This window comes from Tinamus guttatus, unplaced genomic scaffold (assembly GCF_059628265.1).
Source record: "Tinamus guttatus ecotype Peru unplaced genomic scaffold, ASM5962826v1 Tinamus_guttatus_pri_ptg000032l, whole genome shotgun sequence".
In the NCBI taxonomy this organism is placed as follows: domain Eukaryota; kingdom Metazoa; phylum Chordata; class Aves; order Tinamiformes; family Tinamidae; genus Tinamus; species Tinamus guttatus.
The window spans coordinates 1,997,872-2,132,871 of record NW_028288566.1 but is presented as its reverse complement, the minus strand read 5'-3'; the positions used below and the strand labels follow the sequence as shown (position 1 = coordinate 2,132,871).

General features: G+C 53.4%; 14 protein-coding genes across 17 annotated transcripts; 11 read left to right on the top strand and 3 right to left on the bottom strand.

The window, feature by feature from the left end:
• The first annotated feature begins 2,599 nt into the window (after positions 1–2,599).
• LOC148596067 (feather keratin-like) lies at positions 2,600–2,932 on the top strand. Its single transcript, XM_088531171.1, has one exon. It carries the CDS (start codon positions 2,600–2,602, stop codon positions 2,930–2,932), a length of 333 nt encoding a protein of 110 aa, XP_088387297.1.
• Positions 2,933–5,869: 2,937 nt separating this feature from the next.
• LOC148596066 (feather keratin-like) lies at positions 5,870–6,202 on the top strand. Its single transcript, XM_088531160.1, has one exon. It carries the CDS (start codon positions 5,870–5,872, stop codon positions 6,200–6,202), a length of 333 nt encoding a protein of 110 aa, XP_088387286.1.
• A 2,938-nt stretch (positions 6,203–9,140) lies between these two features.
• Positions 9,141–9,473, top strand: LOC148596065 (feather keratin-like). Its single transcript, XM_088531151.1, has one exon. The coding sequence runs from the start codon at positions 9,141–9,143 to the stop codon at positions 9,471–9,473; it is 333 nt and encodes a 110-aa protein (XP_088387277.1).
• Positions 9,474–12,407: 2,934 nt separating this feature from the next.
• LOC148596064 (feather keratin-like) lies at positions 12,408–12,740 on the top strand. Its single transcript, XM_088531139.1, has one exon. The coding sequence runs from the start codon at positions 12,408–12,410 to the stop codon at positions 12,738–12,740; it is 333 nt and encodes a 110-aa protein (XP_088387265.1).
• A 2,937-nt stretch (positions 12,741–15,677) lies between these two features.
• LOC148596063 (feather keratin-like) lies at positions 15,678–16,010 on the top strand. The gene has a single exon (XM_088531129.1). It carries the CDS (start codon positions 15,678–15,680, stop codon positions 16,008–16,010), a length of 333 nt encoding a protein of 110 aa, XP_088387255.1.
• A 2,939-nt stretch (positions 16,011–18,949) lies between these two features.
• LOC148596062 (feather keratin 1-like) lies at positions 18,950–19,282 on the top strand. Its single transcript, XM_088531120.1, has one exon. It carries the CDS (start codon positions 18,950–18,952, stop codon positions 19,280–19,282), a length of 333 nt encoding a protein of 110 aa, XP_088387246.1.
• An 11,531-nt stretch (positions 19,283–30,813) lies between these two features.
• GFUS (GDP-L-fucose synthase) lies at positions 30,814–33,304 on the top strand. The gene is made up of 10 exons (XM_010227878.2): positions 30,814–30,973; positions 31,054–31,168; positions 31,280–31,408; positions 31,504–31,577; positions 31,740–31,873; positions 32,227–32,291; positions 32,487–32,553; positions 32,641–32,720; positions 32,932–33,031; positions 33,247–33,304. The coding sequence occupies exons 1-10, from the start codon at positions 30,825–30,827 to the stop codon at positions 33,300–33,302; spliced, it is 969 nt and encodes a 322-aa protein (XP_010226180.2). The 5' UTR covers positions 30,814–30,824; the 3' UTR covers positions 33,303–33,304.
• Positions 33,305–36,459: 3,155 nt separating this feature from the next.
• On the top strand, positions 36,460–39,300 carry PYCR3 (pyrroline-5-carboxylate reductase 3). The gene is made up of 6 exons (XM_088531100.1): positions 36,460–36,553; positions 37,230–37,294; positions 37,652–37,831; positions 38,198–38,410; positions 38,521–38,613; positions 39,110–39,300. The coding sequence occupies exons 1-6, from the start codon at positions 36,472–36,474 to the stop codon at positions 39,290–39,292; spliced, it is 816 nt and encodes a 271-aa protein (XP_088387226.1). The 5' UTR covers positions 36,460–36,471; the 3' UTR covers positions 39,293–39,300.
• Positions 39,301–41,626: 2,326 nt separating this feature from the next.
• Positions 41,627–43,225, bottom strand: TIGD5 (tigger transposable element derived 5). The gene has a single exon (XM_088531384.1). It carries the CDS (start codon positions 43,208–43,210, stop codon positions 41,627–41,629), a length of 1,584 nt encoding a protein of 527 aa, XP_088387510.1. The 5' UTR covers positions 43,211–43,225.
• A 5,539-nt stretch (positions 43,226–48,764) lies between these two features.
• Positions 48,765–62,287, top strand: EEF1D (eukaryotic translation elongation factor 1 delta). 4 transcript variants are annotated; one of them, XM_088531323.1, is made up of 9 exons: positions 48,765–50,008; positions 51,911–52,034; positions 53,700–53,771; positions 58,615–58,680; positions 59,777–59,873; positions 60,131–60,234; positions 60,464–60,712; positions 61,527–61,721; positions 62,196–62,287. In XM_088531323.1, the coding sequence occupies exons 1-9, from the start codon at positions 48,780–48,782 to the stop codon at positions 62,232–62,234; spliced, it is 2,175 nt and encodes a 724-aa protein (XP_088387449.1). In that variant the 5' UTR covers positions 48,765–48,779; the 3' UTR covers positions 62,235–62,287. The 4 variants fall into 4 exon arrangements, with proteins under 4 accessions (XP_088387449.1, XP_088387445.1, XP_010226169.2 ...); XM_088531319.1 differs by having other exon boundaries at positions 58,612–58,680; XM_010227867.2 differs by lacking the exon at positions 58,615–58,680.
• Positions 62,288–63,143: 856 nt separating this feature from the next.
• On the top strand, positions 63,144–67,158 carry NAPRT (nicotinate phosphoribosyltransferase). Its single transcript, XM_088531089.1, has 13 exons — positions 63,144–63,333; positions 64,040–64,167; positions 64,283–64,365; positions 64,553–64,683; positions 64,757–64,872; positions 64,981–65,174; positions 65,399–65,539; positions 65,614–65,698; positions 66,006–66,086; positions 66,164–66,266; positions 66,460–66,617; positions 66,913–67,020; positions 67,102–67,158. The coding sequence occupies exons 1-13, from the start codon at positions 63,147–63,149 to the stop codon at positions 67,156–67,158; spliced, it is 1,572 nt and encodes a 523-aa protein (XP_088387215.1). The 5' UTR covers positions 63,144–63,146.
• A 2,435-nt stretch (positions 67,159–69,593) lies between these two features.
• Positions 69,594–82,918, bottom strand: LOC104580374 (ubiquitin carboxyl-terminal hydrolase CYLD). Its single transcript, XM_088531316.1, has 15 exons — positions 82,899–82,918; positions 80,443–80,912; positions 79,836–80,117; positions 79,572–79,647; positions 78,569–78,789; positions 77,787–77,940; positions 76,455–76,593; positions 75,730–75,840; positions 75,085–75,176; positions 73,209–73,275; positions 72,016–72,148; positions 71,656–71,764; positions 71,364–71,482; positions 70,783–71,002; positions 69,594–69,950 (listed from the first exon to the last, which is right to left on the bottom strand). The coding sequence occupies exons 2-15, from the start codon at positions 80,899–80,901 to the stop codon at positions 69,766–69,768; spliced, it is 2,367 nt and encodes a 788-aa protein (XP_088387442.1). The 5' UTR covers positions 80,902–80,912; positions 82,899–82,918; the 3' UTR covers positions 69,594–69,765.
• A 3,209-nt stretch (positions 82,919–86,127) lies between these two features.
• LOC104580375 (1-phosphatidylinositol 4,5-bisphosphate phosphodiesterase gamma-1) lies at positions 86,128–103,304 on the bottom strand. The gene is made up of 32 exons (XM_088531308.1): positions 102,987–103,304; positions 99,425–99,574; positions 99,093–99,186; positions 98,918–98,965; positions 97,994–98,078; positions 97,713–97,793; positions 97,578–97,612; positions 96,857–96,929; positions 95,942–96,043; positions 95,743–95,861; positions 95,466–95,551; positions 95,064–95,184; positions 94,669–94,837; positions 94,188–94,307; positions 93,844–93,951; positions 93,500–93,687; positions 92,833–93,033; positions 92,529–92,648; positions 92,127–92,310; positions 91,637–91,714; positions 91,101–91,204; positions 90,490–90,586; positions 90,127–90,193; positions 89,280–89,443; positions 88,825–88,921; positions 88,491–88,715; positions 88,028–88,176; positions 87,325–87,439; positions 86,944–87,105; positions 86,691–86,779; positions 86,312–86,496; positions 86,128–86,190 (listed from the first exon to the last, which is right to left on the bottom strand). The coding sequence occupies exons 1-32, from the start codon at positions 103,207–103,209 to the stop codon at positions 86,139–86,141; spliced, it is 3,891 nt and encodes a 1,296-aa protein (XP_088387434.1). The 5' UTR covers positions 103,210–103,304; the 3' UTR covers positions 86,128–86,138.
• A 9,426-nt stretch (positions 103,305–112,730) lies between these two features.
• LOC148596060 (zinc finger CCCH domain-containing protein 3-like) lies at positions 112,731–121,223 on the top strand. Its single transcript, XM_088531373.1, has 4 exons — positions 112,731–112,776; positions 113,736–115,125; positions 116,257–116,453; positions 121,189–121,223. The coding sequence occupies exons 1-4, from the start codon at positions 112,731–112,733 to the stop codon at positions 121,221–121,223; spliced, it is 1,668 nt and encodes a 555-aa protein (XP_088387499.1).
• The last annotated feature ends 13,777 nt before the right edge of the window (positions 121,224–135,000 follow it).

Below are 135,000 nucleotides of genomic sequence, written 5' to 3'. Positions count from 1 at the left end.
CCACTTTCCCATCCTTCCTCTTGCTCTTTTCCATCAATAAACAGTTGATGAACAGCAAACGCACATGCCTCCTCTTCCTTTCTTCTTACAAGACTCCTTCACCCTCTCCAGGCACCAAGACAGGACTCCCAAGGCCAGCCGGGACGCTAGGCCGATGGGAGAAAAGGGGCCTGCGTCCCTTGTCCCTTTCTCCAACAAGAAAGTCACTGTAAATCCCTCACAGCAAAAATACACCCAAGCGTGCACATACCCGCAACAGTCCCCAAAGGATGCCTGGTGCCACATGAGTGCTCTCCCAAGCAAATCCGGAACAAGAACCATACTGGCATCCACATGCCCTTCCAGCACACCACACAACACCCTCCCTTCACCCAGCAGGCCCTTGCACACACACACCACTGGCCCTATCACCAGGGCTCTCATCAAAACACCCATTGCTTCCACACGCTGCACAACCTCTCATCAGCACCACCGCTTCCCAGCCCTCACATTTCGCTCGCAGCAAACAAGGAAAGGCAGGCCCCTGGGGAACACAAAAGAAAAAGGAAGAAGCAAACATACCTTCTTTCCCCATCTATAGCCACCACCGCTGGCCTTAGGGCCTCCACTCAAGAGCACAAGGGAAAGGACACACACGACTCATACCCTTGCCCCACAGACACCTGCTCCACCAACGGCATCTTCCCCATATAACACAGACAAACAACGGCCTGCACAAAGCAGCTCACAACACAAAGCAGCTCCACAACAAGTCTTCTCCAACAGCCTTGTAGCCTCCTGTCCACAAGCAGGCACACCTCAGCTCTTAAGAAGCAAGGAGAAAACACTACGCAAGATTGAGAACCATCAACAGCCTTTGCAGGGGCATCAAAAGCACAAAGGCACTGCAGCAGCTCCCATCTCACAAAGGGCAACAGACTCGCAAAGCACTCACGCGGACTCAGTTCGTGGAGCTCCCGCCCTCCACGCTCCCTTCCGCAAGTCCACAGGCCAAGGGGCTCTCACGTCTAGAGCCCAAGACTCCAGGCACTCCTGCTCTTCCTTTCTGCAACAACCAGTTGCAACCCTGAACCATCCAACACCGCTCACAGCACTGCCCTTCTGCCCTGGCACTCAGCCACATGGCAGAGCCCATATGCCCTTGCCCTGCCTCACACTCCCACTCCACCTCTGCCTCTCACCTCCTCTCCCAAACCTCCACAGCACTCCCAATAGACATTCATTAAGGACTCTATGCAGATAAACACCACCTTGGCAACGTGCGGATGAGAGGAAAGGAGAGACCTAGGCAGTGACCTCTTTGCAGATGAGTATAACCCAGCTCTTTCAAACCCAAGAGCAGGCCTAGCTACAACAGCAGACTTCTCCAGCTGCCTCCGCTCTTTCCATTGGGGCCACCACGCATGACCACACTACGGCACAACACGACACACACAGGCTCCTTTGCGTTACTGACACGGCACGGCCATCACAACCGGCAACCCACCAGGGGAGACAACCTCACCGCTATGGCGACGCCTAAACAAAACCCCGCACAGCTCACAGCAACGCAGGCAACGTCATCCAAGGGGCACGGCCACAAGGCCCACGCTCCTGCCAATGCCACATCAGTCTTCCTGCTTGCACACTAAATGGGGGACGCTCCTCACAATGCCGCCCCTAACCACACCAGGAAACTACCGCACTATGACCTCACTGCTGACACTCGGCCTTGCCTACACTTTGACAATGGGGTCCCCCGACCTCATGTGCACCTAACACCCATAGCCACCCAACTTCAGAGGCGCCCTTGAAAGGGACCGCTGCTTCATAATGGGCACCTCCAAAAGAGCAGGAAATGAAAGGAGAGCATTGCGGGAAGGAAATCCAACCCAATATCATGACTTGCCAGGGTTGGACCTTCAAGACGAGCCGCAACCCAAAGGCTGTCATGCACAAAGGGTGTCTCATCGCCTCAGGCGCTCTGGGACCAGCATAAAAGCCGGCACAAGGCTGCGCTCCCTCACACACTTCTCACACCTTCGCCTCCTCCGGCAACAAGGTGAGTCTCAACCCGCGGCCCCTTCTTCTCCCCAGTCTCTTCACCCCTCAGACATGCTCACAGGACACACTCCCTCCTCCACTCTACTCCCCCTCGCTCCCTCCCTTCGCACAGCATGCCCAAACTGCGGGAAGCTCTCACAGGGAGAAAGGCCTTTTCCTCACGCTGCTAGTGGGCTGCGCGCTCACCTCCAAGCTGCCCCTGCCTTCAACGCGCCAACTCCCTCAGTGCCTCCGACGCACCAAATCACTCGCTGCCTCCTTCCTCTCCATCACTCCCACACTCTCCCTACACTTCTGCCCGCACACAACGCCAGCAAAGCAGCCCTTGCCTTCCTGCTCACAGTCCCTCCGCCACCAGCCCCATGGAAAAAGAAGCAAACTCTGCAGCCTCTTTTAGGGCTCTCTCCAGAAAAAAGAAAAAAGAAACGTTATCTCTGCTGCCTCCTCTGCTTCCCAAAAGAGGAGCACAGCCCCAAAACACCCTCTGCCTCCTCACACCTGCCTTCTCACACTTTCTCAATCCCTGCTCTTCCAGGACCCTCTCCTCAACACACCCATGGCCTGCAACGACCTCTGCCGCCCCTGCGGACCCACCCCGCTGGCTAATAGCTGCAACGAGCCCTGTGTCAGGCAGTGCGAGGACTCCCGCGTGGTCATCCAGCCTTCCACCGTGGTGGTCACCCTGCCCGGACCCATCCTCACCTCCTTCCCACAGAACACCGCCGTCGGATCCTCCGCCTCTGCCGCCGTGGGTGACAACCTTAGCGCTCAGGGAGTCCCCATCAACAATGGTGGCTTCGGCTTTGGCTATGGCTATGGCGCCGGCTATGGCGCTGGCTGGGGAGGTCTTGGATGCTTCGCCCGTGGAAGAGGCTGCTACCCCTGCTAAGGACCCTCCCCACGCACCCTGACAGCAAACAACAACATCCTGCAAGACACTCCACCCTCTGAGAACGCACCTCCACAACATTGTCTCCATTCAGCCTCCACGTCCACACCTCTGCCTCTCCAGCAAGGGAGGAAGCAAGTGCATGGCCAAGGCGCACAGCCTCACCTCTTCACAACGGGGCCAAAGGAGCGCCTGCTCTTCTCTCTCTTCGTCCTTGGGGTCACCCCTTCTCCTGCTTCACTGCTGCCTTGCAAACCATGCCCCTGGGATCATCCACTGCAAGCAGGCAGGCCACACCGGGGATGCTCTCACGCCCACCTCACAACACCTCCTCTCCACTTTCCCATCCTTCCTCTTGCTCTTTTCCATCAATAAACAGTTGATGAACAGCAAACGCACATGCCTCCTCTTCCTTTCTTCTTACAAGACTCCTTCACCCTCTCCAGGCACCAAGACAGGACTCCCAAGGCCAGCCGGGACGCTAGGCCGATGGGAGAAAAGGGGCCTGCGTCCCTTGTCCCTTTCTCCAACAAGAAAGTCACTGTAAATCCCTCACAGCAAAAATACACCCAAGCGTGCACATACCCGCAACAGTCCCCAAAGGATGCCTGGTGCCACATGAGTGCTCTCCCAAGCAAATCCGGAACAAGAACCATACTGGCATCCACATGCCCTTCCAGCACACCACACAACACCCTCCCTTCACCCAGCAGGCCCTTGCACACACACACCACTGGCCCTATCACCAGGGCTCTCATCAAAACACCCATTGCTTCCACACGCTGCACAACCTCTCATCAGCACCACCGCTTCCCAGCCCTCACATTTCGCTCGCAGCAAACAAGGAAAGGCAGGCCCCTGGGGAACACAAAAGAAAAAGGAAGAAGCAAACATACCTTCTTTCCCCATCTATAGCCACCACCGCTGGCCTTAGGGCCTCCACTCAAGAGCACAAGGGAAAGGACACACACGACTCATACCCTTGCCCCACAGACACCTGCTCCACCAACGGCATCTTCCCCATATAACACAGACAAACAACGGCCTGCACAAAGCAGCTCACAACACAAAGCATCTCCACAACAAGTCTTCTCCAACAGCCTTGTAGCCTCCTGTCCACAAGCAGGCACACCTCAGCTCTTAAGAAGCAAGGAGAAAACACTACGCAAGATTGAGTACCATCAACAGCCTTTGCAGGGGCATCAAAAGCACAAAGGCACTGCAGCAGCTCCCATCTCACAAAGGGCAACAGACTCACAAAGCACTCACGCGGACTCAGTTCGTGGAGCTCCCGCCCTCCACGCTCCCTTCCGCAAGTCCACAGGCCAAGGGGCTCTCACGTCTAGAGCCCAAGACTCCAGGCACTCCTGCTCTTCCTTTCTGCAACAACCAGTTGCAACCCTGAACCATCCAACACCGCTCACAGCACTGCCCTTCTGCCCTGGCACTCAGCCACATGGCAGAGCCCATATGCCCTTGCCCTGCCTCACACTCCCACTCCACCTCTGCCTCTCACCTCCTCTCCCAAACCTCCACAGCACTCCCAATAGACATTCATTAAGGACTCTATGCAGATAAACACCACCTTGGCAACGTGCGGATGAGAGGAAAGGAGAGACCTAGGCAGTGACCTCTTTGCAGATGAGTATAACCCAGCTCTTTCAAACCCAAGAGCAGGCCTAGCTACAACAGCAGACTTCTCCAGCTGCCTCCGCTCTTTCCATTGGGGCCACCACGCATGACCACACTACGGCACAACACGACACACACAGGCTCCTTTGCGTTACTGACACGGCACGGCCATCACAACCGGCAACCCACCAGGGGAGACAACCTCACCGCTATGGCGACGCCTAAACAAAACCCCGCACAGCTCACAGCAACGCAGGCAACGTCATCCAAGGGGCACGGCCACAAGGCCCACGCTCCTGCCAATGCCACATCAGTCTTCCTGCTTGCACACTAAATGGGGGACGCTCCTCACAATGCCGCCCCTAACCACACCAGGAAACTACCGCACTATGACCTCACTGCTGACACTCGGCCTTGCCTACACTTTGACAATGGGGTCCCCCGACCTCATGTGCACCTAACACCCATAGCCACCCAACTTCAGAGGCGCCCTTGAAAGGGACCGCTGCATCATAATGGGCACCTCCAAAAGAGCAGGAAATGAAAGGAGAGCATTGCGGGAAGGAAATCCAACCCAATATCATGACTTGCCAGGGTTGGACCTTCAAGACGAGCCGCAACCCAAAGGCTGTCATGCACAAAGGGTGTCTCATCGCCTCAGGCGCTCTGGGACCAGCATAAAAGCCGGCACAAGGCTGCGCTCCCTCACACACTTCTCCTCACACCTTCGCCTCCTCCGGCAACAAGGTGAGTCTCAACCCGCGGCCCCTTCTTCTCCCCAGTCTCTTCACCCCTCAGACATGCTCACAGGACACACTCCCTCCTCCACTCTACTCCCCCTCGCTCCCTCCCTTCGCACAGCATGCCCAAACTGCGGGAAGCTCTCACAGGGAGAAAGGCCTTTTCCTCACGCTGCTAGTGGGCTGCGCGCTCACCTCCAAGCTGCCCCTGCCTTCAACGCGCCAACTCCCTCAGTGCCTCCGACGCACCAAATCACTCGCTGCCTCCTTCCTCTCCATCACTCCCACACTCTCCCTACACTTCTGCCCGCACACAACGCCAGCAAAGCAGCCCTTGCCTTCCTGCTCACAGTCCCTCCGCCACCAGCCCCATGCAAAAAGAAGCAAACTCTGCAGCCTCTTTTAGGGCTCTCTCCAGAAAAAAGAAAAAAGAAACGTTATCTCTGCTGCCTCCTCTGCTTCCCAAAAGAGGAGCACAGCCCCAAAACACCCTCTGCCTCCTCACACCTGCCTTCTCACACTTTCTCAATCCCTGCTCTTCCAGGACCCTCTCCTCAACACACCCATGGCCTGCAACGACCTCTGCCGCCCCTGCGGACCCACCCCGCTGGCTAATAGCTGCAACGAGCCCTGTGTCAGGCAGTGCGAGGACTCCCGCGTGGTCATCCAGCCTTCCACCGTGGTGGTCACCCTGCCCGGACCCATCCTCACCTCCTTCCCACAGAACACCGCCGTCGGATCCTCCGCCTCTGCCGCCGTGGGTGACAACTTTAGCGCTCAGGGAGTCCCCATCAACAATGGTGGCTTCGGCTTTGGCTATGGCTATGGCGCCGGCTATGGCGCTGGCTGGGGAGGTCTTGGATGCTTCGCCCGTGGAAGAGGCTGCTACCCCTGCTAAGGACCCTCCCCACGCACCCTGACAGCAAACAACAACATCCTGCAAGACACTCCACCCTCTGAGAACGCACCTCCACAACATTGTCTCCATTCAGCCTCCACGTCCACACCTCTGCCTCTCCAGCAAGGGAGGAAGCAAGTGCATGGCCAAGGCGCACAGCCTCACCTCTTCACAACGGGGCCAAAGGAGCGCCTGCTCTTCTCTCTCTTCGTCCTTGGGGTCACCCCTTCTCCTGCTTCACTGCTGCCTTGCAAACCATGCCCCTGGGATCATCCACTGCAAGCAGGCAGGCCACACCGGGGATGCTCTCACGCCCACCTCACAACACCTCCTCTCCACTTTCCCATCCTTCCTCTTGCTCTTTTCCATCAATAAACAGTTGATGAACAGCAAACGCACATGCCTCCTCTTCCTTTCTTCTTACAAGACTCCTTCACCCTCTCCAGGCACCAAGGCAGGACTCCCAAGGCCAGCCGGGACGCTAGGCCGATGGGAGAAAAGGGGCCTGCGTCCCTTGTCCCTTTCTCCAACAAGAAAGTCACTGTAAATCCCTCACAGCAAAAATACACCCAAGCGTGCACATACCCGCAACAGTCCCCAAAGGATGCCTGGTGCCACATGAGTGCTCTCCCAAGCAAATCCGGAACAAGAACCATACTGGAATCCACATGCCCTTCCAGCACACCACACAACACCCTCCCTTCACCCAGCAGGCCCTTGCACACACACACCACTGGCCCTATCACCAGGGCTCTCATCAAAACACCCATTGCTTCCACACGCTGCACAACCTCTCATCAGCACCACCGCTTCCCAGCCCTCACATTTCGCTCGCAGCAAACAAGGAAAGGCAGGCCCCTGGGGAACACAAAAGAAAAAGGAAGAAGCAAACATACCTTCTTTCCCCATCTATAGCCACCACCGCTGGCCTTAGGGCCTCCACTCAAGAGCACAAGGGAAAGGACACACACGACTCATACCCTTGCCCCACAGACACCGGCTCCACCAACGGCATCTTCCCCATATAACACAGACAAACAACGGCCTGCACAAAGCAGCTCACAACACAAAGCATCTCCACAACAAGTCTTCTCCAACAGCCTTGTAGCCTCCTGTCCACAAGCAGGCACACCTCAGCTCTTAAGAAGCAAGGAGAAAACACTACGCAAGATTGAGAACCATCAACAGCCTTTGCAGGGGCATCAAAAGCACAAAGGCACTGCAGCAGCTCCCATCTCACAAAGGGCAACAGACTCGCAAAGCACTCACGCGGACTCAGTTCGTGGAGCTCCCGCCCTCCACGCTCCCTTCCGCAAGTCCACAGGCCAAGGGGCTCTCACGTCTAGAGCCCAAGACTCCAGGCACTCCTGCTCTTCCTTTCTGCAACAACCAGTTGCAACCCTGAACCATCCAACACCGCTCACAGCACTGCCCTTCTGCCCTGGCACTCAGCCACATGGCAGAGCCCATATGCCCTTGCCCTGCCTCACACTCCCACTCCACCTCTGCCTCTCACCTCCTCTCCCAAACCTCCACAGCACTCCCAATAGACATTCATTAAGGACTCTATGCAGATAAACACCACCTTGGCAACGTGCGGATGAGAGGAAAGGAGAGACCTAGGCAGTGACCTCTTTGCAGATGAGTATAACCCAGCTCTTTCAAACCCAAGAGCAGGCCTAGCTACAACAGCAGACTTCTCCAGCTGCCTCCGCTCTTTCCATTGGGGCCACCACGCATGACCACACTACGGCACAACACGACACACACAGGCTCCTTTGCGTTACTGACACGGCACGGCCATCACAACCGGCAACCCACCAGGGGAGACAACCTCACCGCTATGGCGACGCCTAAACAAAACCCCGCACAGCTCACAGCAACGCAGGCAACGTCATCCAAGGGGCACGGCCACAAGGCCCACGCTCCTGCCAATGCCACATCAGTCTTCCTGCTTGCACACTAAATGGGGGACGCTCCTCACAATGCCGCCCCTAACCACACCAGGAAACTACCGCACTATGACCTCACTGCTGACACTCGGCCTTGCCTACACTTTGACAATGGGGTCCCCCGACCTCATGTGCACCTAACACCCATAGCCACCCAACTTCAGAGGCGCCCTTGAAAGGGACCGCTGCATCATAATGGGCACCTCCAAAAGAGCAGGAAATGAAAGGAGAGCATTGCGGGAAGGAAATCCAACCCAAACTTCATGACTTGCCAGGGTTGGGCCTTCAAGACGAGCCGCAACCCAAAGGCTGTCATGCACAAAGGGTGTCTCATCGCCTCAGGCGCTCTGGGACCAGCATAAAAGCCGGCACAAGGCTGCGCTCCCTCACACACTTCTCCTCACACCTTCGCCTCCTCCGGCAACAAGGTGAGTCTCAACCCGCGGCCCCTTCTTCTCCCCAGTCTCTTCACCCCTCAGACATGCTCACAGGACACACTCCCTCCTCCACTCTACTCCCCCTCGCTCCCTCCCTTCGCACAGCATGCCCAAACTGCGGGAAGCTCTCACAGGGAGAAAGGCCTTTTCCTCACGCTGCTAGTGGGCTGCGCGCTCACCTCCAAGCTGCCCCTGCCTTCAACGCGCCAACTCCCTCAGTGCCTCCGACGCACCAAATCACTCGCTGCCTCCTTCCTCTCCATCACTCCCACACTCTCCCTACACTTCTGCCCGCACACAACGCCAGCAAAGCAGCCCTTGCCTTCCTGCTCACAGTCCCTCCGCCACCAGCCCCATGCAAAAAGAAGCAAACTCTGCAGCCTCTTTTAGGGCTCTCTCCAGAAAAAAGAAAAAAGAAACGTTATCTCTGCTGCCTCCTCTGCTTCCCAAAAGAGGAGCACAGCCCCAAAACACCCTCTGCCTCCTCACACCTGCCTTCTCACACTTTCTCAATCCCTGCTCTTCCAGGACCCTCTCCTCAACACACCCATGGCCTGCAACGACCTCTGCCGCCCCTGCGGACCCACCCCGCTGGCTAATAGCTGCAACGAGCCCTGTGTCAGGCAGTGCGAGGACTCCCGCGTGGTCATCCAGCCTTCCACCGTGGTGGTCACCCTGCCCGGACCCATCCTCACCTCCTTCCCACAGAACACCGCCGTCGGATCCTCCGCCTCTGCCGCCGTGGGTGACAACCTTAGCGCTCAGGGAGTCCCCATCAACAATGGTGGCTTCGGCTTTGGCTATGGCTATGGCGCCGGCTATGGCGCTGGCTGGGGAGGTCTTGGATGCTTCGCCCGTGGAAGAGGCTGCTACCCCTGCTAAGGACCCTCCCCACGCACCCTGACAGCAAACAACAACATCCTGCAAGACACTCCACCCTCTGAGAACGCACCTCCACAACATTGTCTCCATTCAGCCTCCACGTCCACACCTCTGCCTCTCCAGCAAGGGAGGAAGCAAGTGCATGGCCAAGGCGCACAGCCTCACCTCTTCACAACGGGGCCAAAGGAGCGCCTGCTCTTCTCTCTCTTCGTCCTTGGGGTCACCCCTTCTCCTGCTTCACTGCTGCCTTGCAAACCATGCCCCTGGGATCATCCACTGCAAGCAGGCAGGCCACACCGGGGATGCTCTCACGCCCACCTCACAACACCTCCTCTCCACTTTCCCATCCTTCCTCTTGCTCTTTTCCATCAATAAACAGTTGATGAACAGCAAACGCACATGCCTCCTCTTCCTTTCTTCTTACAAGACTCCTTCACCCTCTCCAGGCACCAAGGCAGGACTCCCAAGGCCAGCCGGGACGCTAGGCCGATGGGAGAAAAGGGGCCTGCGTCCCTTGTCCCTTTCTCCAACAAGAAAGTCACTGTAAATCCCTCACAGCAAAAATACACCCAAGCGTGCACATACCCGCAACAGTCCCCAAAGGATGCCTGGTGCCACATGAGTGCTCTCCCAAGCAAATCCGGAACAAGAACCATACTGGCATCCACATGCCCTTCCAGCACACCACACAACACCCTCCCTTCACCCAGCAGGCCCTTGCACACACACACCACTGGCCCTATCACCAGGGCTCTCATCAAAACACCCATTGCTTCCACACGCTGCACAACCTCTCATCAGCACCACCGCTTCCCAGCCCTCACATTTCGCTCGCAGCAAACAAGGAAAGGCAGCCCCTGGGGAACACAAAAGAAAAAGGAAGAAGCAAACATACCTTCTTTCCCCATCTATGGCCACCACCGCTGGCCTTAGGGCCTCCACTCAAGAGCACAAGGGAAAGGACACACACGACTCATACCCTTGCCCCACAGACACCGGCTCCACCAACGGCATCTTCCCCATATAACACAGACAAACAACGGCCTGCACAAAGCAGCTCACAACACAAAGCATCTCCACAACAAGTCTTCTCCAACAGCCTTGTAGCCTCCTGTCCACAAGCAGGCACACCTCAGCTCTTAAGAAGCAAGGAGAAAACACTACGCAAGATTGAGAACCATCAACAGCCTTTGCAGGGGCATCAAAAGCACAAAGGCACTGCAGCAGCTCCCATCTCACAAAGGGCAACAGACTCGCAAAGCACTCACGCGGACTCAGTTCGTGGAGCTCCCGCCCTCCACGCTCCCTTCCGCAAGTCCACAGGCCAAGGGGCTCTCACGTCTAGAGCCCAAGACTCCAGGCACTCCTGCTCTTCCTTTCTGCAACAACCAGTTGCAACCCTGAACCATCCAACACCGCTCACAGCACTGCCCTTCTGCCCTGGCACTCAGCCACATGGCAGAGCCCATATGCCCTTGCCCTGCCTCACACTCCCACTCCACCTCTGCCTCTCACCTCCTCTCCCAAACCTCCACAGCACTCCCAATAGACATTCATTAAGGACTCTATGCAGATAAACACCACCTTGGCAACGTGCGGATGAGAGGAAAGGAGAGACCTAGGCAGTGACCTCTTTGCAGATGAGTATAACCCAGCTCTTTCAAACCCAAGAGCAGGCCTAGCTACAACAGCAGACTTCTCCAGCTGCCTCCGCTCTTTCCATTGGGGCCACCACGCATGACCACACTACGGCACAACACGACACACACAGGCTCCTTTGCGTTACTGACACGGCACGGCCATCACAACCGGCAACCCACCAGGGGAGACAACCTCACCGCTATGGCGACGCCTAAACAAAACCCCGCACAGCTCACAGCAACGCAGGCAACGTCATCCAAGGGGCACGGCCACAAGGCCCACGCTCCTGCCAATGCCACATCAGTCTTCCTGCTTGCACACTAAATGGGGGACGCTCCTCACAATGCCGCCCCTAACCACACCAGGAAACTACCGCACTATGACCTCACTGCTGACACTCGGCCTTGCCTACACTTTGACAATGGGGTCCCCCGACCTCATGTGCACCTAACACCCATAGCCACCCAACTTCAGAGGCGCCCTTGAAAGGGACCGCTGCATCATAATGGGCACCTCCAAAAGAGCAGGAAATGAAAGGAGAGCATTGCGGGAAGGAAATCCAACCCAAACTTCATGACTTGCCAGGGTTGGGCCTTCAAGACGAGCCGCAACCCAAAGGCTGTCATGCACAAAGGGTGTCTCATCGCCTCAGGCGCTCTGGGACCAGCATAAAAGCCGGCACAAGGCTGCGCTCCCTCACACACTTCTCCTCACACCTTCGCCTCCTCCGGCAACAAGGTGAGTCTCAACCCGCGGCCCCTTCTCCCCAGTCTCTTCACCCCTCAGACATGCTCACAGGACACACTCCCTCCTCCACTCTACTCCCCCTCGCTCCCTCCCTTCGCACAGCATGCCCAAACTGCGGGAAGCTCTCACAGGGAGAAAGGCCTTTTCCTCACGCTGCTAGTGGGCTGCGCGCTCACCTCCAAGCTGCCCCTGCCTTCAACGCGCCAACTCCCTCAGTGCCTCCGACGCACCAAATCACTCGCTGCCTCCTTCCTCTCCATCACTCCCACACTCTCCCTACACTTCTGCCCGCACACAACGCCAGCAAAGCAGCCCTTGCCTTCCTGCTCACAGTCCCTCCGCCACCAGCCCCATGCAAAAAGAAGCAAACTCTGCAGCCTCTTTTAGGGCTCTCTCCAGAAAAAAGAAAAAAGAAACGTTATCTCTGCTGCCTCCTCTGCTTCCCAAAAGAGGAGCACAGCCCCAAAACACCCTCTGCCTCCTCACACCTGCCTTCTCACACTTTCTCAATCCCTGCTCTTCCAGGACCCTCTCCTCAACACACCCATGGCCTGCAACGACCTCTGCCGCCCCTGCGGACCCACCCCGCTGGCTAATAGCTGCAACGAGCCCTGTGTCAGGCAGTGCGAGGACTCCCGCGTGGTCATCCAGCCTTCCACCGTGGTGGTCACCCTGCCCGGACCCATCCTCACCTCCTTCCCACAGAACACCGCCGTCGGATCCTCCGCCTCTGCCGCCGTGGGTGACAACCTTAGCGCTCAGGGAGTCCCCATCAACAATGGTGGCTTCGGCTTTGGCTATGGCTATGGCGCCGGCTATGGCGCTGGCTGGGGAGGTCTTGGATGCTTCGCCCGTGGAAGAGGCTGCTACCCCTGCTAAGGACCCTCCCCACGCACCCTGACAGCAAACAACAACATCCTGCAAGACACTCCACCCTCTGAGAACGCACCTCCACAACATTGTCTCCATTCAGCCTCCACGTCCACACCTCTGCCTCTCCAGCAAGGGAGGAAGCAAGTGCATGGCCAAGGCGCACAGCCTCACCTCTTCACAACGGGGCCAAAGGAGCGCCTGCTCTTCTCTCTCTTCGTCCTTGGGGTCACCCCTTCTCCTGCTTCACTGCTGCCTTGCAAACCATGCCCCTGGGATCATCCACTGCAAGCAGGCAGGCCACACCGGGGATGCTCTCACGCCCACCTCACAACACCTCCTCTCCACTTTCCCATCCTTCCTCTTGCTCTTTTCCATCAATAAACAGTTGATGAACAGCAAACGCACATGCCTCCTCTTCCTTTCTTCTTACAAGACTCCTTCACCCTCTCCAGGCACCAAGACAGGACTCCCAAGGCCAGCCGGGACGCTAGGCCGATGGGAGAAAAGGGGCCTGCGTCCCTTGTCCCTTTCTCCAACAAGAAAGTCACTGTAAATCCCTCACAGCAAAAATACACCCAAGCGTGCACATACCCGCAACAGTCCCCAAAGGATGCCTGGTGCCACATGAGTGCTCTCCCAAGCAAATCCGGAACAAGAACCATACTGGCATCCACATGCCCTTCCAGCACACCACACAACACCCTCCCTTCACCCAGCAGGCCCTTGCACACACACACCACTGGCCCTATCACCAGGGCTCTCATCAAAACACCCATTGCTTCCACACGCTGCACAACCTCTCATCAGCACCACCGCTTCCCAGCCCTCACATTTCGCTCGCAGCAAACAAGGAAAGGCAGGCCCCTGGGGAACACAAAAGAAAAAGGAAGAAGCAAACATACCTTCTTTCCCCATCTATAGCCACCACCGCTGGCCTTAGGGCCTCCACTCAAGAGCACAAGGGAAAGGACACACACGACTCATACCCTTGCCCCACAGACACCTGCTCCACCAACGGCATCTTCCCCATATAACACAGACAAACAACGGCCTGCACAAAGCAGCTCACAACACAAAGCATCTCCACAACAAGTCTTCTCCAACAGCCTTGTAGCCTCCTGTCCACAAGCAGGCACACCTCAGCTCTTAAGAAGCAAGGAGAAAACACTACGCAAGATTGAGAACCATCAACAGCCTTTGCAGGGGCATCAAAAGCACAAAGGCACTGCAGCAGCTCCCATCTCACAAAGGGCAACAGACTCACAAAGCACTCACGCGGACTCAGTTCGTGGAGCTCCCGCCCTCCACGCTCCCTTCCGCAAGTCCACAGGCCAAGGGGCTCTCACGTCTAGAGCCCAAGACTCCAGGCACTCCTGCTCTTCCTTTCTGCAACAACCAGTTGCAACCCTGAACCATCCAACACCGCTCACAGCACTGCCCTTCTGCCCTGGCACTCAGCCACATGCCAGAGCCCATATGCCCTTGCCCTGCCTCACACTCCCACTCCACCTCTGCCTCTCACCTCCTCTCCCAAACCTTCACAGCACTCCCAATAGACATTCATTAAGGACTCTATGCAGATAAACACCACCTTGGCAACGTGCGGATGAGAGGAAAGGAGAGACCTAGGCAGTGACCTCTTTGCAGATGAGTATAACCCAGCTCTTTCAAACCCAAGAGCAGGCCTAGCTACAACAGCAGACTTCTCCAGCTGCCTCCGCTCTTTCCATTGGGGCCACCACGCATGACCACACTACGGCACAACACGACACACACAGGCTCCTTTGCGTTACTGACACGGCACGGCCATCACAACCGGCAACCCACCAGGGGAGACAACCTCACCGCTATGGCGACGCCTAAACAAAACCCCGCACAGCTCACAGCAACGCAGGCAACGTCATCCAAGGGGCACGGCCACAAGGCCCACGCTCCTGCCAATGCCACATCAGTCTTCCTGCTCGCACACTAAATGGGGGACGCTCCTCACAATGCCGCCCCTAACCACACCAGGAAACTACCGCACTATGACCTCACTGCTGACACTCGGCCTTGCCTACACTTTGACAATGGGGTCCCCCGACCTCATGTGCACCTAACACCCATAGCCACCCAACTTCAGAGGCGCCCTTGAAAGGGACCGCTGCATCATAATGGGCACCTCCAAAAGAGCAGGAAATGAAAGGAGAGCATTGCGGGAAGGAAATCCAACCCAATATCATGACTTGCCAGGGTTGGACCTTCAAGACGAGCCGCAACCCAAAGGCTGTCATGCACAAAGGGTGTCTCATCGCCTCAGGCGCTCTGGGACCAGCATAAAAGCCGGCACAAGGCTGCGCTCCCTCACACACTTCTCCTCACACCTTCGCCTCCTCCGGCAACAAGGTGAGTCTCAACCCGCGGCCCCTTCTTCTCCCCAGTCTCTTCACCCCTCAGACATGCTCACAGGACACACTCCCTCCTCCACTCTACTCCCCCTCGCTCCCTCCCTTCGCACAGCATGCCCAAACTGCGGGAAGCTCTCACAGGGAGAAAGGCCTTTTCCTCACGCTGCTAGTGGGCTGCGCGCTCACCTCCAAGCTGCCCCTGCCTTCAACGCGCCAACTCCCTCAGTGCCTCCGACGCACCAAATCACTCGCTGCCTCCTTCCTCTCCATCACTCCCACACTCTCCCTACACTTCTGCCCGCACACAACGCCAGCAAAGCAGCCCTTGCCTTCCTGCTCACAGTCCCTCCGCCACCAGCCCCATGCAAAAAGAAGCAAACTCTGCAGCCTCTTTTAGGGCTCTCTCCAGAAAAAAGAAAAAAGAAACGTTATCTCTGCTGCCTCCTCTGCTTCCCAAAAGAGGAGCACAGCCCCAAAACACCCTCTGCCTCCTCACACCTGCCTTCTCACACTTTCTCAATCCCTGCTCTTCCAGGACCCTCTCCTCAACACACCCATGGCCTGCAACGACCTCTGCCGCCCCTGCGGACCCACCCCGCTGGCTAATAGCTGCAACGAGCCCTGTGTCAGGCAGTGCGAGGACTCCCGCGTGGTCATCCAGCCTTCCACCGTGGTGGTCACCCTGCCCGGACCCATCCTCACCTCCTTCCCACAGAACACCGCCGTCGGATCCTCCGCCTCTGCCGCCGTGGGTGACAACCTTAGCGCTCAGGGAGTCCCCATCAACAATGGTGGCTTCGGCTTTGGCTATGGCTATGGCGCCGGCTATGGCGCTGGCTGGGGAGGTCTTGGATGCTTCGCCCGTGGAAGAGGCTGCTACCCCTGCTAAGGACCCTCCCCACGCACCCTGACAGCAAACAACAACATCCTGCAAGACACTCCACCCTCTGAGAACGCACCTCCACAACATTGTCTCCATTCAGCCTCCACGTCCACACCTCTGCCTCTCCAGCAAGGGAGGAAGCAAGTGCATGGCCAAGGCGCACAGCCTCACCTCTTCACAACGGGGCCAAAGGAGCGCCTGCTCTTCTCTCTCTTCGTCCTTGGGGTCACCCCTTCTCCTGCTTCACTGCTGCCTTGCAAACCATGCCCCTGGGATCATCCACTGCAAGCAGGCAGGCCACACCGGGGATGCTCTCACGCCCACCTCACAACACCTCCTCTCCACTTTCCCATCCTTCCTCTTGCTCTTTTCCATCAATAAACAGTTGATGAACAGCAAACGCACATGCCTCCTCTTCCTTTCTTCTTACAAGACTCCTTCACCCTCTCCAGGCACCAAGACAGGACTCCCAAGGCCAGCCGGGACGCTAGGCCGATGGGAGAAAAGGGGCCTGCGTCCCTTGTCCCTTTCTCCAACAAGAAAGTCACTGTAAATCCCTCACAGCAAAAATACACCCAAGCGTGCACATACCCGCAACAGTCCCCAAAGGATGCCTGGTGCCACATGAGTGCTCTCCCAAGCAAATCCGGAACAAGAACCATACTGGAATCCACATGCCCTTCCAGCACACCACACAACACCCTCCCTTCACCCAGCAGGCCCTTGCACACACACACCACCGGCCCTATCACCAGGGCTCTCATCAAAACACCCATTGCTTCCACACGCTGCACAACCTCTCATCAGCACCACCGCTTCCCAGCCCTCACATTTCGCTCGCAGCAAACAAGGAAAGGCAGGCCCCTGGGGAACACAAAAGAAAAAGGAAGAAGCAAACATACCTTCTTTCCCCATCTATGGCCACCACCGCTGGCCTTAGGGCCTCCACTCAAGAGCACAAGGGAAAGGACACACACGACTCATACCCTTGCCCCACAGACACCTGCTCCACCAATGGCATCTTCCTCATATAACACAGACAAACAACGGCCTGCACAAAGCAGCTCACAACACAAAGCAGCTCCACAACAAGTCTTCTCCAACAGCCTTGTAGCCTCCTGTCCACAAGGAGGCACACCTCAGCTCTTAAGAAGCAAGGAGAAAACACTACGCAAGATTGAGGACCATCAACAGCCTTTGCAGGGGCATCAAAAGCACAAAGGCACTGCAGCAGCTCCCATCTCACAAAGGGCAACAGACTCACAAAGCACTCACGCGGACTCAGTTTGTGGAGTCCCCGCCCTCCACGCTCCCTTCCGCAAGTCCACAGGCCAAGGGGCTCTCACGTCTAGAGCCCAAGACTCCAAGCACTCCTGCTCTTCCTTTCTGCAACAACCAGTTGCAACCCTGAACCATCCAACACCGCTCACAGCCCTGCCCTTCTGCCCGGGCACTCAGCCACATGCCAGAGCCCATATGCCCTTGCCCTGCCTCACACTCCCACTCCACCTCTGCCTCTCACCTCCTCTCCCAAACCTCCACAGCACTCCCAATAGACATTCATTAAGGACTCTATGCAGATAAACACCACCTTGGCAACGTGCGGATGAGAGGAAAGGAGAGACCTAGGCAGTGACCTCTTTGCAGATGAGTATAACCCAGCTCTTTCAAACCCAAGAGCAGGCCTAGCTACAACAGCAGACTTCTCCAGCTGCCTCCGCTCTTTCCATTGGGTCCACCACGCATGACCACACTACGGCACAACACGACACACACAGGCTCCTTTGCGTTACTGACACCGCACGGCCATCACAACCGGCAACCCACCAGGGGAGACAACCTCACCGCTATGGCGACGCCTAAACAAAACCCCGCACAGCTCACAGCAACGCAGGCAACGTCATCCAAGGGGCACGGCCACAAGGCCCACGCTCCTGCCAATGCCACATCAGTCTTCCTGCTCGCACACTAAATGGGGGACGCTCCTCACAATGCCGCCCCTAACCACACCAGGAAACTACCGCACTATGACCTCACTGCTGACACTCGGCCTTGCCTACACTTTGACAATGGGGTCCCCCGACCTCATGTGCACCTAACACCCATAGCCACCCAACTTCAGAGGCGCCCTTGAAAGGGACCGCTGCATCATAATGGGCACCTCCAAAAGAGCAGGAAATGAAAGGAGAGCATTGCGGGAAGGAAATCCAACCCAAACTTCATGACTTGCCAGGGTTGGGCCTTCAAGACGAGCCGCAACCCAAAGGCTGTCATGCACAAAGGGTGTCTCATCGCCTCAGGCGCTCTGGGACCAGCATAAAAGCCGGCACAAGGCTGCGCTCCCTCACACACTTCTCCTCACACCTTCGCCTCCTCCGGCAACAAGGTGAGTCTCAACCCGCGGCCCCTTCTTCTCCCCAGTCTCTTCACCCCTCAGACATGCTCACAGGACACACTCCCTCCTCCACTCTACTCCCCTTCGCTCCCTCCCTTCGCACAGCATGCCCAAACTGCGGGAAGCTCTCACAGGGAGAAAGGCCTTTTCCTCACGCTGCTAGTGGGCTGCGCGCTCACCTCCAAGCTGCCCCTGCCTTCAACGCGCCAACTCCCTCAGTGCCTCCGACGCACCAAATCACTCACTGCCTCCTTCCTCTCCATCACTCCCACACTCTCCCTACACTTCTGCCCGCACACAACGCCAGCAAAGCAGCCCTCGCCTTCCTGCGCACAGTCCCTCCGCCACCAGCCCCATGCAAAAAGAAGCAAACTCTGCAGCCTCTTTTTAGGGCTCTCTCCAGAAAAAAGAAAAAAGAAACGTTATCTCTGCTGCCTCCTCTGCTTCCCAAAAGAGGAGCACAGCCCCAAAACACCCTCTGCCTCCTCACACCTGCCTTCTCACACTTTCTCAATCCCTGCTCTTCCAGGACCCTCTCCTCAACACACCCATGGCCTGCAACGACCTCTGCCGCCCCTGCGGACCCACCCCGCTGGCTAACAGCTGCAACGAGCCCTGTGTCAGGCAGTGCGAGGACTCCCGCGTGGTCATCCAGCCTTCCACCGTGGTGGTCACCCTGCCCGGACCCATCCTCACCTCCTTCCCACAGAACACCGCCGTCGGATCCTCCGTCTCTGCCGCCGTGGGTGACAACCTTAGCGCTCAGGGAGTCCCCATCAACAATGGTGGCTTCGGCTTTGGCTATGGCTATGGCGCCGGCTATGGCGCTGGCTGGGGAGGTCTTGGATGCTTCGCCCGTGGAAGAGGCTGCTACCCCTGCTAAGGACCCTCCCCACGCACCCTGACAGCAAACAACAACATCCTGCAAGACACCCCACCCTCTGAGAACGCACCTCCACAGCATTGCCTCCATTCAGCCTCCACGTCCACGCCTCTGCCTCTCCAGCAAGGGAGGAAGCAAGTGCATGGCCAAGGGGCACAGCCTCACCTCTTCACAACGGGGCCAAAGGAGCGCCTGCTCTTCTCTCTCTTCGTCCTTGGGGTCACCCCTTCTCCTGCTTCACTGCTGCCTTGCAAACCATGCCCCTGGGATCATCCACTGCAAGCAGGCAGGCCACACCGGGGATGCTCTCACGTCCACCTCACAACACCTCCTCTCCACTTTCCCATCCTTCCTCTTGCTCTTTTCCATCAATAAACAGTTGATGAACAGCAAACGCACATGCCTCCTCTTCCTTTCTTCTTACAAGACTCCTTCAGCCTCTCCAGGCACCAAGGTGGGACTCCGAGGCCAGTGGGGATGCTGAGCCAATGGGAGAAAAGCGGCCTGTGCCCCTTGTCTCTGCCTCCAACAAGACAGTCACCGCAAGACCCTAACAGCACAAACGCACTCAAGGGTACACATACCCTCAGAGCAGGACAGCAATGCCTTACACAGCAGTACCATCGCTCCTCCAGATGAAACACATGCCAACATTTATGCGTTGATCCACATGCCCTTCCAGCACAGCACACAACACCATCCCTTTTCCTTAACAAGCCTTTAGACACACTATGGCCACTATTAACAGCGCTCGAACCCAAGCGCTCACTGCCTCCACAGCCTTCACATGCAAGTCCATACGTTTTACCATCAGCAGTACTTCCTAGGCCTCAGGAAATACTCTCAGTGAGGACCAAACAGTGGCAGGGCATGGGCAACACAAATAAAGAAGAAAGCAGCACATAAATCATTTCTCTTTTATGGTCACCACCATTGGCCCCAGGGCCTCCACTGCTGAAAAAGAGAACTGACACACACCACACAGCTGCCGGCACCATAGAGACCTGCTCTATCGTGGCATCTTCCACGGCATCTTCCATGGCATCTTCCGTACCGGCATCTTCCTCAGAGAAAAGATAGGCAAACAACAGCTCGGAAAAAGCAGCTCACATCAGAAAGCAACTTCACTCTTCCTCCACAACAATTCTTCTCCAAAAGCCTTGTAGGCTCCTGTCCACAATGCAGCCACACCTCACATGGTAAGAAGCAAGGAGAAAAGACTACAGAATATTGAGCCCCAACCACAACATTCATAGGGACACTAAAAGAAAGGCACTACAGCAGTTCCCGTCTGAACAAGGGCAACAAACCTGCAAAGCACTCACTTGTGCTCAGTTCGTGGGACCTCTGCCCTCCACCTTGCCTTCTGCATGTGGACATGGCAAGAGGCTCTCATGTCTAGAGCCCAAGACTCCAGGTACTCCTGCTCTTCCCCTCTACAATAACCACTTGCAGCCCTGACCCTTCCAACACTGCTCACAGCACTGCCCTTGCCCTCTGCTACTCACCCTCAATCCACACCCCATATGACCTTGCCTGGCCTGACACTCCTGCTCCACCTCTGCCTCTGACAATGCTCAGCACCTTTCCAAAACCTACACTGCTCTCCCAATTGGCTTTCAGCAAAGACTCTGTGCACCTAAACCCCACCCTGGCAATGTGCTGATGTGAGGAAAGGAGAGCTGTAGGCCGTGACCACAAGCACCCTTCTGACACAAGAATAAACTAGGTCTTCCGAACTCAAGAAAACGCCTAGGTAGCACAACAGACTTCCAACACCCTGTTTCTGCTACTTCTCTTGTGACCACTGTGCATAGCCACACCACAGCACAACACAACTCACACAGACTCCTTTCTAATTCTTGGCATTGCACAGGCAACTCAATCGGCAAGCCACCAGAGGAGTTAACCTAACCATTATGGCAAGGCCTAAACAAAACCCCTATGCAGCTCACAGCGAGGCAGGCAACATCATCCAAGTGGCATGGCCCCAAGGTCAGCAGTCCTGCCAATGCCACACCAGCCTCCCTGCTCACACACAAAATGGGGGACACTCCTCCTAACACAACTGCTAACTACACCACACAACGAACTCACTGCTGACACCTGGCCTTACCTATGCTTTGAAAACGGTGTCCTCCTGGTCGGACATGCACATTCCACTAAAATCCACGCAACTTCAGAGGCATCCTTGAAAGGGACCGTGGCACCATAATGGGCGCCTCTGTAAGGGGAGGAAATGAAGAGAGAGCTTTGCGGGAAGGACCCCTGCAGAAGTGCATAGCTCATACTTCACCAGCTCTTCCAAACTGCCTTCCACTACAAAATAATACTTTTTCTCCCCTCCACTAAGTGACCCAGCCAAGACACTCCTGACTACTTGTACACCATGAAATTGCTACTGCTTGCCTGATGGTGACTCCCCTACTCATGCACACAGTATTATGAGCACTCTTTCTACCTCAAGTCATTTTTTTCATTGCTGAGCTCTATATTCTTTAATTTGCTGTCTACAGACCCAGTGATACAGTCCAGGATGCTATTCCCCTTCCTTGCTACCAATGCTTACTGCTCACTCTTGTTTGTAATGTCCCTCAGCATGCCTAGGTCTTTTTTACACTGCAGCACTCCTTTGCATCTGGTGTCTTGTTTGTATCCTCGTGGCAGGTTAGTCTATCCCAGCTACACAGTGCTGCTTTCAGCCCTTTTCTCCAGCTTGCTTATACCCCTCTCAGTCTCTCAGTGGCTCCCTTGTCCTTAAGCAAGAGGAGTTTCTGCAGGCTTGGTTAAGTCTTTTTCTGTCTCTTCTTCAGGTGGTAAGGGCAAAACAGTGTTTTCCAGGATTAACCCTTTAAGAAATTGCCTTTCTGCTTCTCAAGAAATCCCTAAGTCCTCCTCCACTACTTGAGTTCCTCCCTCTAACCCTATCTTCAGCCACAAGCATCTGAGAGATATTGTCAGTGAAGACAAAGACAAGGCACTGAATATCTCTCTTACCTGTCACTGTCACAAATCACCTCATTCAGTAACAGGCCCACTTTTTCCTTGTTTATTCTTTTTGCTCCTTGTGTAGGATTGGAAACTTTTAATGTTGTTCTTCATGTCCCTCTCTAGTTTCAACTCCATTTAAAACCTCTCCTAGCCAGCCTGTCATCCATCCCGCAGAATATCTCCATACGACTGCTGCATACATACTTTCTCCTTCACACAAAGGCAGTCACACAGAATCACAAAAAGGTTGAATTTGGAAGGAACCATTAGAGATAATCTAATCCAACCTTCCTGCTCCAGCAGGGACACCAGAGCACGTGGCACAGGGTTGCATCTAGACAGGTTTTGAAGATCTCCAGAGAAGGAGACTCCACGGCCTCTCTGGGCAGCCTCTTCCAGGGCTCTGTAACCCTCACAGGAAAGAAGTTCTTCCTCACATGGAGATGGAACTTCCTGTGCTTTAATTTGTACCCATTATCCTTTGTCCTGTCACTGGCCACTGCAGAGAAGAGTTCGGCCCCATCCTCCCTACATTCTCCCCTCAGGTGTTTATACATATTGATCAGATCACCTCTCAGTCTTCTCTCCTCCAGGCTAAACAGGCCCGGCTCACTTAGTCTTTCCTCATATGATAGATGCTCCAGTCCCTTCATCATCTTCGTGGTTCTACTCTGGACCTTCTCTAGAAGTTCCATGTCCCTCTTGCCCTGGGGATCCCAGAACTGCACACAATACTCCAGGTGCGGCCTCATCAGAGCTGAGTAGAGGGGGAAGATCCCCTCCCTTGACCTTCTAGCAACACTCCTCCTCATGCAGGCCAGGATCCCATTGGCCGCCTTGGCCACGAGGGCACATTGCTGACTCACGGTTAACCTGTTGTCAACCAAATCCCAAATCCCTGTCTGCGGAGCTGCTGTCCTTGTTGAACCTCATGAGGTTCCTCTCTGCCTTACTCTCCAACCTGTCCAGGTCCCTCTGAATGGCAGCACAGTCCTCCAAAGTGTCGGCCACTCCTCCCAGTTTGGTATTGTCTGCAAACTTACTGAGGGTACACTCTGTTCTCTTATCCAAGTCATTGATGAATAAGCTGAACAGCACCGGGCCTAGTACTGGCCCGTGGGGGACACCACTGGCCACAGGCCTCCAACTAGACTTGGCCTCATTTATCACGACCCTCTGAGTTCTGCCATCCAACCAGTTCTGAATCCACTCATTGTCCACTCATCTAACCCACACTTCCTGAGCTTCTGCGTGAGGATGCTAAATCCTCTGCTTGTCTTTTTTCTAGAGCTTGCATCCATCTGCCAGAGCTCTCCAGACAGGTGAGCTATCCCAGCATATCTCAGCTAACCCAATGATGTCATAGTTCTGTTACCTCACACTCCTCCTACTGGTTTCCCAGGCTGGGTGTATTTGCTTATAGGTGCTTGAGGCAGATCCTCTTTTGATTTACTTTTGTCCTTCCTTGCTTCCCCAACTTACTACTTCACTTACCACCCCAGCCTCTATCTCCTCACTTGACTACTAGCTTGTAAGGTCTTATCTTCACCCTCAGCAAACTTAGCTCAGGTTTGTGAGGCTGTTGACAAAGATGCTTCTACTCCACCATGCCAAATACATCCCAATATGTCAAATGGATCCTTTCAAAATCTACCACAATACAATCCTGTGCAACACGCTCACGGTGACCTTGCTTGTGCAGCGGGGTTGGACTAGATGGTCTCCAAAGGTCCCTTCCAACATCAATGGTTTGGTACTTTCCAGGCCTGTGACCTCAAGCTCTCTAAACTGGGCTTGCCCCAACTTCCCCTTGGCAGTGTCAGTGGTTTACAAGCAATAGCCTAGGTGGCAGGAATCGGAAGGGGGAAAAGTCCAAGAACCAAATGAGTCGAGACAAGTACCTTCTAACATCCTGGATGACTGTGACTGCAGCATATGTTCTGCCTCAATAAGTTGACCAAATCGACCATAGAGACCACAAAGCACTTACAAAAGAAAAAAAAAAGAGAGAGAGAGAGAGAAGACAAAGCAATCCAAACAAAATAGAGGGGAAAAAAGGAAAGGGAATCACCCCATAAAGTGCCTCCCAAAAGATGAGGGAGGGATACAAAATGCTGAAAAATCAACAACAGCAAAAACCCTCCCCAACCTGAACTGTTGCCATACTGAGTGCTGCAGACCCATCAGCAGAGTCATCCTGTACCTCTTCCATGTCACCGGCCCCTCTCAATGCAAGGTCCAAGGCCGTCTGCATGGGGCTGTCCCTCCTCACTGTCAAGGTCCCTGGGATGCTCATGTGGGGTCCTGTCACCATCTGTCCTTGCTGCATCACCCACATGGGTCCCTGTGTCACTGTCACCCTCTTGGTTGAGCGTCCCTGGGACACCCACACAGGTCCCCATGTCACTGTTCCGCCTCATTGTGAGGTCCCAGGGGACTCCTGAGCTACCACTCATCTGCTCCAGTGTCCCCAAGCCACCTCCTGGTGCACTGGGACCAGCTGGAGGAACAGGGCTGGGATCCACCTCCACAAGGCAGATGGGGCTATGCGGGCGACCTCTTGTGTCACCCTCCCACCTCTGGGGGGGTCTCTCTGGATCTGTCCCCCACGGCCCTGCAGTGCGTGGGAAAGCAGCTCCCACTCAGCCTGGGCCACCACACTCCTGAAGGAGAAAGGCCCCACCAATTAGGTGCTCAACACCAGGTCTCTGAAACTTAGTACTCCCACTGAGCCCCTGTATTTCCCAGTATACGTGCCACTGATTCTTTCTTTTCCTTTCTTCTTTAATTTTTTTTTTTTTTTTTTTGCTATCTATAAATCTGGTTGTGCAGGAAAACTTCTGCAAAACAGGTGAGGTCAGGGGCGAGACAGAAGCTTACAGTCTCCAGGGCTATTGGCAGCCCTGAAATATTCATCAAAAGCAGATTAAGGGAATGTCTCCAGAGCAGCTGGAGTCCAGAGCGCAGGAGAGCCCTGCACACAGCTGGAGCCAGGCTCATTTCACCAATGAATCTTGTACCTAAGAACAAAACCCCTCCCCAAAATCAAAAGCAAACATCACCTGCCTCGCAGCCAGGCCAGGATATGGAGAATGGGTTTACATTGTTTTGGCCTATTCATCCAGAGAGTCAATCTAGTGAGTCACTTCTGCCCCACTGCAGAGGTGCTTTCTTGGCCTTAAGGGGCTTATTTCAGGCTCTCTCAAACTAATCTCTAATTGATATAAGACAAACCCAGATAATATGGGTGATCATTCACTTCAGGAGTTCAGGCAGTTTGACTCCTTAGCCAAAATGCAGATTTTTTCATTAGACGATGCAGATTTTACTCTGCCCTCCTGCGAGCATCTGAGCAGCCCTGGCAGGATATCTGTCTCATGCTTCAGGGAACGTATGAGCCCAGACTTGCTCCAGAGCTTCTCTCTTTGGGAACAGTCGGCTCAGACAGGTTCAGAGAATGCTACGTGGAGGTTTATACCCACATCCCCTTGAGCCCAGGTCCCTGCATCTCCTTGCTGCCTGGATGGACCAGCACCTTCTTCCTTTGCATCTGCCTCCTGCCAGGATCCCCTGGAGGAGCTCAGGTTCACGTCTCTCTTGTTGGTCCCTTCCTGCGTCCTCAGGATGAGATGCAGTCTGCCTTTTCTGCATCTCATCCTTAGGAGACCCCACACCAGGCTTTGCGGATAGCCCACCCCTCTGCACATGCAGATGCACCTCTCAACAGAGCAGGATGGCAGGTCCAAACTCAAGGCAAATCCTCTAACAAGTGGCTTGTCCCAGGGGCAATGGCTCCATGAGTGAGACTATGGGGTCACAGCATCTTCCCCCACCAAAGATGCATTTTTGCACTGCCAGCTGGAATCTGTGGGGTCAGGGAGCAGGGACGATCCAGCACTTTGAGACGCAGTGTACAATACGAGGGATGTGCTAGAATGCACATCCCCAGCTGCAGGCGAAGCAGACAGCACCAGCATTTGACTTTCCAGGACTCACAGCAACCCGCTCTCCAAGGCCCTGAAGCAATTGCTGAGAGGTCCTGGTTTTCAGCCCATCTCATTGTCTCCTTCCTTCAAGAGCACTGGGACTCAGCAAATGCAGAGCAGTGGCTGCAGGGATGTTATTGCATCCCATGAGCTGGGTAACTGGTTATTTCTTTCTCAAGTCAAGTCAGAAATGTTGCATTAGAAGTGCTACTGGTTCATATTTTATATGCTGCAAAATGCCACATCACTGGCAAGAACAAAGGTATCTAGGAAAAGACGTGGCCTGTGCTCCCGTTCCCACTCTGGTCTCCCATGGGCAATGTTGCTTTTGGGCAACTATCCCATTGCCAAGGGACTGCACATCGGTGGGTAAAAGAGCAAGATATAATCACATGGAAACTGGTGGAAGCTGGACTGACTAGGATGAAATGGGCACCAACCAGCTAAAATTATGCATGGAGGCTGTGCTACATGATATGATCTGGGACGGGACTTTGCTGGCAATGTGTCCCCTACCTTGGAGCACTTAAAGTTACAGCAAGGAGGACCCAAATCCAAAGTGCAAGAATGAGAGCGGTGCTTAGAGTTAGCGCGTCTCACCTGAGCTTCACTAGCTGACTTCCACGCTGGGGCGGCCATGTCCAAGCCGCTCATATCCATCTACCTCACTTTGCCAGGAGAGGAGAGGAAGGCAGAGCAGGGAGCAAGGCTGGAACTGAACTTAGGCCAGTTCCGGAGAGAAATAGGTCACCCACAAGGAAGTTTCATCTTGAGTGCCAAATGAAGCAGCCGTTTTCCAGCTGGATCTGTGTCCAGATTCGGCCAAGCAGCTCTTCTGGGCAGAGCTTTATCCAGCTGGGTGACGAGGCCGAGTGCAAGGTCCTCACGAGTACTCTGTTATGCAGAAGGTCAGGTCCTTCAGCTAATGGCTCTCCTCCAGGCTTTGATCCTTAACTCCGAAGAAAGATCTCGCTAGAATATATGGAAAGCCCGGATTATATTTCAGTAATGAGGGAGTCCTGCCCCAGCTCGTGCAGTCACGTCAGGTTTACTCCCCTCCCTGTAATCTTCCCTCGTGTCCTAACGCTGCTCCCGTAATTGTCTTTGGAAATGCAGCATCAGGGTTATTCCACCACCACCGCACCAGGAAGGCGGCAACGTGCTGGGCAGCTCCGCAGTCCAGCCCAGGCTGTGATTACAGGGTGCCTGACTGCAGTTCCAGCCTCCAGAGCTGGAGTTCCTGCAATTAATTTCCGAAGTGGCCAGGATACAGCAGGGAACAGGAGTGGGATTTCCTTGGGGATGGGAGATGATGCTAAATTGGAGGAGTTTGGGCTCTACATCATGATCTCTCCCCTCTGCCCACTTCGGTGGGACCTAGATGGGTTATTCCAAGCATAGAGTGCTGCCGGCGTCCTTCTCACTAATGCAAAACTCCAAAAGAGTTGGAATTTCCATTGGGAAATGGCTTTTTTCCAAGCTTTCCCAAAGGGAAAGGCATGTTTCTTTCCTGGGTGAGACCCAGGAGAAAGGAAGAGGGAGAAAAAGAGAGGAAAAGCCATAATATCCTATTACTCTTCAGCAATGCCATGTCTTTTCTGATGGGAAGAATGTGGAATTCCCAGATGGGCCTCCCTTAATCCCATCCTTTAACATTTTAATTTAAGGCAGCACAAGGCGCTGTCTTTGCTTAGCAGAAATCCCAGAGGAAAAGCCAGCTGAAGGGTTTGTGAGACCTTCCTCCCCCTATTCCACCAAAAAAAAAAACCACTCATTTTTAATCTCAGATTAAATGCATTAAAGATCATTAAGCCTTTTCTCGGTGAAATCATTTTTTAAGGAGCGGGGCGAGCCCTCACATCCATGAGGAGGGGATGGAGCTATGGTGGTGGCTGTGTGCATCTTCTATTCCCTGGGATCACTGCGTGCTGGAAAGCTTGGGACAAGGTGGGGTGGAAACGCAGGATACTGCTTGCTCCCATCCCATGCTTGCTGCTCTGACATTCCAGCCTCCCTGGAAACACCAGGAGCAGGCAAAGGGAAGAGCAGTGTCCCTCTCCCAGGGAAACACTGAGAGCCGGGAGGCTGCATGGGGACCATGGTGGAGCCTGGCACCCTCCTTGCATAGCCTCAGGCCTGGCGCAGTGGGGTTGGGCACCTTTTTTGTGCAGAAATGCAGCCTGAGTGGGGGATACCTCTCCTCCAAAATCAGATGCTGTGGAGTTGGCAGTTCCTTATGAGCTAGGCCCTTCCCCTCCTCCTCCTTCTCTTCCTCAGCCAAGCACATTGCATGCAGTAAATCTGCTAGTGTCTGGGCAAGGGCTGCCAAACAGTCTGGCATGTATATGCATGCAGCCAGTTGTGTGCTTGCTGTGCAATGTGTGTGTGGGTGCGTGCACGTCAGCACGTGAGTACACAGCAAGCAGACAGCTGTGTGCATGCATGTGCAGTGTTGTCTGCACGCACATCTACATGCATGTGCATGGCATGCAGCTGGGTGTGTGTATGTGTGCATGTCAGCAAGTGTGTGCATGGCATGCAGTGGGCTATATACATGCACGTGAAATTTTGTGTGCATGCACAGCTGCATGTGTGTGCAAGGCATGCAGCTGGCTGTGTGCATGTGTGTGTATGTGTGCATGTCAGCAACCGTGTGTATAGCGTGCAACTGGATGTGTGCATGTGTGTACAATGTGTGTGCGTGCATGCTGAGACAAGTGTGAGTGGCATGCAGTGGGCTGTGTGCACGCATATACCATGCATATGCGTGCACACATCTGCAGGTGTGTGCACGACATTTATGTAGCTGGCTGCGTGCACATGTAATGTGTTTGTGCGCACAGGTTAGCACATGTGCACAGCAAGCAGGCAGCTGTGTGCATGTATGTTCAATATGTGTGTGTGCGCACACACAGCATGCGTGTGCATGACATGCAGCTGGATGTGTGCATGCATGTGCAATGTATGTCTGTGCATGTTGGGATGTGTGTGCATGGCATGTAGCAGACTGTGGGCATGCATGGGCAATGTGTGTGCATGCAGGTTGGGACATGTGTGCATGACCTGAAGCTGGCTGTGCGCATACATGTGCAATGCATGTGTGCACAGTGTTCAGTCAGCTGTGTGCATGTGTGTGCTATGTGTATGTGTGCACAAGTCTGCAGATGTGTGCATGACATTCATCTAGCTGTCTGCATGTGTGTGTAATGTGTGTGTGCGCGCTCAGGTCAGCACATGTGTGCACAGCAAGTAGACAGCTGTGTGCATGTATGTTAAATATGTGTGTGTGCATGCACGTCAGCATGCGTGTGCATGACATGCAGCTGGCTGTGTGCATGCGTGTGCATGCATGTTTGGACGTGTGTGCATGGCATGCAGCGGGCGGCGTGCATGCGTGTGCAAGAGCGTGCAACACGCGTGTATGTGTGCAAAGCGCGTTCACGCTTGTGCAAGGCGCGTGCAGCGCGGCGCGTGCCCGGCCGCGGGCGGACTCCATTTCCCGAGGCGCCGAGCGGCGAGGCCGGGGCCGGGCCCGCAGGAAGCGCCGCTGTCGCCGCCGCCGAGCGCCGCCCGCCCCGTCGCGTCGCGTCGCGGCCCGGCCCGACCCGCAGCGGCGGCAGGTGGGGGCGCCGGGAGCCACCGGCGGGGCTGGGGCAGAGGGACCCCCCTCCCCAATGCCGGCCTTGGGGTGGGGGGGGGCAGTCCGGGGGGGGCTCCCGGGTAGGGGGGGAGGAGGGAGCCCCAGGGTGGGTGCACGAGTGGGATTTGGGGGTCTCTGGTGCAGGTGGCAGGGGCAGAGCTGGAATGAGGGGGGCCTGGGAGAGCGGAGAGGGTGCAGATGCCTGGGCTTTGGGGGTCCCGGATGGAGGTGTGGGGTTGCAGAGCTGGGATGTGGGATCGTGGGGGGAATGGGGGGTGCAGAGCTGGGATTTGGGGGGTCTCGTTGTGGGGGTGCAGAGCTGGAATCTGAGGGTGCTGGATGGAGATTGGGGGTGCAGCCGTGGGATTCAAGATCGGGAGCCGATCATGTCCACGGGTGCCTGCTCCTTGGGGGGTTCCAGGGCTGGGAAGCAGTGGGATGAGAAGGAGGAGGGTGGGCACAGAGGGTCTGCTCACAGCTCTGAGACCCACGGGGGGCTGGCGCGGGGGGGAATAGATCTGACCTCGCCATCCCACCCCCTTCCCACTTCCGCGGCATTCCTGGAGGCCGGGCAGCGCGTCCGGCGCCGCGTGGCAGAGCGGCAGCGTCCCGCCACGCTCCTGATAACTTCCGCGGTCTCAGCAGCCTCTGCGCGTGGCCCTGCTTCCGTTTTTCTGTTTACCTGGTGGAAGCAGGTAAGATCCAGCAAAAAAAAAAATCCTTCCTCCTAAATTTTGGGGGATTTTGCTTTGGCAATTTTAGGGACCCTCCTTAAAATATTCTCCACCTGGATGAGCTGGGTGTGTGAGTGGTGCCACCGTTGTGGTGTAGGAGGATTAGGAAAGGGTCATTTAAGGGATTTGGAGAGGGAGGCTGGCGATTCCTCACCTCTTCCTGCAGCTCTTCCGCAGGTTTTGGGATCGTGATGGAGGCGGCAGTTCCGAGGCCCACGCGCATCCTGGTGACAGGTGGCAGCGGCTTGGTGGGCAGGGCCATTGCGCAGGTGGTGGCCGATGGGGAGGGCCGTGCAGACGAGGAGTGGATCTTTGTGTCCTCAAAGGATGCCGACCTGACGTGAGGATGGAGCAGGGCAAGGTGCACTGGGCCAACACGTTGGCCACCCCCGTGAGCCCACAGCTCTTCCGTCTCTGCAGGAGCGCCGCCGAGACCCGGGCCCTCTTTGAGAAGCACCGACCCACCCACGTGATCCACTTGGCTGCTATGGTTGGCGGCCTCTTCAAAAACATCCGCTGCAACCTGGATTTCTGGGTGAGACTGGGAGCGAACGTGTGGCACCGGGTGCCCGTCTGACCTCCCCTGTCACCAGGGGAGCTGCTGGCCTGGTTGTGATGCCACTGTCACCCTCTGCACCCTCTGCAGAGGAGGAACATCCACATCAACGACAACGTCCTGCACACAGCCTATGAGTGCGGCGTGCGCAAGGTTGTCTCCTGCCTCTCCACCTGCATCTTCCCGGACAAGACCACCTATCCCATCGATGAGAGCATGGTGAGAAGCCCTATCCCTACTGCTGCCACCTGGGGTGGCCGCACGCAGGGAGACAGACTGGTCCTGGCATGGCCTCCGTGCTCTCCTGCCTGCAGATTCACAACGGGCCTCCGCACAGCTCCAACTTCGGCTACTCGTATGCCAAGAGGATGATCGATGTCCAGAATAGGTGCGGGCAGCCACGCGGGAGCCTTCCCCTCTGGGCTCCTCAGGATTAAGGATCCGGGGCAAGACCCTTGTTCCCCAGTCCGTGTGACAGCCCGGGCATTGTGGAAGACAATAGGGGGGTTGCTCCTCGCGGGACACCCCCTCACCCTCTGCTCACGTCCAGGGCCTACTTTGAGCAGCATGGCTGCTGTTTCACCGCCGTCATCCCCACCAACGTCTTCGGGCCCCATGACAACTTCAACATTGAGGATGGCCACGTCCTGCCAGGCCTCATCCACAAGGTCTACTTGGCCAAACGTGAGTGGCACAGCAGCCCCCTGGGCCCCTCCTAGGACTGTGGAAAGGTGGGTAAGGAAGTCAGGGGCTCCCTTGGTTGTCCCCAGGCCACTGCTCCGCTCTGGTTGGCTTTGCCCTGGATGCGGTTGATGTTCTGAGTCCCTGCTCCTTTCCAGAGAGGATGGCAGCCTAGTTTGGCCCAGGCAGAGCCTGATGGACACAATGGGCTTTCCTTTAGTTACTAATTTGGATTTAGAAGGGTTTTTCCTGAATCTGGGACAACTTTCTCCAGTCCTACTGCTCTATTAGGTGCCCCAGGGTAGTTGCTTTTGGGGGCTCTGCTGCTCATGGCCTCCTTCTCCATCCTCCCATAGAGACCGGCTCCCCGCTGACTGTTTGGGGCACAGGAAAACCTCGGAGACAGTTCATCTACTCCCTGGTATGTGCCTCCTCTGGCTGCATCACGGCTCCAGAGTCATGGGATGTATGGGGGCAGGAAAAGGGGGAGCGCTTTTTTTCTGCAGCAGGGATGGGAGGGAACCTGGGGTCTGCAGGAGGCGACAGTCCTTGGGGCAATAGGGATTTGCCATTCGAGCCAGGTTTCCCCCCACAGCAGCCCTGTGCCTCTTTGCAGGACCTGGCTCGACTCTTCCTTCATGTCCTGCGGGAATACGATGAGATAGAGCCCATCATTTTGTCAGGTAAGAGCGAGCTGCCCTCGGTCCCTTCCTCCGGACCGTGAGCCCTGCAGGGCTGGCAGCGACCTCAGCTCCCACCCTTCCCTGCAGTCGGAGAAGAAGATGAGGTTTCCATCAAGGAGGCAGCGGAGACGATCGCGGAAGCCATGGACTTCAAGGGAGAGCTTGTTGTATCCTTTACCACTTGCAGACACCCCTCAGGAGCCTGTTCCTCAGGGTTGCTATGGGGTTTGGGGCAATGGTGCCACCCCAGGGGTGTCCAACACCCATGACCTGGGCAGAGCAGCACCTCAAACCTCCCTCTTACTGTCCTCACGGGAGACCTCACTGCTTGGCCTCAACACCATCCGCTTGGTTTCCCTTAACGCCTCCTGTGGCCAGTTTGATGCGACCAAGGCTGATGGGCAGTTCAAGAAGACGGCCAGCAATGGCAAATTGAGGCGCTGCCTGCCCGGCTTTCAGTTTACTCCCTTCAAACAAGGTGAGGTGGCCCCAGCAGCACTTAGGGACGCCCTGGTAAAAGGGGGAATCCACCAGGCCCCAGACTGCCACCATTAATGGAGCACAACCCCTGGCAACCCTCCTTGGGGAGACCAGTTGGGTCCATCATGCAGCTCAGGCTTGGCCATACCCCCTCCCTGTCCCCAGCCATGCCAGGAGGACAGGTCACCAATGGCTTCTCCTCTTCCTCCCTAGCTGTGAAGGAGACCTGCGCCTGGTTCACTGCCAACTACGCCAACGCGAGGAAGTGACAGGCACAGCACGGCCACCGTGACACCGGTGACACACATGTCACCTTCGACTCAGGGTTGTCCTTTGCTGCGGCAGAGGACAGTGGCTTAGTGGTGGTGGGAGCTGGCAGCATTTCCAGAGCACATGGGGATGGGATCCCATGTATGCTCAATAGCGGTTAGGGTGAGCAGGGAACACTGTGCCCTGCGGTTCGTGCATGGGTGCAGAGCTGGCCTGGGGCAGCAGCTGTGACAAACCCTGCTGGGGGGTGGGAGGGAGAAAAAAAATCCCAAAACAAACAAGAAGAGAGTTAGAAGTAGCATCTTGTTTAGGAAAGCAAGGAAAATGTCCTGCTCGAGTAGCCCAGAGCTGCCCTGATGTTCCTACTTGCTGCTGCAAATGCAGCTCATGGGGGATGCATAGCCTCTGGCCAGGGCAGCAGCAGGGTGGGGAAGACTGAGAGTACCCAGGAGTCCCCAAAGCTGCTGGCAGCCCCAGGAGGGACCTTGGGGACAAGGTGGTGGCAGCCAAATCCCCAGTCTGGTCTGAAGGGCAGCAGCTGCCTTTGCTGCACCCCCTTTGCAAGGGGGACCCTGGCAGCTCCTGCTGACCTGGTAATGGGCGATGCTGCTAATGACATGTTACTAGGTTTAATAAATGGAAATCATGTTTCTTCCAGCACTGGAGGTGCAGCAGGGCCATCGCTATTGCTTTCCTTGTGTGTCCCAGTGCAGCAGCTACAGCATCAATAAGAACCGTGCAGGTCCCCCTTGGGATGCTCACGGTGGATGCGTAGGGTCAGGGTGAATCCCCATCTAGGGGCAAACAATTCGGGTCCCTTGCTGTAATAACAGCATTTATTAAAATAGAAATAAGATTAAAAACTGCTGGGCAGGCAAGCGGCATCAGTCCAGCAAGGACAGTGTGGGCACGAAGTGAGGCCGTGTCATATTCCACTCACCCTGGCACCTTGTCCTTGTGCTCCAGAAGAGATGAGGAAGGGGAAGGAGTCAGGTCTGGGGAGACAACATCCGCCTGCAGCCATGGAACCAGCAGAAGACCTGCCCAGGGACAGACCTTTTGCAGCACCGCTGCCCAGCTCTGGTGACCCCCTGGCATGGAAGCCGTGGGGACAGTGAAGACCTGGGGAGGAGTCAGTGTCTGAGCTGCCAGGAGCCCTTCTTGCACCCTGGGGTGCTCATAGGGTGGCATCGGTCCTAGTACATCCCCCGGAGCAGAGATGTTCCCTGCACTTGGTACTCACATGTTGCTGGCTGGACGCTGGCTTGGGCTGTAGGGTTTGGCCTCCCAAAGGTGCCCAGTTCCTGGGCGCGTCTCCAGTGTCATCTGGGTGTGAAGAGGGTTTGGCAGGGAGCATTTTCATCCCCATGGCCCTCCTGCACCGCAGGAGGGTGCATCCATTTCCCCCATCCCCAGGAGGTGCCTGTTTCCCCCAACCCCAGGAGATGTGGGTCCTGCATGGACAGGATGGGTACATCCTTCCACCCAAGGGACCACCCAAACCTCCTCCTCCTCCAAACACTGCAGGAGGGCAAGACTCATCCGTAGATGGACATACCAGGGAGCTGGGAGCTAAGAGGAAAGGTGCTCGTCACGTGGCAAGGAAAGGAACAGCAGGACATGGCTAGCCTCAAGGGGATGGCACAGGGACACCAAAAGGACATCGCAGCATCTTCCCGTTCTTGGCCACCTCGGGCCTGACCCAACTCGGGCTCACCCTACAAAGGCTCCTGCGTGTGACAGGACCCCCGGGCAAAGCGGCAGAGCTTGGCTTAGTCCTCTGGCTGCTGGAGACCAGCGACACCGCTCCCGCTGACCTGGGGTTCCCTGTCACTTTGAGAAGCTGCTCCAGGCATGAGGGCTCTGCAAGTCATTGCACGGCTGGTGATAGGTCACCTCACATCGCTGTCCCTGGTGAAGGATGGAGTCACCCTAGAGTGACACCTCCCCCTGTGCTGGTATCCCTGGGCATGGAATGGGAACATCCTGGGGCTCCAGAACACTGTCCCACACCTGACTCGTGGATAACTGACCCCCTCCCAAGAATGACCTCCACCCCTAAAAGTCAGCTGAGCCTTCGCTGCATTTCTGATGATGCTCTCAAGCACTTGGTGGCAGAATCCCAGGCCATGGGAACCCCAGGGGACACCCCCAGTGCTTCAGTGGCTCTCACCTCGTGGGTAGCTCAGCTCCAGTCCGTTCAGCTCATCCCGCAGCAGCTGCATTTCGCACCTCCTGCATGGGAAGGAAGCCCCCAAATACCGGTCCCACTGCAGGCAGGACCTCGGTCCTGCCTCCTCTCTGGCCACTCTGGCAGCCTCTGCTCCTCCATGGAAGCCAGATCCAGGCCGGATCCCCTCACCCCATGTGGACCCAAGTGCATCCCATAGGTCACCATGCACGCTCCCCTGCTCCCATCACTCCGTGCCTCTTGGGAGTGGAGGTGAGGTGGCAGCAGGGCTCTCCCGGACCTGGGGACAGTGGCGCTGGGATCCCCTGAGCACCACAGGGTGCCAGCAACAAGGGCCCTGCGGGGAGGCAAGAAGGTGGGAAGCAGCCCAGGATCCTGTGGCACCTGGCCCGGGGAGGATGTCGGTCCCCACCTGTGGGGACGAGCCCCAGGAGAGCCAGGAAGGCAGCAAGGAGCAGCAGGCACACCTGGCATTGGCAGGAACCCAGGAACGATGGGTCCTGGCCACCAGCTTTGGCTGGAAAACTCATCCCATCTGGTGTCACCTCAAAGGGAATGCACAGAGGGCCGCAGGGCTCTGCCACCTCCTGGGGAGCTGTGCTGAGGGTGCAGCCAGCCCAGAATCCTGCTGATGGGCAAGCAGAGCAGCAGGAGAGCCCAGGGCAGCATGAGGAGGGCACCAAGGTGGGAGGCAGCAAGGAAAGACGGAGAGGAGCAGCGGCTCGTCGGCCACGGGGTGCTGAACACCCAAGGGTGCCCCGCAGCGCCCACGATAAAACCGAGAGCGAAACCGAGTGGGCCAAAGGAACCAACACCCGCAGCGCGCGCCCTAGGGGAGCCCCGCCCCTTATCGCCGCGGCACGCCCCGCCCAGCCAATGAGGGGGCCGGGCCGGGGCGGAGAGGGCGGGGCCGGCGGCGGGCGGGGCGGTGACGTCGGCGGCGGGCGGGCGCGCCGGCGCCACGTGGGTGCGCGGCCATGGAGGCGGCGGAGCTGCGCGTGGGCTTCGTGGGCGCTGGGCGCATGGCGGGCGGCGTGGCCCGCGGGCTGCTGCTGGCAGGTAGGGCCCCGGCTTCCCCCGGAGCGGTGTGGGGACATGGGGCAGCCCCGTCCTGCACATCCCGACCCGTGTCCCTGCCCCACGGAGCGATGTAGGAGTATGGAGACAGCCCCGTTCTGCACCCCCCCCGACCCTGTCCCTGCCCCACGGATCGATACAGGGACACGGGGACAGCCCCATCCTGCGTCTCCGACCCATGTCCTTGTCCCTTGTCCTTGTCCCACGGAGCAGGGTGCGGACGTGGGGCAGCTCTGTCCTGCACCACTGACCTGTGTTGCTGCCCCACGGAGCAGGGGACAGCCCCATCCTGTCCCCTCCTGCCCCATAAAGCAGACTGGAGGCACAGGCCCAGCAATGTCCAATATTCCTCACCTCCATAGGTCCCTGCCCTGTAGTGTGGTGTGGGAACACAGAGCCAGGCCCATCCTACCTCTTCCCAGGGCTGTGTGGGTGACAGTGACAGTCCTGACGCGTGGGCTGGAAGGGGGTGGTCCACAGCTGTCCCCGGAGGGTCTGTGCTGAGCCGCTGGTCCCTGCAGCCAGCAGTGGGGCAGCCCCTCAGCTTACATAACCGGAGCCCTGCTGGGATGGGGGCATCCAAACTCCTTTGGGGGTGCTGGGCTCTGCTAGGGGAGCTCCCCGGCAGCTCTTCACAGTGACCATCGTGTTTTTAAAGGGAAGGTGCCAGCTGCAAACATCCTGGCCAGCGCACCCTCCGAGAGAAACCTGGGCGCCTTCCGGGTGAGTGGGGCCACGGGGACTAGCACAATGGGGCTTGGCTTGTCACTGGGGTGACAAATCGCCCCCCTCAGAGCCTCAGTGGTGCAAGGTCACCGGCATCCAGCACAATGCAGAGGAAAGGATGCTGGGATGCCCCGTGCTGCGATTTTAGGGCGCCCTTTCCCAAAAGGCTGAACATCTAGGCAAAGCCATAGTGATTCTGTGGCTGAAGCTAGTCCCTGACCTGTGTCCCCCCGCCCAGCATGAGGGGGTGGGACGGGGGGCAAGCAGGGAGGTCCTCATCCAAGGTTAAATCGTGTCCAGAGGATGTTGTAACGCGAGTCGCTGGCCTCTGATGCATTTCTGCGCCATGGGCAGGAGTTCGGCTGCCGCACAACGCACTGCAACTTGGAGGTGCTGCAGGACAGCACCCTGGTCTTCCTGGCCACCAAGCCGCACATCCTGCCGGGCGTCCTGCAGGAGATCCGACCTGCTGTGGGCTCACACCACGTCATCGTCTCGCTGGCCGCCGGCATCACCCTCAGGGCCCTGCAGCAGGTGAGTGTGCGGCTGCGCTCGCTCTTCCCCCTGCTGCATCCTCCTTGGCACCCTGCGCCTCCGTGTCGCTTCCTGGGGGCAAGGGCAGTGCTCTGACCCTCCCTGCAGCCCCAGAGCTTCACATTTTGCCTTTTTCCTCAACAATTCCTGCTCTAGCAGGGTTAGGAGGGGCGATTGCAGAAGGATGCGAGTCCTCATCGCTGCCCAGGCTGCATCCCTTGTGCTTTGAGTCCCGCACGGTGCTTCCCTACCAGCTTTGATGGCTGATACTTTGCGCTGTTCTGGGAACAGCATCTGGCCTTGGGAGCACCTGGGTGCTTCCTGGAGCCCCATGGGCATCTCTGCCCCATGCCCGTCTCTCCATAGCTGCTCCCTGCCAGGACCAAGGTGCTGCGGCTCATGCCCAACCTACCGTGCGTGGTGCAGGCTGGGGCCATGGTGTTCGCCCGGGGTGACAGTGCTGGCGACCACGAGGCCACCCTGCTCAAGAGCCTGCTCTCCTCCTGTGGCCTCTGCGAGGAGGTGCCCGAGTCCTACATCAACATCCACACGGGCCTCAGCGGCAGCGGGGTAGCCTACGTACGTGTCCCTGAGTCCCATCACACCCCTTGCTCCGGGGATGCCAGCTTCCCGGTGGGATGCCCGGTCGCCCGGATCTCGCCGCCTGACGCTGCTGTCCCTCATCCCAGGTGTACCTGTTCGCCGAAGCCCTGGCTGAGGGAGCCGTGAAGATGGGCATGCCGGGGCCCTTAGCCAGCAGAATCGCAGCCCAGACGCTGCTGGTGAGTCAATGCCATTGCTCGGGGCACCACACGGGTCCTCCCTGTCCTGCTCTGTGTCTCCCCCACTGTCTCGGGCATCCCTGTGCTGTCCCTTGGCTTTGCGGTTCCTCCCGGTGTCCGATGGAGCCCCAAATGCCACCAGCTCCCAGCTGGGAGCAGGAAGCTGGTAGAGCCAGCTGGCAGCAGACAGGTTTGGGTGGCCTGGGGCCACTGGCACCTCCTTCTTGACAGACCCACATGAGGGGACATTGGGACCCTGCTTTATCCTGGGAAAAGTGCTGGGATGCCCTGCGCGGATCCCCTTTCCCCAAAGGAGCGTGGGGCGGAGCTAGGGAGGCGCTGCAGGTCCCCTTGCCTCAGTTTCCCCTCTGGAAACCAAAGATGGGCCAGTGAGGAGACCGTAAGGGCCCTTTCGTGGGACGTAGGCGCTGTCCCCTTGCCCCCCTGCAGAAGGAGGCAGGAGATGGGAGGGCGTCACAGCCTATGCCCCCCACAGGGTGCCGCGAAGATGATGCTGGAGACGGGGGAGCACCCGGCAAAGCTGCGCGGCGACGTCTGCACACCCGGCGGCACCACCATCCACGCGCTGCACCAGCTGGAGAAGGGCGCGCTGCGGGCCACTGTCATGAGCGCCGTGGAGGCGGCCACCAACCGCGCACACGAGATGGGCCACAAGTAGCAGGACGCTCGGCCACGGGCCGCGCTATTCCCCGCGGGGCGGTGGGGACCAGAACTGCCTCTCTCTCTCCTTGGGGTCCTCCTCGTGTCATGGTGTCCCGGGATAAAACCCCTTCTGGGAGGATGGGGAGGCTGGAGGGACCCCAACTCCTCCAGGACACCCTGGCTGGAGGTGGGATGGTCCCACTGTTTTGTGACCCCTCTGTAGGGCTGGGACCTAATAAACAGCTTGGGCAGCAGGACCACATAGGCCTGGCTTTATCCGGTCCCCTGGAGCCCCTCTGTGGGGAGGTGACTCCAGGAAACTCTGTGCATGGAGCTGTGGCTGCATTGGCTGGAGGGGACCACGGGAAGAGGAGCTGGCGACGGACACAGCTTTGGGAAGCAGCTTGGAACCAGACCGAGGACTTTTCCCCCTCGTCCCCTCTGCTTGCGTGTCCTGCACCTTCCTTTATAACCTGGTGACCTGTTTCATCATCCCCTGACTTCCATTGCGAAGGCAGGGGACGCAGCTGCAGGGGACACCGTGGTGGCTGGGGCTCCAGAGTCATCTCTTTGGGGCGGATCAGGGCATTTTGCAAGCCCTAATTAAGCTCTGCTTCCTCCCAGCGCCATTATGGGGGTGATTAGTGAAGCTTTGCAAAACGCTTTGAAGATGAAATGCTCTTTCCAGGTGAATTAACATTGTGGAAGCAGTCGGGACTGAGCCCCTGCGCACCGGGTCGCGCTGCTTTGATCCCTTTCCCCAGGGTCCATCTGATGCCCAGTGGCAGTGGTCACAAGGGACATCACTCACATGGCATCTCCTCTATGGGCAGCCAGCTCTGCCTCTCCAGGCACCTAATTAATTAGTCCAGCTCCATTAAAGCAGGCGACAGCCCTCAGGAGCCTGCCAGCCTCCTCCTCCTCCTCAGCTCCTTCTCTCCAGCCCTTTGTCCTCTGCTTCTCCTGGTTTTTCCCTAATCCTTGTCCCCATCCTCCCCACGTCCCCTGCAAGGTTTTCTCCTGGTTTGATAAGCCAGAGGGACGGATGTTTGCCCAGCTGCTCCTCTTCCCTTTGCCCTTGTTGTTTGGACAGGGACCAACCAAGCAACCCTTCTGCCAGGCCAATTCCACCCAAATTTCAACTCCGACCTCAAGTGAAGATGGTTGATCTCTCAAAATAAGGCAAAGAGAAGATTGTTAGACCAAGAACAAGCAGGACTTGGTTGGTCTTAGGAAAAAAAAAAAAAAACATAGGAAAACATACCCAAAACAGATGCTAGCAGCAGTCTGACATTAGTTGTTAGGTGAGCTCAAGATGAGAAGGGACAGCTCCAGACTGGACGTTTTGTGTGTTTTTTTTCTTTCCTTTAAATTCCTTGGAAGTCTCATTCAGGAGCTGCTGCTAATAAAGCAAAATGGCACTTTCAAGGGATGCTTTTTTAATATATTTCCCCAGAGGTGAAAAGAGGGCCCATGGCCATGTTGCCCAGAGAGGCCACGGCTGCACTGAGCTCCACATCAAGGTGGCCTTGAGGTGACTGCTCACAAAAGACAACCCCTACAGCAGGCATAAAAATCCATTTAATCTCCATAAACTCCGCAGGCGCAAGGCAAAGACCCAAGAGGCTAAAACCAGCCACCCACCTGCTGATGTGCTCCAGCATGGCTGACTTGTTTCCCCGCTTCCCCTTCAAATAATGTGTCCAAAGACTTAAAATTCTCCCGAACTGGCCAAGAGAGGAGCTGTTAATGCCCATTTGATGCCTCCAATGCTTCAAGTTGAGACCAGGAGCCCTTCCTGCTCCCCTCCCACTCAAGACGGGAGCCAACTTCAGCCTCTGAATCCCGGAGGCTCCTTCAGTGTCCTCCTACCAGACCCTTTGGCTTTGCAGAGATGTTTGGATGAAGATCCCTGTTCAACATGTCACTGTGGGCATGGAGTCCTTGTCTCCGTGGTTGTCACGGGTGGGGAATTACTTAGGGATGTGGAGCAGGTCTCTTCCCCCTGTCCCCTGCAGCAGGGCCAGGATGGTGCAATGAGGCACTGCGAAGGATGGCGGCCGCCCCACCCCAGTGCTTTGTTTCCCAGGATTACAAAATAGCACCTCTGAAACACCCTTCGGATGAGCAACAGCCCCCGAATACACAACATGCGGAGGGTATCGCGCAACCTGCCCGTTTAGCCCTCAATTTTCACTCCCTTTGGCATAAGGGAGCCATGGGAGCCCAGACGGAAGGGTGACAGGAGCTGGCACCTCAGCTACTGCTCCTGCAGGAGAGCCAGGATGTTTCCAGCACCGTGGAGGGGTTCAGAGCCATGTCCCCCACCTGCCCAAGTGTGTGGTGGATGCTATGAAGGGGTCCCGGCGCCGTGATGCAGCTGCTGGGCCATGCTGATAAGTGAGCGGAGCTGCACCAGCTTCAGCGGCCCCACTTGCCGGGGGTCCTGACTCTCCAGCCAGCGCAGTGCCGTCTCCAGCCCCTGGATGGCTTCCTTGGCTGTGGGCAGCAAGGGATCGCCCTGTTCCCTGTCCCCAACACCTGCCACTGTGGCGGCCACCTCCTCCTCCTCATCTTCCTCCTCAACCCTGAAGCTGCCTTCATCCTCGGCGTCCTCCTCGTCGCCTGGTGCCGCGTCGTCCAAGTGCAGCCAGGCGGACACCTCCTGCGGGGCCAAGCGCTTGTAGGCCAGCGCGGCCAGGTGCGTAAGGTCACTGAAGACCCTACTGTCGCCGGTGCCTTCGTCGCTGCGCTGTGGCGCCTCTTCCTCGCCACGCTGCGGCTCAAAGGCAGCGCGCAGCCCCAGCAGCCAGCACTTCTCGATGGAGCGCGGCGGGATGAGCTCCCAGGAGAGGCCAGCCAGGCAGAGCATGTCCTTGAGCAGGAAGGAGCGCACGAAGTCCGTGGGGCCGCTGGCCGCGCACGACACGGCCAGGCGCAGCAGCTCCCGCTTGTAGAGCTGCTTGAAGGCTGACACCACCCCGTGCTCCAGCGGCGCCGCGATCCGGCCTCCTCTGGCGCTCCCTGCGGGGCCCTTGGAGAGGAAGAGAGCCCGGATGGTGCCATCAGGTGTCTGCAGCGGCAGCGGCTCCTCTGTGCCGGCGGGCGAAGGGGGCCAGCCGAGCAGCAGGACGGCTTTGGGCTGCAGGCAGCTGCGGCGTAGATAGCGCTTGACAGCGGGCACAAAGTCCTCAAAGAACCACGTGCGGAGCAGCGGCAGCGCCAGGCGCCCCTGGGCACCATAGCGGTAGCTGGCGGGGAACTTGTCGCGGTTGTGGTGGCGGAGGCTGCGTGGGTCACGCAGGCCGCCCACCACGAGCGGCTTGAGCTTGTGGGCGCCCGTCAGGTTGGCGGCGAGCAGCACGGTGACGCGCTGGCCGTGCACTGCGCGCCGCCCTGGCAGCAGCTTCCAGTAGAGCCCGGTGACATTCGCGTTGTAGATCTGCTCGTCGCCGTAGCCGCCGGCATCGGGCGGCGCCGGCGCCACGGGGAGCCGCTCGGCGCTGGGGCCGCCCTCGCCGTAGATGCGCCGGCTGGAGATGCCGTGGCGCTTCTGCCAGCGCCAGAACCAGCCATGGCTCGCCTTGAACGTGCACTCGGGCCCGTAGATCTGGCGGGCGAAGGCCTCCGCCTGCGCCTGGATGAGCGGCCCCGAGAGGGGCACGCCGCGGCGGCGCAGCGCCGCGAACCACGCGTACACGGCGCGGTCGATCTCCTCCTCGTTGGCCAGGCGCATCTTCTTGCGGCGCGTGCCCACGTCACCGCCGAGCTGCTCGAGGAACCAGCGCAGCTTGCCCTCGTCCTTGAGCCAGCTGCGCAGCGTGCCGCCCGGCACGCCGAACGCCCGGCACACCGACGCCTGCCGCTCGCCCTTCTTCACGCGCTCGATGGCCTGCAGCTTGTCCTTGATGGAGTAGGCGCGCCGCAGCGCCATCTTCACCGACACCGCCGAGGGGCCGCCGCTGCCGCCGCTGCCGCTGTCACTGCCATCCTGCCCGCCCGCCATGCCGCCTGCCCACCCTCTGTCTTCCTCCTCCTCCTCCTCCCCGGCCATGGAGCCGCCGTAAGTCCATGGGCTGCCGCGGTGCCGGGGCGGGGGCGCGTTATAACCGGGGCGGAGCGTTGTCTGGGGGGTTGCGGGGGGGGGGGGATGTCTTTGTCCTCGCTCCGCGGGAGGGGCGGCGCGCAGCGCGCATGCGCAGCCCGCCCTCCGTCTCCTCCTGCGCCCCCCTCCCCCCGCCTTTGAGCAAGTGGACTCGTCCCTAATCTCCCCCCGTCACGGCGTTGGACTCGCCCTCCTCCCCCCGCCCCGCACTGCGGCCGGGTTGTACCACGCGCTGCGGGAGGGGGGAGGGCGCGTTACAGCCGCGCGGGCCTTCCCCCCACCCCACCCCCCCGCCTCACCGCTCGGTTGTTCCATCGCTGGGAGGAAGCGGGGGGTTTCGGAGCGGGGAAGGTCGCCCCCTTACTGCGGCGCGGCTGCCCCTTCTCCCCCGCCCACCCCGCCGCGGCCGCCGCGCTTGGTGCGCGCCGCGCCCCACAACCGCCCGCGCGCGCCGCGCCGCCTCCCTTTGCCTGGCGCCGGCCGAGCGCAGCGGAGGCGCCCGCGGCCCCCCGGCCCCAGCGCTGCCGGTGAGTGCGGGGCCCCCGGCCCGGGAGGGGGCTCCGGGCCTCGCCTAGGGCGGCGGGACCTTCCCGTGCCGCTGGCCTCGTGGTAGGGAGGCGTTGCCTTCCCGTCTTAATTATCCGTGGGATCTTCTTTCCTTTCACAACTGGGGAATGGAGTTTCTGTCCCCCCCCCGTCCCCCCCCCCGAGCCTAATTACTTGTGGGCTCCTTTTCTCCAGCCCTGGGAAAGGGGATGTGCAAACCCTCCCCTCCCCTAATCCTTCTGTCTCCCCCCTGGGAGGAGGTCTGTGCCCCTCCCCCCCATTAGCCATGAGGTCTTTCTTTTTCTCACACAAGCTGGGAAAAGGGGTTGTATCCCCCCGTGCATCCGTGAGGTCCCTCTGTTCCTCCCCCCAAACTCTGGCACAGAGTCTGTGCCCTCCTCTCCCTGTTATTTATGAGGTCCCTTCTACCCTAGGCTAGGGGGAGGGTTTCTCCGTACCCCCCACCTTTATCCATGAGGTCTCTTTTCTTTTCCTCTTTCTGGGGGGTGGGGGAGGCTCCCCCAATTATTTGTGGAGCTCCTGCCCCAGTCCTAGGGGCAGGGCTATTTGGCACCCCCTTTTCCAAGGGGTCCCTTTTCCCTGTGGGATCCTCACAGGCCCAGGAAAGAGTGTTGCAGGAAGGAGCTGTATGTGTCCCCCCAAATATCTGAGGTCCTTTTCCCTCTGCATGCCTAGGCAGGCTGCTCCAGGACAGGGGAACCTGAGCTGCTTCTCTGCGCGAGGCGGAGCAGCTGCCAGCCCTCCATGACTGCGAAATGCCTTGATCCAAGCCAGGCCTTGCAGTCTTTGCTGCTGCTCTGAACTTGTTTTGGAGCCAGGAGCCTTGCAGCATCAGGGCTCTTGTCCTGCCTTCTAGCTGGAGCCTCGAGTGTCCTGCTCCACCTCCTGCATCCCAGACAGGAATGATCCTTCCATCCCGCCTCTGCTTTTTCAGCTTCCTTTTTCAGCACCTGGGCTCCATTCCCTCTGCATTTTGCTCCCCATATGTTGCCATTGCCACCCGCTGCAGCTCCAGCCGTTCCTGTAGTCCCTCCTGCTTTTACGCTTTTTTCTCTTTAATTTTTGGCGTGTGTTTCCGTGACAGCTCATTGAGGAAGTTCCGGTTCCCAAGTGGTGTTTGGGGAATGAATGGGCAGAGCTGTCTTCTTGCAGCCTTGAAGAAGTGCAGAGGGAGCTTGGAGTTGCTGTGGTCTCATATCCCCCCAGTTCCCTCCCAGCATCCAGCAAAATCAATGCAGTTTTGCCCTTTCATGCCTAGATCATAGCTAAATGTTTTAGCATCAACCGCAACCTCATGTCTGAAGGTGGCTGTGCTCGTTTGGGAGAGGAAAACCCTTTGTTTGGCCAGGTAGCTGTAATTCCTTCCTCTCCTTTTCCAGGTGTGCGCTCATTCCTCTTTCTCACTTTGCAGATAGGGTTTTTTTCTTCTTCGCCCGAGCTCTTCTGTTGCATCTCAGCTGCTCTTCTATTTTTCCATTTGTGAAGGTGACTTCTTTCCTATCCTCCCCTTCCACTGCATCCTGTGTCCTTGGTTGTCTCTTCGTTAACAGCACTGGGACAAAGTGCTAGGCCTTTAAAATGATCAGGTTTGGGTGCTATTTTCCCAGGAACAGGCTGGGAAGCGCTTCCCTAGACAGCACAGGCAGTGTGGATGTCTCGGGGCGAGAGCGGCTCATCCCAAGCGGAGAGGAACAGGCTAGTGCCAGCAAAAACCTTCTTGCTTCCCTCTTTAGTACATCCCGTGGCATCCCCTGGGTGCCGTCACTCCTTTTTTGGGGTTTCCATGTGCTCCTGTTTGTTTCTGGCTGCTGCTGGGATGAGAATTCAGGAGCTTCTGGTGGGGAGGGCAGTGCGGCGTGTGTGATATCAAAGAGGTACTAAATATAACTAAATATATAGCTAAATATAACTAAATAAATCACCGTTTTGGCTGTGTTTACATCAGCTACACCACGTAAACAAATGTGCAAAATGGAAGATTGGGGCAGAGCTTCCAGCAGCGAGACACTGTCAGTCTCATTGCTTTTTGGAGTCCACAGCAGGAGGTGGTTTAAGTTAGGCTGAATTGTTAAATTATTCCCTGGAGAGCTGCTTTCAAACCACGGCAGTTTGACTGTCTCTGTCTCATTGGAATCGGACTGGTCAATCTGACACAGCTGAAAATCTCAATCTACTTCTCATGTAAGAAGTTGTGTAAGAGCTGAAACGATTTATTTGGTGCCTTTAGGTGGCTGCAGCAAATATTTGTGTAATGAGACTGCAGAAAGAACTAGATTTATGTTATAGGTGCCTCTACTGAGGACAAATTTAACCCTCTTGGACAGAAGAGAAAGAATGGCTGCTATGAAACTAATAAATGGAATTGACTTAACTTTGTTTTTTTTGGCTGCAGACTTACAATAATGTATGGTGGTATGGTGTGCCTGGTACTTAGTGACTTCTTAAAAAGCAGCCAGATTTAAGGGGATAATGCAGTCAAATAAATCCTAAGATTACTTCGGATTTACAGAGTTACAATAGAAACAGTTTCATAGCCTATTTTTAACTTTTTTTTTTTTTTTTTTTTTTTTTTTGCGTTTCCCTGCAGCGCTGTAAATCAGGCATAGGTTTGTTCTGGCTGAAATCTCCAGGAAGTGATGACGAGCAAGAACGAAGGCCGAGCTTTTGAGCTACAGATATGATTAAAAATTGTTCTCTCGGATCTTCTGTAAGCTCCCAGAGGGCATTAAAGAGAAGCCCAAATGCTCACAGCCATTCAATATTTGTCACTGAGCAGCGTTAATAATAGCATTTGCCTTTGTGATGCAAAATGCTTCTCTAGGTCAATTCTTGGCTGATGGGGAGTAGATTTGTGCACTGGGAAAATGGGTGGCACTCAGGCCTGGTATTTGATTTGCAGCTCAAATCTCTTATCAGGCTGTTTCCACCAGCTTTAGCACTTCATTTCTGTCTCTTATAAGTAAACTCTTGTATAGATTGCTGATTTCTAGGAGAAATACCTGCCATTGTGTGAGTTTGTAATTTGACATTGCAGCTGTTGCTTATTCTGAAAACTGTATTTGCAGTTGGTGCTTAGTTTTCTCAATCCAGGGGCTCCAGAACTTACTCTTGCACCTTCCGAAAGCACCTGGGAGTAAGTTAAATGGTTCATATGGCAGCTTGGGACAACCTGTAAGTGGTTCCGCATCCTGGTGGATAGATCCTGTCAGAGGTTTTTGTTCCAGAGTTTGTTTTATTACTAATTATTTAAGAATAAGGGGAACTGGGTGTCTGTGGTGCTGGCTGATAAGGGCAGTAGTTCTGGAGAGTTAACCTGCTCAAGGTATTCTGTATTTTGGGGGAAGCTGCTGCATCTATAGAGCTTGAAGCTTTTTCTAACTCTCTGTTCTTTCTTAATGCTCTCATAGGAACTAAAAAAGTAAGTACCCTCTAGTTGTCCTCTGCTTTTTGCTCTTTCTGGAAAATGAGGTGGAATTGTAGGCGTTAAAGCTGTTATTGGCCTTATAAACAGATCATTGCACATTTTTTTTCTGATATCTGCTAGACATAAATATTACAGGTTTATTTAATGTATTAGCTGTCTATCACTGTGGTTCAAAACAGCCCTTGGGTTTAACTGAGAATCTCTAAAACAAACCTTGCAATCTAGAGGGTCCTCAGCAGTGCAACCCTGCCCTAGAAATTAGTGATTTTACTGCAACTTCAGTGCCTCAAGTCAGTGATTTCTTTTTTAGGGCAAAATTGGTCCATTTTTGTCAAGTGGATGTGCCTTTTCTACAGGTTACTCTAATGGTGGCAGTGCAAATTAAATATTTGAGGGTGCTATAATTTGAACAATATCAAGTCATGTCTGAATTTCTTGTCAGACCGATTACAGATAATGTTCCTTTCTGGAAACTCCTTTTAGATTAATATACTAGATCTAGGTGAACCTTATTTTAAACATGTGCTTTGCAACAGCACCATTTGGAACAGCATTTTCTGCAATTTTCATATCTAATTTGCAGCATTTGATCCTTCCCCACTCCTCCAAATTAGTGACATGCAGATACTGCTCGGGCAAATGTCTCCTCTTAACCTTAGCAGTGGAGAATCCTGTTTAAATAGGTGTATATTCAAAGATTCTTTTCAAAAAGATGGCATTTTTAGGTAAAATTATAAGATATGTATCTGAGGTATTTGCCCAGTAACTGAGACTGTTAGTTTTTAAGTCAGCTCCCTCTGCTGGCTTCCTGATAGCAAAACACAAATCCATGTGAGCAATGACCTCTAAACATAGTCATGAGTCAGGGCATCTTTTTTTTTTAGCTTTTTTTTCCCCCAAATCAGTGCCTAGTTGAGAGGGCTGAACTGATATTTTGCGACTAATCCACTAACATGAAAAATATCTTCTGTGTACCAGGGCTTTGAGCAAAACCTTAGTGATCTTGTCCTAATAGATTCTTACAAAATGAAATTTAAAATGCCTTTAGTGCTAAAGGGTGTTATTTTTTAAATATTAAAAGGTCTTTTTAAATGGTGATATGTAGTAATGTAGAAAGTATTTGTTAGAACAGAGATGTTTTAGGAGGAAGTTGATTTTGACTTCAGAAGCCAGATGTGTTTTCAGACTGTTTAATTTCCCTTGAGTTAAAATTTATAGTGAAAACATAGAAATGTAGAAATTGAATTAAATGCCTAGGAGGTTCTTTAATGTAAATAATGGCACGATGGCTTGGGATACCTTTGTTATTAAGAGATCAATGAAGTCTGCTGCATGCCCTTGCTTTATTTAGTTTTCTTGCAACTACATCTGTTGTGCTTATCTCTTAATGCTGCCACTTGTTGGAAGATGAGGACGAGGAAGCCTCCGTGCCCGGTAGAGAAAGTGTGGGTAGACAAGCACAAGTACGATGAAGCCGAGAGGCTCCACTATGAGCGAGAGGCCTTGCTGGCTGCCGCAGCCCCAGAGGAAACCCAGGAGGTGGAGGCTGTGAACGGCGTCTGCAACGATGACTCTGCTGAAAGTGAGTGCCCGAAAAGAGGCAGGAATGGGAAGAAGCAGAAGAAAAGGAAGCGCTCTCCAAAACCCAAAAATGTGCTCTCCAAGGTAGACTCTGTTCTCTCGGGCTTGTTAGCCGATCACGTGTGGTTTGACAAGCCTTTCTATGACCACGCAGAGAATGTGTACAGGAAAAACATAGTGGATTGGCAGAACCAAGAGGCCCTTGAGACTCAACCACCTCCTGAGCAGGCTGCTTCAGTAGCCAGCTCGGAAGTTGCCCAAGATGTTTCGAAGCCGAGGATGTTCTCTGCAGCCCTGTCCTGCTCCCATGGCACTCTGTCTGCATGTCACCATATTGTTCAGGGCGTCTGGGTCAACAAGCTTGACTTTGATAAGGCCGAGAAGACATTCATCGAAAAATCCCAGTTCTTTGCTCCTCCGCACGTCCTGACCCTTCCATCCGTGTGGAATGGAGGTAGCGTTGGACTGAGGACGCCAGATGAGGGTTATGTTACAGCCTTGCCTACTCCTGCCACGCCAGGCTTAGCTCCGGATGCCGTAGCCCATCCCGACGCTCCCTTCCTTACCGATGTGCACCAGACGGTGAACGGCAAGCCACAGATTTCAAGCTTGCAGGCCCTCATGTCGGAGGTGTGGCTGGAGAAACCTCTCTACGATGATGCTGAGAAGAGCTTCTATGAGAACATGTTTGATGGGCACCCGCCGGGCAAAGCCAGGCAGCAGAACCGTGGCTGCCCTGAAGCCTTGAAGAGGGAGCAGGAGGACGGGAAGGCTCGGAGCACCGGGAGGCAAATGGACATCAAGCATGAGGAGATCCCCTGCTCTCTGCTTCCTGGTGATGCTGCTCACCCTCCATCCACTTACTACTTCCTACATGAGGACAGTGAACCTGTGTGGCTTAACAAGTTGACATATGACAGTGCTGAAGCTCGATACTATTCTTTGGAAGCTCAGAAAATGTCCAGAATAGGAGAGAACATAATGGTGCCGGAATCTGCAGTAGCAAAACCTCAACCAGCTTCTCGTGCTTCAAGCATGCCTGCTCCGGGAACTAAGTAGGAGAAGTTTAATGTGGGGTAACACACATGCAAAACTACTGGGCCAGACTTGAGCTGAAAGGATTTGCGTGTGTAAAGTCAGGTGTCCTTGATGGTCAGCGTGTAGGGAGAGGGTGCTCTTGAGCCAACAAGCCTGTTTGTGGGCAGGGTAACTAGGGGGAAATTCCTGCAAGGAGATTCCCCCTTTCACCTGGTGAATGCTCATGGTTAAAACATCCCAATGAAAAAGGAGAGGGTTGCTTGTCATGTGTCACCAGAGAGGTTAAATCTTTAAAGTAAGAGCTGAAAGCTGAGCTAGGGTTTGGCCCTCTAGACATGGGGCCTCCAGGGCAAAGCCCTTTAGATACAAGGTGAAGTGCTGGAGGACACAATGATGCAGTTCAAACAGGCCTACTAGGATGACCAAAGAGGCAGTGTTTCATCTTTGAGCACTCAGCATAGTGCTTTTCTGCTCTGTATTCCTACTACAAGTTCCACAGTGTTCCTTGGAGAAGGAGCTATCTCCATTTTTTTCAGGAGAACTCAGTGCCCAGCAAGCTGGCTGGTAAAATCCATGCACGAGGCAAATATTTGTGTTGTTGCTGGTCCCCAGCTTGCTGGAGAACCTGGGGTCTGTGGATAAAGGTAGTCTAGTAACAGCTGGTACTTTATTTGCTTTTGGATGGGGCAAGGTCACCTTGTTAACCTATTAAACCCTTCTGGAAGCTGCTGTTAAATTGGTGAGGTGATAGAAAGACTGTCAGGCTTACTGCTAATTAGCTAGGCATTTATCAAGGCTGGGTAGAAGAATGAACTTGAAAATTATAGATGAGCTTTGTAGATGTAACATATAAATCAGACTAGTGCTTGTTTAAGGACAGACACATCTCAAGGATTCTCTCTTGATCACATTGCACATTTCCAAAGGCCCAAGTGCTCTCTCTGCTGGGCATGGTCTTTTATACACCACTGGATAATGTATATATTTCAATTACACTGAAAAAAAAAGAGGCTCTTGAAGGATGAGCTCTCATTTCTGACACTATTGGTCCTTAAATTTGTTAAGATTTGTTGGAATAGGTGATGTCAAATTATGTAGTTTGGGGTAGGGTTGCAGTCAAGCTTTAATGCGCGCATGCTTTTTGTTGTGTGCTAGTTGGAGTAATTTTTCCTTTAACTTGCCCTTTAATGTGTTCATGGTTTTGACCTTTCCCTAGAAAATTCCATGTGTTGTTACAAAATATATCGGACTTCTGCTCTGGAGTTGTCCTTTGGTTTAAAATATTGGGCACGTCCTCTTCAACTGTTGCAGTGGCCCCATCATTCGCCTTCTAGTAGTGAAATTAAATGACCTTTGGAAGCTTCTGCACTGAAAGAAAAAGCAACCTAAGCCTTTTCAGAGCAATATTAGAAAAAAAAGGGGCATATATGTTTTAATTTGTGAGCAATAGTGTCCAGAGCTCCCTGTTGACATACGGTAGTGTCGCCTGTTCTGAGCTGCGTGTTCTTCAGGCTTTGGTTTCATTTTGGCCAGATGTCTTACGAATGAAAAAACCCACCCTGCTAGTGGTTGTCTCACGCGTAGGACATCTTTCTCCTCAGCAGGCTCAACTGTGTGTCTGCTGTGATGTAGAAAATCCGATTCCAGATGGCATTTTGTGGAAGCAGGGACAGATCAGCTGATATATTCTGTCCCCGCTGGGTCCTCTGTCACGAAATGCAGGTCAGACTGGGCAGATGGGCAGGTGATTAGATGCCCTTCTTAATAGGATCCCATTTATTTAAAGCTTTCTGCGAGAGGGGAAACTGCTGAGTGCAGAGGTGGAGGTCTCTGGGAGAAGGAAATGCTGCTCTGACAAGTTCTTTGCGAGGTGCTCCCTTAAAATCCTTCCAGAAACTCACTTTGTTTCTTCTTTGCAGAAAAATGGCAGTCGACTTCTTCTCACATGAGAAGATCTGGTTTGACAAATACAAGTATGATGAGGCTGAGAGAAGATACTACGAGCAGATGAACGGGCCGGTTAGCAGTTCTTCACAGCAACAGGTAACGTTGGTTTTCAACTGTGGCTGGTTTAGCCGTGTGCTGCAGCTTAATGAGCTAGTACAGAGAGGAGGCAAAAGCAGGACAAGTCTACGTAGACATGTATTTCTTTATTATTTCCACTTTGGATGCTGTTTTTTCCAAGTTCTAGAGTCTTTTCTTGGGGCTTTCCAAGTCTTCCCTCCCTCCTTCCCCATCAGTGATGCCATGGTTTGTCTTTTGGGTTATCATCCTCTGTGGACCATGAAGAATTACTCTAGGACAAACAGTGGAAGAGTTAAAGGGTTGGTGATGGGAGATCGGGTGCCTCTGAGATGTGGCAGAGAGAGAACCAGAGAAACAACAGGTGAACCAGTGTACGACAGCAGTGTACGATTAATCGGGCTGCTCTGACAGGGTGTGGATGCTGTTTGGGATCCCGTTTGGGTGTCGTTTCTGATGCATGCCTTGAGAGCTGTGATTTTTATTGATGGGGTGAGATGTGGTAGACCAAGAGTTGACTTGGAGCCATTCGAACAGGGGCAATGCTGTTTTGCTCAGGATTTAGAGCAGTTAAGCTTTCCTCAGCAAGGAATATGCTGGACATCAAATGCTTGTGCAGGGGTACCATGACTCTGAAGAAATGAGGAATTTTGCTCCTCTATGTACCCCATGCAACATGAAGTGTGCTTTTGTGGAAGATCCTGCATCCCCGTACTGAGTGTGTAGGGGCTTGTTGCTTATGTAGCAGCTTCTAACCATGTTCTGCTCTATTCCTGCTGTACGTGGTAGTGGCAGTACAGCACCTAGGGCGCTTGCATAAAAGTTAAGTACTTGAAGTAGATGCTAAAAAGCAAATCTCTACAATGTTCTTAGAATTGTTAGACTATTTCATGCCATGTAAGAAGCTTTCAATGAAAATTCTGCATGTGAGCATTGGTGTGAAGATTCTGTTGGAGGTCCTGCATGAATTTGTCACTCACTTAAATGCTAAGAAAAAAAAAATCTGCATTCCATAAAACCTGTCTCCAACCTGGAAGTGGACAACCTGAATGTATCCAGGTCGCTGCTCTTCAGTGAGCTGTATGACATGGACTTTGGGGCTTCTGCCTAATTTCCAGGGGATGGTTTCATTTCTTGGATCTCGTTTTGGGGATTTCAGTCTGGGAGGGGTGTTTGGAGCTTGGAAACTGAATTCCTGCCCTAGGGAGGGAATACTCCAAGTCCAGGCTGAGACAGCAGTGGGAGCCTGTGGAATAAAATACGTGGACTGCTGTGCCCTGAGTTGCACCTTCTTGGAGACTTCAATTATCAGGGCTGTCATTTTTTTACCTGAATAAAATTAGAGTTTATATTAGGCAAAAACAAAAGGGCTGCAATGATTCCGATGCACTCTCTCATGGCAATTGTCCAGACCATTTGGGATAGGAAAAAGGAGAGAATCTAAAAAGCTCTTGACTAAATTATCTTGTGGACACATGGTCTGATGTGACCAAGGATTGCAATCCATGCTGTTCATCTTAGAACCAAGCCTTCTTGCAGCTAATTTTGCAGTACTCATTGAATCACTTGAGAAAATAAATAAATAAACCCTCCAGAATTTCCCTTTTCTAACTTCCCTGACCAATTTCCCATGTTTCCTCTATATTTTTTTTTTAAAAGTCTTGGTTCTTTCTGCACTGTTTGCAGGAGAACGGAGCCAGCACGATCCTCCGCGACATTGCCAGAGCCAGGGAGAATATCCAGAAATCGCTGGCCGGAGTGAGTACTGAAGCTCTCTCACCAGCTGGCTGCCCGCACTCATTTTTAGCTGTGGTGCATCTCACAGACCTTCACTGCAACCACGTCATAGATTTTGTGGCTTCTTATTTTTAAGTTAGAGGAGATGACCAAGGTGTGCAGTGCTGTGTACCACCAGCATAGCTCCATTCCGACCAAGAGCACCAGGGTGCATGCTGCTTGCCAGACTCTGGAGCCTTCTACAATAACTGGATTTGAGTTAAAAGTCCTCTGCTTTTTCTCCTGATGGAATTTGTTCCTACAGGTCTTTTAAAAGAAGTAACAAGTTACTGTTAAAATAACCTTGCTGAGTAGCAAAGTACTGAGCTGCCAGCATGGGTATGTTTGTCTCTTGGGGTACACTGAGCTGCCACCTTCTCTTTCCTATTTTGCTTTCAGTTAGGGTATGTGCAAAAAAATGGTATCTTCCATCTGCTGCATCTAGGGAATCGAGCTTGGCTACTAGCTTAAACACCAGACCATCCCATAAAGGTTAAGTAAATGTCCTTTCTAGAGGTGTTTAGGTGCTGATAATGTAAATGCGTCATCAGAGAGCAACGTTAGGACTTTTTCAAGTAAGTGGGGGTTTATTGATTTTACACGTGAGGAAAAAGCAGCCACAAAATGTGATCCACGTGCCTTGGTTTCTTATCTCAGCAGTGGGACTAGTACATACTTGCACTTGTGATCCATCAGAGGATCTCTCTCCTTTACCTGTAGTGATTTGGCCTCACAGCCCTGTCTTGGGATAGATAACACATTTCTAGATCCATATGCTAACAGAATTCGACTTTTCTTGACAGGAATATCTCATTCTTCCTTTCTTAACACAAGGATATATAGCTGGGGTGGATACAATGGAATTAACTGCTTTTCCCGTGGTGGTCTCACTGTACAATAGAACTTGATGCTGCAAAAGCAACTTGGACATCTTTGCAATCACTGCAGCTGCTTGTGTGAGTGATCCAACATAGGGCAGAACTGGAAACTTGGAAATGAAGGCAAGAATAGCAGGATCAATTTGAAGAAAGGCTGATTGGAAAGGATTAGATTTGCCTTGGCTATTCTCAATGGTCCTGAATGCAGCTTAGAAACTGGAATGGGTGAGAGCTAGAACAGCTTAGTAATATTAAAAAATGAGGGAGAAAATATGTGGGTATAGTTTTCTAATGTTGCTTTCTGTTGTTTAGCATCTATTTTCCAGTAGGGAAAGTGTTCCTGAGCCAGCTAAAGTTCAGACCTTCAATAACCTACTCGAGCTTTCAGCAGAAATGATCAGCCCTTCTCTAAGATTTTGATCTTGGACTTAAGGCAAATCTGTGGGGAAATAAACTGCCATCCCACACAGATTTGGGCATTTTTTTTTTTGTATGGAAAGTGTTAAAGGACTTTGAAATGACTGTTTTGAGTAGAGAGTTGTAGGATCAGAGCGAAATGGAGCCTCAGTTTCTTCCAAGACCTGCTTCCTCCAGGAACACAGGCTAGAGGTGGTGAGAAGGAGCAGGAAACCTGAATATACATTACCAGATTACTATATTTTAACCAAATTACAAGATTACCATAGGTTTTTCTGCTAATTTTGTTAGCAGCAATTCTCCTATTGAGCCTTCTTGTGAGGAAGGGTCAGCAGACTTGAGAATTTAATTGTGCCCTTGAGTCTGCACTGTTCTTAAGGGTGTTCTATAATAATTTAGCCAACCTATATCTGCTGTTCTGCTCCCAGAGTATTCAGCTGCTTGGTTAAGTAGAGCACAAGGTAGCCGTGACCTCTTCCTCCCCTTCCTTACTGTTTTGTAATCCTGTTTTACTACTCTAGCCTAACCCTGGCTTATGCAGTGTTTAAATACATTTAAACTTTGTGTTCATGTCTGAAAGCAAAATTTACCCTGCTGGATCTGCAGAATAATTCTGGGGCGTGTTTTTTTGTTTTCTGTCCAGAATTCTTTTCTCCCCCTAAACCTGCAGCATTGTTAGGACTTGAGGAGGAAGCTTGTGAGAAGTTGGCTCTTGTAAGATGGGGAGATGGCAGACCAGTGCTGTCTATGCAGTCCAGCCAAGGTCTGGTTTAGATGTGCTTCAGTGGGATAGTGGTGTTTGGAAATCCGTGCTGGGGTGTTAGGATTGTTGAAGTCATGATTTGTATCTCCGAAGGGAGAATACAAACCTCTCCAATGCCAGAAACATTTGTTTGCACATACCTTCCATTCTGCTTTGCATGGTCATCTCTGCTTTGAACGATCACTCCCCTTTACATGTCTACTAGGTCGCTAATGCTTCCCTACCTATGGAGTTTTTAACTTCTGTTGTGCTGCAGCTGGTGGAGTTGAGACCATGTGTGGTGAGAGATGGCCCAGATGGGGAGCAGAGGCTTGGAAAGGATTGATTGACTTGCCCAAAATCATTGAGCAAGTCCAACAGAGCTGGCGACTCAATTTTATTTCCCTCAAACCTTGTCCAAGGCTGCAAAAAAATGGCACCAAGTAGACCATTGGTGTAGGAGTCTGAAACTTGTTCCCTGCTCTGCTCTATCTCCTTCTGTTAGTAAAACACCCCAAAAAGCCAAGTGTGTGGCTCTGATTCTGCAAAAGTATTTGGAGGCCATGTCCAGAAACATGTCTGCGTGCAGGTAACAGTCACAATTTCTGTAGGAAACGGGTCTGAATCCATCCTGTTGGTCTCGAGGGTGAAAACATCTTCCAGTACTTGAATGTTAAGTGTGTTTGAGCATGGCAAAAACTCTCAGAACTCATGTTGACTTGAGTGGAGGGGTTTTGCGGCTGTGCAAGCATGAAATGGGGTTCATTTTTGTATGAAGCCATGAGTGCCCTACAAACTCTGTATTGGAGAACATGTACATTTCCATGTCTGTAACAGCGTGTTTCTTCTGAGCTTACATCAGGTTTTCTCCAATTTTTAAAAAGCCTTTAGGTGAGATTAGAGCCTAGGTTGTAATTTCTACCCTTCCTAAGCATAAAACAAGATGTCCCAGGGACTTATTTTGCCTGCCTGATTGAACTTGAGTGTAATCCTTGGTATGGTATGAGGCAGTGCAGGATGTAACTGAAGTGAAGCTCCCAACTTGGGTATTTTGAATGACTGTGCTTGATAAAATTTGCAAACATCCGAATTGGACTTCCCATGTGGGACTCCCTCTTGGCACAGAAGCAGCAACTCTTGCACGTGGCAAAGAGCAGATGGGAGGTCATGTACAGTTTATGGTGGTGACCATATCTCTGCAAGTTTAAAAAATAACCCTCCCTTTTAAATAGATATGGAAAAAATGCACAGGGGAGCAAGCAAATTGGAGTTTAGTAGTATAAGAAATAGGAAACCTCTATTAATGCAGTGGTAGGTATCGCAGCTCCTTGCGTGCTTGGGTTACCTGCCTTATCACATGCTGATGGGAAGGTGCTTAAATGTTCCCCTGAGAAAGGTGACTCTCTGGGCCCTGTTATAAGTATTTGTAACCTCACCCACCTAACAACTCTGGATAAGGTGACAAGGGAGTCATTTATTTGAGCACTGCAGAGCTCTGCAGTTGCCTTGTGCAATTCCCCATGTTCCATACACTATACAAGTAGCAACTGATGGAAATATATGGTAGTTTTTTTTTTACTCTAGCATTTTATACCTTTGAAAAATAGCCTGTTGTAGGAGCAAAATGTTATTTCTACATCTTTCCTTGTTTGGAATAGCTTCATGTAGTACAGAGTCTTTCTGAGGCCTCTTGTCTCAATATCGCAAGCCACACCAGCATCTTTTCTGGAAGAAATCAGATATTTCCTTCTTCAAACTCGTCTTCTAAATGACATTGCTGTGCAAAACTGGCAAGTGCATTTGGAGCTAGAGGATCCTGCCAAGCTGTGGATTTTCTTGATGCAGGATGGTGGGGAGGAGCCCGCAGGTGCTGACTGGCAGGTACCAGCATGGACAGTGTTGGCTAAGCTGAGATTTTGGCATCCTTGAGGCGCTTGGTTAGTGACCATGAAGCTGGGTGAGACTCCAGATGACTTCTTGAATATTATTGACAGGGAAGGGAGGTTTGGAGGGAAAACTGAGCTCTGCAGCAAGAAGTTCAAGTCTGTGTTTAAAATCCGGGTGTTCTGCAGCCCCGAATTGGCCTGAGCTTGTGTTGCAGCTTCTCTAATGTCAGCAACTGGGTGCAAACTAGCCAGAATTGCTAGGACAAATGTGGAGCCCATTGAAATGCTTCCGTGTTTATCTTGAAAGTGTCACTAGGGCTTCAGACTGCCATGGGCAGATAATATTTTACCAAAGTTTAAGTCATGGTGTGTAAGGCTGGGAACAGCCTGATGTGACGGGTCTGGCATCAAGTTGCTCAGTGCAGGCTGGTTGTTGCTCTGTTTCTCCCTGGGAGAGACACTTTGGTGGACAAGTTAAGGGTCTTGGGAGCTTTGCATGTGTTTGTGTCCATAGTGCAGTGAATGTTTTAGCTCCTGACGGGAGAACTAGCTGAGACCCACTGTGTGCACTGCGGTAACACACGCATCTCTTGCACCTCTCACTTCATAGGCAGCAAAATGGCCAGGACCGGATTCTAGGCAGCTTTGGTTTTACCCTTCAGCTGCTTGACCCTTCAGCAAGCACTGAGACCTGTAACGACAAGATGGCAAAGCTTGTGGATGGCTTTTCCTGCAAACTTTGTTCGGAGTGTAGCTGGTGTGGGAGCTGTTTCTTGTTGAGTGCTGGTCTTTCCTGCATGCCTGTGCTCGAGTGCCTCTTTCAGCATGAGTTGAGGTGCTTTTTTCTTTCACATTGAACCAAACACATCCTCCCCAAAAAACCCTTTTGCCCTTTCCAGCAGAAGACAGGTCCGCGTAGCAAAGAAGCTCCCTCTGCCCGTCACAAGAGGCAGTCAGGCCGCCCAACTGTAAGTCACCCGCACGCGGATGGAGCTGCTTGTGTTGTCGATGAGGATGCTGGACGGCAGCCCTACACCTCGTACTGTGGGAGGCACTTGCTGTTTGGGATGGAGTCCTAGCTCATGCTGTGGAGGGGGGCTCAGGGAGCAAGTCTGGGGACAGCAGATCAGCACTTGTATTACTGAGCCTCTACCCACTGCTGAGACTGGTTTTCTGGGGATGTTTCCTTTTGGCATCTGCTCCTTTTTGGGTAGGTAAAGGAGCATCTCTGACCTTCCTTCCAGAAGCAGCACGTGCTGCTTCCCTGCGTCCCGTAAACCCTGCTCCCAGAGTTGTCTCTCCCAGGACCAGCTTTCCGCATGCTCCATGTTTGCAATCTCCATCTCAAGTGATTGCCAAGAGACAAGGAACATGTCAGCCATAACCGAGGATCACATTTTAATGATGTGCCTTTGGAAGAGCATAAATTATCTCTGTTGTTGTATTCAGTAATACTGACACTTGAAGGCCTGTATTTTTTTCTTCTCCTTTTGCAAATTTGACTTATAGACAAGGGCCTCCTTAAAGGAATGAAAGCACTTTTTGCTGTTAAAACAAATCCTTTTGGAGCTCGATTGGCCTTGTTATCCCTCTCAAGCATGTATTGAAATAGGCTTCAGGTTCTTTTCAGAGGAATTAAAGGCTGGGGTGGGGAAGATAGGAGTAAAAATCCAGGCATCTCTTTTCTAGCTTTCACAGTGACTTGTGTGACATTAGGCAGGTCATTTCTGTGCTGCAGTTTGTGAGAAGAGACCAGCTGCTCCATTGCAGAGGCTTGGTGTCCAGCTTTTCAAACCTTTTGCATGTTTAGCGGTAGTTCATGATCTGTGGCTGCAAAGAATGACTTCATCTTGCACTCCTCATTGCCAACTGAGATCCATAAGATGTGTTTCATGCTTCATTATATAGCTCCGGTGTATTCTTTTTCAAGGCTGTGGATGAAATAACCTTGTTCTTTGGTAGCTTTAAAAATCTTTTCCTCCCCAAAGGCTTGTCTGTAATTCGCTTCACTGAGCTGTTGAGCTTGGGAGTTGGTTTGTTTCATCTGAGTTTTCCCCGTTGCAGAGTGCAAGCGCAACCTCTTCTGGGCCTCCTGGTGATCAAAATGACCTTGTTTCCCGAATCTCTCACCTGGAGGTAGAAAACCAAAACCTTCGCAGTGGTAAGTGGGGAGAGTCTTCTGCCATGAAATCATATTTGGTGGGTCCAGCTCCTGTGGAGCATCCACCATGTACTGACCTTACCTGTGGCCAGGCAAGCACATGCCAGTGTTTTGATCAGAGCTTTGCAGTCTTTTCCTCTGACTGGGATGGCTGATGTTTGCAAACCTGCTTGGGGCAAAAGTTCTCAAGGTCTGACCTGAGAACTGATGCCGGAGCCTACAAGATAAGTTTCCCTTTCCCCTGTCCCTTCTTGCAGTTGTTGCAGATCTTCAGCTGGCCATCTCCAAGTTGGAAAGCCGCCTGAATACTCTGGAAAAATCATCTACCTCCCATCAGCCTGCATCGATTCCACCCACCCAGGTGAGCCTGAGCAGAGCGTTTTTGAGTCCTGCATCATAACGAAGTCCCAGGTTGCTTCGGAAGTCTCCTCGCTTTAGTATGTAGCTGTATATGTGTGTGTCCCCAAAACAGTATGTATTTATATTTGCTCCTATATATTTGTTTGATTTGCATAAGTTCCCAAGTGTTGCTCTGATTTAACTGCAGATTAATTTTCTTTCCCACTTGAATGCATGTCACTCCCATGAAGAAAGTGGAACCATTCAGTGTTCCCTCCAAGAAAGTGGAGCTCCCATCTGCTTCAATTGCGAAGAAAGTTGAGTCGACTGCTGCAGAGGATGATGAGGATGACGACATTGACCTTTTCGGTAGCGATGATGAAGAGGAAGACCAAGAGGCTGCCAAAGTCCGGGAAGAGAGACTGCGTCAGTACGCAGAGAAAAAGGCAAAGAAGCCAGGTCTAATTGCCAAGTCTTCTATACTTCTGGATGTTAAACCAGTGAGTAATCTAAAACAGGGGGAGTTTGAGTGAGGCTTCATGTCTTATGCCGCAGCAGGCTGCAAATCACTTGCAGACCTAAGTTATCTGATGAAGTCAATGTAACTTGCAGATTTTCAAGCAAGGTTTGGAGTTGGGTGGGATATCACAGTTGGGACCCATGCTGTTTGTCCTGATGCTGCCTCCCCTGAACCATGGCAAATGCAGGCTGTTACCTGATTGGTTCCCCTGGCCGGGAGTAGCCCTTTCTTTTGAAGAAAAGTCATTCATCAGTTGAAGCAAAAACCGACTAACATGCCCTGAAGGTGGGATTTGCTCTGCTCAAAAGAGAAATGTCCTTGGTAATGATAAAAAATATTTGCATTTGTTTTAAAACAAGTGCTCCAAAGTAGACGTGCTTCTCCAGGAAGAATTCCCTTTGAATATGATGGGTTTGCAGGTAGAATTGAGATACTACATAGCATTGCTGCAAAGTCATATTTAGCTTGGCTGACTCCATCAGCTAATTAATTGTCTGGTGAGAATGGCAGCCAAGAAAAGGCAGCTGGAATTAGCTGAAATGCGATGTTGAATTTTAGCTGCTAGTCAAACTAGAGACATGGGCATGTGTTACATGTGTGAAAGTGCATTGATTAGCTCAGGTTAGCCTGTCTGATTTTGGGGTGCACCTTAATGTGTATGATATCAAATGAATAATATTGTCCACCTCCATTCTGTTTGCTGTGTATGCAGTAGTCTTGAGTTGTTGGACACTTCTTGGGGCTAATGCTGATGTCTGGGAAAAGACCCAAGTTCTTATTTCTTGCCTTTGCAGTGGGACGATGAGACTGACATGGCAAAGATGGAGGAGTGTGTCCGATCCATCCACATGGATGGGCTCGTGTGGGGAGCCTCCAAGCTGGTCCCAGTAGGCTATGGCATCAAGAAGCTCCAGATCCAGTGTGTAGTGGAAGATGACAAAGTTGGGACAGACATCCTGGAGGAGGAGATCACCAAGTTTGAAGACTATGTAAGTCTGCAGCTCTTTAATCATGCCATGTTTTCATTTGAAATGCTGCAAAAGTGTCAGTTGGGGTTATTCTTTCTTCTGTGAGAGGAGAGGAGATAGAGATAGACCCCAAAATCGAAGCAGCCTGTGTGCTAAGTGGACACATCTTGTAACAGTTGCATCGTGTGGAACAAGTCAGGTTGTTTTAATCTGTATCCTTTGTAGGTTGAACTCTAAAGTCATTCAGTAGCTAGCACACCGCAGAGTTTCCCGTTGTGACTGGGGTCACAGCAGTCCAGAAGAGTACCTAAAAAGCTGCTAAACCACCTAAAAAGGGACTCTTAGAGCAGGCAAACTGACCTAAGAGAAATGGGCTGTGCTTGATTTTTAAGTAGATGTGTGTGTGCTGTCAATAAAAGCCTGGCCCCATGTGTGCTTGATGAATGTTTGAGAAGCCCTTGGTGATCTCCAGCTGCTGTTCTTTTTCTGTTTCAGGTGCAGAGCGTTGACATTGCTGCTTTCAACAAGATCTAGAAGCCAACCTATAACCTCTCTTGGAGCGTAATAAATAAATCTCAAGATTGGGAGTGCACATTGTATGATGTCTTTCTTTACAGAGTGTAATTTAGCCAGTGTGTGATGTGTTGTGAACTACTTGGGCCACTTTCGGGTATTTCTCCTCCTTTCCCCCCTTCATTAAAGCTAATGACATTTTTGGCTTGGTGTTGCATATGCATGAGCAGCCTGTGCTAAGGGTTTGTGCACTAATTGCCCTCAGGGTAGGTCCTTTTTTGGCACGTAGAGCTGAATTTCCTCCCTTGTTTTCTTTTGCTGCTGTTGCTGTCCTGTGCAGGATACTTCTGTGGATCATTCTGTGCTTTAGGAATGAGGAGACCAGCTAGGGCAGGGCCAGCAAAAGGAGAGACTTCCACACTGTAGGCACAAATGGCACATAGCAGTTACGCAGAGTCCAAAGGTCTGCGCGTGAGCTGCAAAGTGCAAACATTGGCCAGCACAAACAGCGAGTGCCACAGTGTTGCGCTACAAGCAGAGGGCCAAAGCCTGAGCCACAAGGAAGCAGCGAGGAACCCAGTGACATCTCTTGTGTTGGTTTTCCTTGCTGTGTGCTGTATCTGTGCTCTGTGTTCTCTTGTGTTGTAGTGGTTTTCCTTGCTGTGCGCTGTGTCCATGCTCTGCCTTCTGCCCTACTGGCATGAGCAGGGGTCCTCATGCAGTGTTGGGAGGGCCGGGGTGGGTGGGCATAGTGTGTCGCAGAGGCAAAGGCCTGTGTCCTTGGTAGAGCGTATGCCCCGGGTAGACCTGGTGGCCCCGCGCGCCCGGGTAGGCCTGACGTCGCTCTCGCCGGGACTACACCTCCCGGCGCCCCCCGCGCGCGGCGGCGCCCGCCATTGGCCGCGGCGGGTCAGGCGCGGCGGCGCGGCCGCCATGGCGCTGCTCACGGACCTCTATCAGGTCACCATGGCGTACGGGTACTGGCGCGCCGGGCGGCACCGCGCGCCCGCCGCCGCCGAGCTGCTCTTCCGCCGCTGCCCCTTCGGCGGCGCCTTCGCGCTGAGCGCCGGCCTGGCCGAGGCGCTGCGCTTCCTCCGCGCCTTCCGCTTCTCTGCCGCCGGTGCGTTGAGGGACGGGGGGACACCCCTCAGGGGGACCCCAGGAGACAGGGGGGGTCCCTCAGAGGTAGCAGGGAGACATCGCGGGGGGACAAGGGCTTCCCTCGGGGGGAGTTTGGGTGGCCTAAGTGGGACAGGGACCTCAGAGGGGTGAGGAGACCCCTCGGGGGACCCAAGTGGGGCAGGAATGCCCCTCAGAGCAGCAAATAAACCCCGTGGCGGCGGGGGGGGATAGAGAGGAGCCCTCAGAGAGATCCTGAGGGACAGCGACACTCCCCAGAGGGACCCTAGGGACAAGGGCACTCCTTTGGGGAGTTGGGGGGACAGTAAAATCCCTCAGAGGGACCAGGAGTCCCCTTGGGGGATCTGGGAGGGACAGGGGGACGTAGGTGGGGGGTCAGGGACATCCGTTAGGGACCTGAGGGGGGAGACATGGACTTTTCTTAGAGGGGACACCTGGAGGGATATGGAGGGAGCCATTGGGGTGGCTAGATTGGGGCAGGGACATCTCTCAGGGGAGCAAGAAGACCCCTCAGGGGACCAGGAGGGTGAGTTGAGCACCCAGGCCAGTCCCTCAAGGGGCCGCAGCTCGGTGTGGCTGCTGCTGCCCCGAGGGCCTGGCCCTCGTGGGGCTCCACGGCGAGCGGCGTCCCCCGCAGCACGAGCAGCACCCGCGCGCTCAGCGGCCGCCCTCGCCTCCCCGCGCAGATATCGCCTACCTGCGCTCTGTCCTGCCCAGCACCACTGAAGAGGCCTTCTTTGAGTACCTGTGCACCGTGGATGCCTCCGAGGTGACCGTCTCCTCCGTGCCCGAAGGCTCTGTTGTCTTTTCCAGGGTGAGCATGGGCCAGGGTGGCTGGGCTGGGGCTCAGCTTTCACTGCCAGGCGCTGTTGACTCCAGCTCCGTTGGGGCAGTAGGCCTCATTGCTGCCTGCCTGGCTCTTCTTGCAGGTCCCGCTCCTGCAGGTGAAGGGGCCGCTGCTGGTGGTGCAGCTGCTGGAGACCACCTTGCTGTGCCTGGTCAGCTATGCCAGGTAGGAGCACCCAGGTTTGGGGGGCTGGGATCCCTTAGCCATGGGAGACGCGTTTGGCCCCATTGTAGCCAGGCCCTTCGCATCCTGCTTGGCCTCAGCCGAGCCCATCCACCTCGGCTCAGAGTCGGAGTGGAGCTGAACTGGTCTGGGAGCCTCCCAGGGCGTCTCTCACCTTCCTCTCTCATAGCCTGGTGTCCACGAACGCCGCCCGCTTCCGGCTTCTTGCTGGTCCAGCCACAAAGCTGATGGAGCTGGGGCTGCGTCGCGCCCAGGGTCCGGACGGTGGCCTCTCGGCTTCCAAGTACTCCTACATTGGGGGTGAGCGCAGCCCTGCGGAGCAGCTCTTCCCAGCTCTTCCCTCTTCCCTCACCCTCCACTTCCCTCGCCGCAGGCTTCGATTGCACCAGCAACGTGCTGGCAGGGAAGCTCTATGGCATCCCTGTGCAGGGCACCGTGGCCCACTCGTTCATCATGTCCTTCACATCACTGGCGGAGGTGGAGCCCCGGGTGAGTATCGCAGTCCCACAACCAGGCGAGGACACAGGCTGGGGGGCATTTCTGGGCATTGGGTGGCAGCAGAGCCAGCTTTGCAGTGTGGCCCTTGTCCCCGGGCAGGTGCTGGTGCCTGCCGCTGGAGGAGAGCCGGTGGATCTCCCCTCGCTGGCCGAGTCGTGGCTGCCACGGGTGTGCGAGCTGCTGCAGGTCTCCCCAAGCAAGGTGAACCGCGGCGAGCTGGCTGCCTTCGTCTCCTACGCCGTGAGCTTCCCACGCAACTTTCAGGGTCTGCTGGACACCTACTGCGTCATGCGGTGAGGGCGCCAGGGCTCTCCCACCTCCTTGGGAGCCCAGGTCTTGGATGTTAGGAAGAAGGGGAGTTCAATGGGGCCGGATGGATCCCCCTTCCCATCATACAGAGCTGGGGACAGGAGGGAAAAGGGCAGCTCTTGAGAAGCCTCTGCTGCTGGACAGCTTTATGTAGTGTTTATCGCTCCTATGTCCTTGACAGACTAATCCTTCCCTTCTCCCCTGCCAGGAGTGGCCTTCCCAACTTCTGCACCGTGGCCCTGGCGCTGAATGAGCTGGGCTACCGCGCCATCGGGGTGCGCCTGGACAGTGGGGACCTGGCCCAGCAGTCCAAGGAGATCCGCCGGGCGTTTCGCGCCTGCAGCGCCCAGTGAGTCACAGGCGCCTTTCCCTTGCAGAGAGGGTTTCTGCAGGGTGCTGAGGGCCCCTTGCTTCTCTCTGCAGCTTCCAGGTGCCCTGGTTCGAGACCATCTCTATTGCTGTGAGCAACGACATCAGTGAGCGGAGCCTGGAGGACTTTATCCGAGAGGTGAGGTGGCCGCCGCTGCGGCCGGGACGTCACCTCTGCCTCTGCTGGAGGCCTCTGAGCACTGGAGCAAGGGGTTGACAGTTGCCCTGCATCTCTGTGCTGCACCATGAAGGGTGTCTGGGCTGGAAAAAGTGGATTCTGGGTGGGATGGATGGATGGCAAGATGAATGTATGCATGGATGGGTGGGTGGGTGGATACTTAGAGCAGAGCAGCTTCTGACAGCCCTACGGTTCTGCCTTTGGCATGGGCTAAAAAGCAGCCTAGGGATGGGGCTGCTGATGCTTGCTATCCTCTCTGCCATGGCAGGGCAACGACATCGACGTGCTGGGCATCGGGACGAACCTCGTGACGTGCCCGCTGCAGCCGTCGCTGGGCTGCGTCTACAAGGTAACGGCAGCCCTGCTCTCCGCGCGCTACCAGCCTCCTCGGCGCCCGTCCCCACAGCCTCGCGCCTCCTCCTGCAGCTGGTGAAGGTGAACGACTCCCCATGCCTGAAGCTCACAGAGGATGAGGATAAGATGACGATCCCGGGCGTGAAGAGGGTCTATCGGCTCTACGATGCTGCCGGTGAGCCCTGCTGCTCACGGTGCCCCCCGTGCCCCACGAGAATGCCCACTTAGCGTGCTGGGCATTAGGCCCAGAGCTCCCTGCAAGGCCAGAAGCTTGGGAGGCTCCTCCAGGAGTATTGAGCTGTGTCCCCTCCTGTCCCCAGATCCTGCCCTCAGCTTTGCAATTTGCCTGCTCTCCCCTCACCCTGCAGGTCACCCTTTCATGGACCTCATGGCCTTGGAGGAGGAGCCCTCACCCAGCGCAGGCCAGGAGCTCACAGTCCACGTCCTGGGGCAGAACGGAGAGGCCCGCAAGGTCAAGGCTGCCACCGTGGAGGCCTTGCATCGCACGTACTTCAAAGACGGACAGGTCAGACCGGCTCTACCCTGTCCCCTCCATGGCCTCGAAGCTGCTGGGCTCGCTTGGCTCTGTGATGTCCTTGTCCCCACCACATGGCCTCCTCTTCCAGGCTGTGCTGGGGGAAGGCGGGAGCCATCAGGCTCCCTCCCTGGGTCCCAAGGCTCACACCCTTGTGCTTAACCCAACCTGGCTTTTCTCTGCTTTAAAACATTACCAATTTGGGGAGAGCCAGGCGCTCTGGCAGCCCCCGGTGGGCTCAGGGTCCGGCTCCCCGTGCGGATGTGCTCGCGCCTCCCTCCCGCAGGTGTGCGCGGCGCTGCCCAGCCTGCCGCAGGTGAGGAGCCACGCGCAGGCCGCGCTCAGCCGCCTCAGCCCAGCGCACCGGCGCCTCCGCCAGCCCGAGCCCTACCCGGTACGGCACAGGGGGCCCCTGCGTGCGGGGCTCTTCCTCGCGGGACAAGCGCTCACTCCGCTCCTCGCGCTCTTGCCGCAGGTGGCCATCACGGAGAAGCTGCACGGCCTCTTTGGGGAGCTGCGGCGTGCCAGCTAGCGCACAGCGTCGGCTCCTCCGGCACTTTCCTGACCGACTGATTGGCAACAAACGGCTCCGAGGACGGCGTCCCTCTGTGGGGCTGACGGGATGGCACGGACACCGCTCCCTGTGTTCCCCACGGGGCAGAGCATCCCCTTCCCTGTCCATCTCGGCAGCTCCATGGTGGCAGCCTTGCGCACCTGGTGCCTGTGGTGCCGCCTCCGTGTCCGAGCGCTCGCCGTGTCTCGCAGAGGTCACTCGCTCCTTGCAGCACTCGCCAGCCTGGCTGAGGATTTGGTGGCCTCAGGAACCCTCTGCAGCTGCAGCATCCCCGCGGCCCAGACAGGGGAAGCAACAATGTGGCCTTAACCCGCATCGAGGCAGCTTGAGCGATGGGGCTCAAGTGACCCTGTCCCCTCCTCCCCCCAGCCTTATGCTTTATGGGACACTCTTTGCCCTCTCTGCTCTCAGCTTTGCCTTGCTGCCCCCTTTTTATATCTTTCTGTTTTGTATCAGGCCCCAACCAAGCCTGGAGACGGGTTTCGTGTTAGTGCAGGGACCCTTTCACTTGACTGTTATACAGAAAACGTGGCCCTCATCTCAGTGATTATTCTGTCCCAAACACAAAACGAAATAAATGCCTTAATCCTCTTGCTTCAAACACCATGTGTGGCTGTCCTGGTCCCTCCAGGAACACTCATGCCCTTGAGGTTCACGTTTAACTCAACGCCCTTCATTTCATGTCATGTTTGAGAAGTGAATAGAGGCAAAACAAAAAGCAAGGGATGACAGTAAAAGGGCCTGGGCTCTTCTCCATGTCCCCATGGTGGGGCAGCCTGTTGCTCCAGGGGCTCTGCTGGCTCCCACATCACCCTTGGTGCCTTTCTGGGCACGTCTCAGACACGAGGCTGAAGCACTGGCAGTTCCAAAGACTTTATCACAGTGGAATCAACGAAACTTGTTACATGGAAGGGAAAAGCAGCCCCCAAAGCCACTTCACTTGTGAGATGAGCAAATTTTCACTAATCCCAGCTGGGTTTGGAAGATAAAGAGATCAAATCCTTCCCCCTGCACATCCAGCTTGTAAAATGCATGAGCAAAGAGACCCTCGTTGAGCCCCACACTATAAAACATGCGGCCAGGGAGAGCAGTGGAAAGTACCAGTGAGATTGAGATGCAGCTTCAATAAGGGGCTGCTCCAGACACTGGACCCCATTTCAGGACCTAGGATCTTCATCTTGGTGCTCAGGAAGTGCCGAGGATGATGCTTCATGTCCATGCTCCCAGCTCCAGTGACTGCAAAGTCATCTGGATTTGCACATCCTCCCCCAGCACCATCTTGGTAAGAGGTATTTTTTTTCTTGTTAGCTTACATCTTTGCAGCATATGCTGCGTATCACACACTAGAAATTAAGAGGTCAGTGAAGCACAGACTCATGATCCCTTTTTAGAGAAAAAAAGGGAAAGAACAGGCTAGGCAGATACTTTCCGTTGCATTGCCACTGCTGGGCCTGTCCTGTGTAAGGCACTGTACCATGATTTGCTTAATGTGCTAAGGGGGAAAAAATATAAAACACTCCAGCTAAGAGGAAGCTGGTTTGCATTTTAACTTAAGAATTTTAGCACTAAAGTACCAGAGATGCAGAGTTGAGCCCCCACTATACCTGCAGTAGAGATATTGTGGGTTTGTACCAGATGCTGAAGGAAGAACAGACAAGGAAATGATGGTCAGAGGCACCAGCAGTATCGGAGCTGGCACCATCGCCCCACAGACACAGAGGGAAGGAGCAGGAGGAGCTGCAGCCCTTGGGTTTATCCTGTACCCTCAGTCTGCAGCCTGAGCAGCCCAACTCTTAGCACAGACTCCTTTTAACAGCTGCCTGCAGGCACAGGGAGCATGTGCTTAAGGGGGGAGAACCTCCACTTTGCAAATGTAAATTATTTAAATTAGTAGAAGAGGAGGTGTTCAGGATGTTAGTGCAGTTATAGCGGAAAATAAATTTGAAAAGTGATTGTTTTTATGTATGTGTGTGTTACTGCTCTTGCTCACCTATCTCAGACATTGATATGGAGATAAGGCAGTAAGTGCTAAAATGAGGTGGAAGACCTCAGACTGCAGCTGTACTCCTCAAGAAAACCCCTCTTTCCAGCCCCTCCTCAGCAAGTCCACATTAGGAAGCGTTAGTCAGGATGAGGCCATGGTTTTCTCATACCCTTGGCAAGTCTGAGGGCAACTGCTGCTGCTTTGGTTACAGCTACTGCTCTAACCTGCTCATGGTTTGGTCCTGACCTTCGGAGGGAAGAGGTGGTAGGGAGGAAGCTGTGGGAGGACCTGAAGAAGCTGGAACAGGCAGAGGGTGGTAAAGATGGACGTGTCTGAGTGTGACAGCTCACGTTCAGCTCTGCAGCAGCACAAGCTCTCACATGGGAAAGCCAGGTCCAGCATTTCCAAACCCCAGTGAGCTCCTGGAGACAGTTCCAAACCAAGCACCGAAGGAGGCAAGAAGAGGCAGAAGTGCAAGGTGGGCGTCCCGCGCCCCAGCTGCTTTTACCCATCAGCAGCTGCAGGTTTGGTCCCAGCTCAGCTCTCTGAAAAGCTGCAGGACAGCACCAGGTCAAGGAAGGTCACTTGTAAAGTGCCATCTTCTTGCTCTGGTACATGTACATGTAGGCGTCGCAGAAGAGGCGCTTGGCCACGCCGTCCATGTCACGGGGTTGCTCCAGGGCCAGGGTGGCCACTGGCAACTCCAGGTATTTGGCAACTTCAGGGCACAGCGTTACCATGGGAATGTTGAAGCCCTTTTCATCTCCTGACCCAAAAAGAGGGAGACAGGTCTGAGTCCCAAGCAGGTCCCGAGGGACAAGGATTCACAGCTTGAACACATACTATTGCAAGGGAAAGTAATGTAATACCTTGGCTGAGATACTGAGATGCCAAGAACGAAGTGAGGACAGAACTGTCTTTTTTTAAGCTCTGCCTGGCTCAAAAAATCCCCACTAGAAGGGACTCAAAACGTGCATGGCCTAGTCATCCTCTTTGCTTAACAACTGGTGTTGGATGGAGGATCGTGAGGGCACCCAATTCACAGAATCACAGAATGGCTGAGGTCGGCAGGGACCTCTAGGGATCATGTAGCCCAACCCCCTGCTCTAGCAGGGACACCCAGAGCACAGGGTGGCATCCAGGTGGGTTTGAAGATCTCCAGAGAAGGAGACTCCACAGCCTCTCTGGGCAGCCTGTGCTAGGGTCTGTCACCCTCACAGGAAATAAGTTCTTCCTCATATGGAGATGGAACTACCCCTGTTTCAGCTTATACTCATTAACCCTTGTCCCATCACTGGCCGCCACCAAGAAGAGTTTGGCCCCATCCTCTTTACATCCCCCCTCAGGTATTTATACATATTGATCAGATCCCCTCTCAATCTTCTCCCCAGGCTAAAATTCAGGTACGAGGCCTCTCCTTTGTATATAAAGTTGCTATTCCACTCATTCACCCTGAAAGCCTCATGCTCCTTCTAGGCACAAAGTCACTCCGAAGCCCTGCTGGAACCATCCACCAGCTCAAAGCAGAGCGACCAGCCCCTACATGATGAGCGTTACAGACCCTCAGATATGCCCACCGTGCCCAGCCCCGTCCTCACCGTGCCGGTCGGCCATGCTGTCAAAGAACATCCAGTGCTTGTTCTCGGGGCCGTATTTCACGAAGGAGACGTAGTGGCTGGTCTCGATGCAGAGCACTGCAAAGAGCTCCAGCTTCTCGCGTGGGACCCGCTGGCCGCCGTGGGGGCTCCTGCTGTGGAACTCCTCGGGGATGCGCAGCCTGCTCAGCTTGTGGCCTTTGCGCCGGTAATGGGAGTGAACCTGGTGGGGGGCCGGGGGTGGCACCGCTCGCTCTTCCCGACATACCGGGGAACAGCAAAACGGCGACATCCTGAAAGCTGGGAGTTGAGTTGGGAAGCTGCTGCCGGCCGAGCGCGGCCACAAAGCCACAGGAGGGTCTCACCAGGAGCAACACCAAGGGCCCAGCACTCACTCTGGGCAAAATCAGGGCTTATTTACACTCTACATAAGCATAGGGCAAGGCAGGAGAGTTTAGTAACAAGTGACAGTTGACCCTGCTCACGTAACTCATTCAGCCCATCTCTACCTGACCTGAGCAGCTGTTTGGCTCCTTTCTCAGCCACCAGGGCAGATTTTGGAAGCACCCAAAGAAAATGAATACCTGTCTGGAGCAGGAGCTGCAGAACTGCTTCAGGCCCGAGGCTGCGAACACCTTGTCCTTGAAGCACTCCGAACACTCGAGGGTTGCCACGTCGCCACACACACAGCACTCCCTGGGACCTGCCGGAGTGACAGGACGTGTCCTTCCCAGGTCTCTCACCCGAATGCACCTTGTCTTACCCAAACTAGAACTCAGGGAACAGGAATCACAGCTGGATCCCTCTCCTCCTCACAACCCAAAGAGACAAGACTCGTCACGCGGTTCCTCACAGTAACACTGCCCAAGAACTTACTGTCAAGCAGCAGGTCAGTTATATCCAGCTCTAAGGAAGGAATGATTTTGCTGAACATTTTATACTCCTTCCCAAAACGTGGCATTTGGATAATGAAGCAAGATGGGATCTGGGAAGAGAAAGGCAAATGTGTCACCAAGCCAGAAGAGACCAGTTACAGGGACTCTGCTCTCCCTATGCCTCCTTGGACTAAAGATGTTCTACTCAAGGTATCCACAGGACATAACAGTACTAGAGGAAAAGCAAGACCCTTTTTCCTTCACATTCAGATATCCCAAGACTTCTCTCAGGTCTAAAAGGCACAGGCACGTTGGAGGAAAGAAGAAGAAGGCAGCAGATAGTGAAGGTAGCCAGGCTCACCTCCACTAGCTTCAGATCGGAGGACAGGAAGGAGTGTTCCACTAACTGCTGCACATCAGGAATCACCAGATCCTCCTGTTTGTCCATAAATATCTGGTAGCAGTAACATTCCTGCTCCTCCTGGCCTCCGGACCTGCAGGAAGCCGTCACAGGCAGCTTGTTTACCTGGTGCCACAGACATCTGAGCTCTCAGAGGACACTCCATTTTTGTCCTGCAATAGTTTCTGGGCATGGGGCACCAAGGGGTGCTTGCTGGAACACTGAAAAACAGCACTTTTCCACCCCAAAATACTAAATACACACTAGGAAGAAGAGAACTACATTTAGTCTCTCTACCCTACTAGCATCATATCCTGTTCCAAAGAGCATAACACAGTTTCCTCCTCTTCAGTGTAACAATTCAAGATGTTTCAATATTTCGCAGCTTCACATCACAGTCAGCAAAATCAGCTCAGCTAAAAAGTTATTTTATAACCACACACACACAAAGCTGCAAGGCAAAACTGTGCATTCAAAGGTGAGTTATGTGCAAAAGATGTCCCAGAATTTCTGCATCCCTGAGCCAGCAGGGACAGGATTTCCTTTAGCTGACCCTCCGCAGGGGAGCTGCAGCACAGAGCTGCCTCTGTGCTCTGCCTTTCTGAGCAGCTCCCTGAGCTGAGGCTTGACTGACAACCCAACAAGGGTGCCCAGAAATCCAACAATCCCCTTCTATGCTCCTCAACAGCACAGTTATTTTTGGCTTCCTTCAGACCCTCATTTTCTTTGCAGAGACCTGAGAAAACTGGGACTACATTCCATGGGCTCCCTGTTTGGCAGGCTCTAGGATCAGAGCCAGTTTGACAGTCTGCATACAACTTAACTACATCCAAAGGCTGTCAGATCATGTGGGCTCTGTGCTGAAGATGGACACTAGGCTTCCCAAACCGCTACCAGCTCTGATAATAGTTTCTTTCATCATTTTCTGAAGGTGACGTGTCCAGGGAGAGTTTTGAAGCATCTTTTCCTAGACTGGCCACCTGGGACAAGATCACAAGCTACACAGGCTGTTATTAATGGACAGCAGAGAGGTCCTGTACACAACTTGCTCGGTTGTGCCTTCAAAGTCTGGATAAAAAAGTGAAATAACTGCAAGGTGAATAAACAGTGAACCTGGACTGGGCAAACTGCATCACTCAGATACAGAAACTTACTGCAGTTTCAGGAGTGGCTCTATTCCCAGGATCTGATGCATTATCAGATTGAGGAACTCCTCAGGATCTGGAAATTCAGAGAACAGCACAAGTCACATCCCACAAGGAACATTCCCTTACCCAGGCCCATTCACAAGGCTAAAACTCTCTGATGAACAAGAGTCAGCAGTTGGAAAGTGGGAATCTTCTCTTTTACTCTAGCTAAGGTGGTGTTTGAATGAGGAGCTGAGTGCCTTTGGTTAATGCACAAATCTTCAAGCAAACATGGAAAAAAAGCAAACTGTCCCTCTGAAATAGGGACAGAAAAAAAAATCATAGAATCATAGAGTGCTTAGGGTTGGAAGGGACCTCTAGAGGTCATCTAGTCCAACCCCCCTGCACACGCAGGGTCACCTAGAGCATGTGGACAGAACTGCATCCAAGCGGGTTTTGAAGATCTCCTTCAGAGAAGGAGACTCCACAACCTCTCTGGGCAGCCTGTTCCAGTGCTCTGTCACCCTCACTGTTAAGAATTTTTTCCTTAAGTTCCTGTGGAACTTTTGGTGTTTCAGTTTGTGGTCATTACCTCTAGATCTGTGGGTGGCCACCACTGAGAAGAGGCTGGCCCCCTTCTCCTCACTCAGGCCCAGCTCCCTCAGCCTCTCCTCATAGAGCAGATGTTCCAGGCCCCTGATCATCCTCGTAGCCCTGCGCTGGACGCTCTCCAGCAGCTCCACATCTGTCTTGTACTGTGGAGCCCAGAACTGGACACAAAACTCCAGATGTGGCCTCAGCAGGGCTGAGTAGAGGGGCAGGATCACCTCCCTCAACCTGCTGGAGATGCTCCTCTTAATGCACCCCAGGATCCCATTGGCCTTCTTGGCCACGAGGGCACACTGCTGCCTCATGGTCAACTTGTCATCCACCATGACACCCAGGTCCCTCTCTGCAGAGCTGCTCTCCAGAAGGTCAGTCCCCAGCCTGTAATGGTGTCTGGGGTTATTCCTCCCCAGGTGCAGGACCTTGCACTTGCCCTTGTTGAATTGCATGAGGTTTTTCACCGCCCAGTTGTCCAGTCTGTTCAGGTCCCTCTGGATGGCAGCGCAGCCCTCTGGGGTATCAGCCACTCCTCCCAGTTTGGTATCATCAGCAAACTTGCTGAGGGAGCACTCTGTGCCTTCATCCAGGTCATTGATGAATAAATTGAACAGGACTGGACTGAGGACTGACCCCTGGGGGACACCGCTAGCTACAGGCCTCCAGCTAGAGACTGCACCGCTGATCACCACCCTCTGAGCTCTGTCATCCAGCCAATAAATGGCCTTCTCTTAGCTCATTTTTCAATCTCTTCAGACAGAATGTTTTTTTAGCTGTATCTGGCTGTTTAGATGATGCATGCAGAACTGATACCACATTCTTCCAAGCTGAGCCAACACAGTGATACTCTTTTCAGAGAGACACCTTAATGCTTTTAGTGCTAATAGTAGGTGCCTATTACCTCAACGTGAAACGAGGAACAGCTATAGAAGCTCAAGAAACAAATTAGAAGCTAAATCATCCCTGGCTAAAATATATATACAATAGCACAAGAGTGCTGGTTAGGGACAGGGCATAACTCCAAGCATAAATCAAACACTAGGGAAATTTCCCTTGTTTCAATTCTGTTTACACAGTTCTTCCTCTCTCTTCCCAAAAGCAATAGCTATTGCAAACATCACAGAGTTTTAAAAAATGAAAATATTTTATACATATATTTCACACTCACGTAAAAAATGCATAAATCAGGCATTTTAATACATGTGCATGGGAGAAATGGAAACCGAGGTTGTCAGCCTGGCGCCTGGATGAGGCAATTCACATCCAAGCAATTCTGGGAAGGCTCCCAGCAGCCTATTACCTTTCTCAGCAGTGGTAAAACTCGAATACTGGCCCTTCTCAGTTAGCTGCTCCCTGAGGTGCATCACACTCCTGGCCATGACGAAGCCAGTCCTGGAAGCAAAAAGCAGCTGTGGAGGATTATTTAAATCTCACCCTCTCAAAGAATCCCTGGTTTGTATTCAGCAAGGAAGTTCCAGGCTTCAACCCACCTGGAAGGATGCTAACACCCTGCATACAAGCAGCTCTCAGTGCCTCACTCCCACACCTAGGGGAAAGTAGGGAAGGCGAGGAAAGAACTTGGTATCTTTGACACAAAGTCCATTGAATTTAGCTCTCGTGCCATGGGCAGCAGCCTCAGTGCTCACTGCCTTTCCATACAGTCACTACACCACAGATACAACAAGCTGAAGAGTCAACATTCCGACCTCCATAGGCATTTCCACGAAATGGGGCTATTAACTTTTCACATGCACACAGCAGGAATCACGACAGCCTTACAGAAAGGGAACCCTTGGAAGAAAAATCCAAGGAAGAGCTTTGGATATGGCTGGCAGGAGGCCCCCCAACAAGCCATCCTTTCTCTCAGTGACAATTATCATCTGTTTGGCAGAGAAGGTACGAGGACAGACGGACGACTTCCCAAATTCCCACATACTACACTCACCTCCGAAGGGGATTCACAATCTCATCCCGCAGAATGTTTTGGACGTTCCTGTCACACAGCGGGAAGGGCTTGAAGAGCATGGAGTCCAGCACGGACGTACAGGAGAAGAGGCTGAAAAGAGAACACGTGCAAGTCGGATGGGTTGGCAGCAGCAGGTGGATCCAAACCGCAGTGCTGAGTGACACGTGCTGGGTTTTATTTTCAACAACTCGTGTGTGCAATTACAGAAACACGAGTGATAAAGAACCCCCACAGTAAGATGACAAACTCTGTCTGGTTTAATGAAAACTTGCAGCAAGCAAGAAAATAGCTTAGAGACAATGAAATCTCCCACTTTGCAGCTAAAACTGCTCATGCAAGGGCATCACTGAGGCTTTTCCTCTCCAGGGACAGTTTCTTTGAAATAAGTTTGTGGTCATTACCTCCAATAGCAGAGTCAGACTGGTCTGGTCCAGACAGCAACCATCTTTCACTACTATGCTGGACAGATACTCGGGTACCTTAAGTACTCCCAAGAGCTACTTTGAAGCCTGCAAACCTACCAGATTACAAGGGAGATCAAAAGGCAGCAAGCAGTGAGGCTGCATCTCCACACAATTACATCCTTGCTCACACTGGGTGAGTTTCCAGCCGTGCTGGAGGTGCAGGGAAGCTTGGGCTTCAGGCTCTGCCCCTATTAAAAGGTTACGATTTCGCAGCAGGGCCCTGCCCTAGCAGACTCTTACCTGAAGAGAGCTGCATCCATGTAGCAGGAATTACAGTGGCCTTGAATCCCCTTCATCCGCCCTTGCAGGACCTGCACTGCCCTCTCATTCCCGAGGGGAGGAAAATTCACCCGGACCTGGGGAAGAGCTTCTTGCTCTCCTGCAACACAAGTAACAGAAGCAAGTCCCTTTAGCTTCCCAGCTCATCCAGCTCCCCTCTGCCCAACAAACTACCTCTCCCTTGCCAGAGCAGAGCTCTACCAACCCATGCTACCTCTACCACCCTTCTGACACGGATAATGAGAAGACGACCTACAAATTTGTTGTTGTTGTGTTAGACACAAGCTTGGGAGCTCTCTGCAGAAACATCTGTGATACAAGCTGTGAATATGGAGCCTGAACAAGGCAGAAGCTGGTACCAAACATTACAGCTTGGTTTAGTCCCTCCGATCCTGTCATGAATGAAGAGGACCGAATGTCCCGTTATCCTGGTTGCAGGAGGAATGGAAATGCACAGGGTACACCTGAAACACCCCTGAGCACATGCAGCCCCGTGGGGCAGGCAGGTGTCAATCCAGTTTCACAGGAGGACAAAATTCAGCAGAGAATTTAAGGAACTAAGTTTCTAAACGATTTCCTTCAAGCTCTACATTAAAATTGATTTAATCATCTCTCCTTTGTGCAGCTCCCATTTATTTCTCAGCCACCAGGTACAACACTAGAATCAGCTGACATCCTACCCGTGTGCCTGCGTTGTCCCTTCCAAGTCCCTAGGGCCACACATACAATTTACATTGGTGAAACATTTAAGATAGCCATAGGGCCTAGCCTAGCTGCCCTAAAACACTTGTCCACAATCAGGTCTCATTTACACAAGAGCTTTCCTTCCCCTTTCCTTTCCTCACTGTCCTTAATATTTATATCTCTTGCAACACCCAAGGAAAATGACAAATAATAATGATGATATAATACTGTCTCAAAATTTTCTTGCGTGAACATCTCTGGTCTCAAAATGGAAGATTTTGGGGACCAGGACTATCCTTTTATTCCATGTATATAAGGCAACTAAAGCATTTGCAGCCAACTCGCCCTCGTGAACAAGAGAGAAATAACTTTGCTAGTGAGTTCTGATATGCAATGAGGAATGTAAAGTATGTAAATATTCAGTTTCTCTGCACAAGGAGATGTATCAGGCCTACACACAGCACTCTCTGAGGCTAAAAGGGGATTTTGGACTCTGTGATAGCTGGACACTTTCTGCTCTCAGTAGATGGAATTAGCCTGCACACAAGGACCTCTGCACTGTATTTTGTCCTAGCTTGATCCTTTCTCCCCTCTTCCCAGAAAACTTACTATAATCCATAAGATTCAGGTCACTGTGGGGCGAACACTGGAAGCGAACGTCGGGCTGGCACGACTGCAGCTTCACAAAGAGGCCCCGCTTCGGAGCACAGTGGAAATAGTATTTGCCCAGCCACTCGCCAGCTGTGACCCCCTTGTCTTCATCCTGGGAAAAGAGCCCAAATAAAGGACACGAGCAGGCACCGTAAGAATGAGGTGTGATTCCCTACATGGTTATTTGGCATCCTGAGAGCTATGAACATGTGGTCTCATTTTGCAGGTATTTTCCTTTATTCTGATTATGCTTTAAACCTAGTGATGCCATTTGCAGGACTCGTAGTTATTCTGCCCCATTTTTAAATAACATCCCTCAATGTTCTCAAACAGAACCTCGTCAGAACAGCAAATAAGGCCTTAAAATCCCTCTGCAGGCATTCAAGTGTCCTCAGTGATAACTGGGGAAATAAGGCAGCATGAAACTTGCCTCATTTCATACAGCAAGTCAGGAGAAGACCTATATATATGTGTGTGCATGTGTGTACGTGTGTGTACATATATATATACACCACATATATATATAAACCACTTTGGCATCTTGAACCCCAGTTCCATGCCCTAGGCAATATACTTGCTACCAGGTGGGCTTGTACTCAACAGTTCAAACTCTGATATGTCAGTGGCCCCACTATGGTCATGCTGAGAGAAATGGGGTCACGCACTGAATGTCTTCAGAGAGAAGAAAAAAGCTGCTTCTGATTTGCAATCTCACTGTGAGAAGTATTTTTGCTCCTTACCAGTTCAACTCCTGCCATTTTGTGCTTAATTTGGGGCAAGTATCCCAACCAGCGGATGATTCCTGACACCTGATTGCCCTTGTCCAAGGTGATCTGGACCATGGAGTTCACCTCCAGGGATGAGTTTCCACTTTCACAATCCTCACCGCTCTCACTCAGCTCTTGTTTCATCTGATTTGGATGTCCTGGGTCCATATCAGACTCGTACGGTAAAAACAAATCTAGCGGGTAAAAAGAGAATGTCAAGAGAGGTAGGAAGCCAACTTCTAATGACAATATTGGTTGTATTTTGAAATTCTAGAGCAAAGGGAAGCACGAAGCTGAGCACGGTGTGACTCAGCGCCAGCTTCAAAGGAAAGGCTGAGCTGGTCCAACAGCTTGTTTAGACTGAAAGGGGAGGATCCCTCTCCTCTTTCTCCCTGTTCAAAAAGGCACAGTCTGACCTTGCTCTGGAGCTTTATCTGGCCCTCTGTAGTAGCCTGGATTGGTGGAAGTGGAAGGTCCACACTGTTTTTCTGCCTTTACTGAGATGAGTCAGCTCCCCTTGGCCAGCCCTGACAAAACCAGCATCTTTTGGTGGCAAGAGGCAGAATCCACCAATTTGCTAGTTCACCTGGCGACTCACGTTGTCACTGATGTCATCTGTGCCTTTGGGTTTGCCTAGCATCAGCAAGAAGCTACTGATCCACCTGCTACAGCTAAATTACAGACTCTTTAACCAGTGACATTTTCTTCCCTTGAAAAGTACTTCTGCCTTGCAAGCAGAATCTCTGCTCTTTCTGATAAACCGGGAGACTCAGAGCTCTAGTTGCCTAATGCAAGTAATTCTGCCCAAATCTCGAGACATTTTTTATTCAACTTCTTTACCTCTGATCCCGACTTATGTGGGACTAGCTGATGCTCCTGTTGCACTTTCAGCCCACCGACTGCCCTACAAATAAATTAATAAATGCCTAAACCCACAACAAGGTACACGGAGCAGACATATCTCATGATAACCTACTTTGAGAGAGCAAGTTTTCCTTCACAACAGAGTCCATAGGGATTTCTCTGAAAATGTCAGTTGTTCCTTCTTCTTCCTGATAGGAAAGAAGATTGAATCAGCTGAAATCTATCAGATACAGGGATTTCCTGAAGCATGAACCCATTTTAAAGACAGTTCGCATGTAATCCCCACATCCCTTTTGGGGATGCTTTTTAAGGTCTCACCACAACATAGGTACAAAATAAGTGAATAAACACGTAAAGAAGGCAAGGCTGATCTTACCGGACAAACTTTAACGAACCACTGGCTTCCCTCCCTGTAAACCGCCATTGCTATTCCCTTTGTGAGCACCTCGTCCACGTAGAAACTAATGGCATCTCCTACTTTCACAGGAACCACCTCCTCCGCATCTGCCTTGGGCTTCTGCTTTGTGTAGTCGGTGTCTGGCGCGGGAGTAAACTGGATTCTGTTAAATGGCAGGAAGACCCCACAGTTCCGCTTGCACTTGAAATACTCAGTGCCGTGGTAAGAGCCATCGCTGCGCCCTCTGTTTTCGCCTTCACCCTGAAAATATGCCAGAAAGGCACGTTACATTCCGAGCCACCGGCAGGGCGACACACCCAACCTGGAATGCAGCAACCAAAGCTCATGTAGGAGGTGGATTTTGGGAAATTCCAAGGAAAACAGTGGGAGATGGATGCTCTTTCGAGTTATGCAAGGCAAGAGAAGATGTTGGAGGAGGGCAGCAGAGACCAAGCGGTTGCACAGGCCCACGCAGCACAAAGGCTACACAGTTGTGGCAGGAATCACGCGTTTGTTACAAAACAGGCCATGTTACGGACGTCCACAAACACTAAGGAGGCAAAACCACCTTCCTGGGCCACATTACCTGTAACTCCACCCCAAAGAAGACGGGACAAAGCACAGCTGAGGTATTTTTGTGAACGCTCCCAATGTAGCGGATGACACCAGGGAATTGCTGCCGTTCAACCTCCACCAGCACTTTTTGGCCGGGCGTTGCCTTCAGAGCTGCCTCAAGACCCAGCCCATCCAAGAAATAGTTGAGGCGTTCGCGGTGGCTGCTGATGGCGAGGAGGAAGGCGGTTGTCTCCTTGCGCACGGGCTCCAGGATTTCCACATTGATGGTGACAGTGGAGCTGTCATCCAACATGATGACTTTGAGGAAACAGGTCGGGGGCCGGTCATCAGAGAAATTGCGGAGGTAACTCCTCTCGCTGCAGTAACAGATGTTCCCAGCTTGGAAGTACTTGCTGCCATAGGCACAGTCATCCGTGAGGATGTAATAGCAATATCCATCCCCTGCTGAAGGCAGGACGCTGGTTGTCATCTTTCCCCTGGCTTGTGGGAAAAGGCAGAGTCAGACTAGAAAAAAATTCCCACGTGACATCTTTGTAACAGCACAGATACACCCATTACCATGGGATCTCGGAATAACACAGGTTGGAAGAGGCCTTTGGAAGCTCTATCTGCTCAAAGCAGGTTAATGAGGCCTCACCGGTTGAGCTTTGCTATCTCAAAGGATGCAAATCCCATAGCCTCTCTGCTACCCTTTTCCATGTACTGGTATAAAGAACATAAGAGACACTGGAGACTCCTGGCCAGTTTCCAAGCCTGGAGCAAAGCAGATGGACATCCAGGAAGGGCACGTAAGAGAGATGTCTCTGTTATCACTACCTGCTAGAAACTTTTAAGAAACTTCAGAGTGGAGAGAGGAAGAATTGGGCAGATGAAATAAGGGAAGTAGAAACCCATTTGGGGCATTGCGGCAGGAAACATGAAAGCAGCTGTTTTTAAGAGCAAAAACAGGTGGGTTGGGAGGAAAACATAGGCAAAATTGCAACAGAAGCTCAGCACATCAGAGGGCAGAATTACTGGGGACGTGCACACAGGGTGCCAAACCTGCAGGTGACCCTGTGCCAGCCGCTCAGGACCGTCCCAAAGCTGGTGCAAGAGATGAGCAGTGACAGCACAAGCACCCCGGAGGCCGTAGGAGACTGGTGAGGAGACAGAAATCATGTGGTCCGGGGGTAGTTCCCTTATTTCGCACGACCGCAGCTCGCACTGACATTTTATATCTCAGCTGAAGGAACCAACACTTATTATTTAGTAAAACAGAACTAAAGAGAAGCTCTGTGCACCCAATCTAATAAATACTCTCTCTTCCAGCCCTTGTTTTCTCACTGCCAATTAGATGCTGCCATGTGCAAAGGGGAAGACATTAAGAGGCCATTTTCCTCAACTCCTTAATGATGACATACTCGCAATAAACGTGCGTTTAGACCAATGTGCAGCATCAAGACTCATGGCCTTTCAAAGAGCGCTGCAAAAAATTTTTTTAAAAAATGACTGGTTTCCTATGCAAGATGTCAGAAAATGAAAACTGAAGCAATTTTAAAGCAGGAATTGGGAAGAGAAGGGGATGCTAGGGGGGATCCTGAAGGAGATGAACAAGTGTCACATTGGGCTGTAGCTTGGGGGGGCCCTGGGATCCAAGGGGAGAGCTAGGGTGGTACTGAGGGGTCCCAGGGCCCTGGTGCCACTCAGGGTGGTACAGGGGGGTCACAAGGTGGTACCTGGGGTGTCCCAGGCCTCCACCAAGGCTCAAGGTGGTACTGGGGGTGTCCCAGGGCTCCTTTGGGTGACCCAGACCGGTACCGGGGGGGGGTTGCAGTACTCCAGCTGGGCTCAGGGTACCCCAGGGGGGTCCCAAGCTGGTACCAGGGGGGTCCCAAGGCCCCACTGGGGCTCAGAGTGGTGCTGGTGTGTCCCCAGGGCTCCCTTGGGTGACCCAGACTGGTATCATGGGTGTCCCAGGACTCCCGTGGGGCTCAAGGGGGTCCCAGGCTGGTCCCAGGGGGGTCCTGGGACTCCAGGGGGGCTCAGGGAGGTGCCAGGGGTCCCAGCCTGGTATCAGGAGGGGAGTCCCAGGGTTCCCGTGGGGCTAAGGGAGTACCCAGAGGGTGCACAGGCCTCAGTGGGTGACCCCCACTAGCACCAGGGAGGTCCCAAGACTGCAATGGCGCTAAAGGTCACACCGAGGGTGTCTCATGGCTCCTCATGGGGACACCAACCGGTATCGGGGGGTCCTAGGATGGTACCAGGGAGGTCCCAAGGCTCCAATGTTGCTCAGGGCGGTACTAGGGGTGTCTCAGTCCCCCCAGGGCACCTCGGGGTGTCCCAGGCTGGGACCAGGGGAGAGTCCAAAGCTCCAATGGGGCTCGTGGCGGTACCGAGGTCTCTCCGAGCGGTACCGGGGAGGACCACGGGCGGTACCGGAGCTCGGACAGGTCACCCTGCCCCCCCCCCCCCCGCTCCCCCCCTCACCTGCCGCCACCTCAGGCCGCTCTTCCGCGTGAAGAACCCTCTACCATCGAGCCGCGGAGCAGCCGACACAGAGCGGCCCCAGGCACGGCCACTTCCGGCCTGCCCCCTACCCGCCACGGATATCCCAGCCAATGGGAAGCTTCGGAGGCTGCTCAGCCAACCAATGGAGGAATGGGCGGTGAGGGGCGGAGCCCTGTGACGCCACGCAGCCCCGCTGCCGCCTTGCGCCCCTCGCCCCCTGTCGGCTGTCGGGGGATGTCCCCATGTCCAGTGCCATCGCGGCCCATGTCCCCGTGTCATCGTCCTGTGTCCCCATGTTATCGTCCTGTGTCCTCATGGCCTCATGGCCAGTGTCATCGCGGCCTATGTCCCCATGTTCTCATGGCCTATGTCATCATGGTCCATGTCCCCATGTCATCATCCTCTGTCCCAGTGGCTCCATGACCAGTGTCATCATCCTGTGTCCCCATGGCCTCGTGGCCAATGTCATCCTGCCTGCGTTCCTAAGGTCCCGTAGCCCATGTCTCCATGTCATCGTCTTATGACACCATGGCTCCATGGCCACTGTCATCATGGCCCATGTCCCCATGTCATCATCCTGTGTCCCCATGTCCTCGTGGCCAATGTCATCCTTCCTGTGATCCTAAGATCCCATAGACCATGACGCCATGGCCCATGTCATCATCCCGTGTCCCCATGACCCCACTGTCTGTGTCTCCATGGCCCACATTATCCACCATGTAGCTCCATGGCCCCATGGCCCATGTCAACCGTCCTGTGTCCACACGGCCCCACGGCCTGTGTCCTATCACAGAATCAGAGAATCATTATAGTTGGAAAAGACTTTTGAGATCATCGAGTCCAACTGTGAGCCCCTCAACATCATACCTGTTAAAACATGTCCCTAATTGTGTCCCTATGAACTGTGCCATCTCCCCGGCTTCCCCATGGCTTCTGTCACCATGGTCTCTGTCCCTGTATCTTGCATCTCTGTGTCTTGTAGCTCCATGGCTCTGTGTCCCCTGTCCTTCCTGCTGTGACCCCATTTCCTGCATCTCCAGGGTCCTGCATCCCGGGGTCCGGGGCAGATCCATGTCCCCATGTGCCTGTACCTCCCTACTGCCAATGCCCTGCATCCCCATGTCCCCATGTCTCCACATCTTGTGTCACTGTGCCCCATGGCTCTGTGTCATGTCTGACCACCACATGGCCATGTGTCCCCATGGCCAATGCCTCGTGTCCCCTCTGGCCTAGGTGGCAGGGAGAGCACACGAGTCCTATCCCAAAACCTCATGTCCCATGCTGGTCCGGTCAGGCCAGCTGTGCTCCCCACTGCTGGGACATTCCTCTGGTGACCATGTATGTCCCTCCTCATGACAAAAAGGTACAGAGACAGTGCTCCTCATGGTGCTCGCCCAGCTGTCACCCTGCTGTGGTGGCCAGGTGGACACAGCGACATTAAAAGTGAGGATGATGGTGACATACCAGATCAGGAGACTGGGATTAGCCAGTCCATAACCCACCAACCCAGGGACATCATCTGGCTTGGGGACATCTCCCACGGCTGAGCTTTGAACTGGGGCTAAAGCGGTGACAGGAGCTCAGGGGGAATCAAACCAAGGCACCTGTGTATAAATATTGGCTAAATAGATTTATTTTCATACAAAGAATACATGGATCCCCCTGACGAGTGCCCTCACCTCAGGGGACACCCCACAATGCCACCAGCCATCCCACTCGGTCCCACTTGGTCCTCACCCTGTCACCCCCAAGGTGTAAGCTCCATCCCTTGGTGGATCCAGCCCATGGGGGCATGGGATGATGTCTGGATGTGACTATGGGCGACAGAGTTTGTGCCCACCTCCTTCCAGGGATATCCTCATCCTGAGGACCTCTCTTGTCCTCGCGCTGGCCCCTCTTCTGGTGACAACCCAACCCTTGTTGGGGCTTTACTCGCTCTTGCATCACCCAAAAAAAGTCCCCCCTTGCTGGGGCCGGAAAAGCTGGACTTACCTTTAGGTGCTGTCAGGATCCAGCCCTGAGGCCTTGACATATCATGACCTTGGGGACATCCCTGCCCCCCAACCTCCAGTGTCCCCATGCAGAGGGCTGCCTTGATGCCTACATTTTGCCCCCTGTTCCCTCGAGTACCCTGTGTCCCAGGCACCCTCCCTGCAAGGTGTCCCCTTCCCTTGTGATTGAACCTGGGGGCACCCTGGGACATTTTGGGGTGTCCCCCCCTTGTGCCCTAATACTGCAGCTGGTAACAGACCCCTCCACACCATATGTACACGCTGAATAAAAGAAGAAAATACAGGTATTTATAGCTCCCCTTTCTGCTGGGAACCCCCTGGCCCTGAGCCACGTTGTCCCCTGCATCTCTGTCCCAGTGGGACTGCAGGCTGGGAACGAGCGGGGTCCTCTCTACTATCCCCCAGCCTGGCTTGAGCGTGGGATGGGTACAGGCAGAGAGGGAGGGCACAGGACACAGAGTGGCTGCTCCTGCTTCTTCCTGGGCCTCTTTTGCACCTGGAGACTTGTGCCAGGTCTCAGTTTCTCCATTGGGTTGGCAGGGAGCTGGTGTTACCCCGGTATATTCTGGGGGAAGCTGCCCCAGCCTGCGGCGGTGGCAGTGGGACGCTGGGCCCAGGTCCTCCGTGCCATCCCTTTGCCATGGCTGGGATGAGAGGAGCGGGGAGGCAGCAGGATGAGCGGGCGCTTGGGGCAGCCCTCGCTATGTCCAGCTCTGGCACCATGCTGCCCCACTCCACGATGCCAGGTGCCGCAGTGCCGGGGAGCAGGGCAAGAGGAGGCAGGGAGGCTCCCTCCTCCTGCCTCGCTGCCGTGACGGAGAAGCATCATAGACCAACTCAAAGCCCCCTCTTCTCCCCAGACTGGAGATGTATGACAGTCTCCTTTGCTGGTATCACCCATCCCTTGCACCTAGCGGTGCTGGCACCCTTGATCACTTGGTGGTGTCAATGGTGGCCGGAGCTGGGCAGGTGCCAGTGTGGCTTGGGGTGGCCCAGGTGTGGCCATGCCACCCTCTCGCCGTGCCTTTGAGGTGGGAGAGGAGGTGGCAGGAAGTCCCTGCACTCTCAGTCCCAGCCCGCAATGGCTCTGGATGTGGAGGGGACACAGGTGACAGGCAAGGGTATGTCTGCAGCCAGCTGGTGGCACTGGCCAGGGCTTGTGCAGGCGAGAGCCCCTGGCCGCGGGGCCTGGCGAGCCCCAGCTGGCTCAGTTGCGCTTGCTGACCATCTGCCGATCCCTCTTCTTCTTCTCCATCAACCTGCCGTCAGGCAAAGAGGTGACATTAGTGACCTCTCTGCCGACCACAGGGACCAAACTAGGGGCAGAGGGCAAGGGAGAGCCCCAGGCGGACATCATGGAGCGGCAGGGAGGGGACTCACTTGCGGTTGCGCACTTCGGTGAGCTCCATGAGTCGCTCCTGGGCCGCCCGCAGCTCATCGAGGCGCTGCTGGTAGCGGGAGTCGCAGTTGTTGGTGCGCTCGTAGCTGGAGACCTGGCTGGAGAGCTCACTGGCGCGGTCGCGCAGCTGCTGGATGGATGAGTACAGGTTCTCCTCGTCTTCCTCCTGCTCCAACACAAGGACACAAGGCTCATGGGACTGGCGTGGGCACCCAGGTCCACACTCTCTCCATCCGATATAGGAAATTGAGGTGTGAGATGGGACAAGAAGATCCAGGTGAAGCTGGTGAGGGAACAGAGGGGATGTGGGAGGTCTGAGGGATGTCATGGGGCACAGGGAAGTTCCCATGGGAGACCCACCTTGGCATTGATGATCTCAATGTGGATGAGGAGGGCAGCGAGCTCCAGCTCCTCCGTGTAGCTGTTCTTCAGCGGCACCGACCGATAACCTGGATGTGATATTTCAGTTGTGACATTGTCCCATTGGCCAGCATAGCCATTGCTGCAGGCCACGAGCACATCACTGTCCCCAAAGCAGCCTCCAAGGGGGCTGAATTTCAGGTGGACATCCAAGGATCCACTGAGATGGACGCCCTCCATCCCGTGTGCATACCTGTTTTGAGGCCTTTGACGGGGAAGGTGGCTTGTGCCAAAAAGTTTGGGTCGCTGAACATGTCCTCCTCGTACACTACAAAGCGAAGGAAGGCGAACTCGGGGTTGTTGATGTCAAAGACAAACTGCTTGAACAGCCACACAGGGTTGAAACCGTTGTCAGCTGCCGGGCAAGGAGAGAACAGGCAGGGATCAGAGTACAGAGCTGGGCTGGATGCCTGGACGGCATGGCACCAGCATGGCACCATGGGTGTCCTTGCGGGTGGCACAGTAACAGCTCCCTTGGGTGCTGTTGTCAGTGGGAGATGCCTTTCCCTGTCTGGAAACCCCAACCACATTTCCAAGGTGGGATCCCAAAAGACGTGTGTGCATGGACCCTCACCGACAACATCCGTCTTGTTCTTGCTGCTGTCGTACTCGGAGCCGCACACCTCCACCTCCACGAAGGGACACACAATGCTCCTCCCGTTCTTAGGCAAATGTCGGGCACCAAGGATCTGCAGGAGGAGGAGGAGGAGACTGAGACCCAGCTGCCCTGGCCCTGTAAGTTGGGAAGGATTCCCGGAACAGCTTTATGCTGCTTTTTTGCCTTATATATCATTAATGCTTTATAGCCAAATAAGTCTCACCAGACTCTCTCAGGCCTAGGTATAAATCTGGACCTAATTCAGCTTGATTTTGGCTTAAGAAACTTTTTTTCTCTGTGGCTTGCTCAAGGAGCAGATGACTACAGCCTAGTCTATCCTAGCTGTAACCCACCGTTGGGGTAATGATCTTGTTTTAACTATTTTATTGTCCAATTTGCTCTCTCTTGGGTTTTGCTCAGCTCCATGCAACACCTCATGCGGAGAAGAACCAACAGACCCAAGAGACTGTGGTATAACAAACTCCGCAGAGCAATGGCAGAGGTCAGGGCATATTCCAGCAGCTAATATGGGGCTGAAGCACATGAAATCCTCCCGAAGGGCTCCAGATTGAGGAAGAAGAAAGACCCCATCATTTTGGAATTGGTGGTGAATACCTCGGGGTAGTGGAGAGTCGCTATTCTCAGCTTGTTGTCCCTCACGTCACTGCCCCCCACTTGCCTGCAGCTGCACCGTGATGGGCTCCACAATCTTCAGGCTGTTCTTGTCAAATGGGTCGAAAGTCTCATCCCTCATGATGTCAGGCTGCAGGACATAGCCGCTGCGGCCTCCAAGCATGAACAGCGCCTGGTTCAGTTGCATTGGTTTATCTGCCAAACATGGGGACAGAGCAGCTCTGAGCCTTGGGGCTCAGGGTTCCTCGAAGTCCCCAGGGAGAAGGGGACAACCCCTCTTTTCCTCACAGAGAGTCCTTGACCCAGAATAGGAGAAGGGAGGCAGCTGGGTATCATATGAAGCATCCAAGCACTGAGTGAAGATGTCCCCATCCGGATGGAGACAAGGGTTGGATAACGCATCCAAGCCACATCCAGCAGTGGAACCAGGTGGGAGAGCCACCAGGGATGGGGAAAAAGGGGTGACCTGCAGGAGCGAGCCCAAAAGCCACCGCAGGAGCGGGATTTACCAGGGGTCTGGAAGTTGAGGGCCACCAGTTGGCTGCCGCAGATCCACATGGGCAGCGGGTCGTAGTTGGAGGAATCCAAGCGCTGGCCTTTGGGGTAGATGCGACTGAGCTGGCGCCTGTTGTACTGCAGGAACTTCTTGCCCTTGCTGCGGTTGGCGTATTTCTCCGCTTTGGTCTCCGGGAAGGAGGACATGTCCCGGTAACACGCCTTGTCTGTGCCAATCTCTGTAAGCACAAAAGGTGACTGTCAGTGTCTAGAGCACCCCTGGAACCACTTGCTTCCCTGTCTGCCCAGCTCTTGCCCTGCTGAGACCATCACCCTCCCAGCTCTTACTGTCTTCATCGAACGGCACCGGGCGGCAATAAACGACGAGCTCGGAGAGCTCCAGCGCGATCTTCTTCCTCCGCTCCATGATCTTCCCCTCTTGCATCTGCATGAGGGAAAACAGGGGCTGAAACCATCATCTTGGAGTGCCCCAGCCTCCCGCCAGACCCCACTGCAGGGATGCTCTACACATGACGGTGTGGGATCATGTTCCAAAACGCAACCCTTATGTTGCTCCATGTTCTACAGAGACATTGAAGACCAGAACTCAGGATCTCCTTCTCTGCATCCAGGTTTTCACTCCTTGTCACAACCAGGACCAGCTCAGTGGGCCTGAGGATATGGGCTGCTGGGCTTGTGCTCCCATGGGAATCTCCTTTCTCCCTGCCTCCTGTCTCCCTGGCAGGGAGTGGGTGCTGCTGAGCCTCTCTCCAGGTCCCGCAGCACCCAGAGGAGACCCTCACCCTGGCATCGGCGTTCTGTGTGGCCTCCCGGATCTTGGCCACCCACTCGCTGAGCTCCTCCTGCGTGTCTGCGGCCACGTCCAGCGACTGGGCTGCGTGGGACATCTGCTGGGAATGGATGGTGAAGACAAATGGTTTGGAGCTCCTCCCGTCTTTGGAGATAACTATAAGGACATCAGAGGGGGCTTTACTTGAAGAGGTTCCCAACGGATGGCTCTGTGGAGCAAACGAAACCTCAGCGGTCCTGCGGGGCCCACGGCAAAGCGGGAGGCAGGAGCGCGCTGGGGACCGCGGCTCCCGGGTGCACCCCCTGCACCCTGGCTGCCACCCAGCTCAGCCCCTCTCGCCTGCTCTGGCCCTGCAATGGGGCTCAGGGGGTGCCAGGTAGGCGTAGATGGGGACAAATCATCACTGAGGGTGCAAATGTGAGAGTGCAAATCTGGTGTCACCTGCTGCGGTGCTGCCTGTGACACAGGGCACAGCAGCGGGCTAGTGCCCGTGACTGCTGCATGGCCTGCCCGGGGTCTGCCACCATCGGGATGTTGCAGAACAGGCTCCTCGGGCTGAGCCCTTCCAAACTCAGCCCCATGGTTCCCCCGCTCAGCATGAGGCTGCTGCCCATCCCCCAGCTGGAGCGAGGGCAGTGACGTTCAACCCTTCCCTGTTTGGCCGCAGCACCTGACACATGGCAGCTGGTGGCATCTGCCAGCCAGCAGGTTGAAGGATGAGTCCTCCATCCTGGACCCAGGTGGGTGATGAGTTTCAACAGTCTCGGCTCATTGCAATGAGCTTTAGCTTCCCCTGCACACTCCTGTCCCCGCTGTGGGCACACAGCGGAGCCACTCACCTACGTGGCAGGATGGCACGTCGATGAAGCCCTTCAGGAAGTTCCCCAGGGGGCTGTTTTCCGACGACTGCGGGAGAGGAAGGAAGAGGGAGTGGTGAAAGGTTGTCACGTGGAGCCCAGTGCTCGCTGACTTTGTCGCACTCGTGTTGGCAGCCTCCCTAACACCAAAGCCTCCTCTCTGGCCTTGCCAAGTCTCAGTAAAAGCCAAGAAAAAACCTTCTCCCCATTGGAATGCTGCAGCCCTTATGGACAAGGATGGTGTCCAGAGGCTGGAGCAGCCCTGGATTCTGGATCAGGATCCATGCTCAACCCGACTTGACTCCAGGTGCGCGTGTGGAGCCAGCACAGGGACATCCCACTCACAGCTTCATCCTGCTCCTGCGCCTGCGCGTTCACGATCTCCTCCACGTAGTTGGCCGGGAACCACAGCTGCTTTTTGCCCCCGTAGTCCCCCCGCCACCTAGAAGGGGTGAGAGGATCAAGGCAAGCGGACCGATTCGGGAGGGATGGGGGTGTTAACACTGCATGTGATGTCAGGGAACATTTGGAGAAGAGAGGGACAAAAAAGGAGGCAGTTAAAACCTGTCACAGTAGCACCCACCGCCTGTGTAGCTGCTGTGTCATGATGCAGCACCCAAAGCCCCAGTGGATTTGGCAGGGGGATCTCTGGGGACTCAACATCCCATTGGAGCTGCTAACCTGCAGCTTTGGCCCTGGCCCAGGATGGACTTCTACATCTTGGAGCTGCAGCCCAAGGCATCCTGCTATTGGTGGCCCTAGCCCCATCCCGCAGTGGCATCTCTGCTCTGCTTCCAGCACATATGGTGGGGAACATGAGGGGCTATCCCATTCTTGTGCCCGCTTGGTAAAACCCTGCATCAGGAGGCTCCTTCCAGCCCTGGGCTTGCAAACAAGCCACAGTGTGATGGCAGGGGACATGGGGCTGCCCTAGGTTGGGCAGGGACTCTGCTTACCAGCCGCCATCCTGCTTGTCCACGTTGTGGATAATGGCCTGCTTGCAGAATGACAGCTCATCCTCCCGCTGGGCTTTGTAGTCATAGAGAGCCTTCACGGTGCACTGGGCCACAGAGGAGAGAGACGTGGGTATCACTGCTTGTTCCTCAGGTGTCCCTGGCTTGGGGACACTGCCTTGGGGCTGGTGGCAGTGTGCCCTGCTGAGCCTGCCTTCTCAAGCCTTGACATTTACACACAGGTATTCTCACTACCCCGGCTTAGTGTTCCTGGATCCAAACAATATCCCTAAATAGCCCACGCCAGCAGCAAGATGCTGGATGGGGTAGAGGGCAGGGAATTCCTGTATTCCCATGCGGTGTCATCGGGGAGAGCCACACAGCAGGACCACGGAGGCTGTTCGGGGAAGCCTCAGGTATCTGCTGTGCTGCCAGTCAGCAGGTTGGTTCTGAGACCAGCACAGGGTCTGGATTAGGCCAAAGAGCTTTGAGCCACATGGGGGTCCCAAGGTGAGCAAGGTGCTGGTCTGGCCTCTTACCCTGGCCATTGGCATCTTGTTGGCCTCCACGTAGAAGTGAGGAGTCCGCACCTCATACAGGGCTCCATAGTCCAGCTCCTGCAAGGAGAAATGATGGAATGAGGTCAACTGGCTGCTTGGTTGTCAGGATGGGCAGGGAATTGCAGCCAGCTGAGGAGCAGCTAACAGCCCTTTCCAAATAATTGGAAGGGGATTACAAAGATAACCTGTGGTTGGGGCAAATGATAAAACCTGGAGCAATGACTGCAGATTGTAGCCTGGTGAGGTTGGAATTGCAGCAAATCTCCTTCTCCAGCAGGGAGCTGCTACTGGGTCCCCAGATCTCTATCCTGGAGTTTTCCAAGCCTCAGCACGGCTGCCCCCATGCAGCACTGTCAACAACCCTCCTTTGAGGTGAAGGGCTGGGAGCCCTCTAGGATGCTGAAGCAGAGACCTTCCCATGCCAAGGAAGCTTGTGGCAGGATTGCCTGCGGACCAAGGTCTCACTCACAGTGGTGCCCATCTTCTCCAGGGTCTCCTCGTTGATGGGGTAGCGCAGTTTCATCTTGCGGTAGAGAGGGTGCTTCTCATAGTAGCTCACGAGGTCCACAAGGCTCTCGAACTCGGCTGAGCTGCCCAACATGAAGAGCCGACCTTCCTGCTGGATGCGGCAGTGCTTGATCTTCCCCTCTGCCCTGGTGCCGAGAGAGATGGGGTGGACATGAGCAGGGTCCAGGTCATGGGGACCACAGCAATAGGGGAGACCTGGGCTAGGATGAGATGTTACCCTCACTGCCAGCCCTGCCTCCCGGTGTGGAGTCACAGGAGCCATGAGCCTGGCAGTTCTCAGCCCACCTTGTGATGCCCAAGAGCGGCCTGTGCAGCCTCAGGGTGCTGCGGAGACCACACTCACCGGAAGGAGATGGCGTAGGAGTTGGGTTCGCTGCGCTTGCGCACCAGGAAGGCTCCATCTCGCGGGACCCTCATCAACATGTGCTCAGCTTGCAGACGCGTCAGGTTGGCATGGTACCACCTGGATAGGGGACGGCAAGAAGGAGGGAGGCTGATGCCACCATCGCTGTGCATCCCTTGCCCAACACTGGCTCTGCCACAGGACCAGAGCCAGGCACAGGGAAGGCAGGAAGGAAAAGAGATGAAGCAGGGGGAGGGTGGCAGGGCCAAGGGATGGGGAGGACAGGACCAGGAAGCACCCTCACTCTTTGCTTTCATGGGCGTTGGGCTGGGGCACAGGGTCAGTGAGGCGCATCTCGAACTCGTTGCAGCGGAGCGGCACCTCGCGGTAGTGGCAGATGAGGCTGTAGAGGCTGTCGAAGACCAGGTTGTCTGTCAGGTAGAACTTGGTGGTGCCGGCTTCCTGCCGCGAGTGGATGCGGCAGTGCTGGACACGGTTGGATCTCCTGAGGGGAGGGGAAGGAGGAGGTAGTGAGCAGTGCTGGGGTGCAACAAGGGGGACCACAGGGCTTGCCTAGTCCCCACACCTGCATCCCAGCTCTTGGGGGAGATGCATCCCCCCCCACATTCCCTCCTGCCCCTTGCATGTAGACATATGTTGTGCAGCTCTTGGGTTCAATCTGAGTTAGGGCATGCCATGCAAGGTGCTGCACATCATCCAAAAAAAACCAGCGTTTGCCCCAGGACCTCTTACTGGTCGTAATTCCCACTTCTGAACTGGGAATTTGCTGGGAACAGCCCCTGATCACCCAGAGAGCCACCCACACTGGTGTTCTCCTGAAGAAGGTCTGAACCCACCATCATCTCCAGGTGGCAGAGACAGGCACTATCCATGGGGTATGTGCTGGGAAGAGCATGATGTGGCCACATGGTGGGAAGAGGATGGGGTAGCCACCAGGCTGGGGCTCCTACCAGAAGGAGAGAGTGTAGTCACCCACGAAGGTCTCACTCTCCCGCACAAGGAAGGTGCCATCCTTGCCGCCTGTCTCAGTGCAATATTCGTGCAGCAGTTTCTCGGCGATCTGCCGCCCGTCACGGCCCCCTCCCAGCTTCCCGTGGAACCACTTCTCTGTGAAGTGCAGCTCATTGTTGTTGAACTCCTGTGAGCCATCGGAGACACTGGGGGTTAGCGTTCCCATAAGCCATGGGGCAAAGCGCAGCCAGTGTTGGCTGGGGCACCACGAGCTTCTCCCACTCCCCAGGGAGAGCTTCAGGCTCCCCATATGTTCCCCAGAAGTTTGTGAGCCTCCACCCACCTCCTTCTGCTCCACCTCTTCCTCATCCTCATTGAACTGGTAGCGGGATGTCTCCTCTGAGTAGTAGATCTTGTTGCTCGTCAGGACAAAATAATGTGGGCTCCAGGTCTGGAAGAGAGAAGGAGAATCACCAGGGCAGGGACAAGGGTGGCATGGAGCTACAGGCTTTTAAGGTCCCCTTTCTTGCTCAACGTCTCCATGCAATAGCAATGACTTAGTAGTGTACCCTGTGCTTGCTCCAGATCCTAATGCTCTCCCACACCAACATGTCCTGCATCTCCACCTGACTGACCACACTCATCCCTTGCGCCTTGCCCCTTTCTTTTGGCAAGAAAGGCTCTTACATGATCAATGGGGTCTTCGAGGTAGAGGATGCCATTTTTGATGGAGTTGCTGATGTCATTCTCGGAATAGCTGGCTGTGGAGACCTCCTCATACAGGTTGCCTTCAACCAGTTTCTTGTGCTAGGGAAAGAGCGCAGAGAGAGGAGCTCAGCTGGGATGGTCACCCCATCACTCTGGCATCACTTGCCAAGCTCTCAAGGTGATGTTTGGGAAGTAAAGTCAGAGCCCCACGGATCCCCTCACAACTGTTTGCACTTTGGTGCCCATCTCCTGCATAATTCTGCACTATCATCACCACCTGCAACATACCCAGAGGGTCCCAAGGCCTGCAGGTCTGTCCTTGCACAGAAATCCCTAGCATCCTATTGTTTGGGTTTGGAGGGATTTGGAGAAATCCCCATCCCTCACAGCCCAATGTTGTCCTTGCCCCTTCTGCTCCTGCCAAGAAAGTGGAGTTTCAGTGAGGTGTCAAGCTCTGCACCTTGATAAGGATCTTCTTCTTGAGCTGTGTGGGTGACGGCAATTCATCGGCGTTGATGTCCACTGGCTTGGTGAGCAACATGTCTCCAAAGACCTTCTTGAAGTGGGAGGCCATGTTCCTCTGCTGGACGATGCTGCAGTGGTCTTCAATGGAGAGGATGATGGGGAACCTGGAGGAAGCAGGCATGAAAGGTGTCTCAGAGTGTCAGCTTGCTCGCACCCCCAGCAGGGGCAAGCCAGAGCCTGAGGGAGCAAACGGGGAGCCCGGCTCGGCCACAGGCAGAAAAAGAAGTAGAGGGGAATTTGGTCCTGCAGGGACCGGAGTTGAGGGTGCTGTGAGACAAGCATGACCTAGGCACTTGGAGTGAGATTGGTGCGGGGACTGGGGGCTCTTACTCGGAGGTGACGAACGCATGCTCCTTGATGGTGTGCAAGACATCCAGGAACTTGATCTTGGAAGTAAGTGTGTGGCCATGGTAGATGATAGGCAGGTCATCCGGGCCATCCCAGCAGTCCACTGGATGGGGAGACAGCCTGGTTAATGTGTGCGCGTCTCCAGGCCCACTTCCCTGCCTTGCTCCCGGCCCCCGCTTCTGACATGCAGATATGCCAGGCACCTCTCCATGCACCACGGAGGATATTTTTGGGTCCCCAGGGGATATGGGAAGGCAACCCCCACCTCAGTGCCACGGGATATGCCTGGGGAATTGTCTGTCAGTTGTGCTGCTGGGTGCTGAGGGTGTCATTGCTGTGGGGTTGCAGCAATCGGGACGCCCAGCAGGGATGGGGGTCACTCACGCTCGATGCAGCGGCAGCCCATGCGGAGGCAGCGGGCGTAGGCCTCCAGGGAGGACTCGCTGGAGAACTGGTCCCCTGTCAGGTACCTAAGAGGAGCAAGGGGACCCATCAGTGGGCTGGCTACCTGTGCCAGCAGTAAAAGCAAGGAGGCTTCATGCAAACAGAGGTCAATCAGAGGAAGTGATGATGAGTGGGTGCTCGCAGGGCCTTAGATGCTGGAGGATGGCTCCAGAGGACGGACTGGGGGTCCCCAAGGCAAACCCTTCCCCTGGCTTACGTGTTATGGGAGGAGGAGATCCAGTACTGGGAGAGGGGGTGGTTCATCTCCTCAGGCACTACACGCTCGTATTTTGAGTCCATCACCATGTTCTCCTTGGAGAAGAGGTATGTAAGGAACTGGGGAGGAAGCAGAGAAGTTAGAGCATGTTGGGGGCATGGATCCTTGCAGGGGCTACCACTGTGGGGTGGCCACGAACCTCATCCAGCTGGAAGGATGGATCTGCTGCCTCGATGGAACAGTCCTTGAGGTAGGAGCACATGTAATCCCGCACTGTGCTCACATCGCTGGCCCAGGACTCCTAGGGCAGAAACATGATGCACCGTTCAGGAGGAGTTGGGGCCAATGAGACAGTCAGGAAGGGGGATCCCACCAGGGTCTCCATGGTTGGGTCCTGAGGGAACCCAGGAGGGTCTCTAGGATTGAGGCTGGGAGCTATCCCAGAGGGATCATCAAGTCTGGACCAGGAAGGATTTCTGAGGGATCTCTGAGACCAGGGTTGGGAGGATTCCCTCAGGGGTCTCCAAGACTGAAATTGTGAGGAATCTCTGAGGGATCTCTTAAGCCAGGGTCAGGCATCTCCAAGTGTTTTCCAAGGCTGGGGCCGGGAGGAGGAATCCCTAAGACATCTCTAAGGCAGGGCCAGAAGGGATCTCTAAAGCCAGAGCCAGGGGGAATCCTGAGCAATGTCTAAGGCTGGTTCAGAAGATCCTTCCGGGATACTAGTCCCCTGGATCTCTAAGACTGGGACCAGCAGGATCCCAAGAGTATCTCTAAGGCTGAGGCCAGGGGAGATTTGCAAGGTACCTCCAAGACTGCAGCCAGGAGTATCCCTGAGGGATTCCCTACAAAGAATGGGATTGTTGGACAAGGCTGGGAGAGATTCTGATAACTGGGAAGAGGAAGTCCCAAATTAGCAAAGAATGAAGTGTTCCCTTGGACAGGATGAGAAATCACAGCCTGGCCTCGGTGAGGGGATTGGTGTTAGGCACTGGGAAAGTGTCTACATGCAGCTGGGTGCAGACAGTGGTGAGGAGCCACCGAGGTGATCCATCTAGGGATGATATTGTACAGTGGAGACCTCAGACATGGGGGGATTGCAGGGGCAACCCACCTTCTGGTCATGCAGCAGAAACTTCTGGAAGTCATAGAGAGAGATCTGGCAGAGTTCTGGCCGATCCACATTCCTGGGGGATGGAGAGGCCCTCAGGAAGGGAGCCAAGGTAGTTCTCCAGAGGAAAAGGAGAGCTGCTTGCACCAGCCCACGGCTCCTCTTCCTGAGGCCCCCGTCCGACACGACCCTCCGCCTTCACAAGGCAGTGTGCAATAAATCTGGGGAGAGGAGAGGCCACCGGGAGGCTGGGAGCCCCCAGAGCTGTCCCATGGGGTAGCAATAGAGGCCCAACCCGAGCCACATTGGTTTGGAAGATGCAAGAACCTGGGGTTGCACCTGTTATGTTTCCAGGGGTGATGCAGAAAAAGGTGGTGCAACAGCTCCAGGCATCCCAGGCACATCCTGACTAACGTCCCCTGATGTCACCCTATCACCTGTGCACACACTGTCCCAACATGCAGGCTGACATCCCCCCGCTATGGCCCCACAATGTACCACCAACCTACCTCCCATTCCCATTCACATCTCACTCCCATCTGCCTCATTTCTCCCTCACGTCTTTGCTCAGATCTGTCCCCATGGACTATGTCTGCCACCCTGTCCTTGTCCCTGCTATCCAGCCTCGTCCCAAGTCAAGACAGGCAATGTATCCCTCCCTTTTACCCTGTCCTCAGAGGGTGGCTGTGATGCCAGGAGTGCCCATGAGTGTCCGGGTACTCACCGCAAGGGGAAGGAGAGCTCCAGCTGCTCAATGACCTGCAAGGCAAAGGAGACCCTGGGTTTAGCTGGCTGGGGACCACTTGCTATGACCATCTGGGGACATTCGGGTAGATGGGGCTGCAGTCGCGTCTCTTACCGACTTCTGTGTGTCAAACATCAGGTTTTTGTAGAACTGGATGAAATGGGAGAAAGTCATCTCGTTCCTGGCTTCCACCTCCTGGAGGGCCGGGGAGAGAGGGCAGTGTGTGAGCAGGCAGCTGCCACAGGGACCGCCATGGCATGTGGCCACGCACCAAGGCGTGTGGTGGGACAGTGGTCAGACCCCTGGACATGGTGGGGATGCCCCACAGGAGCCTCGCACTCCGTGTCCCTTCCAAGGTGTGAGCTGGGGTGGCTAGGACATGCATGGAGACTTACCACGAGCTTGTCCCGCAGGAACCTCATGTTGGGTACACGGTAGTTCACCTGGGGCAGCATGGCCTTCAGGTCCTTCACTGTGATGCTGTGGGATGGAAAAGTGGGGTCAGAGCATCTGCCAGATCCTTCAGGACCTTCAGGAGATCCCCAGGGACCGGGAGCTGGCACTGTGGGGTCACCTCAAGCCTCCTGATCTCTCCCAATCTTCTCTGATCTCCCCAGTCTTCTCAATCCCCCTGATCTCCCCTGGTCCTGTCCATTTCCACAGACCCCCAGTCTTCCCTGACTCCCCATACCCAGTCTTCCTAGTCTCTCTCCATCTCACCTGATTCTCCATGATATTCCAGATCTCCTCAGCTACCTCCGAAGTGCCTTGATCCTCCTTGATCCCGCAACGTCCCCTGACCTCCCCAATCCTCCAATCCCTCCTGCCATGCTGCTACCCCAGTCCTGCCAGTCTTACTCAACCTCCTGATGCCTCTCAATTTTTCTTGACTCCCACAAACTACCCTGATTTCCTCTGACCCTTGATCCCCTCCATGTGATAAGAATGCTGGTGAGGCCAAAGGCCAGCCAAGACCACTTGGTTGCTGGCTTGGGGCCCTGACCCCAACCAGGCTTTGGATAATGGACTCAGGACCTTCAGCCAAACAGCCCCAAAGCAGCTCCAAAATACCAGCAACTATTCCCAAATTTTTTGAGGGAGAAGAAAAACAGCTTCAGGAAGGGGGATCAGCCATTCCCCTAATCTCCCCTTTGAAATGAATGGCACTCTTGGATTTGCTCCAGAAGCATTTTTTTTTCAATTTAGTTAACATGGGACTGGTGAAACCATGACAGCCTCGAGTGGAGGACTGGGGAGAGGATGTGCATCCAGCTGTCCCACCTGGAAGCAGTGTCAGCCCATCTGAGGTGGCCACTCACCTGCCTTCCCGTGACCTGTCCATGGCATCAAATTGTTTCCGCAGCCACCTGGGGAAAGAAGGAAGAGTTGGGGCTCAGCACGGGTTGGTCCCCTATGTGTGCTCATCCTCCTTGACTTCCCAACCATACAGGACATCAGGGAGCAGCAGCACTGGGATCACAGGGCCCTCCTCACCTCTCGATCTGCAGCGGGGTCTGGGCTTTCTGAGTGTCTGCCACCAGCCAGTTAAGGCCCGTTATCCATAGGTTGATGTCTTCCTCACAAAAAGCTGGAGGAGGAAGACGAGGACAGTGAGGTTGGGACGGGGAGAGAAGAACGGATATAGGGCTATGCTGCAGCTGAGCAAGAATGAGAGGACCAATTCCAGGTGGAAGGAGGCAGGGATGATCCCTAGGCAGATGCCTTCAAAATAGGGACTTCTCCTGGCCTCATCCCATTGCTATGTCCCAATTAAGGGACTGGAGATGGATAAGAAAACCTAGGTCCTTAGGAAAGAAGCCACGAACCGGCCACACTGAGCGTGCGCAGCCTGAAGTCCATCCCGTAGAGGATGATGAAGCACATGCTGAAGTCGAGCTTGCGAGCATCCTCCGGGTAGCGTTCGAAGTCCCGCGAGTTCTTCCCCAAGCGGATCTCCTTTATCTCCCGAATGTCGACTGCAGGGAGAGAAGGACACAGGACCGTCATCGTCAGCCCTGCCACCCAGGTGATAGTAATGAGAGGCTGGCATGCAGGCCAGAGCAGAACATCAGTGGGGTGCAGAAGCCATGTGATGAGATGGGATGGTGCCCACAGGGCAGGATCTTGGCATCCTTTGTGGTGCTGCTGGCATCAGCATTTGGGACAGGAAACAGCGGAGTGCAGATGGAGTGGCGTTTGGGGAAAAGGTGCCTGGAGCAACATGCAGGGCCAGAGCCAGGGCATCTGCCCTGGGTCCAAGGAGAAAGGGAAGAGAAAGGAAGGGAGGAGAGAGAGAAGGAGATGGAAGAGGAGAAGGAGAAAGAAAAGGAAGAGGAAGAGGAAGGAGAGATAAAAAGAATGGATGGGAGAAGGATGGAAGGGAAGGAAGATGGGAAAGATGGGTGCATGATGACCCCATGGATGACATGTGTCCTTGGAGGATCCATGTCCCCAAGAAAGGACAGCCCCACATCCCTGCTCATGGATGCACATAGGCACCATGTGTTCTCTGGGAAGCCAAGACAGGATAACCCCTTGGCACTGCCCATGGATGCCATGTGTCCTCTTGGGAACCATGTCCCCAGGACAGGACACCCCCACTGCCCATGGATGCACAAAGGCACTATGGGTGCCATGTGTCCTCCAGGACACCCTGTCCCCAAGGCGATCCTGCAGCAGAGTGTCCCCACGCACAGGTGGCCATGCCACACGCCGGAGGGGCGGGTGCTGCTCCACACACTCCATCCGAGCTCTGTTCTGTCCCTCCTCCGGGTGCTCTCACTGGCTTCCTCTGCTCCAGAGTGGTCTGAGCTCATCATCTAATTGAAGACATCTGCCCAAAGGTGGCAATTTCGAAGGCCCGGACCGCAGGGCGTTGTTTTCCGGCCGGCCTCGCGCTCTCATTATCCTCGCTATATAAAGTCCCCGCCGGCGGGGCAGGAGGGCTGGGTTTCCGGGCTGGACTCTTCCTCGGGGTTGTAATGTTAGAGGATATTTCCATTTGCTTTTATGGAGTGAGCCCATCTCACCATGCTGGGTAGTGGCAGCATAATAATAATAATATTATGAGTATTAGTAATAAGAGCTGATGCTGGCCCCCCTAGATGGGGTGTCACCCCGCTGCAGCTCTGTCACCCAAGGAGCCAGGATGGGGGCCACAGGGGCCGGAAAGGGCTTGGTGCAGCCAAGGCCGCGCTCACGACCGTGTCCGTGCGCGGTGGGGGGAGAGAGGCGCCCGGCGCGGCTCATTGTGCGGCAGGAAATGGGTCATTTCCCGGTGATTTTCCAGCAAAGCTCCGGCTGGGTTTCCTACGCTGCCGGTGAGGAAGGGCGCAGGGATGCAGGAGTGGCCGGGGACTATGCCTGGGTGCCCACGCCGTCTCTGCAAAACGCGGAGAGGGTGGAAATCGGGCTGCTTGAGTGGAAGGTGAAAGTCACGGGGAGCGCGAGTAGCATTTTCCTGACCCAACCTGCTCCTTTGCAGAGGCAGAGCCTCATCTTGGCATTGCGGAGTGGCGAGGAACCTGGGAAGGAAAACCCAGGATCCAGCCTCAAAATCTCCAGGTGTTGCAAAGACCAAGGTGCCCAGTGGGATGAGCCATGGCTAACAGAGCGGGGCCGTAGTATGCTGAGCTGGACACCAGGCTTCCTGCAGCCAACACCTGCGGTGGATTTGTGGCAATTATGCCAGGAACATATCTGCAAACTCCTCCCCATGTTGGTTCGGGGGGTCCAGGTTATTAAAACGCGTCCATGTCCCATTCTGGCTGTGAAAATCCATTTCTCCTCCGCAGGAGGAGAGAGCAGTCAGCCTTGCGATGGGCACACGGGCAGCCTGGGACCCCGGCTGCTGGGAAGGGCTCCATCCAGCATCTTTTAACTGCCCCAAATCCATGCATGAGGAGAAAAGCCAAGAGAAGTGGCCAGGAAGGAATTGCCATGCTGGGAAATTGCGCTGCTCCCACCAGGCATCGTCGTGCGGCTCCAAAATGCCAGGAACAGGGAAAACCCCTTAAAACCCCTTAAAATCCAGGCTGGGCCCTGCTGACTGAACTGGCCTTTTTGACGTGCTTTCCCATCTCAACCCAGCAGATTTTCCAAGTGGAGATTGGAAACTGCTCTATTTTTAGACAGGTTTTTCCTGTGTCCTCTCCCAGTGCCAGGAGACGAGGAAAGGCCAAAGCCGTCCCTTTGTCCCTGCTGCCTTCACCCCTATTTCTCCTATTTGGGGAAGTCCTGGGGTGGAAATTTTGGAGGCAAAGCAGTGCAACCTGCTCGCTTTGCCCCTCACTAGCCGGGCTGAGCTTGGCTCCAGCCGCGGGTACCACGGGAGCGCAGGGGGACACATGCCCTTTGTGCCATTAACACAGCGTGAAATTAAAACTTCCACCAGGAACCACGAGGCTTTCCCAAGGAAATGCCGGCATCGCAGCCGGCCCCATTAACAGAGACATCAGCGTTGACGGCCGCCCCGTAATCCCCTCGGCAGCCGCTCGCCGCAGTGAAGGGAGGATTTGAAATGGTCCAGGCTGGCACAAGGTCAGAAGCCAGGATGCTCCACAGGGCTGGTGGGGAAAGCAAGAGCGTGGGGACCGAAATGCCCCCCAAAATTCCTGCGCAAATAAAAGCAAAGGGCTGGAAAAAGGTTATTTCTGTGAGCAGAGAGGGAGTTTTCGCTCCCTGCGCTTCCTGGCTCCCTGATGGCCCTGGGTCTCATTGCCCTTGGCTTAGAGGAGATACCTGGTGCAGGTGCCCCAGCCTTCCTCCCCTCCCCTCATCCTCCTCCTCCATGATCCAGGAGGATCTGCCTGCCCAGGGCCAAGCAGGTCTGGGAAAGTGCAGATCATCTGGTGGCTATGACTCCCGGGCTGCTTTTGGCACCCCAGGCATCATCGCGATGGGACTTTTTTGTGCCAAATCCGTGCCAAAATGAGTGGCGCTTTGGGAAAAGTGAAGCCTAACTCTTCCCACGGCTCAGTTTGGGAAGTGTTCGGGGTGAAAAGAGATGGGTGCCCCATGCTTCGCAGCAGGGAGCATCACGGGCCTGCAGCAACATCTTGCAACTGCAGCTAAAAGTCATCGTGAAGCTGAAAATCCCATCTGTCAAAAGACATCTGAGGGAGGAAGCGTAGTAAGTGCTGAGAACCTACTAGACACTAGGGAACCCACAATGAAGGGTGTTTTTTAAGGATTCTCTGACCGGGCTTAAGCGACCACATTCCAGCATCACCAGCATGTTTCCAGTGGGAAAACAAAGGGATGGGAGGAATGCCAGGGTGGAAGACGTGAGTGTGACTCCATGGCTCCAACCCGCTCCGGCCCGGTTTGGGCCGGGCAATGGGGGAATGGTACCCGGCACGGAGCATCCCGCCGCCCACCACTACTCACTGTCGCCTTCCACCTTCTCAGGCGTGCGGCTCCAGATGATCTGCCGGGTCTCCAGCTTCACCTGGAAGGTCCGTCGCTCAGGCCGCTGGGACTTCTTCTGGTAGAAGAGCGTGAGGACGGTGCCCATCTCCAGGCAGCGCAGGATGCGGCCCATGTCTCCCGCCTCCATCCTGCCCTCCTCCGGGAAGCCATTGACGCTGCCGTTGAGCCTGGACGCCGACATGTTCAGCGCGCGGCCATCGCCCGGTGCAGCCGCGGTGACCGGTCATGCAGGAGGGCGTGAGCCCCCCCGGGGAAGCCGAGAAGCCCCGATGGTTGCTCCGGCGTCTCCGCGTCGGAAAGGGTGGGCCGGGGTGATGCTGCCTCAGCGGGGTGAGTCCGGCTCCGCTAGCGCCCGGCGCTGGGAGGAGATGGGCAGCGGCGATGGCTCTTCCAAATCAGGGCTGGAGGAGGGGAAAAAAATCCACAAAAAAACCCACAAAAAAACAGGAAAAATAAAAATAAATCACGGCCAGGCCTGGGGAGACGAGGATGGTGGCTGCCCTTTGGTGGGGGTGGAGGGCGGTGAATCCCCCTTGGCTGCAAAGCGGAAAAGCAAAAAGCTGCAGCCGGAGCTGCAGGCAGGAGATCCCTTGGGCTCTGTGTCCCTCGGGATTGACGCCAGAGCGGCCGGGCCGGCTCGATCCCGGGAAGCCCGGCAGGCCAGGAAGAGGGGGAGAACCGGCCCCGGCGTGCCCAGCTCTGGGCCCCCGAGGGCGTCCCAGGGATCCGGGCGCGCTCCGGGGGTGCTGGTGGCGCCGTGGGGCGCGAGGCGGGTGGCGAGGGATAGGGGGGAGGCTGCCGTTCCCCCTGGCTCCGCCGCTGCCACCGCTTAATTTGGGGCTGCTGAAATGGACGCCCAGAGGAAACGGCAATCACACATGGCCGGAAAGAGATCAGAAAGGAATTTAAAAAAAAAAAAAAAAAAAAAAAAAAGCAGGATCTTGGAGAAAGGAAAAAAAAAAAATCTGGAGTGACGGCAGAAAAGGCGGAGGATGGTGACATCTAGAGGAAGGCGGCACCAGTTCACGCAGTGATTTTGGGGCTCCCCAGGCCTGACAGCCTGGAAGTGGGGACACCTCTCCGAGCGGGGCACCCCGGGGACCCTCCCATGTGCACCCAGTGCGGGGCTGTGCTGAGGGGCTGCACTGCACCTCTGCAGTGCAGCCCCCACCAGGGCCATTTTTGTGGGATGCCGCTGTGGAATTAACCCCTTGCATCCACATTTTCTCCCTGTGCTGCCTCCAGACTGGGTGTCAATGCAGGAAGACCCACCGGCAAGGGGGCTCCATCCAGCCAGGGCGCCCGTCACTTTCCACAACGTGGCTGTGATGTCTCCGAGGTTATCTCCTACTTTTGGTCTAGGCTCCCCTATCCCTTGAGGATTGATGACCCCATTTCAAGTCATCTCTGGGCATTTCCTTCTCATTTCATTATAGGACACATGCCAAGGGTCAGATCTTACTGCATTATGGAGCTGGTCCCTTCAGGACCACAGTGATGAACGCAGCTCCACTGCAGGACATCAGAGGGAGCATCACAACCATCTACAGGGCCTGGAGGGGTGTCACAAGCAATCTGTGTTGGAGACATGAGGTTCATGCATCCCTCCCTGCCTGAAAGCTGTGTGATGCTCATCAGCACCTCTGTTAGGAGATCTCTGTCCTGATACCCCCTTCCATCTGTTGGAGAAGTTGCTTGGGGACAAGGTTTCTTCCCGAGCCCACATATTGATGCTGTTGGGCTCCTAGGGGATTTGGGCTGAGCTGGGACACTGCAACACTGGAGTCTGTTTCTCCCACAACATTCATGGATCCCTATCATGAAGGTTGGGGCACCTAGGAGCCCTGGAGATGATGCTCAGTGCTGCAAGGGATCTATCTGCAGCCCCGGCAGGAGAGGGGACACGGAAGCCAACATGACCAGGCAGCTCTGCTAACCGCACATTAAAGCCCCTAAGAGACCCCATCTCCATGTGGTGGAAGAGAGGTACTCACTTAGAGCAGTTCATCTGTCAGTCTCAGCCTTTAAAAGCCTCATCTCTATCCCCAATGTGGCTGCCAAGATCTTCCCAACTTGCAGGTTCTCTACTGTCTTAGGGGAGCCATTAATTTCTCTTCTACATGGAGAAAAAAAATATCTTGCCTTTATTTTAGCTTTCATCTGTGCTGCCTGCTTCGAAAGCCTGCTAAGAGCTCTGCTCCCATCGCTCTCCTGTAACCATATTTGATATTCCTGTCCCCAGGGAGCCCAGAGCAGCGAAGCAGGAGGGATTGGGCAAGTGCGCTGCCTCCGTCATCGTATCAAGGGGCATTTCCTCAGAATGAGAGGCATGAGGTTCCGTAGAGGCGTCCCCTTCGTGTGCACATCCATTCAAATGGCAGGAACTCAAGACAAGGTGGAGCAACCACTTCGAACCTACCTGAGGTAGAGATTTATTCCTTCCTGTGCTGCAGGCTGATTTTAATGCCTCAAATTAGGAAAAATTAGGAAAAAAACTCACATTTCTCCATTCAACATTTCACATTTGTCCCGTGGTCACCTCCTGAGTGGACTTGAATGGGGTCAGACAGATCTAGAGCAATGGCAGTGGAGTGATGGGCACCTAGGGACCCTCTGGAAACCAGTGTAGGTTGGAAGGGTCCCTAGTGTTGTGGCATGGGGTCTGCTGGGGTATTCCCTGTGGATACTGAAATACAAATTAAAGCACTTGTACCTTCACTCACCTCAAGAAAAAAACATGCCATGGTTTCTATCAGAGTCATGATTGCAAAGTACCTTCTACTTGTCTTCCTTGGTGGCCCTGTCTCACGTTGTCCGTGGTGAGGATGAGGACTCTGAGAGGCAGTACTTCCCTGCAAGCAGCTCCACACTGTGCTGCAATTCAGGGATGAAGGAGGAGTTTGCACCCGTGAAAGTCAGTCCCACACCAAAAATCACCCCAATTACCACATTTATGGTTGGCCCCACGCCAAAAGCTTGGGTGGGAGAAGGGCGAGATCTCCAGCACCTTTGGGCTGGCTGCACACACATGTCCCCTTCCCCGAAGAATTAGGGAACTTTGGGGAAAATAATGAGATCTTAAAGGCTCTTTTTCTTTCTCTGTCCATGAAATAATTTCTCTTCCCCCACTTCTTTGGAGCAGAATCAGCTTTTGTTTAAAGGAACAAACTGCAGAGATACTTGCTCCTGGTGTTTATATTTTTCATTTCCAGGCAAACCCCATTCCAGAGCTCGTTGAACGCAGGTCCGGGAACTGAACATTCAGACCGCAGCAAACCTCTGTGCCCTGAGGATCAGAATAGAAGATTGTTTTTACTCAGAGGATTTTATAGCATGGGTTTGGCTTCTGATGTCCATCCAAAGCACACAACCGGAGAAGGAATGCTCTGTTTTCAGGCTGTAATGGAGTCACTGTTTTAAATTTAGCTTCTCTGTAGCAAAGCTGTAAGCAAGCTGTTACCAAAGTGAAGCACCCTAAGGAGGCTGGAAGAGCAGCAGATAGACCTGAACCTTCCCAAACACTCACCAAGCTTGCACAGACACCCAAACGTGGCATCCCCTGTGCATGAGGACTCCAGGAAACCCCAAATGTTGATGCTGCAATCCCTAAATTTGTGGGTCTTTCTTAAAAACATTGATGTGACTCCTTGGGGCAACTCAGAGGTGCGGCTGAGTCAGGTGTATCGGCAGGGAGAACCCATGCCAGCAGTGCCGGGTTGGCAGAGCTGCATCCCCAGGGTCACCCAGAAATGCTCAAAGGCCACCAAAATGCAGAGGAGATTCAGGGGATCCAGTTTATATAGGCACTAGGGAGCAAAATGGATCCAATGGCTCTCCCACACTCTCCCCAGCGAGATTAGTTTTCTGTGTTGATAATTACCATCGGACACTGTCATCCAGTGAAGCTCCAGGAGGGTCTATGATGACTTTCCTGGGGCCAGTGGCGCCTCCAGAGCTGCCCGGGCCCTGCTGCGGAGCCTTCAGGTGCAAACAAAGACCCAGAAATACTTTGATTACGTTGAGCCAATTATTTCTGAGCATCCCTTCCTTCTTCCTGGGGTTTACAAAGAAATAGGGGACTCTTCACGCTGCGCTCTCCTCACCATCTGCCTGCCAGGCTCTTCCTTCAAGAGCTGCGGTGAGATACAGCAAACTGAGCAGATCCCTCATAACTTAATATTTATTGGGAGCATGTGCTTTCCCTCTCTTGGGCCGAATTGAGCAATCCCCTAACGTTGTTGTGCTCACAGGATTTGCCGGCGTTTTCAGCGAGGAACCTTTGAGCTGCTGGCTCGGGTCCAAATGGGCGATGACACAACAGGTCCATGTGGCCCATGTTGCAAGGGCTGCCCCGTGCAGAGACAGCAGCGCCGCGCGCCCCGTGCGAGCTTAACTGGGAAATGCGTGCTGAATGGGCAAATTATATTTCTAATGCAAATATTTACAGCTGTTTGCTGTATGGATTTCTTTCATAAGTTTTCCCATCGGGGAATGGACACACGAGCTGTGAATCGCAAACGCCACAGTGAAACTTGGAGCCGGGAAGTGGCCTGAAGTCCCTTTCACCTCCTGCGAGTGGTTAGATGGACGGAACTCGCATGTCCAAGCCCTCGGGGAGGGATGGCCGCCCACCCTCACCACTGCAGCTGATCTAATAGTCATTTATTTCATGTGAGCGAGCACAGAGATGTTGGCCCGGACTCACCCTGGGTTGGTGCTATCCATTTGGAAACGAGGCATGATCTGGGTGCTGGCTGGAGCAGCTAAGAAGATGGCAGGATGGCTTAGAGAAGGCACCTCACTTTGGAGAAAGGACAGGTGAAGGGAAATGGATTATCTGGATCACGGGATAAATCGCCTTGGAAGGAACCTCAGCTGGTCTCTGCTCCAAGCTCCTGCTCGGAGAAGGGTCAGCTTTGAGGGGGTGGCTTCATCTGGGCCATGCCCTTGGTGAGAGACAACATCTGGGCTCTCTGGAGGGCGATTTTGGGGGCAACGCACCCACTGGCTGTGCCAAGTCACCCAGCGCACAGGGACACCTCCGTATGGATCTGCCGGGATGAGCAGCGTGCGAGGGCTTCGAGCAGGGCTCCAATTTCCCCCGCTGCCTTCGCCCTTCTCCCAAATCCACGTATTCAGGAATGCATGCAGCCCCTGCGCGTGCAGTCCCTGTGGCAATGGCTTCAGGCAAGAAAGAGGCCCACAGAATGGAAAGCGCAGCAGAAAAGCAACATCTGCTTGATAAATGAAGGTGGCTTTCCCTTTAGGATTGTGCTGAAGTTTCTTTTTCCCACTACTGACATTTTTCTCTCCAGTTTCCACCTAACCCAAGAGGTATCTCCTTCCCTTGAGCTTGCACTCCCGAGCCTTGCTGCTATCAGCAAAAATGCGATTCTAGCATTTGTTTGCCCTTGGGAGTCTTTTTTTTTTCTTTACCCCTTTAAACAAAAGCAGAAACTTTTTGGAAGATAAGTGACTTTCTTTAGCTTTCAGTGTTCATCCGGCAGCTGCAGCGCATCCACAGGTCGCTGGATTTTGCTCCTCAAACCGCAGGGGAGACTGAGAGCGCTTGCGGTGATAAACAGCTGCAGATGGAGAGATAAAAGCAGAAGTGAGATGGGAAATGCCTAAGGACACAAAATAATGTCTTGAGCAGGAGGAAATGCTGCCCGGTGACCTGACCGTGGGCAAGTTGTTTCCTCTGCTCCTGCTTTCATCCACGGCAGGTCGCAATGTGCACGGTGCTGATACAGGAACATGGGACGTCACGGACCTGCGTTGGAGAGGGAAGATAAACCCTGCCAGGAGTTTGAGCTCAGCCCTGCAACCATCCCCTACAACCCCTTTGGTTTCGGGCTCTCGCTCCCAGCATGACGAGAGTTGTCTTCTGAGTTTCAAGCCGAAATTCCACAACCCCACACCATCTTCTTGCCTGAAAACTCTTTCTTCTTCTATGATATTTGCCTTCCTTGTCTGACACATTTGCGGAGAACAACCCTGTCATCTTGCTGCTGGGTTAAGAAAGCTCACTGGTTTTGGGTGCCTTTTGTGACAAGCTCTCTGTTCCCTCTACCATTCCCTACACTTATTCCACCCAAATTTATCCAACACAGCCATGAGTGCCATACACACCATTGCAAAACAGTTTTCATCACTGTCTTGTACAACGTTGGTGCTGGTTACTTGCCTCTAATGGAAACCACGCGTGGATCATCCTACCATCTTCTCCATGATCAATCTTCTCCCTTTTTCTTTTCCTTAGTGCTGCTTGAGTCTTTCCAGCAAGCTGCTGCTGCTGCTAAAATTATCTTCTTTGCCTGCTGCTCGGCCCATGTCACGCCTCCTCCTGCAGCTTCGCATGGGCTCCTGGTCTCCTTCCATGGCAAATTCAGACATCTCATTTTCCTTCCGAGCTCCAGTTCTGTTCCACAATGGCCAACCTATGTCTTTTCTCCTGGGGCTTGTGGTACCTTTCCCACGTTGCAGTCAGCTGCGCTTTGATGCTCCTGTCCTTCTGTCCCCAAAACAGCTCCACAGAGCCTCCCGCGATGGTCCCCTAGTGCTGCCTCGCTTCAGCCTCTGGCCTCCATCCCCTTCCACGGTGAGCAACACGAGGGGCTCAAAGAGATTCCCATCACCCCTGGAATCCCCAGTTGGTGCTATCACCCTAAAACTCCCCACCCCAGTGGGCACCCGCCACACCACAGCTTGCAGAAGGGGGTATCTGGGTGGCCAAAGTGGGAGGCAGCCCCCTCAGCAGCTGGAGGGTGGATTTTTGGCTCAGGAGGACAAGGGGCACTGAGCTCCAGACCCTTTTCTTCTCCATGTTTCTACAGAGGGATACAGGATGCAACCACAGACACTGCAACTACCACTGGGCTTGCAGGACTGGCAAAACGGAGGGCTTAAAACAAGCAGGGGACCTCTCAGGAACAGCCCCTGGCATGATTCAATGCATATTGACCATCCCAGAACACATTTTTCTTAAAACTTTCCATCCTCTGTTGGGAAACTATTTGTTGCACAGTGGGAAAGCTGTTCCTTAGCTGTAACTTAAACCTCCTTTTTGGCAGACAAAGATAATTCTTCCTTCACCATCTCCTGTGAGCATCAAGCCCCTTTGATCAGGTATTTATTTCTAGTATTATTTATCTCCACAGTTATTTCCTTTTTAACACCACTACATCTAATTTGTTCGGCTTCTCCTTACACGCTATGTTTTCTAAAACTTTAGCTTCCCTTTTATGGATTCTCACCACTTTTTCTACACTTTGCTGCAAGCTGGAGCTCCAAACATGTCTTTGCTCCAAGCTGGAGACTCACAACTGCCAGGATCATCCTGGCGCCCTGTGCCCCAAGCTCCTGTTCGTGGATCCCAAGTGCTGCTGCTCCGGGCAATGCTGAAGGACTTGGAAATCCTTGGAGATCCCTGTGCCTTGGGAAACCAGCTCGTGCCAGCAGCGCTGGCAGCATCTCCTGCTGCCACTGGGTCCCTGCAATGTGCTGGTGCAGCGCTTAGCGAAGTTCAGCATTTTAGCTTGTCTCAGCAGCTTCCCCGAAAGCCATCGGGAGACGCCAGACTAAACTGGAGCTGACGAGGCTCAGATTTCCAACGTGAGAGTAACTTAATTGGGTCCTCCTGCACGCTGGAGACGCAGTTCTGGTGATGCTGAAGGCTATTAGAGGGATTAGCACCATGTTTATTCTGAGCTGAATGTGACAATTTAATTTCTCTTAAATGCGCTGCCCTCCCTGGGGCACATTGTCGCATGCAGATGCCCTGCCAACGCAGCGTCAAAACCCCGCACTTGCTTTTTACTGTTTTTTAAATTAAATTAGACTTACAAACAAGCGTCATACAAGCATAGTGTTAGGAGTAGAAAAGGAGGGCCGTGAATTTGGGTAATTTTAAGCACTGTGTGCTGTGAAGCAGAACCCCTGAAGTTCCAGACAGTGGATTGAAAAGGGAGTCGTTTTTAGCAATGCAGTGTTCCTGCCTCTCATTAGTCCCCTCATAGGGGAGGTGTGTAAGTAATCCAAGCGTGTAGCCTCAGGCAAGATGCTCCTCTCCCTTCTCCAACCAGCTGGGAATATCCAGGTCATTCCCCGGGGGTTCCTCAGGACCTTCCATCCCACAGGAGCTCTTCCTTGCGGAAGCCCCTCCTTGGATGCTCCCAAGTGACCCAAGACCCTCTAACAGTGCCTTGTCCCACATTTTGCATTGAAAAAAAATGTTGCTTTCTGCAGATTCCTAGTGAGCTGTTTTGGCTTTGATAGGCAGCAGGAGCAAAGCAGGACATTCCCTCCCCAACGTTCAGTTTTGTGGGAACGGCGGGTACACGGTTTGCCTATGTTAAAAAAAAAAGCTGTTTTTCCTTTGTGTGTGCCGGTATGTGCACTGACTTAATTTTAATTCAGATCAGCCCGTTCTGGCTCATTTACGCAGCCGCTTCACTGCTCGTGCCAGCACAAGGGAGGCAATGAGCAGCTGGGAGTGGAGGAAGCCATTTCTGGTAGAAGCGCCAATTTCTGCCAGTTTAGGACCCAGGATTATGAAATCCTGGATCTATCTGAGCCACTCTGAGGCTGAGAGGCCGCAGACTGGGCATCTCTTCTGCCTCGTTCCCAGTCCCTTTTTCACCCACATACAGCGTGGTGCAGCCCAATATTCCACCGCTGAATTGGATTAAAGGGCTGTTTTTAACTATTTACAGCTAATAATTAAGTGAATTGGCAGCTTTTCCACATAGGGGAACTTCGGGCTCGCACAGGGATTGTTCATGGATCAGGGTCTCCACGACTGCACCCCGAGAGGCAACGCCAGCCTGAAATAATGCCAGGTTGATGGGCAATTATTTTTATAGCGTTCACATCACCGGAGGAAATAGTGTGATGCTGATACAGCAGCTAGGCTCTAGTTTTATTTTCTGAATATCTTATAAATTATTTTGTTATGGATTTTTTTTTAATCTCCTTGCTTTGCAGCCTTGAGGCACAGTAGGGCTTAAAAATAAAATAAAATAATCAAAATATATGTCAATACTCATTAATTTCCTCCTTAGGATGGGAAGGGCAAGCCTCTTTGGAGAACAAATCCATAAGGATAAAGTCCATAGAGATTGCATGCCTGATCTGGCTCTGATTGCATGGATTTACTTCATAAATATCCTGGTTTACACAGGAAACCCACCCAAATTTTGCTTATAGGACTGGAGATGCACTCGACAGGTGGAAGTGAGAGCAAAATTTGATTTTAAAGGGTTTTCAAGTGGTTATAAAGAACAAAATGGTTTTAAAAATGGCTTTAGGGGATGAAGAGTGGGGCAGACTCAGGGGAACTGCATTTTCTTTGGACCTGGTGCTGTTTTGGGGCGGAATCCTGGTTTTTCACTGGGAAAACACCCCGAAAACGGCTGACACGGGATTTGCAGAGCTGCAGGCACGGCCCGTTTAGCCCTTTTCTGTGTCGGGCGACGAGAAGGCGCAAACACGTAGGCCGAGGTGCCCGACGGGGACGGGGACAGCAACGCAGGCCCCGCCGGGCCGCGCAGGCCGCGCCCGTTGCCACGGTGACGGGGGCGCCACGTGACGGCGCGCGCCTCACGTGAGCGGCCAACGGGCGTCGCGCGGCGATGACGCGCGCGCGGGGCGCGGCGCGGCAGGGGGGCGACTGAGGCGCGGGGCGCGCGGCCCGGAGCGGGGATGGAGGAGCGGGAGCGGCTGCGGCGGCAGATTCGACTGCTGCAGGGTACGGCGGGGACCACGGGCACGGCTGGCTGCGGGGAGCGGGCGGGGGACACGGGAGGTCGGGCTGGGGGAGGGCCGGGGTGGACAGTGCGGGGGGCCTACGAATCGTGGGGGGGGGCAGGGGGTGGTGGGAATCTGTGAGGGAACCCAGGAGACCTGGGAGGAGGGGACCCAGGAGTCCCAGACGGGGGAGGGACAGGTAGTGAGAGGGCCGAAGAGTCCGAGGAGGGGGGAGCTTTGGGTTTTGAGGGGACCCAGGAGTGTCCCCGTGCAGACAACAGGGCAGGGAAAAGTGGTGGAGGAGGTGAGAGGAGCAGTCCCGCGTGTGGTAGGTGAGGGCAGAAAGAGGGGAGGACCCAGGCGTCCAAGTAGAGACCAGAGGGATCCCCAGCACTGGGGGACAGGACACTGGCAAATGCCAAGACTGGCGGGTGTCAGGAAAGAGAGGTAAAGTAGGGAGAGAGGAGTAGAGCAGGAGAAAATTCCATGCTGGAGCATGCAGGCCTGTGCCTTAAAATACAAGGCTTCAAAAAAAAAAAACCCAAAAAACAAAAAAACCCCACCACATTCCTTTGTTAATCCCTGTTATTTGAAGTGTTGATGCTTAAAACGTTGAAGTGTTGATGCTTAAAACGTTGATGCTTAACGAGCTCCCTAGTGCCCGTGTTTGTGTTCACCTGATGATTCATTAGGGACTCTTGGCGTCTTGGTGAAGCTGGAGTCACCTCCTGAGCCTCCTCCTTGCTGCTTTGTCTCTCTGCCCGTGCCGGCCTACATGTATAAGTGGCCCCTCTTCGAGGAAACCCAAAGTCATTTCTGGAAATAAAATCAGCATTTTATTTTTTATTAGGCTTCCAAAGCAATAATTCAAGTGCCGGTTTTGGCACTGGCAAAACTGTTGCTGTCGTAACCCCCTGGTGGGAAATAGCAAATTAATGGAAGCTCTCTCCTTGCCTTTAGGTCTCATAAACGACCATAAAAACATGCACGGGGATGCGCCAGTGCCGCTGCCCTCTGTGCCACGCTGGAGGAGCCCCCGGCAGCCCGTGTTTGGCCAGCGCGGAGCATTTTCCGACGGGTATTCCCAACAAGCTCTCCGGGATTTCCAGCCGCGCCAGGGAAACTCCTGGAGGAAAAAGTACTCGCTTGTGAACCGACCGCCTGTCACTGGTAGCAGCGACAGAAGCGCTGGCACTTCTCAGGGTTTCCTAAGTGCAGGGGACAGCCAGGAGCCCGAGCCGCGAGCGGCGTCTCCAGAAAGACACGTGGACTTGACCAGGGATGGGAATATCGTGGTTGGGATCCAGCTGCCGCAGAGGACCAGCCTGGCTGCAAATGCCAAAACTTTTGCCCAAGTGAGCTCTCGCCGGGAGGTTTCTGAGTCGAAAAAGGTGGTAGCTGTTCCGGACAGTAATAAAAACCTGCTGAAATACCCGAGCTCTCCGTACATGAGCCAGAAGGATGAGAGGAGGCCCTCGTTCTCGGTTTCTTTTTGTCAGCCTGCAAGCTCAACACACCCCAATGCGCCCATTCTGCTGAGGACAGTGCATCTGTCCAGCGGAGTGGCCCAGGCTGCCAGCGCTGCCTCCCATGGGGCTGGGAGTGAGAGCGCCGTAACGCTCAAGTCAGAGCCGCAGCAGCCTCCGTCTGGGCCTGCCCGCGAGCCGGGTCGCCGCTTAGTTTGGAAGAAGCCAGAGCCACCAATTCCCAGACAATCCATCTCTGAGCAGGTCGGAGATGCTGTCCAAGAGCCAAAGCCCCTCGAGGATGCGGAGATTCACCCTAGACCCTCCCTGGTTTTGGCAGCGGGGGCAAACCCAGCAAAGAGTCGGTTTTCGGTACTTGCCAAGGCGCCTGCTCTCCAAAGGACTGCCTCAGCATCAGGCTCCAACAAAGCTCCGAAATTCAGGAAAACCAACTACACGTGGGTTGCCAACCCTGGGGGAAAATGTTCCCGCCCGGTGAAAAAGTGGATGAGCCCTCGAGCTTCTGATAGCACGAGGAAACTCATGGTTGGAACAGACAAAGCGGCGAAGCTGTCGCCGAAAGGAGATTTGGGAGCAAAGCTGAAGAAATCCGCGCTGCAGCCCAAACTGGGGGGCTCCCCCAATAAATATAAGTGGAAAGCATCCAGCCTGCAGACCTCCCCCTCCACCTCCAAGTCGGCGTTCAGGTGGCAATCTGAGGACCAAAAAAAGTCTGGGGCCTCCAGTGTCCCTCATGCCAGCTCTGTGCCGTCGCATCCAAGCGACACGGCTGTTGGGGAGAAGTTCTCCGTGGGTGATGCTTCCGTTTCTGGTTATAAAGTGAAGAGTCGCACGAAAATCATCAAGAGAAGAGGAAGCTCGTGGTGAGTTGGTGTCTTTGGAGTACAGTTGTTGCACTGGTTTTATTTCACGTCTGTTGGCTTCAACGGGAGGTTTTGTGCCTTTTTAAGTGCTTGTAGCCCTTTGGGGCGAGACAGCTGTGTTGAATAACACAGAAACAATTAATAGCAAGAGAATAATGTGAAATGCATGTAAATTATGGACATACGAGTGCAATTATAATGCCATGGGAGGGTGTATTTTTTCTTTCCAGGTAAGGTGATGTTGCCCTGTGAGTCATCAAGTGGATTTCCTCCTTGTCTCCCATCCCTGCTCTCTGAGCACTTCACCACAGCACTTAGGAGCCTCCCTACCAGCCATAATAATGTGCTAATATTCAGAGGGGAGGAAATATCTTTCTTATTGATTTGTTTGCAAACTCGCAGCTCCTTGTTACGTTGGGGGCTGGTGAGAGAAGTGCCTCCAATTGCCGTATCTTTTATCATCAGTCATCATAAAGCACTTGGCAGGCTCTGGGATGGAGGTGGGGAGTGTAAATGAATCCTGGGGACTTGTGTGTGCCGGGAAGAGGTGATTCCTGGCTGTAAATCTGCCCTTAGAAGTGAAGAGCTGTGGTGGTGTCGATGATGCTCCCTTCGTACACAGATAAGGGATTGGGACCAGACTTTATTACCACAGCACTGCAGCGAGTTGCACTGTGCTCTGGTGGGAAAGGTGCATTTTGTGCTGCAGTTCTCAGCAGGGTGACAACGACAGGGCTGGATGGAGGCTTAAATGTGCAGGGAAGCTCTTGAGAAATGAGGGCTGTGGCATCCCTAACTATTCCAGGTGATGCAACGAGCTGATGACGGAGCCCAGGCTGAAATTCTGGGGCCTCTGGTTCCTGCTCTGGTTTCCCAGCTCTCCGTCCCTGGCTTGTCCTCCTGGATTCCTGTGGCTTGTGTTTGCTGGTAGATCATGCTGGAAAATGACTTTGGAATGAGGGGACTGGAAGAGTTGGGAATTTTCTCCTCTTTTCTCCTCTTTTCACCCTCTTGGCTCTCAGAAGGACACTATGTTCTCCCCAGCATGCATTGGGCAGAAGCCGGAAGGAAGAAGTTGAGTCAAATACTTAATTCTGCATCTTTAGCCTCTGTTTTTCTGTGCCTCCACAGTTCCCTCGCAGATAAGAAGAGCAGCTCCTCTCCTGCCATCCCTCAGAGAAGCCACTTCCTAGTCAGGAAAAAAAACCCCTCACGGGGGAAACCCTCTGTGACACCGAAACGCTCCTCGCCTCGCGGCCTCGTGCATGTCACCAAGCACCGGCTGTGCAGGCTGCCGCCTGCCCGGACACCGGGCTCCTCCAAGGAAGGTAGGAACAACTGTGCGACATCCCTGGATAGCGCCGTATTAAAGCCTCCCTTGCTCCTTCCTGTGGTTTTGCTTAGCTTGCAGGTATTGGGTGGAAAAATGCTTGAGAAGGGACTTAATGGGAAGATGCTGTAGACAGTAATAACATGTAACGCTGGGTGATCTCTTTGCACAAGGGAAAATCTTGTGTGGATCCAGAGTTGCTCCTCAGCAATTACAGCTCTACCTAAGGCACCCAAATTCCAGTACAGTGTCTGCAGGAGTCTAGTTTTTATATGAGACTGGGTTAAAATTGAAATTGCTGGAGGAATGTAGGCTGCTGAGTGGTCTCTGAGCCTAAATCAATTGGTGTTTGCTCATGGATTGTAGGTATTTGGACGCGTAGCGCTGTGTTAACATGGGTTCAGGCATTGCTGCATCTTGAAAAAATCAAGGCCTGTAGTTCAGGAAAGGGGAAAGGCTTGGGGGAGAAGAGGAGAAAAAGCCAAATCCCTCCTCAAACATGTGCATCAAGAAAAAAATAAAGGGATGGAGAAGATGCTCTCAAGAGAACTTCAGATCATGTGTGATGGAAGGCAGAATAAGACACATAGGAGAGGCAGAAAGAGAATAAGGTTGTATTTAGCTCTGCTGTAACACCACTGGTCTGGTGTTCTGGCAATCCCCTTGCTCTGGGGCTGAAGCTTATTAAATTTAGGGATGTCAGCAAATACTTTGTTGTCTGGAGGGTCACAAACACTGCAGCTCCAGCCCATTTGCACCAAAAGTATCCATGTGTTGCACGAAGGCAGCATGTACAGTCAGAGATATGTGGTCCCTGCACTGCGATTGCTCTTGTGTGTTGCCTAAAATGAGAGATGGCAGGTACAGTGCGTGGCTGGATCCAGCTCTGGTGCAGAATTAGCTCCAGGAAGTCACCTGGAGTGTTGCAGCTGTGTTTGAAGCGGGGATGCAGCCCTTTGGCCTTCCAGGAAATGTCCCCTGTCCCTTCTGGGATGAATTTAGGACCTGGACCCCCATAACTGCTTTCTGGGGACCTTTCTTCAGTGTATGTCTCCAGAGACACTGAGTAAATCTTTATGCTGCAAAGCTCCTGGTTAGGGCTTGGAAAACATTTTCCTGGCTTTGCTATGGTGAGATTTATGGACCAGAAGTGTTGGAGCTGCTATTTCTGGCTGCGCTGTCTTAATTCTGTCTCCTTAACCCCAGCTTTCCCTAGGGAATGTCCCCAGGTTTCGTGGTTTCTTCCTGGATATGCGAACCCTGCAACAGGATCCTCTGATCAGAGCAGGGATCAGGCAGCTTCCAGGTTTCCTCATAACCTTTTGTGGCCCAGGGATGGCTGTAGACCTCGCTCTGTTTCTCACCTTCATATTTTTAGGGTTTTATCTGGACAGAATAGAGCTCAACTTGAGACTTTGGGAGTTACAGTTGTGTATTCAGAGTGTCTTTTTTTTTTTCCAGAAGTAAAACTTTGTAAAAGTTAAAAAATATGGGAAGTGGATTAAAATCTACCTTCCTGGGAGCCTGATTGGCAGCTACCAAAACCCCTGGTGTTTCTGGGAATGTATTTGGATTCCTTGATGGAAGGAAATGTTCCTGTAAAGAAAAGGTTTGGGATCTTAAACCAGGTAGGACTGAAAATAGCTGGACAGGGCAGCTACCTGGTTGTGCTGCCAGCCTTGATCCAAGCAGCAGAAGGCAAATAAAGAAGCCTGGAGTGGGGAGTTGTCCGCATTGACATGCTTGGATTGGAAGCTTGGCTCACAGGTGTGGAAACGAGTCTCTGCTTTCAGGGAACTTGCTTGAATTCTTGCAAGGGTCTTTTATTTCTTGCAAACTTCAGTCACCTTTCCCAAAAAAAGAATCTTGTTGCAGTTTGCAGAGGGCCAAAAGCAGAAGGAAATGCCCTGCTTTCCTTCCCTGGGTTGTGCACGTGAGATGTGCCCCACTTTGCTAGCGGGCAGGCAGACGCTGCTGTTTTAGAAGGTGATTTAAAAACGATTCCCGTCTTTCTCCCCACTGTAATCATAGAATGCCTTCTAAATTTCTTTCCTACTTTCTATAACTCTTCCCTACCATGTCTACAAGCCATCCCCTTGCTGCTAAAAAATTAAGTGCTAAAGAGGAGTATTGTCCATGTGTTAAATTCTGGGGTTGCTGGTTATCCAGTCTCTGTGGTACCTTTGTCTTGGGAGGTCCCAAAGGACCTTGTGGGGGTCCCAAAGGATGTGCCAAGGGGCCTGTCTCCTGACACCAGCATCTCTGAACATAAAGGAGGCTGTTGCAGAGTGACGCATGTGGGAAAGGTCAACAAGAGCCTTGAGGGCTTCGAAAGTGTGAAGTGGATTTTGGTGCTGGGCTTTTTTTTCAAGCTGATTTGTCACTCCTGACTGTTTCCCTGGAGCCAGGGGGTTTCTGTGAGCAGATGTGTTTTAGTTTGCCCTGGAATGGACTGGGCATATGCAGGCTTGGTAGTGAGCTTGGCAGAGAGCTGCGGTGGTCGGTGCACCCAGGATTGTGTGGACAGAAAGTGATTTCTACACTCGGGTTCAGGTTGCGCTCAGGTTCTTGTCCTGGAGGACAAGAGGAGTAGGAGGCAGGGAGGTAGCTGGGGAACCAAGATGTTCCTAGGAGCCTTTGGGAGCAGGAGGAGTGTGGAGAGAAGCACCACAGTGGTGCTTGCCCAGTGAAAGGCATCCCGGAGTACTTGGCACGGGCTCTGCGATACATCCTGGAGGTGGGAGCAAAGACAGAACCTCCTTCGGAGACCTTGGGTGATCGTCACAAAGTGTGGACATGGAAAAACTGGGGACATCGAGTTGTAACGTGGTCTCATGTTGGTGGCTTCTGATGATCGGCCTTTGGAGGCCATCTCGGAGCATTCAAAGGACTTTTTCACCCTTTTCAGCGCAAAATAGAACTTAGAGATGTAAATCTGTTCAGAAAACAAATGTCTGCTTGAACCAGAGTCAAGATGACGAAGTTGTTGGAATCATAGACAGTTCCTCCATTTGAACTGTCTTCTGAGTGTCTCTGAGGTGTCTGCTTCATTTTGCACCTGAACTCTTTTGCTTCAGGCTTCTGTCTCTAAGCACCAGACTTCGTACAGATGTGTATATATGAATTACTCTGTATATGTAGCAGATCAGGACGTCTCCCCTGCCCTTTGTGTAGACAAGATGCTTTGGCCTGGAATTGGGGATCTGGTGTAAGAAGGAGAAACCTTCTTATCCACAGTAAAGCCTAAGTGGGCCAAAATCTTGCTGTTTGAGCCCGATTCTGGGCCTGCCGGTGGCACCATCTTGTACAAAAATGACATGTCCAAAAGACTCAAGGCCAAGGATCAACATGGGGCTCCTGCTCGGTTGTGACTTGAGTGACTTGATGACAGTGGTCGTAGTTGTGTTGTCCCAGTGACAAATGTCCATCCTGGAGCATCTTTCCTCTGCTCCCGTTGTCACAGCAAATTATAATTACAGTGTCCTGGCCCTTTTTGGGGAGGTTTTGGGACTGTCCTGGTGCCCTGCAGAGGGCACTCTTGGCCCTCGCATCTCCCCAGCGCCCCGTCCACCTTTTTCCTGTTATTGATGGCCTAATTTCGTCTTTATGTGAAAGAAAGCAGATATCAAGTAATTTGCAGCAATAACCTGCTAATGCTGGGCCGGTATCAAAACTCCCATGTTCATTTCGAGTGGCAGATAAAACACTAATATATAATTATCCTTGCAAATTGGATTGTTTTAAATAACCAAAAGGCTATGGCCAGGAGAAAACTATCCCATTTCCCTTGAGTTACTATTGCGGTGTAATTGCTGCGTTCAATCAATTTTCTTGGCATTAGAAATTCCATCACAATCAACATTAAGCTTTATTCATTGTGATGGCTAAGAGCCGGGCCATTTCTCCTCTTTTCCTTAACTGGCAAAATTAATCAGGGAAAAGATTTTAAACATTTACCCGTGCGAAAGAGGTCAGTGCTGCCACTATATTGCTCAGCAGATAAGGGGGCTAATAAAAAGAAAATTGAATTACTAATGATCGCCAGGAACAGAGTATATAAAACCTGGCAATCGCCCGGTTCAGGGGGAGAGAGGAGGAGGGGGGGGAAAAAAAAAAAAGGGAAAATCAATTTTCTCCGGACAAGGTGCGCTCGTTTTTTATTTTGGCGCATATTATCAGCAATTTAATTTGAGAGAGCATAAACAGGAGGAAACGGTTAGCAAATAATGAGCCCGAAGGTGTAAAATGCTGCAGGATAGATGCTGTACACAATTTATTTGGCACAACAGATAATCGCTTTAATTGAATTCAAAACTGCAGCGTTCAGCAGCGGCGCCCGCGGGGGATTTGCGGAATATTGCAAAGATGCTGGTGAGAGTCTCCGTTGTGGCTCTTTTCCCCTCCCTAATGTCCCCTTCCAGGCAGGACTTCTCGGCAGCCAGCTCGCGGACACGGCTGGCTGCGAGTGGAGCATTTGCGGAGCGTTTGCGGAGCGAGCGCTTTCTCCAGGGACCTTCCCTTACGGTGGCGGTGCTGCGTCCGTGCCTTAAATAACAGTGTGTTTTGCCTGCGTTGAGGAATTTTTTGTGCATCTGCAAGATGGTCCTGTGGCCTGGGACAGTCCCCTGGGCACCATGGGGATGTCCAGACCTCCCAAATATTGCGAGATGGAGACTCGTTTCTCCATCTGTGCGGAAAGAGCCCGACTTTTAACCTATCTCTTTTGATTGTAGTGGGAGTGGAAGGAAAATTTCCCAGTCTGGAATAGCTTATATCCCACTTATATTACATAAACCATATTTCGTTTATCGGCCAAATAAGTGAAGACTCGCACTTGGCAGCTCTGTGGCCCCAGTGAGAGCAGATCCTTTGCACCCCTTATGTGCCCTGCTGAGAGGCTGCCTCGTGTCTTTCCCCAAATACTGTGTCCTTGCTTCTATCTTTGCTTTCCTCCTGCTCCAGATTCAGAAAAGGCACCAGGTCGTGTCACCAGCTTCCTCTGTCCTCTGTTACCACCATGGCTGTTGAAACAGGATTCTGTAAACACGCTCAAGAGGAGGAAATCCTATTTGTACTTGCGTTTTTGCTTCCCCCAGAGAGGATTTGCAAGATCATCAGGATTTGCAAAACCTGCAGTTACCAGACGAGTGTCTTTACAACCATCTAATTGCAGCTACCTCCCCCAAAACACCCCAAATCTGAGCTTATTTCTCAGCTACCGTTGGCTGAGCAAGGGGCATTTCCATCGCTCGTGCCTGGCCAGCGAGCAGGGCATAAATGGTGCAGCCTCAGTTATGGGTGGCATCTGAATGCTCAGCTGCTGTTAATTTTATTGAGATGAGCAGTTTGAATCCCTGTGCCATCTCTGCGAATCTCCTCCTTGCATCCTAAACCTCCTTGTATTATTTTATTTATTTGTAAACGTGAAGGGCAACTACTGTGTATTTCTAACAAGGAGATCCCCTGTTTGGGCGCTGTTTTTTCCTCAGGATTTCTTGCCTAATTTGTCTCTTCTTTTCCCTATCAGTGAATCGCAGAAAGCATCGCCTCTATCCATACGGACGGAGCCGCTGTGACGTCTCTGTTGGGTTAGGAGGATCTGGAGGTTGGGATCTGGTTCCTGTCCTCTGCTCCATCACTGGTCTTCCTGAGCAGCTCCGTCTTTGCCGAGGAGCTCATCCGAGCTGGCCGCGCTGCCGTACGTGCCGTGACCTTGCCCGTAAATCCCCGCGCTGTCTGACGTCTCCTCCTTGGCCTGGCTTGGCCTTGGGAGCGCGGCTGCCCCGAGTGGCCCCTCGCGAGAATCGGGGAAAGTTCACATACTTGGCTTCCTCCCAGCGCCCGTTACGTCGGTGTTCGTAAGTAACGGTTTTGGGTTTCTGCCTTCGCCGTGGCATTTACAGGTGACTCGTCCCCAAGCTGCGAGAGGAGCTGGAGGCAGCAGCAATGGGGATTCTGTTTTCCGAGGCCTCTCTTAAAAATATCCCCTTTTTGCCAGAGGGAAGTCGACGGTGCTGGAGGAGGAGGTGTCCCCATGGGAGCGGTCTTTGCATGTGGGGACCAGGTAAACCAGGTTCTGCAACTGGGGTGACATCTAGGCCGAAGTGTTTTGGGGATGCGAGCTGAAAGTAACAGTGGGTTCTCAAATCCCAGAGCGTGCACAAGAGCAAGGCCTGTGTGCTAGACCTTTGCTCTGCTAAACTGGGGTAAAATACAGCAGTTTTGGGCTTGGCACTTTAGGCCTGGTTGATGTGGGCTCTAATGAGCAGCAAGCGTCACCCGTAAGAGCAAATTACTCTTTAAGGAGAGCTGCTTTCAATTAGTCTTGAATATTGTGTCTATCCTTCCTCCTTTTTTTGCTGCCAGATCTGAACATCACACTCCGTTTTGCGTCGCAAATCAGCTTTTGGGACCTCATCTCTCTTATTCCAGAACCTCACCTGTCCCTGTGTCGAGCACCGGCTGGGAAACTCTGTCAGGAGCCAGCAAGCCTTTGGGGAATAATATATTTATACACTACTAGGAAAAATACTTGGCTTTGGAGACGTATGACATCCTCTTGTATTGAAAATATCAAGGGTCAGAGCAGCAGGAGGGCTTTTCTAAGGTGTCAGACTTTTCAGGGGCTGCCTGGCACAGGGCAAAAATAGCAGCTCCTCTTTACCCGAGTGAAAACAAACAAAAACAGAGCAGTAGGTCTTGATCAATGGCACGAACGGCGTGGGCTCGCGTCCTGGCTGGCGTCTACGGCTCCTTGCTCCAAATAACACGTCTGTGCTCTGAGCGGAGTCGCAGTTTTGATCATCGGGGCTTCCTAGCAGCACATCTCATTTTTTTTATTTTTTATTTTTCTCAGGGAAATTTGCTGTTTGGCAACAGAAGCGGGTCTGGGCATGAGGAAGAGCCTTGCTGGTCACTATATGTGTCTCAAAGGTCTGAGCATCCTACACGAGAGCAAAAATAATGCTCTGTGGCCTGTTACCAGCTGCAAACCCAGAGTTACCAAAAAAAAAAAAAAAAAAAAAAGAGAGAGAGAGCAATTCTCTCAAAATCTTGCGGATGAAAATTACCCAGGCACATGAGCTGATCCCTAGTATGTTTAATGGTTGTATCCCAGGCCATGGGATGTTCATGGGTGATGGAAATTGAAGCTTTAACTGCTGCTTGGGGTGTGTGTGGTTTTTTTTTTTTTTTTTTTTTTTCCTCGCTTTTGCAAACACTTCCCATTTGATCTTTTTCCCCCACTTGGGAATAACTCGGAAGCCTGTTTAGCTTTCTGGGCGCTGCTGCAGAGCTGGATTATGAGCCCTTCGCTCCAGGGTCTGCTTGATTCCATGTGTTATTAGCTCCTAAGCCTGCCCTGGGGGTTCTCTGGTGGAAAAGGACATAGGGATAACTTGGAGCTGAACTTGTTGCTTCTCCGTCTGTGATGCTCTGGGGCATCTTGGCCTCCAGTTGAGTGGTGAGAGCTCTCGAGCTCTTGTCTGCTCTTCAGTCCACAGGATAGACATGGCCTGTGGCTTTGGGTTTGGTTTTTGGGGGGTTCCTCCTGGAAACGAAGTAGTAAAACAAGCTGCTCTGTGTTTGCATCCCACTTCTAGCCCGTACTAGCTTGTTTAAGAAGCAAAGAGTGCTTCCAAATCCTCGGTAGTTGCCAGGTTCGTCTCAAGTTGCACCAGGGAAGATTTAGGTTGGATTTGGGGAAAAATTTCTACATGGGAAGAGTGGTGAAGCATTGGAACAGGGATGGAGTCACTATCCCTGGCAGTGTTCAAGAAATGTGTAGGTGAGGCACATGGGGATGTGGTTTAGCAGGCAGGGTGGCCATGACTTTATGGTTGGCTTGATCTTTAAGGTCTCTTCCAGCCATAATGATTCTGTGTAAATGTACCAAAAGGCAAAATGGGGCTGCGTAACTAACGGTGCTTCTGGTTGCAGTGGAGCAGGATGTGTGTTTTATGGAGATGTAAGGGAAGATCCAGCTAAAGAAACCATGATGCAATGTGGAGCTGGTGGTTGCAAAGTAGCCTGTGGCCACTTTGATGTTGAGCTTTGCAAAACGTTCTCCGCAGCCTCTCGTTGTCTCCGTGTCAGAGGGAGAATAACACGCTTGAGTTGGAGGTCCCAATATCCAGGATAGATTTAAGTAGCGCTTTTGAAGGAGGAGAATCAACTCTCTCCTTTCAAAGGAGCTTTTTGAAGGAGAGCCCAACTTCCCACCCAAATGATGTTTTTTTAAACGAGGGCTGATGCCTCCGAAACAGTTTCCTCCTCAAAAAGGTGCTTTGTGCGGAAGCGTCGGGGAGAAGAATCAAAGGGGGATTTGATGGAGTGAAACGAGTTCATCGGAGGTACTGCTGTGTATCTACGTGTGCTTTTTTATTTCTGAAATAAGATTTACTCTGCTCTCTCAACATTAACTGGGGCATTTTACGGTGCTCCCCTTCTGTGAGCTTCCGCGATCCATCATTCCTTTGCTAGCGCACAGTGGTGGCTGTTAGGTTTTACTACACCAAACACTGTAAAAGGGCATTGGAGCAGTTAAATCTAGAGTCTTGCTTTCATAAGGAAAAAGAAAATGCTGAATTAGGCAACGGAAAAGGCAACCGCAGCGATACTTTAATCTTGCATAAATTATCAGAGGAGTCGGAGGCTGGCAATTTTATGTATTGTTTTAGCTCTGTTAATTAATTATTCCAGAATAATCGATGCTTAAAAAAAAGAGTTTGGTTCTTGTTCATCTTAATCATCTCTAATATTTACTTTCAATATGGCAGCCGTGTGTATATATAATTATAAAAAAAAATTTTTTTTTTCTTTTTCTGTCATGGCAACGTTTCCATGTTACTCCCATAGCCATAGGGTTAGTGTCCCAGCCTCTCTCAAGTCTGGATAGTCTAAATAGTAGCAGAACAGGGAAATCCAACCGCAACCATCTAAGTCCCAGCGTTGGCTTTGGAGCCAGACTTTCCTGACCTGGAAAGTGGCTTTTCTCCGTGAATCCTTGGAGGATGAGATGCTCTTGAGAGGAGAAATTACCTCAGAGATCCTGCAAAGTGAGAAGTAGTAGTCAATCCATGGGGAGATATGTGTGAAGGGCTCAAGGAAGTTGACATTTTTAAAATAGATGGTGAAATTCAGACCCTGTTGAGACAGTCTTGCTCTTTTATCATCTGAGCTTAAACTTGACACTTAAGTTTCACATCATGTATGTTTTAAACCCTAGGCTTTTTTCCTTTTTTTCCTTTTTTGGGGGCTCATATGCCTCATTTAGAGTAATGAGACTGTAGTACTGGCAGGGAAAAAAGAAGAGGAATTTGGTGAACTGTCTGCTATAATATCCTGTTAATCTGACAGATTGACTGCTCTTATTCAAATTTTGAGTTAGGGATCAAACTAAAGACCAATTCCACTCGTGGAAAATTGAATTATAAATCTTTCAGATACGGAACGGCGGGACTTCTTGTCATGTAAATAATTTCTAGGCGCTCAGATTGTTTTCTTAATGTCATGCTTTGTAAAGGGTAAGTAGAAAATCACAAGACAAGAGGAGGGCTCTGCCAGCTCGTAAAACGTTTTGCCCTTTTAGCACGCTTTCTTAATGGGCTTAAAATAAAAACTCTGGGCCTTGGCATGAAACGCTTTGCTCGAGAGCGGCCACCTTGCAGAAGAGCCGACTGTTTCGGGGCATTTGCCTGCCTGGTTGTCCTTATTGCAACGATGAGGGGAGATGAGAGAGACGGAAAAAAGAAACACAAATTAAGGAGGATGATTTGGGCTGTTGTAGCTGAGAGGGAGGATGATTTGGGCTGTTAGAGCTGAGATATGTTTGAATATCAGTGTTTAAATCATGTCTGATGTTTGGTTAGTAATAGTGGAGTTGGGATGCTTGCTCTGGGGAGGTGTATGGAAAGGAGTGAGCGCTTTGTGGTGCAGTGAAATGTAGGGAGAAGCAGGGCAGCATGTGCTGCCTCCTGGTGCTATGATCCGTTCTTGGAAAGTCACCATCGTCTTCCTCCGGAGTCCTGAATATTCCCTTTTGTAGAAAGGTGCCAACTTCCTTGGGGTGGTGGAACTGTATGGGCTTGTACATGGATGAGTTCCTCTGCGTTTCCTGAGGGATGGGATGTTTGCCAAGGATACCAGATCCCGAAAAACTTGATACTCTGAAAGTGAGCTTAGGAAACCTATAAACACCAAAGTCCTGGTGTCCTCCAGAGGCTTAGGATAGTATGCACCTGATGCAGCGTCCTGGGAAACAAGCAGGTGGGTAGCAGCTTTGCTAAAAAAGACCTGTAGCAGTATTGGATGCCAAGCTGGAAGAGCCCAAAGTGTTCTCTGCTTACGGATAGAGCAAACCTTGGATGAGGTGTCATGAAGAGGAAGCCAGCCAGCAGAGTCATAGAAGTTGTTGTCCCTCTGGTGTGGCCACCCCGGTGTCCTGTCTCCACTTTTGGGCATCCCAGCGCAAGAAACATGTGAAAAAGCTGGCCTTTTTGCAGGCGATTTGGGATGAGGTCTGCAAGGAGAGGATGAGGAACCTGGGCCTGTCTGGAGAGGCCTTGAGGTCTCTGGCCTTGAAAGCTTTTGAGATTTGGCTCCGTGACCTGATTTGAAAGTGGTTGATACTCCTGCTTTGAGCAGAAGGTTGAGTTGGGAATCTCCAGAGGTCCCACCAGCATTTCTGTGATTTAAATGGAGACAATTTACTCTTGTTGCTTGCTTGTTTTTCTTGTATTTTTTTTCCAAATCCCAATGCAACTCATTAGATTTTTTTGCAGTAGTTGTGACTGATGCCAAAGCCAGCTAGTAAAACAGCTGGAACATCCAATTTCTGTCTGGGAAGGTGGGAAGAAGTCATCGCCAACCCAGTTGGTGCAGAAGTGCCACCGTGCTCCTTTCTTCCCTAGGTCTGAAAGGACTCTAGAAACTACAGAAGTGCCAGAGATGCTTGTCAAAACTATTCATTAGACTTTCCTGAGGAGGCAGAGAGAAGTTATGTGATTTTTTGGAATTAGGAGGCGATTCCAGAGCATCGTTGCAATAAGGACTTGTCCTCATGAGGATCGATGGATTTGCTTCTGTTCAGGCCGTGAAAACACGCTACCAGGTGTTTTATCTTACTGCTTGGGAGGACCTTTAATGTAGCTGTGGATCTAAGTCGACCTGCTGCTCCTAAACTTCAGTTTCAATCTTTTATTCCCAAAATGGAGTGTTTTCTGCCTAGCACAACTACCCGCACAGACCCTGCTGTTTAGGGCTTGCTTTATTTTGCGTGCGCTGTTGTTCCCTGCCGTTACCCATGCAGCCCCAAGGCCATAAATCACCCTGTACAGTCAGGAGGCGGCCACTCAAGCTCCCTGGTGTCCTGAAGAGCTGGCGATGGAAAGAACCTGGGAGAAGAGCGAGGATGCCAGCTGAGCTGTGGGTAGGTCGCCTTGTGGGCAGGTAAGGTTTTCCATGACATGCTTTGAGCGTAGGTGCAATCTATAGGCTTTATAATCAGAATAAGGAGAGAAAAGAGGTTCTTTTCACTAATCTGCTTTATTTTCTGGAATCCCACACTCTGTCCTGAGGCCTGGGCAAAGCAGCTGGCTGCAATTTGGAAATTTAGGCATGTGCCACTTGATTTCTTCTTCAGCATTGCTTTTGCTCTGTTGGCTCTGTGTGATCCCAAGTTTTACGAGCTCTCTGGTAGCATGTGCTGGGAGAAGGTGGTTCAAAGGGAGGGTTCTCCAGTAGATGCGGCCGTGCTGGTGGGAGCTGTCTCGTGTCTCCCCATCACAAGGGACAGCCACTTATATACACCCTCCTTTCCAAATGGATACACAATCCTTCTTTAAAAGACACTTAAGTGATGGCAGGAAGCTGCATTGTGGACGTCTTGCCTCCAGTTTCATGTGGTTACGGTGCTGGTCCACTGGCTGCCCCCCTCCTAGAGCAGCTCCCCCAAAATTTGGCAGGAGGGTGGGGAGGGATAAAGTTAGGGGGATTAGCAGGGATTAGCGTTGAGAGGCATTTGGTGGCTCGCTTGCCAGATTACCTGCCCTAACCCGATTGGCATCGATCCGAGTCTGGCTCTTCCTCGCCGCCGGGCAATCTGCTGGGTACCTGCGAGACCCACTGGGGAGGAACCATGTCCCCCTTGGTGCGTTGGGGACCCTGTCCCTCTTGGGGCCTGAGTGACCCCATCAGTTTTCTTCTTCAACACCATCAAGCAGCGCTTCTCCAAAAGCACCAACTTGCACTGCAGTGGCGAGCTAATGAGCCTCAAAACACTTAGAAAGAAGGATGCTGGAGGAAGAATCATCTCTTATTTTCAGACAGGACGCTCACCCGGAGGAGCAGAATTCACTCATGGTTCTGTGACTTCGGCTGAGTTGTTTAATCTCGATGCTTTAATTTTTCGACTTTGGAAAGTGGCATTAATCATAGTCTTGTAGCGGAAGCAGTGCTTCTGCTCCGACATCTGCAGCTGGCTTCGAGGTGCCCTGCAATTGCAGGGGGTTATTTAAGAGGCAGATAAAATATTAGAGGAATAGCAAAAGATTTTTAGGGGCTCTTGTTTCTTACAGCTCTACCAACCATCTGGGGATTCGATCGAGCCTGGGACTAAGAGAAACACCCTGACATCTCCTTCCCTCTAATTCTGATGGGCTGCCCAGGTCCGCACTGCTGTTTGGTAAAACCCTTAAATTTGAATGCCCAACATCCCTGAAAGACCCAGGGAATGGCCTTCAAATACATTTAGAGTTGATTAAAAACAAGTGGCTGAGTTTTCGAGGCAGCCCTGAAGGGGAATCTAACAGCTCCTGCCTGGTGGTGGTGCAGCTAATTTTCGAGCTGCTTTCAACCTAATTTTCAAGGATGGAAGCGGGTTTTTCAATTGCCTGAATAACAGGAGGAGGAGAAAACTGTTCCTGCTAGAGGACACCAGGCGTCAGAGGGCTTCACTGTTAACACACACTTATTCTTGTTTAGTTATTCTCTCCTAGACCGCTTGATCATGCCATGGAGGAAGGGGTTAAGTCCCTAATACTCAGTGTTGATCATTTGGAAGAGATAAAAAGACTGTTTTTTGGGAAAAGAGCCAGTGGGACTTTCCTCTCCTGGGACGCTGGTCTTCCCTGTCCTGCCTAGAAGAGGGCAAGGAGAGAGTCCACTGGCTGTGCAAGATTAGGCTTCCTGCCAAAAGGCTGCAAGGCGCAGAGCCAAGCTGAGTGGAGAGTCGTGGGGCCTAAAACTTAGTCCTTGAACCTCCAGCATCCAAATAAAACTGACTCCTGCTGCAGGAGGTGCCTGGAGCTTCACTTTCCAAAGGTTGGGATTGCTGAGAGTGCCCTGGGGTGGTGCTGGGAGGTCCAAAGCCAATCTGCAAGTTGAAAGTACTTTACCTCGCTGTAAGACTAGTGTGGGCCTGGCTCACCATGGGCAGAGGTACTTAAAGGCCCCAGGGTCTATAACATGTTGTCAAAAGAACAAAGCGAGTCCTAGCGTGGGCATTTAGAAGCAATGCAGCTCCCATGGCCCGGGAACAATTATTTTCCTGGAAAGGTGCTTCATGCTGATGCGGCTGATCTCACAGAGAGCGATTAGTGCCATTGCAAGGACTTTTTACTGGCCATCTGGGCCAAGCTGGGCCATCCTATGCTTGATGGAGTCGCTGCTTTTGCTGATCGTGCAAGCTCTGAGCTCCCAGAAGATACGAGGGAAACTATTTGCACCGACGCCATGAGCAAGTTTTGGCTAACGCGTTTTCCTCCGCGCTTCGGCAACGTGCCCGCAACCGGGTACTGCGCTCAGATCCGGCACATTTGCTCGTTGGCCATGGACTTTCTTGCTGTTTAAACAGAGCTTGGATGTGTTCAGGAGACCCAACCCTTTAATGTGGGTATAAACAGATTATAAGCAGACCTATATAAAAATCTAGGGGTCATGTCAACCCTGGGATCAGCAGAGCTCACAGGAATTGGTCCCGCCGGTACCCCCTGACCTGTTTCAGTCAAAATGAGCTGGCTTAGCAGAGATCTGGTATTTAAACCGTCGTGGTTGACACAGCTTATATTGACTGATGGCGATTAAGGGGGGCTCACGTGAGCGGGCACGTGGGAGTAAATGGTGTGAGAGAGGGATGAGGGTGGTGAAGAGCTAGGAGGGGGACTGAGAGCAGGAGCTTTCTGTAAGCACCAAAGCTAAGTCAGAACATGCTGGTGTCCCCATGGTCTTCATCTCCTCAATGTGATTGCCCCAAGCAGCTGCTTTTGGGGAGAGCTCGGGGTTTTGACGCCGGAGCGTGTGCATCTTAACCGGGAATAAGCGTGAGGCTGCGGACGTGTGTCAGGGCTGCAGCTCTGTCTGCTAAAGAGCTTAATATTCCCTGCTGATTTTTGGACTTGACCCGTCTCAGACAGTGTCAACAGATGGGCAGAGGTCGCAAGGCCATTTCTTAAAGATTCCTGGAAATCTGTTGGGTACTGAGAAGCAGCCTGATTAGCACCTTGGGAGCACAGATTGCTGTGGAAAAGCAGAGGGTGACAGAGCACTGGGCAGATTGCAGGGAAAGATTGTAGAGTTTCCATCCTTGGAGAGGGTCAAAAACCATCTGACAGTCCTGGGAAACGTGCTCTAGGCCCGTGTCAACAAAAGCTACAAGTTCTCTCTGAGGAGGAGCGTTGGGGAGTTAAAAGTATAAGAAAATGGGGAGGAAACCAATGGAACTGGATAGGAACTGGGGAGGGGGTGAGGGTTAAAGCATAAAAAAGAGAAGAACAGGCCTGGAGGAGGATGCAGAGCACCCTTGCCAGTGGCCACCATTTCATGATTGCATCCGGGAGTCCATGAACATGGACGGATGGGGGAATGGAAGCACGTGCTGCAGTTGGTGAGATTCCCTGGATGAGAAAGGCCCTCTGGGAGCTATGGACAAAGCAACTTGGAGAACAAACTGACCTCACTGCTCTGCATGAGGAGGAGTCTCCACATGTTGTGTTTGGCTGGGAAAGAAAAAAAATGAAGTAGAGCATGAGCCCAGATGTGTTTCTGAAGAGTGGTTTGGAGGTGCTGGCTGGATGTCCTACAGCCTGCCTGGAAGGTGGCTGGGAGGCTCCAGGAATAGGGCCCCACAAGGAACTTCTTTGGGCCCAAAGATTGAGGAGGAGCAGAGAATATTGAGGAGATTATAGGAGTCTGAGAGGTCCTGAGGTGAGAGAGGAAACTGGGAGACATGCCACGTTTCCACGGGCTGCAGGGAATGGAGAGGACAGGCAAAGAGCAGGTGGTGTGTTAGCGGTGGGTCTTGGAGAAGGGTCTTGTAAGGCGGTGGATGGAGATGTGCAGGAGACGTAGGAAATATCGGAGGGACACGAAATTTAGTCCTGCTGCTGGTGGAAGGAAAAGCTTCATGTTTTGGGCAGCAGGTCTGTTTGCAGTTCGACTGTCAGTCCCATCCGCGCTGCTGGAAAAGGAATTCTTTGCGTCAGAAACGGAAGGTCAATTGGAATCACATCCACTGTTCCACTCCTTTCATCCTCGGGATAACTTGGCCCTTTGCAAAACCATTTCTTCTAACGCAGAGAAGTGTTAGTTTGTTATTCAAGTTATTCAGTTATCCGCTGCCCGATGGATGAATTCCCGGAGATGTGGAAACCCCCGGAGCGCTGAAGGGAAAGGCGCTTCGCCTGAGACTGCCCCGCCTGTTGGTATGATATTATGTGACCCCAACTTATTTTTTCTTTTTGGCAATTATAGCGAGAGCAGTCATAAATTATGAGTTACATAATTCTTTCTGCTCAAAATTTGGACCATCTAGCTGTATACTCCGGCCACTTTCATCTCTCTCCGTTTTTCTTTTCCCTCCTTTTTCCTTCCCGTTTGTCTTTCTAGTTGCAAACAGAGCTCTCCTGTTGCTGCGGTTTTTGCCCTGGACTCCGAGGATTCCTTGTTTTCCAGGGATTCAGCTTTATAGCCCGGAGATCTGCCTTTAACGTGGGCTTTGACTTTGTGTGCGCGGGACTGCTCTGAGCTGGCACTGAGTCGTTTCCAGCTGGATTTCGCCGGATGCAACAATCCAAATGAGGAAAAACTCCGTGCTGGGAGCGCGACGGCGGGTGAGCGCGGCTCGGATTGCAGCAGTCTCCGCTTGGCACCCTCGACACGGGGTGGCCAAAGCCTGGGAAGGAGAGGATCTTCCTAGGGGTCCCCCTGGGCTCGGCCCGCGGCCGTACTGAGCTCGCTGGCCGCGCCGGGCGGCTCGCGGCACGTTCCTTGGGAATGCGGTGACCCCATTCCTCGGGGATACAATTTGAGCGATGACATAATCCCTGGAGCAAGTGAGGAGCCGTTAGCGGCTTCTTGCTTACGGCAGTTGGTGAAGTGGAGCTGCCCGGCCCGGGATTCTGCTCATTCCGGGGTATTTTCTCATGCTCCGGATGCTAACAGGTGGCCCCTGCACCCGGGGCTACGGGTGGAGGGGAATTTTACTTTAAATCACTCAGCGCCTTGATGTGGCTTTCACCCTCTATCTGAATTATAGGGCTGGCCTCCAGAGTCGGCTGCAAAAATGTATTTAATACCGGCTGTGGTTCGAGAGTGGCAAGAAAATGCTTCTCTGGAGCCCGAGGGTGCTGCTGAGCGCTCTGAAACGGGCCTGTGTCCTCCCTCCGGGGATAGAGGAAAAGAAGGATTCATGTGAATTAAAAAGCAAAGCACCTAGAGATGCTCCAGAGTTGCTCCCTGGGGTATCTCCTTCTACCTGGCTGAAGGGCAAAGCCAGATCATGTCCTCATCTCTCCCAAAATAGCCTGCCCCAATTATGTCTGTTGCATTTTTATGTCTGTAGTTGTGGTCCTGCTTATGCAGGTCTCTCTCCTGTCACTGACACTTGACTTGGTGGGGTTGGCACTGGGATGGGACGGGCCCGCCGGTGCTGTGACAGGATCCTTGGTTTTCTTCATTTGTTCTGGCATGGAAAACAGTAGATCTTGTTTCTCAGCTCTTGTTTTTGGTGGGATCTCAAGGGAATTTTATGCAGAGCAGAGGTAGAGCAGCGTGGAAGGAGCATCTTCTCCTGCCATTGACCCTGATGTGCTGTTGGTGACACGTAATGTTTTTGCTGGCAAAAAGGAGCAGCGAGGAAGCCTGTTGTTGGGTTAAACACAAGGAACTGCTTCTCTGAAATGCTGATGGGATCTTGGACAAGTCACTCTGCACCCAATTTTGTGTTGTTTTGGTCCACTGCTCCTGGCTTCAACTTCACCCTGGGGTTAGGGATGAGTTTAGTTGCTTTTGCAGCAAGGTGGTCCATACAAGAAGACAAAGCCTGGAGGTCCTGGATGCAATCCCTATGCAAGATCTTTGAGCAGCTCGAAGTAATTTCCAGTCCACATGCTCCTCGCCTCTGCATGTAGGTGAAGTTTGGTTTGTGGATTTTTATTGGGAATTTTTAGTGCAAAACAAATTTTCTCTCTCTCTGGTCTTTTCCTGAAAGCTTCTGCTCCTCTTTGTGCTTTATAAGAGGAATAACCAGAGTGGTGGAGAATATGCCCATGTTTTGGTTCCTTCACCCATGTTTCTGCTGGTGGTCGGCATGTCCCACCTACTTGTGTCATAGTGTCAGCATATACTGTTCCCCTCTGATTTTCCTGGGTACTATCACAACGCGGAGCAGAGATGTGGAAGCGGAGGTCGGTTTTGAGGATTCTCAAGTGTGTGCTAGGGAGGAGAGCCGGGGGAGGACGGGGAACATCGCAGCACGAGGTGATTATTTCCATATAATTGGTATTTGTGCTGCTGAAGCAGCGCTCTGTGCTCCAGAGGTATCATCCAGCGAGCCCCTTCCTAGGGCGTTTGTACTTGTAACCTGTAAAACTACAGGATGCAAATGGATACAGTGGATATGGGAGGGTGTTGCAACCCCTCCTGCCAGAAGGTAGATCTGCTGCCTCTATATTTTCCCTCTACTGTGTTTTCTTGCATTGATGGATGATATTTTCCTTAGTTTACGTTCTTTGAGGAGTGAAGAACATCTGAAGAACCTCAGGCACTGATGTTTTTTTGGGATGAACCATGTATTCCTGTATGAGTCTGATGCTCGACCGGGAGAGCAGCTGGCAGGGCCACCACCCTCCTGCCTGTCTTGGATCTTGGTTGACTCTTGGGCTGGATCAAACAGTGGAAAATGATCAAGGAATGACCCGGACTGCTCTGTCCACTTGTGTTTTGGATGACGTTGAGCTGGGGGGATTTTTCCTCCTGAAAAGTTGGGAGTTGTGCAGAGGGTTCAGCGAAGATCCGCAGCAAAGATCCACAGCACAAGCACCTGCTCAGGCTGTGTCCTTCCTGCCTCTTCCTTTCTCCATCTCTCGTGTCCATATATAACAGCAAATGCTTCCCATAAGTGATGAAAATTGCCAATTAACTGCCTGGGAGAGGGCTCGGGAACGCCAGCTGCGCGCGCGGCGTTGCTCGCGGGCTGCTTCTGCATGGTAACCCTATCTGCGTCCTGCTCCACGCCGCCGCATGGGAGAAAGCGGCACTGGAGCGAGCTG

Bases quoted from the DNA above. Each gene is read 5' to 3' on its own strand.
- LOC148596067 (XM_088531171.1), top strand. From the start codon at position 2,600: ATGGCCTGCAACGACCTCTGCCGCCCCTGCGGACCCACCCCGCTGGCT.
- LOC148596066 (XM_088531160.1), top strand. From the start codon at position 5,870: ATGGCCTGCAACGACCTCTGCCGCCCCTGCGGACCCACCCCGCTGGCT.
- LOC148596065 (XM_088531151.1), top strand. From the start codon at position 9,141: ATGGCCTGCAACGACCTCTGCCGCCCCTGCGGACCCACCCCGCTGGCT.
- LOC148596064 (XM_088531139.1), top strand. From the start codon at position 12,408: ATGGCCTGCAACGACCTCTGCCGCCCCTGCGGACCCACCCCGCTGGCT.
- LOC148596063 (XM_088531129.1), top strand. From the start codon at position 15,678: ATGGCCTGCAACGACCTCTGCCGCCCCTGCGGACCCACCCCGCTGGCT.
- LOC148596062 (XM_088531120.1), top strand. From the start codon at position 18,950: ATGGCCTGCAACGACCTCTGCCGCCCCTGCGGACCCACCCCGCTGGCT.
- GFUS (XM_010227878.2), top strand. From the start codon at position 30,825: ATGGAGGCGGCAGTTCCGAGGCCCACGCGCATCCTGGTGACAGGTGGC. The intron at 31,169-31,279 runs GTGAGACTGGGA...CACCCTCTGCAG, and splicing joins GCTGCAACCTGGATTTCTGG to AGGAGGAACATCCACATCAA. The intron at 31,578-31,739 runs GTGCGGGCAGCC...GCTCACGTCCAG, and splicing joins ATGATCGATGTCCAGAATAG to GGCCTACTTTGAGCAGCATG.
- PYCR3 (XM_088531100.1), top strand. From the start codon at position 36,472: ATGGAGGCGGCGGAGCTGCGCGTGGGCTTCGTGGGCGCTGGGCGCATG. The intron at 37,832-38,197 runs GTGAGTGTGCGG...GTCTCTCCATAG, and splicing joins CCCTCAGGGCCCTGCAGCAG to CTGCTCCCTGCCAGGACCAA. The intron at 38,614-39,109 runs GTGAGTCAATGC...TGCCCCCCACAG, and splicing joins TCGCAGCCCAGACGCTGCTG to GGTGCCGCGAAGATGATGCT.
- TIGD5 (XM_088531384.1), bottom strand. From the start codon at position 43,210: ATGGCGCTGCGGCGCGCCTACTCCATCAAGGACAAGCTGCAGGCCATC.
- EEF1D (XM_088531319.1), top strand. From the start codon at position 48,780: ATGAGGACGAGGAAGCCTCCGTGCCCGGTAGAGAAAGTGTGGGTAGAC. The intron at 58,681-59,776 runs GTAAGTCACCCG...TCCCCGTTGCAG, and splicing joins GGCAGTCAGGCCGCCCAACT to AGTGCAAGCGCAACCTCTTC. The intron at 59,874-60,130 runs GTAAGTGGGGAG...CCCTTCTTGCAG, and splicing joins AAACCAAAACCTTCGCAGTG to TTGTTGCAGATCTTCAGCTG.
- NAPRT (XM_088531089.1), top strand. From the start codon at position 63,147: ATGGCGCTGCTCACGGACCTCTATCAGGTCACCATGGCGTACGGGTAC. The intron at 65,175-65,398 runs GTGAGGGCGCCA...CTCCCCTGCCAG, and splicing joins GACACCTACTGCGTCATGCG to GAGTGGCCTTCCCAACTTCT. The intron at 66,618-66,912 runs GTCAGACCGGCT...TCCCTCCCGCAG, and splicing joins CGTACTTCAAAGACGGACAG to GTGTGCGCGGCGCTGCCCAG.
- LOC104580374 (XM_088531316.1), bottom strand. From the start codon at position 80,901: ATGACAACCAGCGTCCTGCCTTCAGCAGGGGATGGATATTGCTATTAC. The intron at 80,118-80,442 runs GTAATGTGGCCC...GCATATTTTCAG, and splicing joins TCTTTGGGGTGGAGTTACAG to GGTGAAGGCGAAAACAGAGG. The intron at 72,149-73,208 runs GTAAGTTTCTGT...GGCTTCCTGCAG, and splicing joins GAGCCACTCCTGAAACTGCA to GTCCGGAGGCCAGGAGGAGC.
- LOC104580375 (XM_088531308.1), bottom strand. From the start codon at position 103,209: ATGTCGGCGTCCAGGCTCAACGGCAGCGTCAATGGCTTCCCGGAGGAG. The intron at 98,966-99,092 runs GTGAGGAGGGCC...TTCTTTCCCCAG, and splicing joins ACCCCGCTGCAGATCGAGAG to GTGGCTGCGGAAACAATTTG. The intron at 95,862-95,941 runs GTTCGTGGCCAC...CTTCCTCCCCAG, and splicing joins CATCCTTCCAGCTGGATGAG to TTCCTTACATACCTCTTCTC.
- LOC148596060 (XM_088531373.1), top strand. From the start codon at position 112,731: ATGGAGGAGCGGGAGCGGCTGCGGCGGCAGATTCGACTGCTGCAGG. The intron at 112,777-113,735 runs GTACGGCGGGGA...CCTTGCCTTTAG, and splicing joins GCAGATTCGACTGCTGCAGG to GTCTCATAAACGACCATAAA. The intron at 116,454-121,188 runs GTAGGAACAACT...TTTTGATTGTAG, and splicing joins ACCGGGCTCCTCCAAGGAAG to TGGGAGTGGAAGGAAAATTT.